The 136,611-nt window shown below is 36.8% G+C and overlaps 9 protein-coding genes across 10 annotated transcripts; 7 read left to right on the plus strand and 2 right to left on the minus strand.

The window, feature by feature from the left end:
- The first annotated feature begins 59,809 nt into the window (after positions 1–59,809).
- LOC141699242 (uncharacterized) lies at positions 59,810–60,529 on the plus strand. The gene has a single exon (XM_074503487.1). It carries the CDS (start codon positions 59,810–59,812, stop codon positions 60,527–60,529), a length of 720 nt encoding a protein of 239 aa, XP_074359588.1.
- A 1,610-nt stretch (positions 60,530–62,139) lies between these two features.
- On the plus strand, positions 62,140–63,360 carry LOC141699273 (uncharacterized). The gene is made up of 2 exons (XM_074503488.1): positions 62,140–62,287; positions 62,474–63,360. The coding sequence occupies exons 1-2, from the start codon at positions 62,140–62,142 to the stop codon at positions 63,358–63,360; spliced, it is 1,035 nt and encodes a 344-aa protein (XP_074359589.1).
- Positions 63,361–63,718: 358 nt separating this feature from the next.
- On the plus strand, positions 63,719–71,786 carry LOC141708297 (uncharacterized). The gene is made up of 8 exons (XM_074511858.1): positions 63,719–64,202; positions 64,570–64,689; positions 64,813–64,936; positions 65,385–65,839; positions 65,954–66,030; positions 66,167–66,302; positions 70,839–71,042; positions 71,364–71,786. Exons 1-8 carry the CDS (start codon positions 63,777–63,779, stop codon positions 71,412–71,414), a joined length of 1,593 nt encoding a protein of 530 aa, XP_074367959.1. The 5' UTR covers positions 63,719–63,776; the 3' UTR covers positions 71,415–71,786.
- Positions 71,787–74,049: 2,263 nt separating this feature from the next.
- Positions 74,050–74,889, plus strand: LOC141699289 (uncharacterized). The gene has a single exon (XM_074503489.1). It carries the CDS (start codon positions 74,050–74,052, stop codon positions 74,887–74,889), a length of 840 nt encoding a protein of 279 aa, XP_074359590.1.
- Positions 74,890–87,872: 12,983 nt separating this feature from the next.
- On the plus strand, positions 87,873–88,762 carry LOC141699305 (uncharacterized). The gene is made up of 3 exons (XM_074503490.1): positions 87,873–87,882; positions 88,036–88,094; positions 88,208–88,762. The coding sequence occupies exons 1-3, from the start codon at positions 87,873–87,875 to the stop codon at positions 88,760–88,762; spliced, it is 624 nt and encodes a 207-aa protein (XP_074359591.1).
- Positions 88,763–88,840: 78 nt separating this feature from the next.
- Positions 88,841–91,083, plus strand: LOC141699321 (uncharacterized). The gene is made up of 4 exons (XM_074503491.1): positions 88,841–89,235; positions 89,316–89,550; positions 89,761–90,149; positions 90,396–91,083. The coding sequence occupies exons 1-4, from the start codon at positions 88,841–88,843 to the stop codon at positions 91,081–91,083; spliced, it is 1,707 nt and encodes a 568-aa protein (XP_074359592.1).
- A 295-nt stretch (positions 91,084–91,378) lies between these two features.
- Positions 91,379–91,825, plus strand: LOC141699337 (uncharacterized). The gene has a single exon (XM_074503492.1). It carries the CDS (start codon positions 91,379–91,381, stop codon positions 91,823–91,825), a length of 447 nt encoding a protein of 148 aa, XP_074359593.1.
- Positions 91,826–99,313: 7,488 nt separating this feature from the next.
- Positions 99,314–101,575, minus strand: LOC141706236 (protein NRT1/ PTR FAMILY 5.5-like). Its single transcript, XM_074509046.1, has 4 exons — positions 101,403–101,575; positions 101,081–101,295; positions 100,412–100,962; positions 99,314–100,337 (listed from the first exon to the last, which is right to left on the minus strand). The coding sequence occupies exons 1-4, from the start codon at positions 101,425–101,427 to the stop codon at positions 99,674–99,676; spliced, it is 1,455 nt and encodes a 484-aa protein (XP_074365147.1). The 5' UTR covers positions 101,428–101,575; the 3' UTR covers positions 99,314–99,673.
- Positions 101,576–103,161: 1,586 nt separating this feature from the next.
- LOC141708298 (protein NRT1/ PTR FAMILY 5.5-like) lies at positions 103,162–105,443 on the minus strand. 2 transcript variants are annotated; one of them, XM_074511860.1, is made up of 5 exons: positions 105,318–105,443; positions 104,937–105,145; positions 104,288–104,853; positions 103,783–104,203; positions 103,162–103,604 (listed from the first exon to the last, which is right to left on the minus strand). In XM_074511860.1, exons 1-5 carry the CDS (start codon positions 105,388–105,390, stop codon positions 103,569–103,571), a joined length of 1,305 nt encoding a protein of 434 aa, XP_074367961.1. In that variant the 5' UTR covers positions 105,391–105,443; the 3' UTR covers positions 103,162–103,568. The 2 variants fall into 2 exon arrangements, with proteins under 2 accessions (XP_074367961.1, XP_074367960.1); XM_074511859.1 differs by having other exon boundaries at positions 103,162–104,203.
- Positions 105,444–136,611: the final 31,168 nt, after the last annotated feature.

Below are 136,611 nucleotides of genomic sequence, written 5' to 3' on the forward strand. Positions count from 1 at the left end.
GTTGTAATATCCACTGAATTTGGAATGAAGAGAATTTTGGCATAAACCCGATATCTTGTTGATCTGGCAAATATACCAATAAGTAACCTTTTCTACTGTAGATGGATGAATTCCTCTCCGGTCATCACCCTGGCCGCATTAGGACCTCACGCTAGACCATTACCCGGCCACTCACGCGTGGATGGACTATCACCCAGCCTCTTACACCTTCATAGACCGTACCCCGGCATGTCGCTTATGCCGACTTAATTAGATGGACTTACTTCCCGAACATTGGGCAAGTAATCAAATTGTTTTCTCAAAACAGCAACCTCGTTGCGAATATAAAATACACCACAGAGCCGAATCCCTTAGATTTTTAAGCGAATATTCAAGTCCCCTTCAAAAGGAAGAGCTTAAACTTTGAAAACGAGTTTTGGGATCCGCTCTAACTTTTAAAATCATTTTGAAGACTCGAAAACATTTTTAAGAATGTTTGGAGTAATGTTGATTTAATAAAATAAATTAGTCCCAAAATGTTGAAAAATATCTGAATATTATTATTTAAATAATATTCCCATAAAGGATAATCTTTATAAAAATAAATGAAGTAGAAGTTTTAAAAACTAATACTTGAAACGAATAATAATAACAAAGATATACTTATACGAAAGTACGATCTTTATTTGAATAATCGAAAATAAGTTTGATTATTATTCAAAACTATCGAATATACCTTATTCGATTAATAGTTATAGAAAACTATATATATATATATATATATATAAATATACATATATTATACTCGGGAACATCGACTCCCGTTTTAGAAAAATGTTCACCTTTGGGTTCCCTATACTAAGGGTATACGCAACTACTGCTTATCTCTAGCGTATGTATTATGCAGTTTACAAGCATTTAAATTGATAATACAATATCAAGATTACGAAAGAGGAATGCATATATGTCATATCAATATGCTCCAATATATCGCAAGATTTGCTAATAACAATCACGCACTTATCGCAAGATAATGCATATACATATATACGTCACAACAACAGTTATACGGGTAGAAAACTTGCCTGAGCGACTGGGGGTGGTAAAAGGCCTGGGGCGAGTCTGGTAACCTATAAACAACATATAAGTTGGAATTAAACCACGGTCGCTTAAGAAACTAGTATTTAACCAATTAGACTCTAACGTCCGCTTTTGCGCTTAACGATTCACATAAGTCGCTCGAGTACCCTCGGCTCCACCATTTTTAATAAATTAACCGTTACGGATTTTAAGGCGACTCTTTCGCGAATACTCTACCAACTGACCTATTAACTTTACGTAATTGTTTCATACTCAAAGTAGTCATTTAAGGACCTTAACCAAGGTTTCAAAGTAAGGCAAGGGGAAATGGTTCGTTCGCGAAACGCCGTTACTTAAAACATTTGTTTCTCCTAAACCGTACATCGGATTTAAGCGAACCACATATCGAAATGAAGCTTACGACATAATCTAGATAAACATGGCAAAGTTACGGATTCAACAGTTAGCTCTCTGTCCCGAACACTAAGAACAAGCAGTTGTATAAAAACGGCCATTACGACGGCTATGTTTACGCGATTACCAAGTTTTAAGCCACTCCAAACAACCACAATTCAACTCACAATAAACAATACAACCAACCATCATCCAAACCTTACTACATCAGTCCCCAAATCTCAAGATTTTCCAATTCATTGAACCCCAAACATGAACTACTAACTATACTTAAGTTTCATCAAGTAAAAACAAGATTCCAACTTCCAAATCACTACAAATCCAATCCAAACTCTAAACACACAAGCATCATGATTCTCATTTACTATAACAATCAAAACCAAACCTAATACTCAAAGTAAAGTTAGGGTTTGGAGGTGTTATACCTTCCTTGGAGTGATTAGAGTAGCTAGGAAGCCTTAAGAAGCCTTGAGATAGCTTAGGAATGCTTGGATCTTAAAGGAAAATCAAAGAAAACAAAGTTAGTAACTTGAAAACACTATTCATCATCTTCTTCCTTGATTTATTGGAAGAAATTTATGAAGAATTGGAGGCTTAAACTTCTAGGATAGCCATAACTAATCATAAGGGACCTTGGATAATTACCTTGTAATTTAACAAAGCTTGAATCTTGATTTTTGGAATTTTTCTTCTTGAAAAATGAAGAAGGCCGAGAGCTTCTTCTTCTTGGGAGGGGTTTTACTTTGCTAAATGTGTTTGTGGTGGAAAATGGAAGTGAATGGGATATTTGGGTGATTAATTGGTTGATTAAAGTGAGTGGAGTGTGACTAAGCATGACATCACCTTGGTGACTTCATCATTTGCCACTTGTCATCACTTGGTGGTGGAAGCATCTTTTTATGCTAATCCTTGCTTAATTGCTTGATTATCATCCTTAATCATTGCACTAATCTCTCTTGCATTACTTGTCATTTAATTGTTGTACGACTCGTTTATCGTTCGTTCTTGCTAATCGTTTGAGGGATCATATCCGGGATCTTATTACTTGGGTTCCCCTAAACCTTTCTCAATATTTTATATTCCTTTTATGATCCTCTCTTATAATCCTTGAATTTAAATCATTTTAATCATGTTACCTTATACTCAATTCTTTCGGTATCTGGTGGATTTTCGGGAAAAATCAAAGTGTTCGAATTTGGATTCTGGCGATCTTTACATACATTTATATACCATATAGAGTACTAATAAGATCTCAGAATATCAATAAAAGAACTGCTACATATTGTGGCATGAAAAGTTTTCTTAATCAACATAATCAGCAAAATCACTATTCATAAGAGTTACAAAAAGTCCAAAATTTTTGAGGTTATTACAGTCTCCCCTTCTTAAAAGGATTCCGTCCCAGAATCAGATAGAAAATAAATGGGGGTACTTTTCTAGCATTGCACTCTCTAGTTCCCAAGTTGACTCCTCCACATTATGATTCTGCCATAGCACTCTGACTAGCTTGATTACTTTGTTCCGAAGCACCTACTCCTTTTTATCCATAATCTTCACTGGTTTCTCAACGTAAGTCAGGTCTGGTTGCATGTCCACCTACTCGTATTCCACTATGTGCTTGGCATCCCGATGATACTTCCTTAGCATTGACACATAGAACACATTATGAACTTGTTGTAGGTTCGGGGGTAGGGCTAACTCGTAAGCTAACTTCCCAATCCGTCTTAGTATCTCAAAAGGTCCAATGTATCTTGGGCTTAGTTTCCCATTCTTACCGAACCTCATTAATCCTTTCCAATGGGATACCTTTAGCAGTACTAAGTCCCCTACTTCATACTCCTTTTCCTTTCGGTCTAGGTCTAAATACTTCTTTTGTCGGTCTTGGGCTGCTACAAGCCATCCTCTGATGAGATCACTATGTCTTTGGTCCTTTGGACCACTTCGGGTCCGAGCATCTTTCGCTCTCCCACTTCATCCCAGTATAAGAGAGATCGACACCTTCTTCCGTACAGGGCCTCGTAAGGCGGCATTCCGATGCTGGCATGAAATCTATTGTTATAAGAAAACTCAATCAATGGCAAGTGATCATCCCAACTTCCTTTAAAGTCTATTGCATAGACTCTCAACATATCCTCTAGTGTCTGGATGGTCCTTTCACTTTGCCCGTCTGTTTGGGGATGGTAAGCGGTACTCATGTTTAATTTGGTTCCCGCACATTCTTGAAAGCTCCTCCAAAATCTGGAGTTGAATCTGGGGTCTCGGTCTGAGACAATGGACACTAGGACTCCATGTCGCGTCACTATTTCCTTAAGGTAAATGTCCACCAATCTATCGACTGTGTATCTCTCATTTATTGGAATGAAGTGAGCTGACTTTGTCAGTCGGTCTATAATTACCCATATGGCATCGTGATTGGCTTTCGTCCTTGGTAAGCCTACAACAAAATCCATCACTATTTGTTCCCATTTCCATTCGGGAATCTCCAGGGGTCGTAAAAGTCCACTGGGTCTCTGGTGCCCTGCCTTTACTCTATGGCAAGTCAAACATTTGCTTACCCATTCTGCTACGTCCCTCTTCATGTTGGGCCACCAGTAATACTCCTTTAAATCCCTATACATCTTGGTGCTCCCCGGGTGAATGGAATACCTTGAACTATGGCTTTCATCCAAAATCTTGTCTTTAAGCTCTTGTAAATTCGGGACCCAAATCCTATAGGAATACCTCATTATCCCCTTATCATCTCTCTCAGTATGGATCTCTTCTCCAGTCATTGACTCTCTGTCTTCATTCATTACTTTTTCTTGGCAAAATCTAATCTTTTCCAATAACTCTGGCTGCATCGAGATCTCAAACAGCTTTTTGGTTCCGACTCCGGTTACCTTTAATTCTATTTCCATTTTCTCGAAATCCCTTATCAATTCCTCCGAAGTCATTATCATTTTGAGTCTTTCCTTCCTACTAAGGGCGTCAGCCACCACATTGGCTTTCCCTGGATGATAGAGAATCTCACAGTCATAGTCCTTGATTAGTTCCAACCATCTTCTCTGACGCATGTTGAGCTCTTTCTGCGTGAATATGTACTTGAGGCTCTTATGGTCTGTGAAAATCTCGCATTTCTCTCCATACAAGTAGTGCCTCCAAATTTTTAAGGCAAAAGCTATTGCCGCGAGCTCAAGGTCATGAGTAGGATATCTAATATCGTATTCCTTCAGTTGTGTCAACGCATACGCAATCACCTTACCGTGCTGCATAAGCACACACCCTAATCCTTTGTGCGATGCATCACTATATATCACAAAATCTCCTTTTCCGTCTGGCAATGCCAACATCGGGGCCGTTACCAACCTTTTCTTCAATTCTTGAAAACTGTTCTCGCATTTTTCTGTCCATTTAAACTTCTCTGTCTTACGAGTAAGTCATGTTAAAGGGGTTGCGATCGTCGCAAAGTCCTGTACAAATCTAGATAGTAGCCGGCCAATCCTATGAAACTCCTTACCTCAATGGGTGTGGTTGGCCTTTCCCAATTTGAGACCGCCTCTATCTTGGAGGGGTCGACCAATACTCCTTCCTTATTGATCACATGTCCTAAAAACTGTACTTCATTCCGCCAGGATTTCACACTTCGAGAATTTGGCAAATAACTGTTCTTCTCTGAGTATTCCTAGAGCTATCCTCAAATGCTCTGCATGTTCTGCCTCGGTCCTTGAGTAGATTAAAATATCATCGATAAAAATTATCACACACTTGTCCAAGTACTTCTTGAATACTCTGTTCATTAAATCCATGAAAGGCGCTGGGGCATTGGTTAATCCAAAGGACATTACCAAGAACTCATAGTGCCCATACCTGGTTCGGAACGCAGTCTTTGGAATATCTTCGGGTTTAATCTTTAGTTGGTGATATCCAATTCTCAGGTCAATCTTGGAAAAATAGACAACATCCTTTAGCTGGTTAAATAGATCGTCTATTCTGGGTAACGGGTACCTGTTCTTTATGGTTAGCTTGTTCAACTCTCGGTAGTCAATGCACAACCTCATGCTCCCATCTTTCTTCTTAACAAATAATACGGGTGCTCCTCACGGAGACACACTGGGTCTTATCATACCCTTATCCAAAAGTTCTTGTAATTGGGTAGCCAGTTCCTTCATTTCTAATGGGGCTAACCGGTATGGTGCCTTTGAAACTAGCGTCGTCCCTGGGGCCAACTCAATAGCAAATTCAATCACTCTATCGGGTGGTAGTCCCGGAAGGTCTTGTGGGAATACATCTTCAAATTCGTTGACTACCGGAATGTTTTGCAAGTTGGGCGCCTCCTTCTGCGTGTCCACCACATAGGCTAGGAAAGCCTCATTTCCTTTTCGTAGCATATTATTGGCCTGGGCCATGGTTAAAAATTTATACGTTTGCCTCTTTCCTCTAAATATGACTCATTTCTTCCCTGGGATATTCAACTTAACTTTCTTCCCCTTACAGTCTATCTGAGCATCATTACTAGATAGCCAGTCCATTCCCAAAATTACATCAAATTCCCCTAATTTAAAAGGAATTAGATCAACACTAAAAGATTGTTCCACTATGCTTAACTCACAGGCGGGGTGAATCTGGTTAACAGGAATAACTTCATGGTTGGTTATTTCTACTTGTAAGGGTTCTATCAAGGGTTCAGCCTTAAGTCTAAATTTAAGCGCAAAGTCCCTCGATATAAAAGATTTAGTTACTCCTGAATCAAATAAAACATTTGCACTGACTGAATTTAGAGAAAGGGTACCTGCAATCACATCTGAGTCTTTTATAGCATCTTGAACTGTCATGTTGAAAGTCCTCGCAGTAGGTGGTTTATTAGAAGCAGCCCTGCTTGCTCCTGAGGCTGCTGGTTTGTTCCCTGGGCACTCCCTCCTCATGTGGCCTGGTCTTCCACACTGATAACAGATGGTGGTCGGGCTGACACTAGGGGTTGCAAAGTACACTTATTAGAATAGTGACCCTCTCGACCACACTTAAAGCAGGTTACTAGCTTCCCTTTACACTCCCCCGAATGCATCCTTCCACAAGTGTTACAGGCTGGCAATGGGGGTCGAGACTGGTTGGAATAGGACATTCTTGACTTCTGGCTGCTTTGGTTCACATTCACACTTACGGGCCGCTTAAACCCAGTACTCCTTCCCGGTAGGGACACTGCTCCTCAATTAAATCTAGTTGGGAAGCTCCCTCATGCGGAACCTCCACCCATGCTCATACTTTTCCTCTTTATTCCTTTCTTCTCTCTTTCCTTCTACATCTGTTCACTTCCGGCTTCTGCAATTGTTGCCTTTTGCACCAGAGTGGCATAATCTATAAGCTCAAGGATTGCCACCCTATTCTGAATCCATGGTTTCAGTCCCTGCTGAAACCTCCTAGCTTTCTTTTCCTCAGTGTTCACAAACTCTGGCACAAACCTTGATAACTCAGTAAATTTTGCTTCATACTCTACTACAGATAAGTTATTCTGCTTTAGCTCCAAGAACTTGAGCTCCATCTGGTTCTCCATAAACCTCGGGAAATATTTTCCCAAAAACAACTGACTGAACCTCTCCCAGGTTATGATAACGTATGTCACCATATTTTTTTTGGCCTCCCACCAGTAGTTGGCCTCTCCCTTCAGAAGGTAGGTAGCAAATACAGTCTTCTGTGCCTCATCGGTACTCGGAATCTCAAAGGATTTCTCCATTTCCTTTAGCCATGCCATTGCCTCAACTGGGTCAGCTGATCCATGGAACTCAGGGGGTTTAAGGGACTTGAAATCCCTGAAAGAGTTTGCCACAACATTGTTATTTTCTTGAGGGGGTGGGTTGGGTTGACGTTCCAAGTTCTGCCTTAGTAGTTGCATGAATTTCCCCATGGGATCCATGTCTGGGTTTGGTACTTGTTGCTCAACCTCAGTTTCTCCTTCTTCAGCCTCTATCTCAAATCCTTCAACATCAAATGTTTCTTCCTCCTCTTCATACTGGGAGTCATCCTGTTCAACATAATCCTCATCTTCCTCTTCACTGTGTTCTTGGTTCCTACTATCTTGGTTATGGCTTCCCTGGTCCTCAAACCCAGGGTTTGCCCTAGTTCCAATCCTTCTTGGCGGCATGATACTGATAAATTTTGGAAAATTCAACGTTAGGTAACAATCATACATAAGATTATGCCTTGCACAGTTTCTATAATGGGGAGAACGTATCTCACAATTCTATTATATTATGACAGTTCTAATAAGAAGTGCAGTAATAATAACGATAAAAACAATGATCTCGTCACTAAGGAACTGAACTAAAAGGAAATAATATATACATAATGCGAGAAATACATAGTTCGATATGGTCAAAAGTACAACAGTGCTACAGTCATCTGCCCAAAAGTAAAATACATGAGTCTATCTGTCTAGTCAGAGAAAGGGATATTATATACAAGTCAACTATCCCGGAAAATTGGCTCTTACTATGGCCTCGACTAACTAGATGACTAGACTACAACATCACTGGTCCTGAATCAATCACTAGAGCGGGTCAACTCCCACACTCTCTCCATCGCACGATGAAAAATGTAATCAGCCTGCCTCCTGGATATCCTGCCATGTCTGTTTCCCTGAAGCAGTGTTCTTAAAATCGGTGTAGGCGGCCGCCTAGGCGCCGCCTAGGCGCTAGGCGGTGGTAAAACACCCTGACTCGGACCTAGGCGGTGATTTAGGCGTTTTTTTCAAAATATCAGGTCAAAATTGGGATTAGGCGAACTAAGTGGTCAAAAATCGGTCCTAGGCGTTCTAGGCGGAAAATAATTAAAAAAAAAATTTTTTTGACGTTTTTATAAATTTAATTCATTAATTTCATAATTTCACACAATATCATGTCAATTTTCTAATATAAAGTATTGTTAAGAAGTAACAAGTAATCTAATATATTTATTTTTTAACTTAAAATATAAAAATAACATATTATAATTAATTTAAAAGTGTGAATTAAAATATAGTTAATAGTGTAAACTCAATAATCAGTACATAACGCATGTCAAATGTGTAGATATTGTTTAACATCATTCTATTTTCTTTTTCCAAACAAATATATGACATATTGATCATTATATAATTATAAAAATTAAAAATAATATTTATATTCTTCCGATTAATGTTCCGATTAATCGGTCCGATTAATCTCCGACTTGCCGATTAATCCCTCGAAGGTACCCTCGCCGCCCTGGCACGCCTAGCGATTTCTGGAACACTGCCCTGAAGTGATCGGAGTCTCGTACGGGCCATAAGCTCTATCTCAGTCAGCTCTCTCCTCAGAGATCGGGGTATGGTAGCTCTAGCCTCATGAGCTCGTGCACGCCTACCAGCTCTCTCTACATCTAACTCTCTCCTGACCTCATCCAGCCGGGCCTCAACAACAGCCACTCGAGTCCTCAGAACATCCTGAACATAGCCGTGAGCTAACAAAGTCTGCCTATGGGCAGGGTTAAGAGGTGGTGAATCCGGAGCCGCTGGGGGTGCCTCCTCGGTCTGCCTAGGCTCGGGGTTATGAGTCTCAGAGCTGTCATCATAGGGGCTCCAAGATAGTGATGGAGGGGTAGGAGCTTTGTCCACGGGGAGTGAGGGTAGAGGGGTACCAGTATACTCCACTATAACTCCGACATGCTCCTCAGCTACTGGGACCTCATCCGGGTCCTCCTCATCTGAAATCGCAATAACCTCTAACTCCTCTGAGGGGTCCTCCTCATCCATCTCCTCCTCCTCAGGATCCTCCTGATCCTCGGCATCTAGCAGTTCCTCATCATGCTCATGCTCGAACATCTCAGGGTCCTCTATCTCATACTCCTACACATTAAACGAGCTAAGTTACTACCATGATACTTATAAGGGTTCCCATAAGGGTTTTAACTATCAGCGCTACTTTAAGTAGTCCGACCACGAACTTGGAAAGAGTTCTTATTATCTTTGTGAGTTTATTATTATATCATCGCATCATCTCTGAGGTTTATAATGCTTAGCTCTGATACCATATCTGTAACACCCCCAGATCCGGGGTCGGAAATCCTGGTCATCACGGTCTTTCTTTTCATAAATATCACTTAACTTAATTAAAATAAATAACCTCATGCTTTGATCCCACAATAACACACACCACAACACGTTATAGTCTCAGAGATGAAATTGAAATAAGTACAAGTCCTTGAATCCACAATTTAAAAGTTATTACAACCCAAAATGATTACTTAATAAGTTTACAGTTAATTGCCATTATCTGCCACAAGTTATAATTATACATAATTGATTCCCAAAAGTAGAATGCATGGTCTACAGATAGATCTACCTCTGCAGCTATAGCAGCTATGATATCAACGGGAAGGCGCGGGACGCTTCCCACGCTCTTGCGTTGGGACTGCTTGAGTCTGACCATCTTTCCTAACTGTTGTTATGTGATGAGGAAATGAAGCAAGAGTGAGCATTATAGCTCGCAAGATAATATATAGTGTAATCAATAATGCCAGTATCTAACTAGATAAATTACTGGAATCTTATCAAGTGTAAGATAATTACTTACTGGATATAAGTTTAAAGGAAGATGAAGTAACCAATTACTTCACTATGCTTATATCATTTTAGAAAACTACTTGAACTATTACTGTTCAAAGTATAATAAGTTTTCAAAGGTTCATCACATAGATGGGACTTCAACATAAGACTTGAATAGATTCAATCTTTGAAATATTATTTGAATGAAATGAAGTTACGAGATACTTCATTAAGTCCCGATATATGTAGACCTATATATATATCTCTTACACATTCCCTGAAAACCTCTGTCATGAAAAGTATAAATAGAGTTGTAATATCCAATGAATTTGTAACGAAGAGAATTTTGGCATAAACCCGATATCTTGCTGATCAGGCAAATATACCAATAAGTAACATTTTCTACTATAGATGGATGAATTCCTCGCCGGTCATCACCCTGGCCGCATTAGGACCTCGCGCTAGACCGTTACCCGGCCACTCATGCGTGGATGGACTGTCACCCAACCTCTTATACCTTCATAGACCGTACCCCGGTATGTCGCTTATGCCAACTCAATTAGATGGACTTACTTCCCGAATATTGGGCAAGTAATCAAATTGTTTTCTCAAAATAGCAACCTCGTTGCGAATATAAAATACACCACAGAGCCGGATCCCTTAGATTTTTGAGCGAGTATTCAAGTCCCCTTCAAAAGGAAGAGCTTAAACTTTGAAAACGAGTTTTTGGATCCGCTCTAACTTTTAAAATCATTTTGAAGACTTGAAAACATTTTTAAGAATGTTTGGAGTAATGCTGATTTAATAAAATAAATCAGTCCCAATATGTTGGAAAATATCTGAATATTATTATTTAAATAATATTCCCATAAAGGATAATCTTTATAAAAATAAATGAAGTAGAAGTTTTAAAAACTCATACTTGAAACGAATAATAATAACAAAGATATACTTATACGAAAGTACGATCTTTATTTGAATAATCGAAAATAAGTTTGACTATTATTCAAAACTATCGAATATACCTTATTCGATTAATAGTTATAGAAAACTATATATATATATACATATATTATACTCAGGAACTTCGACTCCCGGTTTAAAAAAATGTTCACCTTTGGGTTCCCTATACTAAGGGTATACGCAACTACTGCTTATCTCTAGCATAGGTATTATGCAGTTTATAAGCATTTGAATTGATAATACAATATCAAGATTACGAAACAGGAATGCATATATGTCATATCAGTATGCTCCAATATATCGCAAGATTTGCTAATAACAATCATGCACTTATCGCAAGATAATGCATATACATATATACATCACAACAACAGTTATACGGGTAGAAAACTTGCCTGAGCGACTGGGGGTGGTAAAAGGCCTGGGGCGAGTCTGGTAACCTATAAACAACATATAAGTTGGAATTAAACCACGGTCGCTTAAGAAACTAGTCTTTAACCAATTAGACCTTAACGTCCGCTTTTGCGCTTAACGATTCACATAAGTCGCTCGAGTACCCTCGGCTCCACCATTTTTAATAAATTAACCGTTACGAATTTTAAGGCGACTCTTTCGCGAATACTCTACCAACTGACCTATTAACTTTACATAATTGTTTCATACTCCAAGTAGTCATTTAAGGACCTTAACCAAGGTTTCAAAGTCAGGCGAGGGGAAATGGTTCGTTTCAGAAACGCCGTTACTTAAAACGTTTGTTTCTCCTAAACTGTACATTGGATTTAAGCAAACCACATATCGAAACGTAGCTTACGACATAATCTAGCTAAACATGGCAAAGTCACGGATTCAACAGTTAGCTCTCTGTCTTGAACACTAAGAACAAGCAGTTGTATAAAAATGGGCATTATGACGGCTATGTTTACGCGATTACCAAGTTTTAAACCACTCCAAACAACCACAATTCAAGTCACAATCAACAATACAACCACCCCTCATCCAAACCTTACTACATCAGTCCCCAAATCTCAAGATTTTCCAATTCATTCAACCCCAAACATGAACTACTAACTATACTTAAGTTTCATTAACTATAAACAAGATTCCAACATCCAAATCACTACAAATCCAATCCAAACTCTAAACACACAAGCATCATGCTTCTCATTTACTATAACAATGAAAACCAAACCTAATACTCAAAGTAAAGTTAGGATTTGGAGGTGTTATACCTTCCTTGGAGTGATTAGAGTAGCTAGGAAGCCTTAAGAAGCCTTGAGATAGCTTAGGAATGCTTGGATCTTGAAGGAAAATCAAAGAAAACAAAGTTAGTAACTTGAAAACACTATTCATCATCTTCTTCCTTGATTTATTGGAAGAGATTCATGAAGAATTGGAGGCTTAAACTTCTAGGATAGCCATAACTAATCATAAGGGACCTTGGATAATTACCTTGTAATTTAACAAAGCTTGAATCTTGATTTTTGGAATTTTTCTTCTTGAAAAATGAAGAAGGCCGAGAGCTTCTTCTTCTTGGGAGGGGTTTTACTTTGCTAAATGTGTTTGTGGTGGAAAATGGAAGTGAATGGGATATTTGGGTGATTAATTGGTTGATTAAAGTGAGTGGAGTGTGACTAAGCATGACATCACCTTGGTGACTTCATCATTTGCCACTTGTCATCACTTGGTGGTGGAAGCATCTTTTTATGATAATCCTTGCTTAATTGCTTGATTATCATCCTTAATAATTGCATTAATCTCTCTTACATTACTTGTCATTTAATTGTTGTACGACTCATTTATCGTTCGTTCTTGCTAATCGTTTGAGGGATCATATCCGGGATCTTATTACTTGGGTTCCCCTAAACCTTTCTCAATATTTTATATTCCTTTTATGATCCTCTCTTATAATCCTTGAATTTAAATCCTTTTAATCATGTTACCTTATACTCAATTCTTTCGGTATCTGGTGGATTTTCGGGAAAAATCAAAGTGTTCGAATTTGGATTCTGGCGATCTTTACATACCTTTATATACCATATAGAGTACTAATAAGATCTCAGAATATCAATAAAAGAACTGCTACATAGTGTGGCATGAAAAATTTTGTTAATCAGCAAAATCACTATTCATAAGGGTTACAAAAAGTCCAAAATTTTTGGGGTTATTACAGCTAATTTGACATTTTCAGACTTTAAGTGTTACAAGTACAAAATACAGATTATGATAATAATACAACTTACTTAGGGTTGACAAAATGACAGTCTTATTTAGATACAGGCATGTCTTGCACAACAATCTCTCACAATTGTTGAGAAGATTGCTTAACATACATTCATGCCTGTTAATGAGACTAACCCCAAGCTTAACAGATTATGAAAAGTAACATTTTATTATTCTCCCTAGATCAGATGTCCATTTGGCTATGCTTCACACTTTGACCAGGGCCACTAATGATATTATTCTCATCAGTAATCTTTGACATCATCACTTATGTATGACAAGCAGCCCATGCAGATTAGAAGTCCAGTAGATCAAAATTATAGTAGAATCGGGATTCTTGAAACCTGACCTGGCGCGGACGCGCACTTCACCAGCGCAGATGCGCTGCAATTCTGCATCTCGGCGCGGCCAGGCGCTACTACAGCGCGGGCACGCTGACCTTCTGGAGAATCTTCTTTTTCTTGCTTTCTTGGTTGATTTGAGTTGGCAATCCTCGAGCAATCTTCCTGAGCACCATCCTAACACTAATTTAGCACCAAAACAATGCAAAATCTCCTGATTCTTTTATTTATGTCTGAAATGCAAAAACACTATAAAAACCCATCAAATACACAAATAACTCGAGTACAAAACACCAATTCAAGCCTTTATATATCATATTAAGTGGACATAAATGCCACTTAACTGTATCCTTCTTTGATTAGATCTAACTTCCTTAGTTCATTCCCAGAGTATTTCAATCTTTTCCCAGATCTGCTTAGTAGTGTCACAGTTGACAATGTTATTGTACATTACATTGTCAAGTGACTCTATCAGGATCAGCTGCAAGCCGCTATCTAGGAAAACTTTTTCTTTCTCAGGCTCAGTGTACTCAGAAGGGTCTTTAGGAGCATAATGAGCTGGGATGACCATGTCTCCATTTGTAGATTCCTCAACTCTAACCATAGGAGTGAAAGACCCATTTTTGAGAATATGAATGTATAGTGGATTAGCCATCCTGATAAAAAACAACATTTTCTTCTTCCTTAAAGTGTAGTTAGTCTTCTCAAAAGTAGGAATTTTGATGCTACTGATTTTCCGTGTATTCATTCTTCCAAGATCTTGAATCTTTTTACTTTCAGATTTTGCTCTGATACCACTTGTTAGGTAATGAATTATACACAGGGGGTGAATGTGTTTTTGTGTTTTTATGATTTTCTTGAAGTATTGATGGTTATGAACAAAGTAAATTAAATCTTGTAGTGAGATGTGTTAATACTGAAATTAAACAAGCAATAACAGTGAACATTCAAAACTCACTTAATTTTATATTAAAAGTAAGAATATTTTGCTACAAAATGTCTAGGCTCTTTATTGCTAAAGAGCTTTGCTTCTTCCTTGAGAAAATACAAGATTTTTCTGATCTAAATTGTTACAACTAACAAAAGACCAGTGTTAACTTTATATGATAGTTAACTAATGGTTTACACAGTATGTAATAAGAGATGCTATTCACTTTAGTAACATGTCACTAATCATTCTATTTTAGAAAAAATATATCTTTCATTTGTGGCTTAACATATCTTTGCATACTGTGTTAACAGTGATCTTCCTTTGTCAGTTAATCTTCACCCTTGATCTTGCAAGCCTCAAGCTGCCTTTTGTAGACTTGTCAATCCAACTGAGTGGATTGTTTGTTGATTGTAAATCCTGGATATTGAACTGGTCTGTATTTTGTACTTTGAGTTTTACCTCGAGATCTCCAGTTTGATATATAGAGAAATTAACATCTCAATAAGTATTTTGACTTATCGAGATCTCTCATTACTCTATAGTTGCTTTGACTTGTAGAGGTCTCTGAGTTCTCTATAAGAGAATTTACCTTGTCGAGATCTCTTCACTTTGGCTTATAGATATCTCTGAGTTCTCTAGTGACTAATTGACTTGTCGATAACTCAGAGTTCACTAGTGATATTTGACTTATCGATATCTTTGATTTCTCTAGTGATATTTGACTTGTCGATATCTCTGAGTTCTCTAGTGATATTTGACTTGTCGATAACTCTGAGTTCTCTAGTGATATTTGACTTGTCGATAACTCTGAGTTCTCTAGTGAAGAAATGACTTATCGAAATCTCTGATATTCATGTCTTCAATTTGGCTTGTCGATATCTCTGAGTTCTCTAGTAGCTTTCCTGACTTCTCTATAAGTCATTTTGGAGTTCTCAAATGACTTCTCTATAACACTAAATCTGTTACTTGTAGAGATCTTGACTTAGAACATGTAATAACCCCAATTTTTGGGAAATTTTGAAACTCTTATGAATAGTGTTTTTGCTGAATGAGAAAACTTTTCATGCCACACTATGTAGGGGTTCTGATATGGATATTCTGAGATTTTATTAGTACCTTATATGGGATATAAGTGTATGTAAAGATTGTCAGAATCCAAATCCGAACACTTTGATTTTTCCCGGAAATCCAATAGATACGGAAAGAATTGAGTATAAGGTAACAGGATAAAAAGGATTTAAATTAAAGGATTATAAGAGAGGATCATAAAAGGAACACAATATATTGAGAAAGGTTAAGGGAACCTAAGTAATAAGATCCCGGGTATGATCCCTCAAACGATAAACGAAAACGAAAGTTAAGCGAACCGTATAACAGATCAGCGGTCATTAGGCAAACAATTAGGAAGTTAATCAAAGGGATTAGAGAGGATGATGTCACCTAACCAATAAGAAGAGGACAAGGAGGGGAGGATGACATCATGAGGATGACACAAGCATGACATGGGAAGGAAGGAGATGTGGTGACTTTTTAACCACACAAACTCAAGGGCAACAAGGTAATTAACTAAAAACAAATCAAAATCTCATCCACCAAGCCAATCATTTCATTTTTCATCAAACAAAACACAAAAATCTCTTTCTTACCAAGCTAGCTCTCGGCCCATTTCTTAAAAATTGAAGATCCAAGCTCCACCACTTACTATTTAGCAAGGTAATTATCTAAGCTTCCCCATGGATAGTTACATACTTCCTATAAGTTTAAGCTTCTAATTCCAAGCCAATCTTTTTCTATAAATCATGAAAAAAGATGGTGAATAGTGTTTTTCAAGAACTAAAATTTGTGTTCTTGAAGTTTTGTTTAGATTAAGCTTGGATAAGGACTTTAAGGGTGATTCCAAGCCATTCTCTTGATTCTCCACTCTCCAAGGAAGGTATAAACTACAAACCCTAGCTTTAGTTTTGAGTAATTAGGATTGAATGTGTTTGATATAGCATATGTGAAGCATGATGCTTGATTGGTTGAAGTTTGGTTGAGTTTGTAGAGATTAGTTGGTTTTGTTGCATTGTTGGAGTTGTAAATCTTGGTAATTAGTTAAAGAACCTAAGTAAAGCTTTTAGTTCATGTGGGGAATAAGTATAAATGGTTAATGTGGATTTGTTGGGGCTGTTATGATGTGGTTTGGAGGTATATTGGTTGTATGATTGATTTCGGGTTGATTTGTGGTTGGTTTTGAATGGTTTAAAATTGGGAAAACGCGTAAACATAGTCGTCGTAACGTCCGATTTTCTTTAGACTATTTTTGTGCATAACATTAGGACCCGAGAACCCCCTGCTAGATTTTGACCATTGCCATGTTTAGATAGTTCATATTACGAGCTTCGTTTTGATATGTAGTTCGTTCGATTCCGATGCACGGTTTAGGAGAAACGACCGTTTCAAGTAACGGCGTTTCGCGAACGAAACTTTTCCCCTCGCCTTACTTTGAAACATAGGTTAAAGACCAAAAAGGGTTAATTAATGTATGAAACAATTATGGTAAGAGTGTTAGGCAGTAGGTAAGACACTCGCGAAGGAATCGCCTTAAAACTCGTAAAGGTTAAATTATTAAAAATGGTGGAGCCGAGGGTACTCGAGTGACTTAAGAGAATCAGTAAGCGCAAAACGAGCGTTAGAGTCTGAGTTGGTTAGAGTATAGATTTACAAGTGACTTTGGTTTAATTCCAACTTACTTGTTGTTTATAGGTTACCAGACTCGTCCCGAGCCATTCGTAACCCCCAGTCGCTCAGGCAAGTTTTCTACCCGATATACTGTTGTTGTGATGTAAATATATGTATATGCATTATCTTGTGATAGTGCATGATTGTTATTAGCAAATTTTGCGATATATTGGAGCATGCTGATATGGTATATAAGCATGTCTGTTTCGTAATCTGGTTATCTATCTGTTGATTTCAATGCTTATAGTTGCATAATACCTATGCTAGAAATAAGCAAGTAGTTGCGTATACCCTTAGTATAGGGGATAAAAGGTGAACATATTTCTAAACCGGGAGTCGATGTTCCCGAGTATATTATATATATATATATATATATTTATATATATATGGATATAGTTTTTAAAACTATGGATCGAATAAGGTTTATTCGATACCTTTATTTTACTTAATTGAATATTAATTTGAGTATTCATTCGAGGGCTTATGACTCAGTTTATTTTATTATTTGAATATTATTTGAATATTCATTCGAGGGCTTATGACTCAGTTTATATTATTATTGAATATTACTTGGATATTCATTTGAGGATGTATGACTCCTTTATTTTATGAATATTATTTATAGTATTCATTCGAGGTATTATGACTCCGCTTATTACCTAATAATATTCTTTATTGTATTAAAGAATAAGGTGTCGATAATCAAACTTATTTTTGATTATTCAAATAAAGATATTACTTTCGTATAAGTATATCTTTGATTATTTGCTATTCATTTCAAGTATAAGTTTTAATACTTCTACTTCAATTATTTTATAAAGATTATTCTTTATGGGAATATTATTTAGATAATAATATTCAGACATTTTCTAAATATTCTGGGGATTGATTTATTTTATTAAATCAGCATCACTCCAAATATTCTTAAAAATATTTTACGAGTCTTCAAAATGATTTTTAAAAGTTAGAGCGGATCCTAAAACTCATTTTTATATTTAAGATTCTCCTTTCGAAGGGGATTTAAATACTCGCTCAAAACCTGAGGGATCCGGCTCTGTGGTGTGTTTTATATTCGCAACAAGGTTGCTGTTTTGTTAAATGAATCGATTACTTACCCAACACTCGGGAAGTAAAATTCTTGGAACAAGTTAATCCATTAACAGGCATCGCCTGGGAAATATCGGTGAGTTCTCCTTTCCAAATAGATACGACTTCTTGGTGGAGCCGTATCAACAAGTTTCTACTTGGGAAAAGTGGGGACGAGCTTTACGTTTCAGAGTCATGGATTTCATCTGAACTAGGAGTGGCGTAAGTGGCCGAGTAGCGCCGGCCCAGCCTTATTATATTGGCCCAAATGGCCTGGAAGTTCCGCTAAGGCGGTCCATTCCTTAGGAGTTCAGTGTTCGGTTGACAAGTAAATCCGACAGGTTCTCCTCTACATGTAGAAAATGGTGGGGTTGTACTACTACGACTGATCATCGTAAGTGGTCTTCCTGGCGCGGCAAACTCCCGTAATGAGTTCATCATCCAATTGGATAATTTCTGCAACACTACCCAGAGCACTTCGATAGAAAGGCTACGGTTGGGCGATTGTTGAGTGTTGGCAGGGTCAAGTTTTCAAAATGATGTTTACATCAAATGAAGTATCTCGTAACTTCATTTTATTTTGATGATATTTTAAAAGATTTAATCTATTCAAATCTGGTCTTGTAGTCTCATCTATGTGATGAACTTTTGAACTAATTATAACTTGAACGGTGGTAGTTCAAGTAGTATTTGGAAAAGATATAAGTATATTGGAGTATCTTGTAACTTCATCTTTTAAACTTATATCTAGTAAATGATTATCTTATGCATGACAAAGATTTTCAGAAAAATATTGAGACAAGGTTAGATATATGAGATCACCTTGCAACGATATTTTTATACAGTTATACACTGGGACTTTGTGTATATTATGCATGAAAGAGGACTTCCAATATTTTGAAAAGTATATATGTATATATACTGAATATTTTGCGACTTCATCGCATTATGATATCAAACTTGGTTCATTTCTTTTGACCAAGACTTTCATGAGTATTATGAGTAGGCTCATATATTGTTAATCATTATACATATTATTTTGGTGGGCTTGCTGCTCACCCTTGCTTTCTTCTTTCATCACACAACATCAGATAGACAAGATGAACAGGACCAAGCTCCCAATTCGCGAGCGGATAGGAAACATTCCATAGTTTCCTATAGGCGTTGATGTCGCTGTAGCTGAGGTAGGAGCTACCAATAGGCTAGGCTTTCAACTTTTGATGTACCAGATTTATGTATATTTATGAATTGTAATAATGGCAAAGAAATGTAAATTTATTCAGAAAACCTTTTAAGGTGTATTGTCCTATAATTGTGGAATAAAATGACTTGTGATTATTTTTAGATGTTCATCTCTGAGACTATAACGTGTGGTGTGTGTGTTTATTATGGGGTCACAGTACAGAGTAGTTGAGTAATTATTAAGATTGGGTGTCATTAAGGGAAATGGAACTCGTGACAACCCGGATCCCCGACCCCGGATTTGGGGGTGTTACAGAAGTGGTATCAGAGCTAAGCATTATAAACCTCAGAGATGATGGGACGTTAAGATAATAAGTTCACAAAGATAATAAGAACTCTTGCCAAGTTCATAGTCGGGCTACCTAACGTAGTACTGACAGTTAAAACCTTTATGGGAACCCTTATAAATATCGTAATAAGAGCGTAGTTCGTTATCGTATATGGTAGCGGGACTCCGAACCCTGAGGTTGAGGAGCAACAGCGTGATGATGTTTTATTACTAATTGGAGATCGGATTGTGGATCCGATAGAGTGTCCTAATGCAGGACCGGATGATGTTGATATTGAGGATGTAGCGGTTGAGGATGTTGTCCTAGAAGGGATAGTTGTTGAGGAGGATCCAATGGAGGATCCTGACAAGATTGGATAAAGGACCACTGATGAATTGATGACCATGGTTAGGTCGACTACCAGAGGTAGGATTGGCCGGTCACTACCGGAGGTTCGTTCAAGTTGTAAAGATAGTAGCCCCTTTAACGCGGCTTACTCGTAAGACTGAGAAGTTCGAATGGACAGAGAAATGCGAGAACAGCTTTCAAGAACTGAAGCAGAGGTTGGTGATGGCCCCTATGCTGGCGTTGTCGGATGGAAAAAGGAGATTTTGTGATTTGTAAGTGACGCTTCGCATAAGGAATTAGGGTGCTTCTTATATAGCACAGCAAGATAATCGCGTCTGCGTCAAGACAATTAAGGGAATTTAAAATTCGATATCCCCACCCATGAGCTTCGGCTCGTGGCAATAGTTTTGCCCTAAAGATTGGAGGCACTACTTGTATGGAGAGAAGTGCGAGATTTACCTAAGCCATAAGTGCTCTAGTACATTTTCACGCAGAAAGAGCTCAACATGCGCCAAATGAGGTGGTTAGAGCTAATCAAGGATTACGATTATGAGATTCTTTATCATTCGGGGAAAGCCAATGTGGTGGCTGATGCCCTTAGTAAAAAGGAGAGACTCTAGATGATAATGTCTTTGAGAGAGTTTATAAGAGTTTTTGAGAAAATGGAAACAAAAGTGAAGGTAACCGGAGCCGGTACCGAAAAGCTGTTTGAGATTGCAATAGAGACCGAATTATTGGAAAAGAGCATATTATGCCAGAAAAAGGTGATGAATGAAGGCAGAGAGCCAATAAATAAATATGAGATTAATACCGAGAAAGATGATAAGGGAATAATGAGATATTCCTATAGAATTTGGGTTCCGAAAGTTCAAGAGCGTAAGGATGAGAACTTAGATGAGAGCCATAGTTTGAGGAATAAGATCTAGAGCAAACCTGAACGTGATAGTCAGGGAGGTCGCCATCAAGATAGAAGGAACCCATGACATAATGGAGTGGAAAATGAGGATTTTAAATTAAAAGATGACCCCAATTATGGGGAGTAGGATGAAACATTTCATACTAAGGAAACAGAAAGTCGAGTAAGGAAAGGAGACCCGAGATGGTACTCCTATACGGCAATTCATGGACCTGTCTAGACAGAACTTAGACTATTATCCCCAACCACCACCTTGAGGAAACAATGCGATAGGAAATTCTTTCAGGACCTGTAAGTCTCTAAGCTCTCAGAGTTCCAAGGAACAGGTTGACCTAGTCGAGGCAAGAGCCTGGCTAAAGGAAATAGAGGAATCATTTGAGATTCTGAATGATTGACGAACCACAAAAGACTGTTTTGTCACTTACCCTCCTAAGAAATAGACCACCCGCTGGTGAAAGACCAAGGAAGGCACGAAGCAAGAGATTATAATAAACTGATTTAAGTCCAGTCAATTGTTTTCGGGAAAGTAATTCCCAAAGATAAGGAGATAGTGTAAAAGCTTTAGAGCCAGAACAAAGGTAGACAAGTATGATAAATTATGAATCTAAGTTGTAAAAGTTGTCAAGATTCGTTCTGAGGACACGAATCCAGAATGACGGGATGTTTGAAATCAATGCTTATATTGTGATTGGTTTGTGAAATAATGATAAGAGAAAGGAAAATAAAAAAAGAAACTGAAGTGGAAAGGAATATAAAGGCAATAGAGTTTGAGGAATGATAAGGGAGTTGGGTATGAGGAAACCCTAAAGACTCATAGCAATAGAAATAGAAAAGTATGTAATCGTCAGGATGATGATGATCCACCATGAGTTAAAATTGATGGTTGAAGGCATAAGAGATACATATATTGTACCCCCTTTAAGTTGGGAGGATTCGAGGAAACCTTGAGATAGTTCGAAGGATAAATAATGAGACGTGGATCGACTGAGGAGACAAGGAAGTAAGAAATTAGGAAAATTTGGATGAAGGAAGTGACCTTCAAGAATGTGAAGTGTAAGACCGGTGGCTTGTTACCCAAAAAGGGAGATGCCAGGTATGGGAGGTATCCCAACATTGAGGTGACTGTTGAGATAAACAACAAAAGTAAATAAGGAATTATTAAGAAGAAGTTCACGTTGAACATGACCAATATCTTCCAGAACATCCATGTTATCATTACCAAATCAGGAAAGAAAAGCGGATGACCATTGTTATCTTTTGGAGGCCATATGGATTGACCTCAATTTGAATAAGGATGCTATTATGAAGTTAGGTATAGACTATCGAGGTGGGAATGATGAATAAGATAATCTATCAAGGATATATGACTTGATTTATCCATGGAAGGATGCAGGTACCTTTTAAAGGTGGAATTAAGGATAGAACATTGGTAACTTAAAATGAATCCTAGGGGACTGCATAAAGGTTGGCATGTCACCCTTAATAGGGACAGTATGAGTTTTGACAGTATGATTGGGAAAGGGTTAAGGTAACAACAACCTTTAAGAATCAGTGGAGAAATTTTTCAGAAGAATATAGACAATGGTTCTAGTATTAGTAAATGGTATTGTGATATGCCCTGTATCTAGGGAATACAGGAGGAACGATTGAAGGATAACCTTAGAGGTTTTACAAGGAGAAAGGTAATATTCAAAATTCTCAAGAATAGAAATATTGATAAAGGAAATATGACGTAATTATAATGTTGCCAAGTGAGGCACGTGCTAAACCACGAGAAAGTATGGATCGAACCAGTAATGGTCGAAATTGTTCAGGGCAATTAGGACTTAAGATAAAAGATGTTCTAATTATGATTGAGCGTCAGTCATGACAGTGATTAACCTCTAAAGACTGAGGCAATAACTTATGGAAAAATGGTGATTTTTTTTTACTCATCAGATTTTAAGGAAAACATCTTCACATAAGCTGTGATTGAAATGAGGTAGAAAATTATTTGGAGGTGGTTAAAATGACATTGACTGTAAGGAAATTGTACTATCAGGAAAGGCCAAAGAGGTGGCCGACACTTTAAAGGTAAGAGGATAATTATAGGCGCTCGTGCGAGAGGAATACAGTGATGATGGTTAAAGCTGTGAAGGTTGTATTATGGTTTGGAAGATTGACATTCCTTCTGATGACTGTGCAATACCCGACCGTAATAGTAGTTGGTAAAGGTTTAATTTGGGTAATCGCCATGAGCGGGCAATCTATCTCAGAAGATCCTATCTTGAGATAAGCCAGGACCATGTTTCAAAAAGGACTAAACAAACCTTTGAGTTAAGTCTTCTATTGAAGGCATATGATTACGAATGGTATTAACCTGCTATCGTTGCTTTGATGGAAACTCTTCTGTAATTTTATTTGCTTCATGTCATGTATGTATGTCAGGATCAGGAGTGTTCTTCATGAATCATGAATGGTGATTATGTTACCTCCTTAGAAGAATTCGATACGATATGTATGGACTCCGTATGGTTAGTTATTAAGACTTCAAGGAAAATGAATGACTACAGTAGGTCAGTGGTGGACCATAGTAAGGCAGCAATGATTCTGCGAGTATTGAGCTGAATACAACCGTGAGAGTTGTATTGTAATGGGTGTTGAGATTGAGTACCACTAATCGGGTCGTGGTAGTGTATAAGTTATCATTGATAGACTAATTAAGTAGAGTATCTACCTAGTGAATAATTATTCTTTCTTATCAATAGAGAGTCGTATTATTATACGAGGAAGGTTGCGGTGCAAGCATAGAATTCTAGTAACGATGATGTATAGAATGAGATCTCAGATTCGATTTTCGATGTCGAGGGAGTTTCAAAGGTGATTGTGTATAAGCTCGAGAAAGAGTGTGGGTCCATAGAATGATGGACGGGATAGCGAAAATATTTAGGCATGGGAAATACGAGGCTATAATGCTTAATGTTGATTTATATACGTATATGATTTGTTCTCCTATGACAAACCTCTATAGTTCAGAGGTAGGTTCCAAGCCAGATATTTTGTGGCAGTATATTTTTTTTCATATATACAATTCTCTTCAATTCGTTCTTTTTCTCTTCTTTTCATTTCATGTAAGCTGAGAAGAACAACCCTTCCAGAAAGAGGAGGTATTGCCGAATGACTATCTATCTCTGTGATAGAAGCCTAGTAGGATACCAGCTATTGTTTAATTGCTTGTCAAGTACTAAAGGTTGGCCACCTTCTGTACTAACTATGCGATATAACAAGTGTTCATGATCATAGTGATCTCTCAACAAATTCCTTTACTTCTATTTGATTGATCAAATTTTGGAAAATAGAAACAACTGAAAAAGGAGTAATAAAGTGGTGGTAGTATGCGGAATGGGAACACATTCGTGATACTAAGTTTGACATGGTTATTAAAAGGTTATAGAATGCTAACGAGCAAAAGTATAACCAGTATAATATTAGGAACGGAAGGTGATAGCGATTACGAACTGGAAAAGAATGGGTATTGAGAAGCAAAAGCTATAATGATTAGAAGCTATGATGAGAGTCTGTGTAATAGACTTGAAAGAATTTGGAATGATCACTTAACGCGGATTAAGTTATCTTACGACAATAGATCATATGTCATTATCGAGATGTCGCCTTATGAGATCCTTGAGGGAAGACAATGTCGATCTCCCTTATGTTAGGATGAAGTTGTAGAGCGCAAGATGCTCAGACCAGTAGTGGTCCAAAGGACCAAGGATATAATAGATCTAATCAGAGGATGGTTGGTAGTAGCCCAAGATGGACATAAAAAGTATGTTGATTTGACACGAAAGGACAAAGAATGGGAAGTAGGGGACCTAGTGCTGTTATAGGTATTCCCTCAGAAAGGATTGATGAGATTCGGAAAGAAAGGAAAGCTAAGTCCACAAGGTGTCGGACCCTTGGATATGTTAAGAAGTATTGGGAGGTTAGCATATGAGCTAGCCTTACCCCCCGAACGTGTAGCAAGTCGTAACGTGTTTCACTTATCAATGTTAAGGAAGTGTAATTCAGATGCCAGATAAATAGGGGCATATGAGCACATAGACATGCAACCAGACGTAACCTATATGGAGCAACCAGGAAGGGTTATAGAGTGAAAAGGAACAAGTGCTTAGGAGAAGGATTATCAAACTAGGCAGAGTTTGGTGGTAGAACCACAATGTGGGAAAATTACTTGAGAGTTAGAAAGTGCAATGCTAAGAGAGTATCCCTATTCATTTTCTATCTGATTCCGGGACGGAATCCTTTTAAGGAGAGGAGACTGTAATAACCCCAATTTTTGGGAAATTTTGAAACCCTTATGAATAGTGTTTTTGCTGAATGAGAAAACTTTTCATGCCACACTATGTAGGGGTTCTGATATGGATATTCTGAGATTTTATTAGTACTTTATATGGGATATAAGTGTATGTAAAGATCGTCAGAATCCAAATCCGAACACTTTGATTTTTCCCGGAAATCCAATAGATACGGAAAGAATTGAGTATAAGGTAACAGGATAAAAAGGATTTAAATTAAAGGATTATAAGAGAGGATCATAAAAGGAATACAATATATTGAGAAAGGTTAAGGGAACCTAAGTAATAAGATCCCGGGTATGATTCCTCAAACGATAAACGAAAACGAAAGTTAAGCGAACCGTATAACAGATCAGCGGTCATTAGGCAAACAATTAGGAAGTTAATCAAAGGGATTAGAGAGGATGATGTCACCCAACCAATAAGAAGAGGACAAGGAGGGGAGGATGACATCATGAGGATGACACAAGCATGACATGGGAAGGAAGGAGATGTAGTGACTTTTTAACCACACAAACTCAAGGGCAACAAGGTAATTAACTAAAAACAAATCAAAATCTCATCCACCAAGCCAATCATTTCATTTTTCATCAAACAAAACACAAAAATCTCTTTCTTCCCAAGCTAGCTCTCGGCCCATTTCTTAAAAATTGAAGATCCAAGCTCCACCACTTACTATTTGGCAAGGTAATTATCTAAGCTTCCCCATGGATAGTTACATACTTCCTATAAGTTTAAGCTTCTAATTCCAAGCCACTCTTTTTCTATAAATCATGAAAAAAGATGGTGAATAGTGTTTTTCAAGAACTAAAATTTGTGTTCTTGAAGTTTTGTTTAGATTAAGCTTGGATAAGGACTTTAAGGGTGATTCCAAGCCATTCTCTTGATTCTCCACTCTCCAAGGAAGGTATAAACTACAAACCCTAGCTTTAGTTTTGAGTAATTAGGATTGAATGTGTTTGATATAGCATATGTGAAGCATGATGCTTGATTGGTTGAAGTTTGGTTGAGTTTGTAGAGATTAGTTGGTTTTGTTGCATTGTTGGAGTTGTAAATCTTGGTAATTAGTTAAAGAACCTAAGTAAAGCTTTTAGTTCATGTGGGGAATAAGTATAAATGGTTAATGTGGATTTGTTGGGGCTGTTATGATGTGGTTTGGAGGGATATTGGTTGTATGATTGATTTGGGGTTGATTTGTGGTTGGTTTTGAATGGTTTAAAATTGGGAAAACGCGTAAACATAGCCGTCGTAACGTCCGATTTTCTTTAGACTGTTTTTGTGCATAACATTAGGACCCGAGAACCCCCTGCTAGATTTTGACCATTGCCATGTTTAGATAGTTCATATTACGAGCTTCGTTTTGATATGTAGTTCGTTCGATTCCGATGCACGGTTTAGGAGAAACGACCGTTTCAAGTAACGGCGTTTCGCGAATGAAACTTTTCCCCTCGCCTTACTTTGAAACATAGGTTAAAGACCAAAAAGGGTTAATTAATGTATGAAACAATCATGGTAAGAGTGTTAGGCAGTAGGTAAGACACTCGCGAAGGAATCACCTTAAAACTCGTAAAGGTTAAATTATTAAAAATGGTGGAGCCGAGGGTACTCGAGTGACTTAAGAGAATCAGTAAGCGCAAAACGAGCGTTAGAGTCTGAGTTGGTTAGAGTATAGATTTACAAGTGACTTTGGTTTAATTCCAACTTACTTGTTGTTTATAGGTTACCAGACTCGTCCCGAGCCATTCGTAACCCCCAGTCGCTCAGGCAAGTTTTCTACCCGATATACTGTTGTTGTGATGTAAATATATGTATATGCATTATCTTGTGATAGTGCATGATTGTTATTAGCAAATTTTGCGATATATTGGAGCATGCTGATATGGTATATAAGCATGTCTGTTTCGTAATCTGGTTATCTATCTGTTGATTTCAATGCTTATAGTTGCATAATACCTATGCTAGAAATAAGCAAGTAGTTGTGTATACCCTTAGTATAGGGGATAAAAGGTGAACATATTTCTAAACCGGGAGTCGATGTTCCCGAGTATATTATATATATATATATATATATATATATTTATATATATATGGATATAGTTTTTAAAACTATGGATCGAATAAGGTTTATTCGATACCTTTATTTTACTTAATTGAATATTAATTTGAGTATTCATTCGAGGGCTTATGACTCAGTTTATTTTATTATTTGAATATTATTTGAATATTCATTCGAGGGCTTATGACTCAGTTTATATTATTATTGAATATTACTTGGATATTCATTTGAGGATGTATGACTCCTTTATTTTATGAATATTATTTATAGTATTCATTCGAGGTATTATGACTCCGCTTATTACCTAATAATATTCTTTATTGTATTAAAGAATAAGGTGTCGATAATCAAACTTATTTTTGATTATTCAAATAAAGATATTACTTTCGTATAAGTATATCTTTGATTATTTGCTATTCATTTCAAGTATAAGTTTTAATACTTCTACTTCAATTATTTTATAAAGATTATTCTTTATGGGAATATTATTTAAATAATAATATTCAGACATTTTCTAAATATTCTGGGGATTGATTTATTCTATTAAATCAGCATCACTCCAAACATTCTTAAAAATATTTTGCGAGTCTTCAAAATGATTTTTAAAAATTAGAGCGGATCCTAAAACTCATTTTTATATTTAAGATTCTCCTTTCGAAGGGGATTTAAATACTCGCTCAAAACCTGAGGGATCCGGCTCTGTGGTGTGTTTTATATTCGCAACAAGGTTGCTGTTTTGTTAAATGAATCGATTACTTACCCAACACTCGGGAAGTAAAATTCTTGGAACAAGTTAATCCATTAACAGGCATCGCCTGGGAAATATCGGTGAGTTCTCCTTTCCAAATAGATACGACTTCTTGGTGGAGCCGTATCAACAAGTTTCTACTTGGGAAAAGTGGGGACGAGCTTTACGTTTCAGAGTCATGGATTTCATCTAAACTAGGAGTGGCGTAAGTGGCCGAGTAGCGCCGGCCCAGCCTTATTATATTGGCCCAAATGGCCTGGAAGTTCCGCTAAGGCGGTCCATTCCTTAGGAGTTCAGTGTTCGGTTGACAAGTAAATCTGACAGGTTCTCCTCTACATGTAGAAAATGGTGGGGTTGTACTACTACGACTGATCATCGTAAGTGGTCTTCCTGGCGCGGCAAACTCCCGTAATGAGTTCATCATCCAATTGGATAATTTCTGCAACACTACCCAGAGCACTTCGATAGAAAGGCTACAGTTGGGCGATTGTTGAGTGTTGGCAGGGTCAAGTTTTCAAAATGATGTTTACATCAAATGAAGTATCTCGTAACTTCATTTTATTTTGATGATATTTTAAAAGATTTAATCTATTCAAATCTGGTCTTGTAGTCTCATCTATGTGATGAACTTTTGAACTAATTATAACTTGAACGGTGGTAGTTCAAGTAGTATTTGGAAAAGATATAAGTATATTGGAGTATCTTGTAACTTCATCTTTTAAACTTATATCTAGTAAATGATTATCTTATGCATGACAAAGATTTTCAGAAAAACGTTGAGACAAGGTTAGATATATGAGATCACCTTACAACGATATTTTTATACAGTTATACACTGGGACTTTGTGTATATTATGCATGGAAGAGGACTTTCAATATTTTGAAAAGTATATATGTATATATACTGAATATTTTGCGACTTCATCGCATTATGATATCAAACTTGGTTCATTTCTTTTGACCAAGACTTTCATGAGTATTATGAGTAGGCTCATATATTGTTAATCATTATACATATTATTTTGGTGGGCTTGCTGCTCACCCTTGCTTTCTTCTTTCATCACACAACATCAGATAGACAAGATGAACAGGACCAAGCTCCCAATTCGCGAGCGGATAGGAAACATTCCGCAGTTTCCTATAGGCGTTGATGTCGCTGTAGCTGAGGTAGGAGCTACCAATAGGCTAGGCTTTCAACTTTTGATGTACCAGATTTATGTATATTTATGAATTGAAATAATGGAAATGTAAATTTATTCAGAAAACCTTTTAAGGTGTATTGTCATATAATTATGGAATAAAATGACTTGTGATTATTTTTGGATGTTCATCTCTGAGACTATAACGTGTGGTGTGTGTGTTTATTGTGGGGTCACAGTACAGAGTAGTTGAGTAATTATTAAGATTGGGTGTTATTAAGGGAAATGGAACTCGTGACAACCCGGATCCCCGACCCCGGATTTGGGGGTGTTACAGAACATTTTTCCTAAAACATATTTATTCAACTCCAAGCTTCTTCATAATTCTTCTGAGGCATGATCTTCTTGATCTTCTTCCAGATAGAATTCTTAGGCTTGATACTGTTTAAAGAAAAAGACTCCAGTCTGTTTTTTGACATTTTTACAGACTTTAATGTTACAATACAATATGCAAACTAAGATTACAATACAACTTACTTAGGATTGTCAATTTGACTTAGTCTTGTTATTGTACATGCATGTCTTGCACAACAACTAGCTATATATATAACTAGTGAAATACACGGGCATGTACTATATTACACGAATATATTATTTTAACTACAGTTGTTGACTGTATATTCATGTTGTGTCCCGGAGGATAGATGATGTATTTATTTGTCTATATAATGAGTAGTGTTATGTCCAAATTTAGACATGGTCTTTAAACATGCCCATCTTGAATTTCCCCAAAATTGAATCAAAACGGTTGAGTTAAAGATAGTTGGGGGATCCGGCCCATCTCAGATAATATAAAATATTAAGGTGCAGCCTAATGAAAACATTGAAGATGAAAGAAAGCCCTAACGACATACATTAAATCAATACAAACGGAGCAGAATCTCAGACTCATCATGCTAGAAGGAGTTTCGGCCTATCACTCTAAATAATTCGGGCTCACCTTTATAAGGAGTCCAGGCTCACCTCCTTAAGGTATACCAGCCCACTTCTCTCTCAGAGATTTAGGCTCTCTATGCTAGCAGGGAAGGCTCTCCTCTTTCTTTGCTAGCAGAAATTTGGGCTCACTTCTCTTTGAAGGCCTCGGGCTCTCCTCTCTCTCAGATATTCGGGCTCTTTACGGAACCAGAGAGGCTCTCCTCTCTCTTCGCTAGCAGAGATTTGGGCTCACCTCTCTCTGAAGGACTTGAGCTCTCCTCTCTTTCAGAGATTCGGGCTCTCTCCTCTAGTAGAGATGTTCAACTATCTCTTAAGCTTCGGGTTCTCTACACTACTAGGGATTCAGGCTCTCTTTGTTAGCAGAGATTCAGTCTCTCTTCGCTAGCAGAGATTCGGGCTCTCTACCTTGAGATTTGGGCTCTCTCCGCTAGCAGAGATTTGGGCTATCTACGCTGGAAGAGACTCGGGCTCTCCTCTCACAAAGGAATTCGGGCTCACCTTTCACATAGGTTCGAGCTCACCTCTCCTCTCTAGCCGAGATTTGGGCTCACCTCTCCTCTTTCGCTGAGATTTGGGCTCATTTCTCTAGCAGGAGCTCGACCTCGCCACGCTAGGAGGATCTCAAGCCTCATTTTGCTAGCAGGAGCTCTATGTCATAGCCTTAGAGTTCGACCCCTTCTAAGTCCAACAGTGCCGGCGTTTAGCGCTTGTCATCCACCAAACAAACTACTAGACCATCCTTACCCCCAAGTGCCGCCCTAACACTTATGCAACAAATATAAGAGAAATGTAATATTGGACATACACATTTACTAATAAATACCCTTTCTTTATTATTAACCCAATATTATAAGAGTTGGATTCCCTTGATCCACACACTCTAGCCCCTTGCTAGTATTACAAAGCTTAGCACTCACCTTCGCTAGACAAGCCCTCTTGCCTTCCTCTTGAATGCTCTCACTTTGCTCTCAATTCTCACAATCCTTCTATTTCCCACTATACCTCCCCAAATGAGGGGTCTCACCTATTTATAGGCTCCTCCACCACTTGGAGATAATTCTAGAACATGTACATTCCATATGCTTCTAGATTATTCCACTAACTATCTATACATTATTATTCTATAACCTACCTATCTAGAATATACAAAAGTATTCATAGGAAATCTCTAGAATGCTCTTAATCCTTGAAGGTTCCAACAAGCTCCACCAAGTTCCACCATCTTCTAGATCCTTCTTGAATCTCCAAGCACCTTCTAAAGGCTTCTACAATATTCCGCTATATTCTAGAGTCATCCGGACCATTCCGGTCTTCTCTAGAATCTTCCGGGCATAAAGAGGTTGAATTTTAACGAGGCGTGACATCTAGCTCTCATCACGGGGCGGGATTTATAATATGGGTCACGATTCCACCATATTTGGAACCTTCCAGAAGGAGAAGGATGTTTAGATCAAAAAGACACCGGGGGTGAGAGTCTAGTCGAAGGGAGTAAGAAAATAAGAGGGTAGAAGTGGTCCAACGGCAATTCGAGGAGTGCCGCCAATTTCGTGGAAGCAAGATATACAGGTCTGTAAAGGACCGAGGCATGAGCTATCTTCGTTTGAGGAAGAACCACCATCGTGATGGACTGGGGGGTAAGGAGAGGTCTCTACACCACCGTTATAGATATGAGAAGCCCATTTCAATAGTGAGTCCCTTGTATGATGATAGTTCTTTCATAGAGTCAATATTCAACATTTGGGATCAACATCCCCCCTTCTTGGGATGTATCAGTGACCAGCTTGGTCGACAAGGTCGTGGAACGCCTCTCCGTGAGATGCCCCCTCTTGGGATGCCTTAGTGACTAGCTTGGCTAGCAAGGTAGTTTGAAGTCTGCTTACAGGTCACTGAGAGAAGTTCCTTAACATGTTTATGCCTCGGTGAAGATTAAGGTTGGAATACTTTCAGGGTTTCAAAAGTGTTGAAGATTCAGTATAAAAGTTCCACCTGAAGATTTCAGTGTATTAGCATTGATTAAAGATAGACAGCGTTCGAAGCATAGGAATCTAAGGAATTGAAGATGGGGTATAGACAAAATTAAAGAAGACAGTTGTCGTCTTGAAGTTATACTCACTGAGAGAAGTTCATTTATATGTTCGAGCGTTGGTGAAGAACAAAGAATGAAGAACATGGAATAAAGTATTCAAGATTGTCTAAGTACCAACAAAGATTCCAGTGAAAGTACAATGTTTATTGACTGTCAGTGTTTGAATTATTACGATTGTTGCAAGACTTAACAGTGGTTTGTATGGATATAATACGAAGGCCTGAGAGCGGAAGTAGTCATCAGTGAACCAGACCCTTGCACTAGACGTCAGTGATCCGTGAAAAGAAACTAAGTATTATTTTAAGAAATACTATCAAGTGGTTTTTATACTCGAGAGAATTGAAAAATATTTTAAGTACGAAGACTCGAAGATTGGAAGACTTGGAGATACAGAATACTATATCTCAAAGGGTACAAGAAGTATTTTAAGGGGCTTTAAATTAAACGAGGTGAGGTGTCAAGCTTTATTATTTTAATAAAGCAACACCAAAGTCAAATGAACAAGAAATTGTGTGGTCACGTTTTGGTATTAAAATATTACATGACCAAGCTAATTCATTTGTTTATTAAATAAAAGCCAGAGCAAAATAATTGCATATGGAGCTTGATTACTAGGGACTCACGTGGTGAACAAAGTTCACTTGTTCGTGACTTGGTTTATAGGCGCAGGTAGAAGCAATAATCTAAGTTCATCTTCTAGGCATAAGTGGGATGAGGTATATGGCTTGTTGGCATAAGTAAAGAAAAATACATGTAGTACTTGCACTACCAGTGTAAAAGTAGTAGGCGTCACTTGTTTTTGGATTTTCTAAGGCACTTGTTGTGCCTATACTACTACTATCCCCTCTTGGCGCAACTGAGACCTCATGCAACATACTTTATCAATTTAAAAGAAGACTATAAAAAAAGAAGCAGATAAATTTACTTGGTTATGTTCATCTTCTCTCCCGCCGGGAGCTGAAGAACAAGAAACAAAGAGAGACATGGGAGATACAAGCTCAAAGTTATATCCGTTAATCTTCTCACCAGGGTAACGTTATAATACCCGATTTAACTCTTGTATATTACTAGGGGCTATTGTTAGATATTGACTGTAGTGAAATATAACACAAAAGGGGGGTGAATGTGTTTTTTTGGATTTTAATTAACTTTGAAAGTGTTTGGCTTATAATTGAACAAAGAAGATATGAACTTGTACTGATAAAATGTTTAACTGCAAGCACACAAACAAATTATCAGAAACTCACTTGATTGTATTAATCAATTTTTTTTTGCTATAAATCTGTGTTCTAAAAAATAAGAACTCAATTACAAATCTTGAGAGAGAATCCAAGATAATTTTCTAAATATTTTTGATACTTTTAAACTAAGAACCCGTGCATGCTTTATAGACCAACAACATGGGTTTATAAAACTTGCACTAAAATGTACTAACACGGTTTCAAAAGCTATCTTGTCTATTTTCCAATTCCAGTATTAGCAAATCTGTGCATAATCTTGTAGGTCTGTGACCCTCCTTTGTCCAGTCAATCTTGGCCCTTCATCTTGAATTCTTCAAGCTCATTTTTAGTCTTTCCAATTTAGTGATAAAAATTTTTGTTGACTGATAATCTTGAATATTGAATTTGTATGTATTCTGAAATTTGAGATAGTTTGTCGAGATCTCTTTTGTTCTATAGAGATGTCACATATATATATAAGTATAATGACTTATCAATATCTTGAATTCTTTACATGTGTATTTGACCTGTCGAGGTCTCCAGTTCTCTACATGTAGAATGACTTGTCGATATCTCCAGTTCTCTACATAGGCTTTTGACTTGTCGATATCTCCAGTTCTCTACATAAAGATTTGACTTGTCGATATCTCTAAATCTCTATATGAAGAAATAACTTGTAGATATCTCCAGTTCTCTACATGTTCTTTTTGACTTATCGATATATGAGATCTCTATATGTATATTGACTTATCGATATCTCTTGGGACTTCTCTACAAGTCATTTTGGACTTCTCGACAAATTTCTCGATATCTGAGTCTAATCTACTTAACATATTTACAGACTCAAGAAATACAATTATAGAATACAAATTTAGAAAATCATACAACTTATCCCTAGGGTTGTCAATGTGACTTAGTCTTGTTATGTGCATGGATGTCTTGCACAACAACTATTGTAAACGTTACCCGATAATGTTAGATATATTTGTGATGTCATGGCTAATCTGATGTGTTTAGTTTCAGAACTTAATATCAGGATTTATCAGGACTTACTAGAAATCAGAACTTACTGAAGTCAGAACTTATATCAGAACTTAAGGCGTCAATAGATATATCAGGACTTAAGTGCGGGAAGACTTCGGATAAGGAATGCGGCTGATTTACAGGAGAGGATCTGGATTAAAAAAATAAAGATATGCATGGAGAGTTGGACAGCTATAGGACTGCAGAAGATAATATCTTATTGATATATTTTAGGAGGAGATATATTTCATATCAATTAGAAGATATCTTGTAACTGTGTACTATATAAACACAGCTTAGGGTTTACACTATATGTGTTATCATTTACGAGAACATTATTTATTGTAACCTAGCAGCTCTTAGTGATATTGTTCATCACTGAGAGAGTAGTTTAACCTACTTTGTAACAGAGCTTATTATATTGAATAAACTTGATTACTGTTACATACTTATATTCTAAATCGATTTGATTGTATAAACACTATATTCAACCCCCTTCTATAGTGTTGTGTGACCTAACAAGTGGTATCAGAGCGTCTCTATTGATATACAAACAGTGAGATCCGGTTTACAATCATGTCTGACGAAACACAAACTCCACCTAAGCCCACCAAAACTCAAGATACTCAAAATAATCAAACCCACAGTCGATATGAGAGTATTAGGGTTCCCATACTGAGAGCATCTGAGTATCCTATATAGAAGGTAAAGATGGCTACGTTTCTGGAAGCCACAGATCCAGAATACCTTGATAGAATTAATGATGGACCATATAAGCCTACCAAGCTCTCTGTTGCAGTTGCTGATAAACCAGCAAAGATTATACCAAATGAGAAAGGTGATTACACACTGAAGACATCTCATCTATTGCCAAGAATGCAAGGGTAAGGCATCTGCTTCATAGTGCAATTGACAATATCATATCAAACAGGGTAATTGGATGCAAGACTGCAAAGGAAATATGGGATGCTTTGGAGACAAGATGCCAGGGAATTGAAGCCATAAAAAAACAGGAAGACTATACTCACACAAGAGTATGAGCACTTTGACTCAAAAGCTGGTGAGTCATTAACTGATTTATAAGATAGGTTTACCAAACTCTTGAATGATCTGTCACTAGTGGACAAGGAATATGATCTTGAAGATTCAAATCTAAAATTCCTTTTAGCTCTTCCTAAAAATTGGGATTTGAAGTCTACTACCATAAGAGACAACTATGACCTTACTGAAACTACTCTTGATGAAATTTATGGTATGCTCAAGACTCATGAACTTGAGATGGATCAAAGGAGCAAAAGGCATGGAAGAAAGTCAAAGACAGTTGCACTTAAAGCTGAGGAAAAATCTCCTAAAGTGGTTGTCTCAAAGAGGGGCAAAGGAAAGGCTCTCATCATACAGTCTGATTCAGAGTCATCATATTCTGATGATGATGATTCAGAATCTGAAAATTTATCTAAAGTGGATGTTGATGCAGAGATGATGCAACTATGTGCTCTTATGGTGAAGGGTATCACAAAGATAGCCTACAAGAAATTCAGAAAAGGTAAGAAGTTTTCCAGGAAAGGTGGAAGTTCTGGAAAAAAAAGGGTTCAGAAAGACTGAAAGCAAAGGAGGAAAGTCTGACAGAAGAGACAACTCAAATGTCAAATGCTACAATTGTGGTGAAAGAGGCCACATCTCTCCTGACTGCAAGAAAGGAAAAGGTGATAAAGGTCAGACACTTATCACAAAGAAGAAAAACTGAGCAGACACTTCACATCCTAAAGAAGAGGTGAACTATGCTTTGATGGCAAATGCTGATAGCAGTTCTGAAACTGCTGAATTGAAGGTACCCCATTCAACTCTTGATTTTTATACTGATGATATTTCTGAGCTAAGATTATATCTGAAAACCATGTTCATTAATTTTAGAGATCAGACTTTAGAAAATGAAAGATTAAAATTTGAAAGTCTTGCTCTTAAAAACAGAAATAACTACTTCGAAAAAGAGTTAGTTATATTCCATCAAACTCAGAAAGAAAGAGATGAGGCTTTTTATGTTAAAGATGAACTGCTAAAATTGAATAAATCTCTTAAATCTGAACTGGAAAAGGAAAAGGAGATAATCAAAACTTGGACTAACTCTGGAAGAACAACTCATAAAATCTTAGAAAATGGAAATTGGAAAGAAGGACTAGGTTATCTAGATGATAAAGAAGAAAAGGAAACTGTGTAATCTAAAACAAACTTTACCAAGAAAGCTGAAAAGCCTAAAGTTAATCCTGTCAAGTTTGTGTCAAATTCTGACAAGTCAAAATCTGAAAAGGAAGTTAAGGACAAATTAACATCTGACAAACTAAGACAAGATAAACCAACTGTGGTAAATGTTGGCTTAATGACAAAGAAGCGGATTAAGCATAAGATGAAAGAGATTAGAAATGTGAACAAAGTCAAGGAGCTAGGAAAAATAGGAATGGAAAGGAAGGTGTGAATAAAAGTAATAATTATATGCCTGTTCCTAATGCTCCTAGAAAGAAATGCTATAATTGTGGAAACTCTAACCATCTTGCTTCTTTTTGTAGGAAAAATAAAGATGTAAACTCTTTACCTCCTAGATCAGGAGTTAAGAGTCATTCTGTTAGGTTTAAACCACAAAATCCTTGTTTTCATTGTGGTAGTTTATGGCATTCTATTTATACTTGTAAGGAATATCATGGTTTGTACTATGATTATCATCAAATAAAACCTTCTTTAAAGAAAGTTAGTGTAATTCCTTCTAGTGTAAATTCTGATGCAAAGTCTGATATAAAGTCTGATAAAAAGCATGTTAGCATAAACTCTGAAACTAAACCCGCTGCGAATACTAACAAACTTAAAAAGGCCAAAGGATCCAAGCAAGTCTAGGTCCTTAAAACTAACCAATAGTGGTCTTTATGATTGCAGAGCAACAGGAAAAACATCCTGGTTCTGGACATTGGATGTTCAGGACATATGACTGGAAATAAAGCCCTGCTATCAGACTTTATGGAGAAAGCTGGCCCAGGAGTTTCTTATGGAGATGGCAACATGGGAAAGACTTTGGGATATGGAAATATCAATCTTGGGAATGTCATAATTGAAACAGTAGCTCTAGTCTCAGGACTTAAACACAATCTGCTAAGTGTGAGTCAAATCTGTGACAGAGGTTATCATGTGGATTTCTTTGAAGAACACTGTGAAGTTTTAAGTAATTCTACAGGCAAAGTGGTTCTGAAAGGTTACAGATATGGTAACATATATGAAGCCATACTTTCAACAAATTATGACGGTTCTGCAATCTGTCTGTTAAGCAGAGCATCAATTGAAGAAAGCTGGAATTGGCACAAGAGACTCTCACATTTAAATTTCAACAACATAAATGAGCTAGTAAAGAAAGATCTTGTGAGAGGACTGCCAAAATCAGTATTTGCTCCTGTTGGTCTTTGTGACTCATGTCAAAAGGCAAAACAAAGAAAATCTTCATTCAAGAGCAAAACTGAATCCTCAATTCTTGAGCCTTATCACTTACTGCATGTTGATCTATTTAGTCCAGTCAATGTCATGCCTATTGCAAAGAAGAAATATGTTATGGTTATAGTGGATGAGTTCACAAGATGCACTTGGGTGTATTTCTTGCACAAGAAGAATGAAACTGCATCTACACTTACTGATCATGTCAGACAGTTGGATAAGTTAGTCAAAGATTCTATTAAAATAATAAGAAGTGATAATGGCACTGAGTTCAAGAATTCAATCATGGAAGAGTTCTGTAAAGAGCATGGAATAAAGCAGGAATTTTCTGCACCTGGAACTCCACAGCAGAATGGAGTCGTAGAAAGAAAGAACATGACTCTTATTGAAGCTGCACGAACTATGCTTGATGAAGCAAAGCTACCAACCTATTTTGGGTTGAAGCTGTGCAGACTGCTTATTTTACACAGAATGCTACACTCATAAACAAGCATGGAAAAACACCATATGAGATGGTGAAGAAAAAGAAGCCAAATCTGAAATACTTTAATGTATTTGGATGCAAGTGTTTTGTTCTTAAGACTCATCCTGAACAGCTGTCAAAATTTAATCTAAAAGCTAATGAAGGAATTTCTGTTGGATATCCACTTTCCACAAAAGCCTTCAGAGTCTACAATTTAAGAACAAGGGTTGTCATGGAATCTATCAATGTATCTTTTGATGATAAAAAGATTACTGGACTTGAAGATTTCAATGATCATGATCAGCTGAGATTTGAAAATGAAGATGTAAATTCTGATTCTGTAAATTCTGATGACCTAAATCCTGATCCTGTAAGTTCTGACGGTTTAAACTCTGATTTCATTGAAACTGTGGTAACTGCTCCAAAGGGAAATGCACATGTTCAGGGGGAGCAAGATGATGATCATACCACATCTCAAGACTCTCAAGAGGTATCAGAACCAGTCACTAGCTCTTCAAGTTCTGATTCATCAAGTTCTGATGAGCCAAATTCTGATAATTCTGGAAACTCTGATTCTTCAATTCCTGAAGGATCCAACTGAAATTCTGAAATTTCAGAGAGCATAACTTCAGGGGGAGCATCATAAAATGCTGATGGAGATAACATGGATCATGCGAGAGGATCCAATTCTAGAGATCAACTTCTATCTGTAAGGTAGTGGACTAAATCACACACACCTGACTTAATAATTGGAGATCCTGAAGCAGGTGTCAGAACTAGAACAACAACATCAAATGAATATCTCTATCACTCCTTTCTATCTCAGACTAAACCAAAGAAAGTGGAAGAAACTCTTCAAGATGCTGATTGGGTGCAAGCAATGCAGGAAGAGTTAAATGAATTTGAAAGAAATAAAGTCTGGACCCTAGTGCCAAGACCAAAGAACATATCTATTGTTGGCACAAAATGGGTGTTCAGAAAAAAAACTGACAGTGATGATATAATTACAAGAAACAAAGCAAGGCTGGTTGCTAAAGGTTACACTCAATAGGAGGGTATTGACTATGATGAAACATTTGCTCCAGTTGCTAGATTGGAAGCCATAAGAATCTTTTTGGCTTATGTTGCTCACAAGAAGTTTAAAGTCTTTCAAATGGATGTGAAAAGTGCTTTTCTCAATGAAGAATTGGAAGAAGAGGTATATGTTGAACAACCTCCAGGCTTTGTAAATCCAAAATTTCCAAATCATGTCTACAGGCTTGACAAAGAACTTTATGGCCTTAAGAAAGCTCCAAGAGCATGGTATGAGACTTTAGCTCAATTCCTTCTGGAAAGTGGATTTACCAGAGGCACAATTGATAAAACTCTGTTCTACCTCAAACATGGAAATGACTTACTTTTGGTACAGATATATGTTGATGATATCATCTTTGGCTCTACAAATATAAACCTCTATGAAAGATTTTTCAAGTTAATGCAGTCAAGATATCAAATGAGTATGATGGGAGAGTTGAGATATTTTCTGGAATTTCAAGTCAAGCAAACTGAAAAAGGTACTTTCATAAATCAATCCAAGTACACCAGAAATTTACTCAAGAAATTTGGAATGCAAGACAGTTCAACTGCATCCACTCCCATGACCACTTCCACCAAGTTAGATAAAGATACTGGAGCATCAGTAGATATTACTAACTACAGAGGTATGATTGGCTCTTTACTCTATTTAACTACAAGTAGACCTGATATCATGTATGCTACCTGTCTTTGTGCAAGATTTCAGGATGATCCAAGAGAACCTCATCTAATAGCTGTGAAAAGAATTTTCAAGTACCTCAAGGGTACAGCTGATCTAGGATTGTGGTATCCTAGGGAATCGGATTTTAAGCTAATAGGTTACTCAGATGCAGATTTTGCAGAATGCAAAATAGACAGGAAAAGCACTAGTGGAAGCTACCAATTTCTTGGAGGCAGATTGGTTTCTTGGTTTAGCAAGAAACAGAAATCAATTTCCACATCAACCGCAAAAGAGGAATATATTGTTGCAGGAAGCTGTTGTGCACAGATTCTTTGGATAAAGAATTAGTTACTGGACTATGGGTTAGAATTTTCTAAAATACCCATTTACTGTGATAATCAAAGTGTTATTGCTATGACAGGTAATCCAGTTCAACACTCAATGATAAAGCACATCAACATTAGATACCATTTCATAAGGGAACATGTGATGGAAGGTACAGTGGAATTGCATTTTGTCCCAACAGATCAACAACTAGCAGATATCTTCACAAAACCACTATGTGAAGCTACTTTTACAAGACTGGTAAATGAACTTGGAATGGTTTCAGGTTCTTTCTCAAAATCTGTTTAGTTTTTGTTCTCATGCATCAGACTTTATGAACAGTGTTTATAGATTGTCTTATCTCCATGTAATTTGTGCTTAAATTGTAACATATTAAATACTGATTGTTATCTGATGTGATTCTATAAACTCTGAAAGTGTTTTGAATGTTCTGTGACTATTCACTCCAATGAGGATTATTTGTTAGATGCTGACTTAGTAGTCTTTAACAGACTGTGTATCCCATGTTTGAATTAGTTATTTATGTGGAAATCCATAACACAGGCAAACTCTGATTTTGATCTTAGTCAAATTTACTCCTTGTATCTTATTACTAAGTCACAAACTAGATTATTGCTTCTTATTTGTCAAATTCTGATGTCAGTAAATCTTAAGGATGAAATATATGCTTTATAATCCTCACTTATCTGAAGAAAATAAAAGAAAAGAAAAATTGAAATCAGGTACTCCTTGAGATCTAGAGTAAATATGTGACATGGAAGACCCAAGTGCATTGCTGGTATTACGTAATATACATTAGAAAAGCAATTTTTTCTTGGTGACTTTTCACATCCTCTGATTACTGGAGAAATATTCTGATAACATCATAAATTCTGATAGCAGTTGTAACTCATTTACACTGAGAAGCCACTGTCAAAAGAATTTCAAAAGCTGCATAAAATGAGCACAAACAGTTGAGGTGGATACTTGCATAAATTTTTTCTATAGTAGACTTCAAAATTAAAGACATATTTTAAGCACTTTTCTTAGTTATGCCTTATTTCTAAGATATATTGAAGTTTATCAGACTTTAATCTTTATATGATTATTTGCTTATACACACACTATCACTCCATATAATTGATAAAAATTATTGTGGTGATTAAGTTGTTTCAGATAAACAGTTTAGCATTATTTGCATAAATTTTGAGGACAAGTTCTGATTATGTTCTGATGATTAAACTCTGAAGAAACCAGTCAGTATTTGTGTGAAGAATCAGAGAAACAGTCATTCACTTTTTGAGTACAGAAGCCATGTTCTGATGACCGTTAAATTCTGATAATAGTCAAGTTCTGATGCAAATCCTGATGCTTACATGGCATTATTTATTTACTTGACTTATTTTTTTAATATTTACTGTAACGGTCATATTATCAGAAAATATTTAAGTGAGATAAAAACATTGCTAATCATTTGGTTAATGGGTTGCATGTTTGTTTTGGTAACCGCATGTGAGCAATAATTACTACACGTTTATCGTGCCCACTAATAATGTTTTGACTGTTTACATGCTGCCAGGTGTAAAATTTTTGTTCTACTTCCAAAAAGAGCCGTTGTCACGTGGAGAGTATAAATACTAGTTAAAAGATTTCAACAATCTTTTACCTACTTTTACTCTTTTCTAATCTCTCTTATTTTACTCTCTCTCTCTCTATCTTCTGACGGACTTTCTTACAGGCATTTTATCAAACACCTTGCAAATACACAACTTTTTACTTAATTTTTCACAGAAATGGCACCAAAGGATCTTATTTATGATGGAGCCAAGTTTGTTCCCAACAACTACATGGCTATTCTCAACAAGGACGAGGCTCCTTCTGAAATTCACTTCATTCAAGATTTTCTTGCTCGAAGTGAAATTGGTTATGCTCTGACCCAACCACAGCTTCTCTCAGGCAAACAAATTCAGGAGTTCTGGAGGTCTGGGGTATATGATGATGGTGGTGAAAATGGGTCCCCAAGTATTATTTTTTCAACAGGGGAAGATGAGCATCTGGTTACCTTGTCTACTATTCAACAAGCTTTGCATCTACCAGAAAAACTGTACTTACAGTTCACAAGTTGGGGAGTCAGTTCTTCAAAATATGATGGCAAATCTTAGGTATGAGAAATCTTTGTCCAAGATGGGACAACTGAAGAGGCCCTACATCAGGAGGGTGTGGAGCTTCTTTTTCGACTGCATTACCAAAGCTTTTGCCAACAAATGCTCCAACTTTGATGCTATCCCAATAATGAGTCAGCAAATTGGGTATGCCCTTCTTAATCAAACTCATTTTGATTATGCTACTGCAATTTTGGGTTTTATAGGTGATAGGATGAAAGAAGATAGCAACATAGTTTATTTTGCTAGATTCTGTCAGCTTATATATAATTTCTGTTGTTCTGATGCACCTCAAAACTTTAGTGAGACAATTGAACCCTTTAAACTTCACAAAAGGGCTTTCACAGACTTATTATCTGCTGATAATAAGAAGAATGTACTAAGACCCCTCCAAATTCCTCAATCTGTCAAATAATTCTTAGTAAATTCTGATCCTTACACATACAAATCTATATATCCTGATGTTGCACCTACACAACCTACCACTTCTCAACCTCCACCAACCCAGCCTTCCAATTCTCAACCACAGCCTACCATCAAAACCTAATTTCAACCAGCACAATCCTCTCAACCACACTTATCAGCACCTACCATCAGAACCTCACCTCTCAAATCCAAACCAACCTCTGGTACTTCTCAAATGGTGTCAGTTGTAAAATCTGACACATCCTCAAGGCCCAAAACCAAAAGGACCAAATTTGTTCCTCAATCTCCACCAAGGAGAAAAAGAAGGCTGATTCTGAGAGATGAATCGGATGAGGATGAACAGGTCCAGGTTCCAGCATCAGAACCTGTGACAGTAGAAGTTGAAAAGGTAATTTTTCAGAAGGAGATAGAAACTACTGAGGGTTTTGGCATTTTAAAAAGGAAAAGATCTGTAAATTCTGATACAGATCATATCTCTCCACCATCCAGAAGATCAAAGAAGACAAGAGCAGGTGTGCATATGGCACAAATTCAATTTGAAGATGCTGAAGAAGCTGAGGAAGGAGATCAGGAATCTCTGATCTCACAAGAACCTACAGTAATTGAAGCCTTTCCAGCACCTGGAGCAATTCTGATTCAGGAATCTGAAATTCCTGAAGTTCATAGATCAGAACCTGAGATTTCTCCACCTCACTCTCCGATCCAAGCTACAGATGATGTTGAACAACAAGAGAAAAATTCTGAAATAGATATTCATAACTTGAATATTCCTACTGTTCTCTATCTGGAAGCTCCACCGGCAAAACAGTCAACACCTCATGTTTCACCAATTCTACAGGCTGAGAGACCATCAACTCCAATTCTTGATCTTGGAACTGAAGATCAGAATTTAAATGAAGTTGTTCCAGAATCTCCCTCAGTTACACACAATCTGGTGTTAACAGAAGATGATGAGAATTTATCAAGTTCTGGAGATAGTGTTCCAGCAAGTGTTCCAGTTAATGCTCCAATTCTAGGGAAGGAGGCACTGCTTAAGTTTGTTGAAGAAGATGCTCATGTTCCTTGGGAAGAAACTTTTAGAGGAGTTGAATGGACCAAGAAGTGGAGTGAACCTAACTTCATTCCCAGCTCAAATGTTCTGTCAGGACATATTTCAAAAGCGGATGAGTTGCTAACAAATTCTGATTTCAAGCACCAACTAAAAGTCACAACTCTCAGTACTAAATATCTTCAAGGTCTACACTCCATAAATCAAGCAACAATTGATAAACTACAAGAATCAACTAATAAGCTAGACATGGAGATCAAACTAGATAAAAAGAGGTTTATCAAACCAATTCATGAGAAAGTGGAAGCTATTGAGAAAGTTTAAGAAAAGCAGCAGGCCCAACTGGATGAGGTCTTGCAAAATCAAGGTGCTCAACAAATTCAATTAACTGAGATCCAATCTTCAGTGGAACTCCTTCTTTCTCTACTCCTATTAGATGATGTCAAAAAGGGGGAGAAGGTAGTTTAAGATTAAATGCTCAACTAGCCGAACTCTGAAGAAAAAAGATGATTCTGAAGATGACCAGGAAAACCCTAGCAAGGGCAAAGGTCAAGGTCAAGGCAAGCAAAGCAGCAAAGTTTCTTCACAGAAACTAATTTCTGATTTTAGCAAATCTTCTACACAGAAGAATACAAGTTCTGAAGCTGTGAATGCTCAAGTTCTGAAAGCAAGTTCTGATAATCAAAGTCTGATATCAAGTTCTGATATTCTGATTCAAGCTGAAAGTCAAGACTCTCAGAAGTTTTTACAAACTCTGAAGCTTAAGGGAAGGGAGACTACTGTCTACTCTAAGGATCCCAAGATTCAGACTCTTAATGAAGAAATTGCTAAAAGATTGTTTCTCAAGCATAATCCTGGAATGGATTTAGAGACTCTAAAGGAGGAAGAAGCTAGATTTGCAGCTGAGAAGACAAATCCTAAGTCTAAAGCTTCTAATGCAAAGAAACCTTCAAGGCCTAAGGAAAAAGGCATTGTGATCAAGGAAAGGTCAACTTCTGGGGCTTCAAAGCCCAAGACAAGATCACAAGTTGAAATTGATCCCAAAGTAAAAGGGAAAGCAAAGACTGATGAACCAATAAAGAATTAGAGGATGTAGATTCCTCAAAATTTTGATGGATCATGTATGCAAGATGGTTTAGGTTTTTGATGATACTGCTCCTGAAGATGAAACTGTTGAAACTATAAAAAGAAGAAAGATGACAGAAGAATCTAAGATAACCTCTGACATAGCTCAAGTTGTTCAGAGTGAAGAATAGCAAGCCACAGAAGGATCTGCAAATCCTAATCAAGTCATCAACCTCTGACAGAGCTCAAGTTGATTTGGGCAAGATGACAATTGCTGATAAGAAGAAACTGCTATGGAACAAAACTACTCCAGTGGAACCTAAGACCAATCTAATGATTAATCAACTTGAAACATTTGGGTTGAGAGCCAAGCAACCTAGAGATAGAGCTGGATTAGGTTTTGATGAAGAAAAGATACAAACAGGAGTAGAAGTCACTCTCAGAGATCCTTTCATTTTGACAGACAACCCATATGAACAAATCAAACAAAAGCACCTTGATAAAGTGTTGTCTGCTCAAATTGTCATGGATACTCATGATAAATCAGATGTGAAAGAGAATTTAATTTTATTTCTCAATAATGTCAGAACTTACAAACTAGCTGATACTTATGTGCTAAAGAAGTCTGTCAAAGAGCTTTAATATATTCACTATCTTCTGGAAGTAAAATCTGATGTTACAAGAAGATGGTCAAATTACATATTGAAGGCTATAAGAGATCTTCTCAGAATCTCCGGTATAAAAGCTTCTCAATACATTCCAAAAATAACTGAAGATGATGGAAGAGAAATTCCTATGAGGAAGAATTCTGCTAAGGTAGATGTGGCGCCCTCCAAACCCGGGTCAGAAGTTTGGGGTCCACACACACACACACCTTAATTATAACCTGCTTATAACAATAATAAAGATAACAATAATATGCAGTGACCCTATTTACCAACTACCACGGATCACAACAGGTTAAAGTATGCACACAAGCCACACATCTACTTATATTACATATCGTTCAAATCCCAATCATTCAAACTCAAACTGAGTATTAAACTTTATTACAAACTTTTATAGACTTAAATTATTCCAAAAGAAGCCTACTAGCTCAGCTTTCTCAACCTGAACCCCTAGCTCTCGCGCCGGACTGGGGATTCTTGTTACCAACTGGTTCCTTTTTAACTGGAAAGAATATAAACAACATCGCACAAATGAGCTAACTAGCTCAGCAAGTCACAATGACAAAACTGAGAATAATGATCATCAGGTGAACATGATTATGATATCAAGTGAACAATGGATTATGATTTAGAATTGGATATTATACCTTTAATTTAAAAACCAAGGTTAGGTTGTTGATCAGTCACGCACTAACCCCGAGCAAAGCACACAACATTGCTCTAACTACTGGATCCAAGGCACACATTGGCCTAACTTGACCATTATATGGTCTGACCACGAATATGGTCCACAATTTTATAAAAACAATCCAATTCTAACATAATAACAGAATAAGCAATAATAAACAATAACCAGAATCATTAACAACAATGAGTGTTTAACAATGAAAGGGTTTCAATCCTTGTAAGGATTAATAAAGTAATTTCAAAGCTTGGATGCTGGGTAATGAAAGAATTGAATAACAAAGGAATCAACGTTTCAGGGTTTCAAGGATTTGGTCTTTCAAAGCATAAGATATCATGGATTGAGTATAAAAGTAATTCAGTTCAACGTTTGGTATTTAGTTTGTATGTATTTGTGGAGTAGTATCGTAGATTCGTGGTTCGTGTTTGGGTATACAACAATCAATGGTCTAGAAAGAATCAGGTTACGGCTCAAGATCAATAACTAGAATCAGGGTTTAGGTTTCTGTGCTTCAAAGCACTTGCAATATCACAGGATTATCAAGTACTACAATATCTCGAGAAAGTTCAGAACACTTGCCTGGTACTAGCTTACTATTCTGCACTCGCTTCCAATCACAATCGTCTTACTCCTCAACTATCTGTTTCCCTTTCCTATGTCTTGCCTCTTCTGCTCACATATCATAAACATCTATCAATAATTGACTCATAGAGTTCTATTCAACACATACTTCTATCTACCCTTCCTTTTACCCAAATCCGATTAACGGATTGAAAGTTATGCAATAATCAAGTAAACACCGAATATATAGACTGATAGTCAATCAACAAGTCACATATAGCACATAATACATCACGTAATCAATGATACATTATTTATAAAGAAGTCTCGGGTCATAAATAGGCTTTCTGATATTTAAAATGTTTTTTAAAACATTTTTCAGAATTAAAACGGGTCGTTGGATCAATTTTGGAATAATAAAGAGGGTTCGGTTGGCCAATTCTGGCTCCGAAATAATTTTATACTAATTATCGAGCCTTGGAAATAATTTAGAATAATATTTTAAAGCTCGAAACTATTTTTCAGAATTTTTAAATCATTTTTAAGTAATTATATCTAATTAAATAATTAATTAAAATCAATTAATAATTAATTAAATCAATTAATTTCTAAATTAATTGACCAATTAATTGATTAAAAATTAACTGAAATTAATTAACTAATTAATTCAGATTTATTTTTTGAATTAAAAAATAATTTTCGGAATTAAAATAATAATTTTCAGAATTTTCAGAAATTAAAAATGAATTTTTTATAATAAAAATAAATAGGAAATATGATTTTTAAATATTTTATAAACAGGAATCCTATTTTTGAATACTTTACAAATTACAGGGACTAAATTTCACCATCTTCAAAAATACGGGGACTAAATAGCAATTTTGCAGTTTCAGTCGCCGGAAAATCGGGGGTGGCCGGAGAACTCACCTCCGGCATCCTCCCACCACCATCACCTCCAGAATTAAACTACACAACACCAGGAACCTATATCTGCAATCAAAATTCATCAATAACCCCAGACTTGGCCGGAATTTGATCAAGAAACTCGCCGGTTTCCGGCGGGTTCGACGTAAACTTCAAAACACAACTCCCTTCTCTACACACCTCGTTGATTCATGAAACTTGTACGACTAGATTGCAAATTTCACAGAGAATACAATACACCATACCACAACATCAATCTATTTCAGAATAAGAAACCCCCAAATTTCAATTAAGAACATTCATACGGGTTATAAACCCTAATTTTAAAATTCGAAAATCAAACTCAAATTTGAACATGTTATTGAACTCCAAATCAGACGTATAATATATCAAAATCATCAGGAAAACAAGCTCTACAACATGCAATCATCAAATCATACAAACAATCATCCGAACAAAAATTCATATTTTTAATAAATTTAATTCGAAAATAAATAAATTTTCAGAAAATAAACCTTTGATTCTGCAGTGAAACAAAGCTCAGAATCTGATAGAACACTTCAAATCCTTCGTTTTGGTTACTCAAGCTTTGAAAACAGAGATCGGTAACGCCTTCGTTTTACTGTTTGATTCTTAGAACAGTTTATGTAATTAGGGTTTTTCTCTGAAATTTATAGAATTAACTATCTGCAAATGATTTTTGATACGAAATAAAATACGGAAAAAGGCTATTTATAATTACGGAAAATTAGTATCCCGTTGGATCATTCTGGATATAAAACGGTACGTTTATTTGTAAAAACTGATCCAAACGGTATCAGTTTTCGGGATAATTATCCAAATTAGTACAATTTGTACTGCAGTCTTGGTCTCAGTGCCTGGTTACACATACTACGAAGTGATAATTGGGATAGTTTAATAAAAAGCTCCCGTTTATCGAAAATACGGGTTTTATTGATTTACCGAAACGAATATTGTATCGAAAATGTTGCGCCGGGACCCGCGCAGAACAAACCGTACGCCGGATCGAAAAAGTCGAAACATGGAATATGCTCGGAATATTATAATTAGGTTAGGAAGGAGTTCTCGGAAGAGTTTTGGGTTCCAAAAACGTAACAACGGTTGACGTCGGTTGGTTCCCATTTTTATAAAATAGATTTGAAATACTCGGAAAAAGATTTTATAAATTTCATTTGATCCTTATAAATCCATAAATCAACATAAAAATAATTAGGATGATATGACAATTATCTATGTTTAATTTTGGACATATAAAAATTAAAATACTCAATTAATATTATTTTTGAATATCCAAGTACAGATAACATTTAACAATTAACTCACAGAATAGATACTGAACACACATAATAATTATTTAATAGCAAAATAATTACACGATATATCCCGGATATTACAGTAGAAGTAATTTTGAAAGGAAAATGCTTATATTACAATGAAGACTCTTCACATCCTAGAGTTATCAGACTTGGAGATGGTCTTGAAAGAACATCAATTCATGCACTCAGAACATCCATTTATCATATTGGTGACAATGAAGATGAAGAACTGATGCAAGTCAAAGCACAGTTAGTTGAAGTTCTGAGAAAAGCTGAAGACAAGCTGGTAAAAGACTTTACAAGGAATCACTTTGGATTCAGATTCATCCAGTGATATTGGTAAAGCTACATGTACTGTAAGTTGTAGTTAGTTGTCTAAATAAACTTTCATTGCATTTGTACTTAAATGTTTTTGACATCATCAAATCTATTAACTTGTATATTTTTCATAATTTATAAGTTAGGGGAGATTGTTAAATATATTTGTGATGTCATGTCTAATCTGTTGTGTTTAGTTTCAGAACATAATATGAGGACTTATCAGGACTTACTGGAAATCAGAACTTACTGAAGTCAGAACTTATATCAGAACTTAAGGCGTTAGAAGATATATCAGGACGTAAGTGCGGGAAGACTTCAGATAAGGAATGTGGTTGATTTACAGGAGAGGATCTGGATTAAATAAATAAAGATATGCATGGAGAGTTAGATAGCTATAGGACTACAGAAGATAATATATGATTGATATATTTTAGGAGGAGATATATTTCATATCAATTAGAAGATATCTTGTAACTGTGTACTATATAAACACAGCTTAGGGTTTACAATATATGTGTTATCATTTACGAGAACATTATTTATTATAACCTAGCAGCTCTTAGTGATATTGTTCATCACTGAGAGAGTAGTTTAACCTACTTTGTAACAAAGCTTATTATATTGAATAAACTTGATTACTGTTACATACTTGTGTTCTAAATTGATTTGATTGTATAAACACTATATTCAACCCCCTTCTATAGTGTTGTGTGACCTAACAGATAATTAAATCTTTAGAAAAATAAAAGCTAGATCTTTATATACGGTTTAATTTGTTGGTCTTTGTCGTAGCTAAGAATATTGTTATTCTTGGATTGTAGTCGGTTAATTTATTTATCGGAATGTAGCAACCCCTCGCAGATTTATATATGAATATATATTTCCCCGAATATCTTGTGTTCCTCGCTTTAATGTCCAAAACACTATTCACCTCAAGAACACGGAATCATTAACCGAACACTAAATTATTTATTCATAAAAGATTGGAAAGAATTTTTTAATTTAGTGAGTATTGTATTCAACATCCCCTTCTACGATACTTCGGAACCTATCAGAGGTCTTGCGATGCCTCTTCACAAGATGCCCCTTTAAGGGATGCCTCTATGACCAGCTTGGTCGGCGAGGTCATAGGACGCCTCTCCGTGAGATATCCCCTCTTTGGATGCCCCAGTGACCAGTTTGACTAGTTTGGTCTTGAGATGCCTCTTCGTGGGATGCCGCTCTTGGGATGCCTCAATGACCAGCTTGGCTAGTGAGGTCTTGGGACGCCTCTTCATGAGATGCCTCTTCTTGGAATGCCTTTATGACCATCTTTTCCAACAAGGTCATGAGACTCCCTAGGTGAGATTCCCGATAACCAGCATAGCTAGCTAGGCTTTGAGATGTCTCTATTTAAGATGACCTTTTTCGGGATAACTTTGTGACCAATGAGACCCTCTATGCGGTTTGGCCAGTGAGGTCCTTTATGAGGTGTGGTCGATCGTCACTTTTAGCAAACTTCATTATTCAATATGATCAGCGAGGCCCCCAATATGGCTTGGCCAACAAGGTCTCAAGGAGCTATATCTATCTTCAAGAGTTTTAGGCAGAATGAATAGGAAGATTCAAGTGTGACAAGGCCAGTGAAGTCTTTTATAAAATCTAGTTTCATTCTAGGACTAGCATCACATCAATTAGAAGCGCTAGGCGGTCAGCTTAACGTTCAAAACGTAAGGACAATGTCCCTTGATTGCACAAGTCGAGCCTCCTAATTATGCTTTGTGTGACGCGATACGGGTCTAGCCTTCCCTGCTCGCTCTGTGTGATGCCAGTCGGGAATCTGGTGCCTATTATAAGAGGCACAAACCGGGCCTATGCTCGCTTCGAACAATGCTAGTCGGGCCTCCGCCCATTCTACGCAACTCGACCCAGACCTTCCCCCTCTCTTGAAGGAGCCGAGCCTCCTCCCGCTCCGCGTGATGCGAGCCGGACATCTCCCTAATCGGCTTGATATGAATTGAGTGTCATATGCCCGTTGTGATAATTAGGGCTGAGCATTCGGTTGGTTCGGTCCAAAACCGGACAGAACCGAATAGACCGAAAAATCGAATAGTCATTTTTTCTTGGACCGAACCGGACCGAACCGAATCGAAATAATTCGGTTCGATACGGTTTTGGACCGAATAGACCGAAATTTTTTTCAAAAATAAAATTGCATTATAAATTAAATCACAAATTATAAATTTTAAAATATAATTAAAGTAATGTGATATGTAGAGTTCTAATACTCCATAAATATATTTACAAATTAAAAATTTTGATTATAATTTTTAAGATATATGTAAAATATATATAATACAAAATTATAGTATTTATGATTTGGTCTATTTGGTCTATTCGGTCCGGACCGGAATAATTGTGAAAAGAACCGAACCGAACCGAATTTTAATTCGTTCTATTTGGTTCGGACCGAATAGACCGAATTTCTGAAAACTTTAGGACCGAACCGAACCGAATTAGCACGGTTCGGTTCGGTTTTTCGGTTTCGGTTCGGTTTTGCTCAGCCCTAGTGATAATAAGGACTGGGCACCCGACCGCCTGTGCGACTCGAGTTGGGCATCCTGCACAAGGCTCAATGCGGGTCGTGCCTTCTCCCGTCTCTTGACATGAGTAGGGCCTCCGCCGGTTTAAGTGATGTTAGCCGGGTACCCAATGCTCTACACGATGCTATCCGAGCAACACCATATCTGATGACGCGAGCTAGGCCTTCACGAGCTATTACGCGAGTCGGGCCTCCGTGCCGTGTTGTGTGAGCTGACTTCTACATTATGTGATGACGCGAGCTAAGCCATTATCGCTCTACATGTGATATGAGTCAGGATACCACCCACATAACGCTACGCATGTCTAGCTTCCTCCATCTGTTCCTATTGATGAGAGTGGGGCCTCTGCTACCTAATCTAAGCAACTTGAGCCGAGTCTCAGCCTACTCCGTGTAATTCGAGCCCGACCTCTTTCAGCTTGACATAACGTGATCCTGGTCTCTTCCGCCAATGTTGTGGGGCGAGTTAGGCCTTGTCTTCCCTTTATGCAAGAGTCGAGCATGCCCCCTCTCTGTATGACTTAAGTCAGGCCTCCTTCATCCGCTCTGTGCGGCGCGTGACGGGCCTCCGTCCGCTCTATGTAACACGAGTTGGGCCTTCGCTGGCTCTATACGACTAGCTCAATCAAGCTTAGAGAAGTGGTGTTGTTCACTCCTAGCCCTATGCTTAAATCTAGAAGAATATGGTAAATGTGAGTACCAAACACTTTGTTTATATTGCATTATATGACTTCAAGTAGTTGAGGGTGGAGATAATCGAACTCTTATCACTTAAGAAAACAATGAGGTGCACAATACTTGTAAGAATCCTGATGGAGCATGAAAGCTGATCATGGAAGCCCATTAACGTGAATGAAGGATTTGACCCAACTTGAATAATAACCAATTGAATGCCAAACATGCTAAGATCAGTGAAAGTCAAAGCCTAGGATTCCTTTGCTTTGTTCAAATATGACATGCTCAGTCTGGGCACAACAATGATGTCATAAAATAATGAGGATGAAATAAATTGATAAAATTCCTTGTCGTATCAACATGACAACAAAGAATTGAGGAGGGGGGTAATTGTTATGCCCAAATTTGGACAGTGACTCTAACCATGCCCATCTTGGGTTTCCTCAAAATTGGGTCAAGACGATTGAGTTAAAGAGAATTGGGGGCTCCGACCCACCTCACATAATATAAAATGTTGAGATTCAGCCTAATGATGACATTAAAGATGAAAAAAACCCTAACGACATACATTAAATCAAGGAAAACGGGGCAGGAGCTCCGGCTCATCATACTAGAAGGAGTTTCGGCCTACCACTCTAAAGGACTCAGGCTCACCTTTATAAGGGGTCCAAGCTCACCTCCTTAAGGTATTCCAGCCCACCTCTTTCTCAAAGATTTAATCTCTCTACGCTAGCAGAAATACTCTCCTCTCTCTTCGTTGGAAGAGCTCGGGTTCTCTATACTACCAGGGATTCGGGCTCTCTTTACTAGTATAGATTCAGGCTCTCTTTGTTAGCAGAGATTCAGACTCTCTATGCTTGAAGAGATTAGGGCTCTCTTCGCTAGTAGATATTTGGGCTCTTTATGCTAGAAGAGACTCTGACTCTCCTCTCATAAAGGAATTTGGGCTCACTTCTCACATGGATTCAGGCTCACCTCTCCTCTCTAGCCAAAATTCGGGCTTATTTCTCTAGCAGGAACTCGACCTCGCTACGCTAGAAGGATCTCAAGCCTCATTTAGCTAACAGAAGCTCTAGCTCTCATCACGCGGGCTTGATTTACAAGATGGGTCATGAGCACACCATACTTGGAACCTCCCAACTTTTATTATCAACAAAGATGGGTGATGAACAACTTTTATTATGAGGATTTAATGCACAAGGCAATGTCGGGCGGCTCACTTCGTGACTTTCTTTGGGAGGTGGGAATGGCCCCACCAGAAGGGTTGGTGCGAGCCGAGGTGGCCAGGCCGGCTCGTATTCAAAATATGCACTACTGCGGGCTGGGCTCATGAGCTCGCCTTACACTAGATGTTCATGTGAGCTGAAGGAAGATTAAATGGTAAAAAATTTGTATAATATCTTACAACGGGGAGAGACCATATGGGGTCCCTTTTCCAACTTTCTTAAGAGGTCAAAACGGCCGCACCAGGAGGGTTGGTGCGAGCCGAGGCGATCAAGCCTGCTCACGTCATCCAATTTTGACTCTGATATGGAAAATGGCCAATATATGATGGGGTTGTTTGTGAATCTCGGGGCCGACACGAGACATTCCTATAATCATGGGAAGAAATGCGGAGATATTGTAAGATTATAGAAAAACATGCGGGGACGGTCATGATTCACGTGATTAATTGGATGAAGGCCTGACTTATAGATGAGCTTGGGTTGAATGGGCAGAAAAACCATAATCCTAGTCATGTGACTTGTTCCCCAAGCATTACGTGAGGCTTGATTCCTATAAATTGGGTACGTAGGCACCTTGTATGATTATGTGAATTGACACTCGAGAAAGAGTAAGAGAAAACCTTCATTCTCTATTCATTTATCGAGAAGTCATCATACAAGCCCATCCACCACCATAAACGACCTTCATCCGCCACTAAACACCACCCCTAGATCTTTATTCCGGTCACGAACTTCCACAACGGTATTGTACCAAATTCTCCCTACAAGTAGTTTTTGGGATACGATGGTATCAGTGCAGAATATGTTCTTCGGCATTTGACATTAAGTTGAAACAACATTCGTAATGGGGATTCCTTATTGTCCACTGGGTGATTCACATGGGTTGTTGCAGAAATGTTTGTGGTTGTTTGAATTACTGCAAAATATTGTAATTTATTCACATGTATTGTTGTTTTATAATTGTTATTTGAATTAAAGTCTTCATGAATTTTTATTCTTGGCCTTAATAAATCTCCCACATCCCTCACTTAATATTAACAAATATACAGTTCTGCACATGTTAATCGCATCATGGTTGCTTTTGATATAGAAATCTTACCATAATTATTCATTTTAATCGATTTCATTCGTTCACATGTGGCATGTAAGGACGCATCCAAACACCGATATAAACCAGCATGATCTTATGTTTTATAAATACTATAAGCTAAAATATACACACACATATTCATTTACTACCATGCATTTAAAAAAAATAAGTTACAACATTTAAGAAAACGAACTATCTAAAAATACTTTCAGATATATAAATATTCTTAAATGAAATATGATTTTTTTATGATTAATTTTGAGCTCTTCTAGTAAATCTATTTCTACTTTCTTATAATAAACGAAACGTTGAAAGTTTTGGTATGATATATGTTTTTTGTTCTAAGCAGATTTCACCTTATTACCCTTATTTAATTAGTCAATTCTAATTCTAATTTTAATTAATATTAAAGTTAAATTCATCTACCAATTTAAATTCTAATTTATATCGAACTATATACTTTTTTGGTTGGTTGATCGGTCTATCAATTATATTTCTAATTGATATTGAAGACACATTCATCTATCAATTTAAATTCTAATTTATATCGAACTCTATATTATTTAATTGATGTTAAATTCAAATTTTTCTACCAATTTAAATTTAATTTCATCAATACTATCTTATAATACACGAAACATTAACATTTTGGTTGATATTGTCTCCTTGAATTACTTAATTACCCATACTTAATGATTTCAATATTTTACATAAGTGTCCTTATGTTTTATATTTATTTAATTTTCTTATATTTTAAACTCTTCTAATTGTATTCTAAATTTAATTCATAATAGTTATTCTAACTAATTCATTAATTGAAGTTAACTAAGATGAAAAGAGTACCAGGTAATCAAGTCCACCATGAATGTACAATTCTCTCGTCCTGCTATTATAATAGCCGGAATATTAAATTTTTTGTCGGTATAAAAAATTCATGCAGCAATATATTATATAAAATTTGGTCGGTATGGAAATTTCGGGCAACAAAATAAAATATATTATTCGCGTGAGCTAAAATAATTATACTCCCTCCGTTCCCCTGGATTCTTTACATTCTTTTTTCTCATACTTGACACACATTTTAAGGTTATTATAAAATATCGTATCAAAAAATGTTATTATAAAATATAATACTATATTTTATTTTTAGAATTTTCTTCTTCTATATAAAAGTCCAAACATTGTATTTTTATTTAAAAGAAAAAATATTTAAAATTATTTAGAGAAGCATGTTTTACGGGAGTTTTAAAATTTGTGTCAATCTCCTTCTCTCAATATAAAAAATTCAGTGGGATGGATGGAGTACTATTTAGTCAGACAAAAATAAAATTAAAAATAAAATATTATCCGTTGTTTGGTGTAATGGTCTCATGAATAGGCAAAATAATGTAAATTAAACATCTCGAGTAAAATAAAATTATACTATTTTTTAGACCAAATAAAATTAAAAAAAAACACCAACTATAATGAGTGAGATTTTATCCGAATAGTAAAATGGATCTCGGATTAATCTAACCAAAGAAGTTACACCTATCAGGCCCATTTACGCAACCAAGGAACGTCCGACATGCATTGTCCTTTGTCCAAGAAGTTCTTTCAACGACCATGGCACCACAATAACAAACACCCGTCGTTTCTTGCAATGGCATGATGAATGGCTACTGGTATAAGGAGGAGAAATAAGATACAGAAGAAAAATAGTGAGAAAAACAGATGGAGGGAAAAAAAAAACCCAAATTAATGAGGTTGAACCCATACTAACGGCAGCATATTTACGCACAAAACGTAGTTTAAGTTTAACCATACAAAATGAACATGTGGGATACTTTTGACCTCCCAATAATTAACTCTTCCAAATAAATATGATATGAAATTTGATAAAGTTACAAAAAATTAATCGATGTCTTCAAAGTAAATAGCTTTCCTGAATAGAGCAAAATTCTAGGAAGATCGCTATTTTAGAGGAGACTTTGGAGATCACCTAAGTTTTGCAATCAAAACATTTTAAAAAATATTATTTTGTGAAGTACGTTCTATAAATATCTCTAATTTATTAAAATTATTGAATATCTTTTAAGTTTTAAGAAGTATAATGTTTATATTCTACAAGCTAAAAAAATGTTCTCCAAACTAAACATGTATATGTTTTGTAGAGTAAAACATTTTATACTGTTTTACATATATGATATTGAAGATTTTAAATAAAATAATGTTCTTTGCAGAACAAGATCCGTAAAATAATATATTTTACAATATTTTTATGCAAGATTCTACTTGTAGAACATCAGTGGTTTTCAATATCTACAACAAATAACTTTTTTTTGACGTGCAACGAAGAACTTAACTCTTCCTGAATATTGTATTTTTTTAAAAAAAAAATCCTTAATATTAATATACAGTAGCATAATTTTAAAAATTATTGATTTTATCGATGAATTCCCGATTAATCTTCTACAAGGTACGTCATTGATCCGATTTCTGAAATTCGATTAATCCATATGTATTTTTCAAAACTGGTATATTAAAAATAAATTATTCAATATAAAATTTAATTTCAATTAATTTTAAATAACTATCACTTGTGTACCGATAAATACATATCAATTTATAAATTACTAATAAAATAATAATTTTGATTAAATATAATTAAAATTTTCAAATGCATCTGATTTTTTTTCCAGTTAATTATTTGATAATCCCTGATTCTTCGATTAATCTTAGATGAATAGTTGACCAATCTATTTCGATTACCGATTTTTATAATATTGAGCATTGTTAAACACGAAAATTAAATCAATTTATTTTCTTAAATTTATATAAAACCAAATACCGAGAGAATCCATAACCGTTTGACCAACTTATTAGTATGATCATAATAAATGAGCTGGTTTATGATATTTTATTCATACACTTGAGTTAAAAATGTAACTTAATATGTATTTCTTTATTTTTAAAAAAGTCTCTCAATATGAAAAGCGTCTTGTCTATTGACATGTTCTATATGTTTTATTAGTACTTAAAGTCAAAAGTATTTTATAATCATCTCTTTTGGTTCGATAATTCGTTGTTTTCTGTTTATCTGGTTCTGATGGCGACATCACAAAACATTATTCAAGCAATGAATAATATATCTTTTGAGGAAGAGGAGGAGGGAGGTATTGCGTTCGAAGAAGTAGAGGGCGAGGAAGTAAATGATATTTTACAGGGATTAAACATTCATCTATGTCTGGTGGGAAGGTTTATCAATGAAGGAGTGGTGGATTTTACAACTATGAAGCATACGTTGGCGTCAATTTGGAAGCCTGGAAAAGGAGTCAGTGTCAAAGAGATTGATGTTAATTTATACATTTTCCAGTTTTATCATGAACTGGATATAAAGAGAGTCATTCGTGGAAGTCCATGGACGTTTAATAGAAAAGCGCTTCTTATTGCTCGCATGAAGGAAGGAGATGTATCCCGAGGAGTAAATCTTAACAAACTTGATCTATGGATTCAGATTTACGATATGCAAGTTGGTCTCATGACAGAAAGAGTGCTGAGGGAGGTTGGTAATTACGTGGGAGAATATGTTGAATCGTGTCCAAAAAAATATTCAAAGAAGGATGGCGCGATTATATGCGTATAAGAGTAACAATTGATATTACACGTTCAATAAAAAGACGTATGAAGGTTAGAAAGGAAGGAGGGGAATGGGGATGGATCACATTCAAATATGAGAATATACCAACTTTCTGTTTCATATGCGGTATAGTGGGTCATTCAGAGAATTTTTGCAACAGTCTTTTTAATACACATGAGGAGGAAATAGTAAGGCCATATGGAGCATGGTTGAGGGCTCCTTTTCGGAAGCAGAATAAGTTAGTGGGTTCAAGATGGCTAAGGGAAGGTGACAAGGAGGATGATGGTGATCGGAATACGGCGAGCGCAAAGTCAGGGGAAACAAATCACACGGTTAAACAAATCCCGCTTGTTGTGCAGATAAGGGATGAGAGAGATAATCAAGGTGATACAATTATAATTGTTAAGGATATAGGCGCCAATTCTTCTGTTTCAAATTTGGGAGGTATTTTACCGGAATCAAGTAAATCGAATCCCTTAAAAAAGGAGTAGTTATTGTGGATAATAAAAAAAGAAGAATAACAGATGGGTCTGATCTTATTGGGCCGAATGATAATGCAGAATTATATATGGACTCAGATTGTGAAAGTATGGATGGAATGGGTCAAAATGATTCAAAAAATGCTTTGGTGGCGGGCTCTGGTACAGGAGTCCGCCAAGGATTATGAGTACATTAAGCTGGAATTGCCGCGGGTTTGGGACCCCGTGGGCTATTCAATTCCTTAAGGAGATGGTTCTCCAAAAGAAACCCGACATAGTTTTCTTGTGTGAAACCCTGTGTAAAATGGATACTGTAGAGAAAGTTAAGAATATGATTGGCTTTGAAGGGGTAGTGGCTGTAGATGTTCAGGGGAGAAGTGGTGGTATCGCTTTATTTTGGAGGAGACAAGATGAGGTGCAGCTCTTATCGTATAGTAGGAATCATATAGATGTAGTGGTGGATATAAGGGGGTGGAGTAAGTTCAGAATGACAGGAATTTATGGCGAGCCAGATAGGATAAGGAGAAGTGAAACTTGGAATCTAATCAAGGGGTTGAAGTCTCAGTCGATGGTGCCTTGGTGTCTTATTGGAGATATGAACAATGTTGTTAAGCAGGAGGATAAAAAAGGCGGGCATTCGTACCCATCATGGCTGATTCAAGGATTTCGAGATACGTTGGAAGAATGTGAATTGGAGGATGTTGAATTAACAGGGTATCCTTATACGTGGGAGCGAGGGCACGGTACAGAAAGTTGGATAGAAGTTAAATTAGACAGGGCCTTAGTGAACAAAGAATTTGTAACTATTTTTACAGAGGTTAAGCTGACGAATTTGGAGCTCAGTACTTTAGATCATAGTCCCATCTTTTTTGAACTTGCCAAAGTGGTGTATTCAGTTAACAATAAGGTTTTTACATTTGAAAATGCGTGGCTCCGCGAACCTATGTGTCGCCAGATTGTGGAGGAAGTTTGGTATAGGTTCCAGGATCGTCCTATGCAGGAGAAGATAGTTAAATGTGCATAAATTTTACAAGTGTGGGGTAAGGAAATCACTGGCAGCTTTAAGTCTCGAATTAATCAGTGCAAGAATATTATGAGACGAGCCAAGGGGAGAATAGATAATAATTCAGTGAAGGAGTACCAAGAAGCTTCGAATAGGCTAAATGAGATATACAATCAGCAAGAGGTATTTTGGCGTCAAAGAAGTAAGCAGTTATGACTACGGGAGGGTGATCAGAATAGCAAGTATTTTCACGCTGCTGCTAGGAATCGTCGAAAGATTAATCAGATTGATTCTTTACTAAATGATGATGGTCAAAGAGTAGGGTGGGAGTCTGGATTGCAGGACACAATGGTGAATTATTTCACGAAGTTGTTTGGAGCATCTCAAACAGTGTGGAACCATTTATTTGAATGTGTAATGAGAAGAATAAATCATGTTCAAAACGCGAGTCTGCTAGCCCAGGTTGAAGCAAATGAAGTCAAGAAAGCTCTATTCAGCATGCATCCTGACAAGTCCCCTGGACCAGATGGCATGAGCCCGGGATTTTATCAGAAATTTTGGGGTATAGTTGGTGGAGATTTGGTAGAGATTGTGCATAAGTTTTTTCTGACAGGAGTGTTGGAAGAAGGTATGGGGGATTCAAATATTGTTTTGATTCCAAAGAAAAAGAACCCTGTGAACATGATGGATCTGCGCCCTATATCATTATGTAATGTTATTTACAAAGTCATATCGAAGGTTTTAGCTAATAGGGTGAAGCAGGTGCTCCGTGATTTGATTTCAGAAACGCAAAGTGCTTTTATTCCCTGAGATTAATTACTGACAATATCTTGGTTTCATACGAAGTGATGCATTTTATGAAGCGTAAAACTCAAGGTAAAACGGGATGGATGGCTCTAAAATTGGATATGAGCAAGACATATGACCGAGTGGAATGGAGGTTTTTGAAGGAAATAATGAAGCAAATGGATTTTGATGATCAAATTATTCGTTTACTAATGGCTTGTGTGTGCTCAGCTAGGTACCAGATATGTCATGCATGGAGAAGATTTGGGTCTATAATTCCTGAACGTGGTGTTCGTCAAGGCGATCCATTATCATCTTATTTATTCTTAATTTGCATGGAAGGCTTATCTATCCTAATTAAAGAGTACGAAGGTAGAAAGTTGGTGAGCGGTATCCAGGTGGTAAGGGGTGCACCTCGTCTGACCCATATGTTCTTTGCAGACGATACATATATTTATTGTAAGGCCAATGAGTATGAGGTGGATCATATTGTTGATTTGTTGCAAATTTTCGAGAGGGCGTCAGGTCAAAAAATCAATACAGATAAGTCATCTGCCTTTTTTAGTCGTAATACTGATCAGAGTGTAAGGGAGGTGCTATGTTCCATTTTGCATTTTAAGGAAGCAGATGAGGCTACAACATACCTGGGCCTACCGAATATTATAGGGAGAAATAAGACAGTGGTCTTCGGTTTTCTGAAGGATCGTTTGCAGGAGAGAGTGATGGGGTGGGACAAGAAATGTTTGTCTAGAGGAGGGAAAGAATTAATGTTAAAAACTGTAGCTCAAACTCTCCCTAATTACGACATGAGTATGTTTCTTCTCCCTTAGAACTTGTGTACTGATATGGAGAGAATCATGAATAAATTTTGGTGGAAGGGTTCAAATGGTGGCAAAGGCATTCGTTGGTTGCAGTGGGATCGTATGTGTACAAAGAAATCTAGTGGCGGAATGGGATTTCGTAAGCTACAGGATTTCAACGTGGTTCTTCTCGGTAAGCAAGCTTGGAGACTGACTACTAAAACGGATAGTTTAGTAGCGAAAGTGTATAAAGCTAGATACTACCCCGAGGGATGCTTTTTGACAGCAAATTTGAATAGTAATCCGAGCTATATTTGGCGGTCTATTATGGAAGCTCAGGTTCTTTTAAAGCAATGAGCCGTTCGTCGAGTTGGGTCAGGGACAACTGTTAGTATAACTCAAGATCCTTGGTTACCTAGTAGTGATCCTTACATACACACGGATCATGAAGCTATAAGGAACAGGACAGTCGATGCCTTGATGATTACGAACCAAATTGAATGGGATGTTGATCTCGTAAAAGATATATTCTCAGAAAGGGATGCTCAGTTGATACTATCAATTCCGTTGAGACCATCTGATATGGATAGCTGGTTTTGGAAATGGGAAAATCTTAGTCATTATTCAGTCAAGTCTGCATATGCAGCTATTCAAGAGACCAAACAAAACAGTTGCTGGAACGATAATTTTCCCTGGAAGCGAGTTTGGAATCTGAAAGTTCCGTTGAAGGTGAAGCATTTTATTTGGAGAGCAATCAGAAATATTCTTCCTACGAAGGATCAACTGCTATCTAGAAGGGTTGCAGTAATTGATAAATGTCCTATCTGTAATCTTGAGGTAGAATCAGTGTATCATTCTTTGGTATCTTGTCAATTTGCTAAGCAGTGTTGGTGTCTGTTGGGGATCAGTCCAGTGGAGGATGATCAGTCAAGCTTCAACAATTGGTTGTCTGCAATGATTCAGAAATGCATTAACAGGAAGCTGCAGGAAGTGGTCATGGTTTGTTGGTCGATGTGGCATAACAGAAACGAGATAGTATGGAATCAGCGTGGAGGAGAAGGCTCAGAGGTTTGCAGGTCAGCGAAGGCTCTTCTTAACCAATGGCAGAACGCTCAAGATAAGTCGTTTGATAATTTTCTTGATTTCATGAATCAAGAAGACGACAAAGAGCGTTGGGAACAACCACAGGAAGGTACGGTTAAGATTAATGTTGATGCAGCAATTTTTGAGAATTTTAATACATATTGTTGGTCCATGGTAGCTTGAAATCATAAGGGAGAGTTGGTATCAGCTAATACGAAATGTAGAGAAGGCCGTATAGCCCCATAGATAGCAGAAGCTTTAGGAATTAAGGAGGCATTAAGCTGGATTAAAAATCATATCATGCTACCAGCCATAGTCGAGACAGATTGCCTATCGGTGCTTCAAGCGATCCGTTGTTCTTCTGCCCATCTATCTTATCTTGGGAGGGTGATAGATGAGTATAAGGTGTTGGTTAGTGAGCTTAAAAATCGTCTTGTGACGTTGAATTTTGTTAAACGATCTGCGAATAAAGTGGCTCACTTCTTGCGAATAAAGTGGCTCACTTCTTAATGAGACATAATAGTTCTGTGGCTGATCGTATATGGAGTGGGGAATGTGTTTACCCGGAACTCCAGAATGTACTGAATAATGACGTTTTAATGAAATTTTTCATTGGCAAAAAAAAATTCCGAGGGAATCCCCTTAGATTCGCAATGGAATTTTCGGAGCTCAATTCCTCGCCCATTCACATCGTATCTTCCACCGAGTCACCCCAATTCGATAACCTAAAATTGTCGCTAACTCGTTCCTCACTCGTCGGACTCGACGCGGAATGGAAGCCTGTGCGTCAACATCAATCTACTTTTCCTACGGTCACTCTACTCCAAATCGCTTGCCGAGTTGACTCGGACTCGGTTGTGTTCTTACTCGACCTATTAGCTATTCCTCTTAATTCAATCCACGAGTTGTTGAAACAAGTCTTCGAGTCGCCTCGTATCTTGAAATTAGGGTTTAAATTTAAACAGGACTTGTTGTATATGTCTTCTACTTTCGTTTCGCAAGGCTGCGATCCTGGCTTCGATAAGGTCAATTTACAATCTCAATTTACAATGTGTGTATGTAATTTTACCTCTAGAGAAAACAGTTTTAATGTGAGAGTAGTGTACATTGTTTAGTAAAATTTTAAAGTGCACTAGAGACTGTTCTTACTTGACTGCCAGCCTATATGTATGTGAACTTATTAATTGTAGTTTTTGTACTTGAGATTAATTAATTGTGGAATAATGTTTTATTTACAGTTTTAATGGGAGAGTACTATACATTGTTCCATATTTCACGAGAGTTTGTTCTAATTGAGTGCGAACCTATATGTATGTGACTTATTTGTTGTAGTGTTTGTAATTGAGATTAATTAATTGATGAATAATGTTTTATTTTGGTAATGTTCAATAGGTGGAGCCGTATATAGATATTGCAAGTATATATAGTGCATTACAATACAAACAAACAGGAAAGTTGAGTAAGAGCTTAGCAGCTATCTGCAAGGATGTGCTCGACGTTTCTCTTTCCAAGGCATGTGTTTCTGTTTTTTTCATTTGTTTCGTAGCTGTAGGAAGTTTGATATACAAAATGCAACTTATATTGTAGCTGAGCTGTATCTGCATCTTAGCTAATTAGTGTGTGTGTATACTTTAGGAGCAACAATGCAGTGATTGGTCGTGTCGTCCTCTGACAGAAGAGCAAATACGGTATGCAGCTGCAGATGCACATTGTCTGCTCATGATATTTGATGTCCTGCGGTGCAAGTTTTGCAAAGAAGGTTTGTATTTGATAACATGCGTGTTATATTGACTACTGACTGCACTTAATTAGTCAGTGCTACAAAAAGGCTAAGATCCTCTTTTTAACAATTGAGGGTAATGAATTGGAAAATACTTAAATAAATGAAGAATTAGCAAGCAACTGAGAGACCATATACTTCTTTGCTCTCTTTTTTGGAAACTCAATTTCAAGTTTCATTTTATTGGATTTCACTAGAACAAGATAGTAAATTTGAGTTGTAGATGACGCTAAATCATAAATTCAATTTTGTCTTCCATTGTATTTTCTTCAAGGCAATTAATGCCGCATCCTAGAATTTCAAGATGTAACCATCTATATCAATTGTCAACCATATTTAGTTTGTATGTAATCAGAGCTTACCCTAGTCAGTCGTTTTGTAAATCTTGCATTGATTTCTAAACTCTTTTTGGGTTAATAACTTGTAGGGGATTCGTCATATGGTGTTGCTGAGATAAATACCTACAATAATTTAAATCTTGGATTGAAGCTTATTTTTGAGGAGCCTACATGTAATATGATTATAAAGACCAAGTTTTGCAATGCCTTAGAAATGGTCCAAGCTACAAGTATTGAATTTCCTCGAGAAATAATTACCATTAAGGATTCAGATTTGAGTTGGCCATCACAAAGTGACCAAGCTATTCATGACACCATCCTGCAAATTGTTAGAAGATATGGTGACAAAATTTTGTTGAAGCTATCTGATACGAAACATGATACGAAACCTAAAGCATCCAAAAGGAAGGGGAAAAAACAAACTTCCAATGGATATAAGAACAAACAAAATGGATTAGAAGAAATTGACGAATGGGAAGGCCCTCCACCATGGGATCTGTCATTGGGAGGAGATGGATGCCCAAAATTTTTGTGTGATAGGATGGTAACTAGTTATTTATTTTGTTATCTTGTTTTTACTTTGTGCTTTCTTCTTTTCTTTTCTTATTTATATTTTACAAAAAAATGACTTTTGAACCTAAGCAAAATTATTTTTTAGATTGAAGGCTTGGCTAAACAACTAAGGTGCGTTGGAATAGATGCTGCAGTTCCTTACACCAAAAAGCCTGATACCAGGTATAGAGCAACGAAGTACCCTTATTATTAGAACTACCAAATCAAAAGGTTAGCAGCAGCATGGAAGCATCAGTAGTACATGTAACTCTATAATCATTCTTTAACTTAATTTTGTATTCATTTTACTACCTTACAGGACCTTAATAGAACAAGCTGACAAAGAGAAACGGGTGCTCTTAACAAGAGATGCAAAACTTTTGAGATATGATTATCTGATAAAAAACCAGATATATAGGTTGAAGAATCTTCTGAAAAAGGACCAGCTGGTTGAGGTACATAAGTTGTGTTCTTTTACACACCATAAAATAACAGAAAACTGAAAATGCCTTTTTATTTTAAATACAAGTCTTTACCCAAGAAATCTTTTGACTAAACAAGCATCAGAACTGTGGGTGGGTGGATCCGTGTGTGTGTACTTGAATGTGTGTAATGTAGGTATCTGGTATGATGTCTCAGCAATTACTGCTGATTTGCACATAAGACTTCAACAATTAATCCACCTCTTTGCTTTCTCCGTTCCATGCAAATAAAAATCTCTCTCTATATATATACTAGCCTAAAACCCGTGCGATGCACAGATTATTTTTAATATTATATAATTTTGAATTTACTTTAATGTATAAATTTTAAGCTCTAGAATTTATTTATTAGAAATATTTGATAATTATTTTAATTATGCATGTATATAATTTAGTGAAATTTTAGTTTTTAAAAAATTATCATTGATCGAAAAATTTAGTTTTGTTGAAATTCATAGGTGTGTTTATAAAAGATAATTATGTTTTAATTAAAGATAAACTTTAGCTCACATCAATAATAAACGAATTATGTTTACTTTGGTATACTGAACAAATTTAACTATTATATTCAAATTTATTTTGGTTTAATTTGTTTAAACCCGGATCAATGATAAAAAATTTATGTATCAATAATAAAAAATTAATGTTAACCCGAATAAAAGTACATATTATTTTATTTTAACTTGTATAGTTATTTTCTTATTTTAAATTTGATTTATCATGAATCAATTGTATAATTGTTTTAGCCCGGATGTATTGACTTTATTTTAGTCCGACGCAATTATACTACCTAAGGAATCATCTTTATTTTCATTTTATTAAAATAGTTTTGGATATTATAGAAATTGAAAAAAACCCGTAGTTATATAAACCCAAATATTTTACAGACAGATCTGCAATCAAACTTTTAATATTTCGGCTATTAGGGTTGGATCCCAGTTATCCCACAATCCTAAGCCTACATTATACTTAACAACGAATTAGGTAGACTTTAATTTTATCTTAACACGGATCAATAATATAAGAATTACCTTTAGTGTGAATTTAATTTTAGTTTTACCATAGATCAATACCTTAGCCCCATTTTATCAACCATCTAATTACATTTAGTTTGTTTTTCATTTTATTTTAGCTATAGTTAAATATTATTTTATTTTAAGCCGAATAGATAATATATTTTGTTTTATTCTGATTACATTATATCGACCAACACATTATGTTGTAGCCTGGTTTGATAAAATATTTTTTAGCTATATCGATAGTATTTATTACCCCCTCTATCCCTAAAAACGTTTCCTATTTGTGTTGGACACGTTTGTCAATGCACACTTTTGATTGTTAATATCTTTAATTTCGTATTAGTATTAAATATAAAAACTTCATTGTATTAATGCACTCATAAATATGAATTCAACAAGATCACTCGTGACTATATTTGATTTTATAGATTAGATGTAAATTAATAGTCAATAATTTACGGTGAATAGTGCCAGAAGTCAAAATAGGAAATGTATAACGGGACGGAAGGAGTATATTGTTTTAGCCTGAGATAAAAAATCTTGGTTTAGTCTCAGACCCGTTATGTCAACCAAATACAGCTAATTATATTTAATTTTTGGTTTAATTTTATTTTAGCCTGAAATGAATTTATTATGTTTTAGACCAAATTGATAATATATATAATTTTATTTTAGTCTGATGACATTATATCTTCCAAACGAATTCACTTTCAATTTATTTTGTTTTAGCTTGTTTATTTTTTTGCTTTAGCCTGTTGACATTATATCGACCAAACGAATTTGCTTTCAAATTTTTATCGCTCTTTATTATTTTATTTTAATCCGAGGATGCAAATCCAACTAATTGTACGCAATTTCTTTTTATTTTTTTATTTAGGATCAATAATATAATTTTGTTTAATATTATATATTATTTTCTTTAAATCAAAACCGTTAGACATATTACAATTTTATTTGTATTTATATAATTATATTGTGAATAGTAATCTATTTATAAGAGTGTTTAATTTTAAATATTACTATAATTACGGTGACCAGATCATCTACCAACCAAATTTTCATTGTTTCATCTTTAATATAATAATATAGATATGCTATGCACGGTTGTATTAAATAATTAATATTTTATTATTTTATATTAATATTTCATTAATTATTTTTGTTAAAAGAGTAACTATATATGAATAAGTATAGCCGAACATATTTTTTATTATATTAAAATAGTTATTTATAATAACTAGATTTTAAAATAAGTTCACAAACTGACCCCGGTTATGGAAATTATATACCTGGCCAATTTAATAGGTCAAGTGTCAGGATAATTTAATTTAGACTTACTTAGGTTGTTGATAAAATTCAAATCTTGGAATAATATAAACAATAACTATTATTATATTTGAATCATAAATTTGATTTAAAAAATTTAACGTTTAGAATTTAAACACCAAGCTACAACTAAGTTTGTTGGATATAAAAATGATTTTTTTATTAGTGGTTTAGCTTGAGAGATACTCACATGTTTAGTGCTAACGATGATATGGTATATTTTCTCATAAACTTCGGTTCGGTTCGGTTCGGTACATGTACCATCTATATTCACATAAGTACTATTTATTATTTATCACATAAGTACTATGTATTATTTTGTTTTAACTTGATGCAACAAATCTAATTAACTATATTTGGTTTTTTTATTTGTTATTTTAGCCCGTATCAATGATATAATTTTTTTAAGCATGGATAAATAATTTATATTATTTTCTTTTATCGAGGGCCATTATACCTACTAAATAATCATCTTTTTCTTTGAATTTTGTTTTTTAGACGATACAATAGTAAAACAATTTTTGGCCCAGGCGAATACTATATATTATTTTGTTTTGGTCTGAGGCCATTATATATATTTAATTCTATAATTATTTTACGAATATTAATCTATTAAAGAGTCTTAACTATAACTAACTATATTTAGTTTTTTTTTAGCATGGATCAATAGTATAATTTTATTTAAATTTATTTAGATTATAATTTTATTTGTATTCATATAATTATTAAGAATATAAAATAGACACAACTATTAGACGAATACGAACAAAACTTTCAATATTTCGTATTTAATATAGTAGTATAGATTAACACATATATGTTCGTGATATCTTTAGAAATAATGATATTCCAGTTGAAAATATATAAAAAAATGTGTTTGAGCTGCAAGGGGTAACTTGTTAGTTATTAGTAATTATAATTGTTTTATTAATTAGAATTGGTCGTGTTATTTTCATAAAAGGAGCAAGCTTTGTTGTTTACAATAGAATAGATAATATGTTTTAGTAGGAAAAGCTAATTAGCTGAAAGGTAATTATAATTTTTTTATATTTATTTTACTGTTTAGAATTGGTCATGTTATTTTCGAAAAAGGAGCAAGTTTTGTTGTTTATAATAGAAAAAATAACATGTTTTAGTAGAAAAAGGCAATTAGTTATTAGTAATTTTAATATTTTATTAAATATAATTGCCCATGATATTTTTGGAGAAAGAGTTATTTTAGTTTTGAGGAAAGAAAAAAGAGAATATGTTTATTTAAAAAAGGTAACTGATTTATATATTAATTACATAACAGTAGTTAAATAAAATAATGAAATTATGAAGTATGGGTGATTAAGTTAATTCAGTAACGCCCGACCGACTTCCAAATTTTTAATATTTCATTATTATAATATAATATAAATAAATAAGATAGTACAGATAGGTACAATAGATAGATATAGATTAACATTATCAAATGAATTCAGAATGTTAGAGGTTGATACAATTTAAGTTTAGGTTGTTCTTCGATCTTCTTTTTTTTTTCTCCTGACTCTATGCATGAATCATGACTATTTGCCGCCAATTTTCTTACTATTTTAACCTTAACCTTGGACGCATATAATATCTTTGTTATTTGTATATGTTTGGATATAATTAGAACCATAAAGGTAGTTAAATTTAATAATAATTAGAATTAAAATTATTAAGCAAGTGTAATTATGAAAATTATAGAAGGACCATACCAACCAAAATTTTAATATTTCGTTTATTATATTGTAGTATAGATAGATAGGATAGATTGATAGATAGATAATCAATATATATATTAAAAAGAATTGTCCATAATATTTTTAGAGAAAAACTTGTTTTAGTTGAAGAAAATAAGGAGGCAACATGTTTTAATTAAAAAAGATATATACTAAAAAGAATTGTCTAAAATTGTTTTAGAGAAAAAAAAATATTTTAGTTGGAGAAAATAAAAAAGATAACCTTTTTTAAGTGTAATTGACTATATACTAATTAATTAAGTAGGGGCAATTAAGTAATTTTTTTTAAGGAATGGTAATTATGTAATTGAAGGAAGGACCGTACCAACCAAACTTATAATAGTTAGATATCCGGTGTACATGCCTCAATTTGTTTCGTCTGCGGTATACTGGAGGCTGACAGAAGACATTGGTAGGTTATTGGTACTTTTCAACTAAATATTAGTGAAGATCAGCTGATGTCAAGGTGCACAAAATGTAATGGGAGGTTCATCCAGAGACCTCTTTCGATTGAAGAAGCAATTGAAGTTGCAAAGGGTTTCCAAGTGATTCCTGATTGCCTGTTTAACAAAAATGTAGAGTTCTGGCAGTGCAAAGACTGCAACCATCTTTATTGGGAGGTACTGTAAACATATTCTTTACTTCATTTGCTTCCTTTTCAGTCAGTATTGTGTGTTATGTCACCGTAAAGACCTCCTAATTGTTCATACTTGTTGGATTAAGTAGAGTCTTTTAGTGCTGGACAGATTTTCCACGTATCAACCAGCAATCATTGGTTTTCAAATATTAAAAAAATAATAAAAAAATTACCAGAACAATATAATTACATTTCTGAAAACCACTTTGGGTTGCCTGAAGTATAATGAAATTTACGTTTTGTTGTTATTTCCCTGAGAATTGAGAAAGACTGCTGAAACATGTAATGTGTTATTGTATTGCAGGGGAATCAATATCACAGAGCTTTGAAGAAGTACAGTGATTATGCAAGCTAAGCTGACAAATTTGAGCCTGTAGTTCTGATTATATCAGTGGGAGGAAACTATGCTATATCTTAGTGTTGTGTTCACTTTTACAGTTTGTTGGAACATTTACTTTTATGTCATCAACAACCAGTTAGATTTTACAGTTTAGAATTTTTCTTTCCCAATGTTTTGGGTAAAAGTTACAAATTTGCAATACTTTGTGAGTACTTATTACAGTATCAGTATGTACTCAGAACGTCCAACTTGTGGAGTGCTAGTTTGAGATGTGTACATTAACTTTCTTCACCTTTCTTCTGTTCTGAGGGTTTAAATTTGGGCTCGGATAAGATTCGGGCCACAAAAATGTAAAGAAATATATTAAGTGAGCTAATAATTGCCAATGTCCAGTTATATAGTTATATATATCTAAGTGACTTTCATTTATCGTGTGCTTGAACCAGTTTGGTCTTCTTCCACCCTCCCACCTTCCCTGCAATATACACCAACAAATAACTAGCTGCAGTTCCTATACTCGTCAATCCTAGTGTAAAATAGTCTATATAGGGTATAAGCAACCTGGCTAGCACCCAATCTAGATCTAGGGTAATGCAGGTTCAACTGATGGACCAAAACCCCCCTCACCCAGAGCAGTCAAAGTGGAGTGATACGGGCTCAGCTGCCAACCCAGGAACTGGAACATCCACCAACTTGGGTCCATCCCAATACCAAGATCACCTAGCCATAATAGACCCGAGGGGCCCCTTCAAGTACATGCACACCCCACAACCCGTCAAAAAGGGGTACGTGGTCACGCGACAATGACAGCCATCAACAACTAACATATAAGACAAATACGGCGTGTGTCAGAGTACCGTTGGGACGCCCTGAAGGTGGTCATTGCTTAGACACGTGTCTGCAATCTACCCAAGGCAGGCGTCCTCCGCCTCCAACAACCAACGTCCCTCATCTAGAGGTACCAACCCTAAACCCTACATTTGGGCTATATATACCCCCAAAGATGAAGGGTTTAGGGGTTAGACACATTTTGAGCACACACACTCTCATACATACAGCTTATACACGCACAACCACCCTTATCCTCTCTATCTTCATATTTCCCATTCAGACTCTTATTCTCACATCGGAGGCGCCGCAGGGACAAACCCCCCCTCCGGTGTTGTTTTGCAGATACCCAACATCAGTTACACCCCGCTCTCAGAAGGAAGGTTCAGGCACGACGTCGGAGGGAGCCGCCCCACTCACCGGAGTTATCATTTGGCACTAGAAGGAGGGGCGCTCCATCCTTGGGTCTTGGTGCCCCTGGATTCACCTTCATCAGCAAACTCTTAAGAGAGTCTACATCTTAAACCTGTAAGAACACAAGCAACCATACCCTTTCTTGAATATGAATGCTGTTCATTTAAGCCACGTCTGTGTGAGCTCATTACGTTAGGCCACGTTTGTGTGAGTCCGTTCTCGTTTGTTCGCTTTGATTGTTTTGGTTTTGATAGTTTTGGTAATTTTAAAACCCAGATCTACTTTAGTTCGCATACTGTCTTTATGCTCTAGAGCCTGCTGTTCTTGTTCAGTAATATTGTTAGCAAAACCCAGAAAGTTTGTTTTGTGTTATTCTGGAATTTTTTTTGCTATCTTCAAAAAAGCAACCTTAGATCCACATTTTTAGCCTCAAATCTTGGTAAATTGTTTGTACACTTGTGGTAATGGCAAGAGCAGGGAAGAGTACAGTTGGTAGGCCCTCAGCTGGTACCCAGTTCCAGGATAAGGACCACTTTCAGGCTCAGGAACCTGGGGGAGACCGAGAGACCCTCCAGGAGCAACCATTGACACAGCATACCCCAGTCCTAGAAAGGATAGTAACACCCCGGGATGCCAGGAACGTCATCGAGCTCAATCAGTATAAGTATACCAATGTTCCAGTGGCAGAGGAGCATATGTCCAACTTAACAAGCAATGAACTGGCTGAGGCAATCAGGCTCTATAGAGATGAACAAGCCCGGGCTCAGATAGAATATGAGCAAGAGGATGATCAAGAAGAATCCGGGGACTCTCAATAATCTAGGAGATCTGTCTTCGACCGAATCGGAGCTAAGGCAAAAAAGAATTAAAAAGAGCCTAGTAAGAAAGAGACAGAAGCAACCAGGAAGAAAAAGTTGGAAGAGATGAGGGAACAAATAAGAAGAAAAGAAGCAAAGCTTGAGCTAAAGATTCAGAAAAGAATGCAGCAGGAAGAGGAGAGGCTCCTACCTAAGACCAAAGGCAAAAGGCTCCGGAGGGCCAGAAGGATCTGAAAGATATGATTTATGAGCTCCAACGAAAGATGGAAAACGATTCTGGATTGGAGGTTGGGGAGACTCTGACACCCTTCAGTCACTCCCTAGAAGCCATCCCTCGACAGAAAAATCTCAAACATTACAACTTTGATTCTTTCGATGGGCTGGGGGATCCGGAAGAGCACCTAAATTATTTCGAACAAATAGCCCAAATATATTACTACAACGACTTAACAAAGTCCAGGTTCTTCACCTCGACCCTCAAAGGGTGGGCTCAAAGATGGTTCAGCAGGATCCCCTCACGAAGCATCCACTCTTAGAAAGAGTTCAGAGGAGCCTTCCTTGGAAGATTCAGAGCCAATAAGATACACGAAATGCATATGTGTCACCTGGAAACCATCCGCCAGTACGACAATGAATCACTCTCAACCTATATGCGGAGGTTCCAGGAAGCAATTAACAAAGTCTCGAATCTTGATGAGAGGGAGACACTGAGCATATTTCGAAGGAACCTGGATCCAGAACACAATGAGAGGTACATTGTAGAGCTGATAAACAAAGAACCACAAAGCCTAGCTGCTGCCTACCCTATGGCAGCCAGATTCATAAAGGAAACAGACGTCCTTCAGGCCATGAGGATGACCCGGAATGGAGGATCCAGGAGCAAAACCTCTGATGACCGACCGAAAGGGGGCTACCATCAGGAAAAGAAGTTCAAGCAAAGCCAACAAGCCCAGCAGACCAATGTTGTGCAAAACACTCAAATATTCCAAAGACTGGGTCCTAAGACAGAATCTAAAAGCGACCCCGGTCCAACCAGGCAACCCAGGGAGCCTAGGAAGGAACCAGACTGGACACCACTGAACAGGTGCCGGGAAGAGATACTAAAGGAGATCAAGGGAAAGCCATTCTATTACCCACCGAAGCCCATGCAGAGTCCCCTAGAGAGCAGACCTTACAACAGACAATGCGACTATCATGAAACCCATAGGCACAAAACTGAAAATTGTCTCTCTCTCAAATACTTCATTAAAGACCAAGTCAAGAAGGGTAACCTGAATCAGTATGTCTCCCGAGATACAAATCAGAAGGAAGAAAGACCAATGAGAGGAAAGAATGTAGTGAATATGGTCCTAGGGAGTCCCACTCTCCCCCTAGGAGCCCAGGCTCAGGAGATGAAGTATTCTCCATCCAATCCTACCCGGAGATGGTAATCTCATTCAGTAGCAAGGATTATGAAGGGGTCAACCCGAATCACAATGAAGCTTTGGTGGTAACACTTGATATTTTTGATAATGAGGTAAGGAGAATGCTGATAGACAACGGCTCTTCAGTAAACATACTATTCAAGCATACTGTGGACCGGATGAAGCTAGGGAGTGTGCGCTCAAATGAATGCCGAGAGGACCCCCTCTATGGGTTCGGGAATAACTTGTTCACGATCCAGGGAACCTTATACTTGCCAATAATATTTGTATCGGCTCCAAACCAAGTCACCCATGTCATAAAATTCTACGTGATCAACACTCCATCATCTTACAATGGAATAATTGGACGCTCAGCTCTGACCAGGATACAAGCAATCACCTCCATATCACACTTGAAAATAAAATTCCCAACTCCAACGGGGATATGAGAAGTTAATGGAGACTATGAGGTCGCTGAAAGATGCTATAGCCAGGCCCTGGTCATGGCCGAAACTCGCTAAGACAACATGAGGAAGGCTATAGTCCTTCGCAAATAACAAAGCATTAAACAACATCGCCCTCACTCAATAGATGATGCGAGGAAAGAAGTACAGGTTATAGAATCCATCCTGGATCCAAAAGCAACCAAGACAATCCCAAAAGAGCAAAAAGGCAATCAAGTCACAGCAGAAATGGAGTTGAGCCCAGGCCTCAACAAGGACAATCCTATTGTGCAAGCAACCAACCCTGAAACAAGTGAAGTAGGGGAAAAGCAACCAAAAAGAAATGGCAGCCCAGGGTCAGATTTATATAAAGAAGAATACAGACGCCCGGATCCAGCAATTGGTATCAAACATGGATCAAGCCAAGATTGAGCCTGCAGTGGAAACAGAAACAATTATGATTGATGAAAGCAATCCTTCCAGGAAGGTAAAAATAGGATCCGGACTCGAAACTGCTTTCAGAGAAGACCTGGTGTCATTGCTCCGAGGGTACTCTGACATATTTTCCTGGAGCCCAAGAGACATGCCCGGATTGGACGAATCCATAGCAGTCCATAGCTTAGATGTCAACCTAGAGAGGAAACCAGTTAAGCAGAAAAGAAGAATTTTTGCCCCAGAGAGGCAGAAAGCAATAGATGAAGAGGTTGAAAAACTACTGAAAGCTAAGATCATATGCGATGTTAAGTACCCGGAATGGTTGGAAAATGTTGTGATGGTGAAAAAGGCAAACGGGAAATAGAGAATGTGTGTCGACTACACCGACTTGAATATTGCATGCCTTAAAGATCCTTATCCCTTGCCAAATATTGATCAATTGATTGACGCCACATTCGGGCACGTCATGCTGAGTTTCATGGACACCTACTCGGGATACAACCAGATCAAAATGAATCCGAAAGATATCTTGAAGGCAGCCTTCATCACCCATAGGGCGGTCTATGCCTATGTAATGCTGCCTTTCGGATTGACTAATGCAGGAACAACCTACCAGAGAGCAATGAATAAAATCTTCAAAGACCAGCTTGGAAGGAACTTGAAATCCTACGTTGACGACATGATTGCAAAGTCCACAAGAATCCCCGGTCACATAGGAGACCTAAGAGAATGCTTTGACAACTTGAGGAAATACTCACTCAAGCTCAATCTAGAAAAGTGCACATTCAGAGTAGGGGCAGGAAAATTTCTTGGATTCATGACCAGCAACCGGGGAATTAAAGCCAACCCAGAAAAGATTAAGGCGATCCAGGAGATGAAGCCTCCTAGGTTCCAAAAGGATGTGCAGAAGCTAGCAGGGTCACTGACAGCACTTAGAAGATTCATCTCAAAGCTAGCTGAGAGATGCCTACCCTTCTTTGACCTATTGAAAGGGGCAACCAACAAGAGAGAAGTCAATTGGAACCCGGAATGCCAAAGCGCATTTGAAGAAATTAAAAGGTACCTCTCCTAGCCTCCTGTATTAACCAAAGCCCAACCCGGAGAGCCCCTATTCCTCTACCTATCAGCAGGGGCCCTGACAGTTGGAGCAGCACTGATCAGGAAAGAGAATGGAAAACAACAACCAGTTTACTATGTAAGCCAAGTACTAAAAGATGCGGAGACCCGATACCCAAGGCTAGAAAAGTTTGCTTTTGCCCTGGTCACAACATCCAGGAAGCTCAGACACTACTTCCAGGGAAGGGAGATTCGAGTTGTAACTAATCAACCCTTAAGGAAAATAATACACAAGCCGGATGTCTCAGGAAGGCTAGTAAACTGGGCAATTGAGCTAAGCCAATTCAACTTGAGTTTCATCTCAAGAACAGAAATCAAAGCCCAGGCGTTGGATGTCTTCATAATAGAGTGCAACTTCCCGGAAGACGAGCCTAGGCCCATGAACATTGACCTAGAGAGCAGCAATGATAATAACCCGGGAGCCTGAGCTCTCAAATTGATGGATCCTCAACAAATGAAAGGTCTGGAGCAGGGCTCATTCTAGAGAGCCCGGAAGGGTTCACAATTCAAACCACCATCTCCATTGGCTTTACAGAAACCAACAACCAGGCAGAGTATGAAGCACTGATAGCAGGATTGAAGCTAGTAAAGACCCTCAGGATCTAGGACCTCAAAATCTACAGCGACTCCAAGATTGTAGTAAAGAAAATAAACGGCGAGTACATAGCCAAGGATCCAGTCTTAGCCAAGTACCAGGCCCTGGTCCAAAGCTACCTTGCCTTAATACCAAGAAGCCAAGACCCCGAGAAGAAATCTCAGAAGCCGATACACTATCCAAACTGGTTTAAAATTCATCAGACCTGGATTGTTTTGTCTACTTCGAAGAACTACAGAAGCCAAGTATAGAATCCGAAGAGGTCATGGAGATACACAACAACCCGAATTGGATGACTCCGTTTATCAACTACTTGGAGAAGGGAGAGCTCCCTGAAGACAAAGGGAAGGCTCAAAGGTTAAAAGCCAAAGCAACAAAATTCTTCATTGAAGAGGGGATACTCTATCGCCGGACTTTCTCATCATCCATCTTGAAGTGCATTGGCCTAGGGGAGGTAGCGTATTGTCTGATGGAAGTTCACGAAGGGATATGCGGGGATCACATGTGTGCAAAGGCCCTAGCTCATAAGATCATAAGACAAGGATACTACTGGCTGACTATTCACCAGGATGCAATAGAGTTCGTGAAAAAATGCAAGAAATGCCAACTCTTCAGCAATGTACCCCGGATCAGCCCAATCCTACCTTCCTCAGTCCCATCACCAATATCCTTTGATTTCTAGGGTATTGACATTATGGGACCCTTTCCCAGGGCCAGAGGAGACCTCAGGTACTTGTTAGTATCAATTGATTACATGACCAAATGGGTTGAGGCAAAGGCGATGAGAACCATAAACCAGCAAGATTGTATCAAGTTCATGGATAACATCTTGATGAGGTTCGGGATCCCAAGAGTACTGGTCTCGGATAATGGGCCACAGTTCGTTGGATCAGAGTTTGAATCCTACCTCCAAAAGCGGGGCATCCGGCACAAAAAATCATCTGTAGCCTACCCTTAAGGAAATGGCCAAGTAGAAGTAACCAACCAGATCCTTCTCCGTGGAATCGAGAAGAGGCTCATAGGAAGTAAAAGCAAATGGCCGGAAGAATTGCCAAATGTACTATGGGCTTACAGAACAAGCCCTAGAACAAGCACAGGAGAAACACCCTTCAAACTGGCTTATGGAACTGAAGCAATGCTGCCCATCGAGGTAGGATCCCCCTCTCACCGGGCAATCAACTTCGATGAGGTAGCCAACGAGGAGGGGCTCAGGACAAACATCGAGCTAATTGACGAGGTCCGAGCTAATTGACGAGGTCCGAGACCAGGCTGTTGAAAGGATGGAGAAGTACAAGGAGAAAATTAAGGAACACTTCAGCAAGAGAGCCATGGTCAAGAACTTTCAAGTTGGAGACCTGGTACTTCGAGACACAGAAGCCTCGGATCCCACCAATACTGGAAAGTTGATGCCCAAGTGGGAGGGACCTTACAAAATCAGAGAAGTACTAAGGCCAGGGACCTACAAGCTGATGAACATGGATGAATCCGAGATCCCGAACACCTGGTATGGACTTAGGCTCAGAAAATTATATCAGTAGAAAAAGCAACCAAAAAAATTGTAGCCTATGACAAGCAACCAATCTATGATCCAATATTTTGTATGAAGAAAATTTAAATTCAATGAAAAGAATTTTTGTTTTCTAGCCATTTCTCATTTTAATTTAAAAGCAAAGCAAGCAAAAACAATCTGGCTATGGTGCCATACCCGGATTGGAAGCCAAAAGTAAAAGCAAATAACCCGGATAAATATCCAGATTCGGGTTAGCAGCAACCACTATTTACTTAGACTAATTCTCTAAGTACCTAGAGTAAAAAAATGGATGCAATCATCAATCCGTGTATGGGTTCATACTCGGATTGGAAGCCATTATTAAAAGCAAACATCAACCCGGACAAATATCTCAATCCGGGCTGAAAATAACTATTATGTACTTAGACTATTCTCTAAGTAAATAAAAGAGCAAAAGCAAATATCAATCCGGATATTGTATCATACCCGGATTGAAAGCCAATATCAAAAGCAAACATCAATCCGAATATTGTGTCATACCCGGATTGAAAGCTAATATCAAAAGCAAACATCAATCCGGATTTGGTGTCATACCCGAATTGAAACCCAAATATCAAAAGCAAACATCAACTCAGATACGAAATCTAATCCAGGTTGAAAGTAATTATTATGTACTTAGATTATTTTCCAATTACTTTAAGAAACACAATAAAACCACCAACCCGGGTATTGGGCCAAACCCGGGTTGTAGGCCAACCATAGCAGCAAACAATCTGGATAGGCACATGAATCCGGATCCAAAGAAATCACTTTTTACTAAGGAAAATTATGCCAACCTGGTAAGGATTCATACCCGGAACCCCTCCGACTATAAACCCAATCTAGGTTAAGGGCAACAGCCACGATCCGGAAGAGCTCACAACCCGGATTAAAATCGCTTTTTGCACTCAGTATTTTACAAGTGCCAGCCACAACTCCGGTTAGAATCCATCCCAGGATCCGAATCAAACCACAAAGAAAACGTGCTCGGGTAGACTCTCTTGCCCGGATCAAGAGCACAAACAAAAACAACATTTTCTAAACAAAAAAATTAGCAAAGCAAAAATCACATTAAAAACATCAACCCGGATTACCACCAATCCGGGTAAATCCAAACATTACAAATTGTTCATAATCAAACTACGATAAGCAACAATATTAAAAAATAGAACAATACGAGGGCAAGGCCCGGAAAGCTCAGCACAGCTGAGAGAAATCTAAAGGAAACTGGGACTAGGGCCATAATAAGGTTCCGGTTCGCCTTGACCCTGCTCAACAGCTGATTTGGCCGCAAGAAACTCCTGAATGAAGCTGTCCCAGTTGGCCAGGGGATCATATTTGATATACCTCTCCGCTACGACCCAAGATCTGCGAACCTCGGGGACCCCGGCTTGAGCAATCTCGAAGTCATATACATCGCTTGCTTTGAACTCGGCGATGATGGCCTCCTTGTCCAGGTTCTCCTTCGCAGCCAGGTCGGCCTTAAGTTTCTCCACTTCTTTGGCGAGACAATCGGCCCGGGTCTTCTCATCCTTCAATTGCTCCTTCAACCCGGATTCAGCGGTCTTGAAGCCCTCCCCGGCCTCATCCAACTCATCATTCAGGTTATCAGCTCTAATCTTCTCAGCCCTGGTCCTGTTGTTGGCCTCTCAGACCTCAGTGAAAGCAATATCGAAACACATGGATATGGAACTCCCCACCTGAAAGGAAGAAAAAGAAAGGAAACTCAGAAAGAGAATGCAATCCGGGTGAAAAAATAAAACTACTTGAAGCTTACCTGTCCCCACTGCCCGGTTACCCTCTTAAAAGCCGCAGACATTCTAGAGCCCTCCACTTCATCTTATCCTCCTCAGAAGGGATGCTTGACATAAACCCGGCCAGATCAACCAGGGACTTGGTCCCAACCTTCACTGGGTCCCCATCGGGGCCCTTTCCCTCCGAATCGCAGATGACCCGGCTGGAAATAGCAGCTTTGCCCCGAGGAGGCTTGACCGGGACACTCTTCTTCTTCTTCCTTGGAGGATCATCATCATCAAGAATTTCCTGCACTACAGGCTCAGAGTCGCCTGCTTTATGACCTGGGTCGAGGATATTTTGGGGAACAGAGGACTCGGCCCCGCCCTTGATGTCTGCGGATCTGGATCCAGGTCCAGGAGCCCCCTTAGTGGTCTTGAAGGCCAGACCAAGAGTGTTGAATGTTGCAACATATGCGGAAGAAGACATGATTTTGAGAAAGTCATGGTTAAAATGAGGCAAACCTGTAGAAACATGAGAAAAGCATGTCAAATTCTAGAATAAGAGGCAAAGACGATCCAGATCAAAATGCACAATAAAGGATCCGAATCGGGATAAAACAAATTCTACTGAAAGGGCACAATTCAAAAGCAAATAGGACCGGGATCCAGATCAACAAACGAAGCTGGAGATCCAGATCAAGGGCCAGCATGTTCTGTAAACAAATTACAAGTCAAATGCAAGAAGGACCAGGATTCGTAAAAATTAACAGAGCAAACGATCCGGATCATGAGCATATAAACAAACTATAAGTCAAGAGAAATGGAACCAGGATCCGGAACAACGAACGAAGCAGGCGATCCGAATCAAGAGCCAACAAGATATTAAACTACAAGTCAAAGGAAAATAAGACGAGGATCCGGATCAACAACCGGAGCAAATGATCTGGATCAAGCAACCAAGAAGGTAAAACTAAAAGAAACACATAATCCAGATCAAACAAGTAGCAAAACAAGATAAATTCTAAGTGAAAGGGATCAGGAATAAGCAAAAGCAAGAAAAGACCCGGTTCCATATGCTTAAAAAACTTACAGCCAAGTTTGAAGAGTAATTTATGATTCATGAACGTATCCCGGGTAGGCTGGAATCCGAGAGAGTCACAAAATGCTCTCATTTGGTTCAAGGCCCGACCCTCCAGAACAGCAGTAGCAAATTTCGTCTACATACCCTCCATTGTGAAATAGGGCAAGTAGGACAGGTCATAACCCTTCAACATTATGATTTCCCCATTTCAGAACTTCAAGGAAGTCTGGTGCATTATAGGCTTGGCTCTACCCGGGCCATACCCACACTCTGAAGTCCGGAACCTAATCTCATAAAAAGGCTTCTGGCTAGACTTGGACAGATAGAAAATTTGTGGAAGAGTTTTAAGGTGGGCAAGAATCTGGCTTTATTATAACAGGCTATGAACCAGTTCATGGACTTAATCCCGTTGGGGGTGATCTGTATCGGGAATATCTCGTAGACATGTTTACATAGGTGCTTGAAAAAAATGTGGCAGCGAGGGCTCCACCCGGATATGAGGTGCTCCATCCATACCGGAACAAAACCATCTTCCGGGCGGTGATAGATCCTTTCTTCTGGTTCCGGCCACCTCTACAGGATATCAGGGGTCAATTAGAACGCAGCTCGGACAACCTCGTCTATCTCAGCCGGATCCGTCTCTGCATAAAGGTCCTTTAACTGATAATGATCCCGGCTAATGGGGAACTCAGAGAAAACCCTCTCAAGAGCCTCCTGGTTGTAAACCCCAGGGTGGCCATTGGGTTGCCTATCATTCCTAACCCTCCCATAATAAATATCATTTTCAATATCTGCGGGCTTGACTACAAAATGGTATTTCACGTTGGTCCAGTAGCCCTCAGGTGTGAAGGGGGCCGAATTCTCTGGAAGCCTCTTGAACTGGAACTTTGAAATAATTTATGTCAAAGAGGAGGCTTTCTTAACCATCTCTACCCGGAACTCAGTTCTCTCGGTTGAATCAGGGTCACTTTCCTCACTTGAAAGACCAGGGTAACAGTTGAAAGCTCTTCTAGAAAGCTTCTTGATCCAAACCATACTCACTTGAAAGATCATGGTAACATTTGAAAGCTCTTCTAGAAAGCTTCTTGATCTGGACCATATACCTATTAAAATCAAGATGAGTTAGTCTAGATTCCTACAATTTTTAAGTTTTTGCTAAGCGGTCCGGATCAGGGACGTTATGTTAGTTTTACCATCGCCTAATGATCTAGACCGCTAATGTAATTCCAACCCGGAAAAACATCAATGACCTGGATCACATATACTATGAAAACAAAAAGACCCCCCTAAGCACATCCACAATACCAGATTTAAACACAACCCGGATAAAAGAAGACAATCATGGACCCGGATTCTGAACCTTGACACAGATCCGGATCCAAACAACCAATATCAAACTTAAAACATTCTATCACATGCGATTCAATCAAAGAAACTAATCCAGATCCAGGTCATGACCCCCGAACCCGGATCAAAGCAAAACCCTCTCCCACAAACAATTCACCCAAGAATCGAAAACCAAAACTTTTCACATATATATTCATATATTCAAACCAAGAACATAAAGAACACACCCAAAAAACCCAGAAATATCGGACCCAAAAACCCAACTTTTCTTGCAAAAAACACAGCAAAATAACCACAAACGGACAGATCTACACATACATAAAAAACCAAGCCACAAAACACTTATATCCTCCACTAAAAACAACCAAGAACTCCCATTTTCATTACCAATTCGAAGACAAACAAGCGAATTCTAAACATGCATGAACTTGAAGAGAAAGTTCGAGAAAACGAAAAGAAAATTGCAGTAAATCGAAAAGAAGGAACACAAGGAAACTTACAAGTTGAGAACGAACGGAGCGACAGCTAATCAACGACGGAGAAAAGAGCAAGAAATCTCGAAGAAAATCGAAGAGGCAGAGAAAGTGAAAGGATGTGGTTGTTGGAAATACCAAGTGAATAAAAGAAAAGAGAGAGGGGCATGCCTTTTTATAGGGGAGTAGGGGGTGCAACTACCCCTGCCACATGGCACCCGATGATTGGCCGAGAGGGCAGTTACAAAATAAAAAAAATTATATATACATATATTATATATATACCAACAATTAAAAGCACATTAAACCCCATAATCATTATGGGGCGATTTTCTAGGAAAGCAACTGCCCATTATTCAAAATCATGGGGGGGGGGACTGAAAAAACGTTACAAATTCCCCCCATTTTTCAGGATCCAAAGAACTAGACCTGGATCAGTACACCCTACCAAGATCTCTGACAATCCGAATTAGTCTCCTAAAAGAGCAAAAATTTCTCTAAGCCAGCAAAACTCTTCTATCTTGATCCAGATCTGTCTCTACCACACAAGACCCGGATTGGGGGGAAATAAAAAAGCATAAATTCTTCAAAGGAAACCAATTTTATCTACCTTAATCTGAATCTGTCTCTACCACACAAGACACGGATTGGGGGTAACAAAGAAGCATAAATTCTTCAAAGGCAACCAACTTTATCTACCTTGATCCGGATATGTCTCTATCACACAAGACCCGGATTGGGGGGCAACAAAGAAGCATAAATTCTTCAAAGGCAACAAACTTTATGTACCTTAATCCGGATCTATCTGTACCACACAAGACCCGAATTGGGGGGCAACAAAGAAGCATAAATTCTTCAAAGGCAACCAACTTTATCCACCTTGATCCGGATATGTCTCTACAACACCAGACCGGGATTAGGGGGCAACAAAGAAACAGATTTTTTTCTAAGGCAACCAATTTCATATACCTTAATCCGGATCTGTCTCTAATACACAAGACCCGGATTGGGGGCAACAAAAAATCAGAATTTTTTCAAGGCAACAACTACGTGCCACTGCTTCACCCCCTCATCTAGAAAATCTGCATAAGGGAGTGGGGGGGGAAATGATAGGGTATAAGCAACCTGGCTAGGGCCCAACCCAGATCTAGGGTAATGCAGGCTCAGCTGATGGACCAAGACCCCCTCGCCCAGAGCAGTTAAAGTGAAGTGACCGGGGCGTAGCTGCCAACCCAGGACCTGGATCATCTACCAACCTGGGTCCATCCCAATACCAGGATCACCCAGCCAGAATAGACCCGAGGGGGGCCCTACAAGCGCATGCACACCCCACAACCCGCCAAGGAGGGGTACGTGGGCACGCGACAATGACAGCCATCAACTAACATATCAGACAAACACGACGCTTGTCAAAGTACCATTGGGACAACCTGAAGGTGGTCCTTGCCTAGACATGTGTCTGCAATCTACCCAAGTCAGGCGTCCTCCGCCTCCAACAACCAGCGACCATGATCTAGAGGTACCAACCCCTAAACCCTACCTTTGGGATATATACCCCCATAGATGAAGGGTTTGGGGGTTAGACAAATTTTGAGCACACACTCTCATACATACAGCTTAACACATACAACCACCCTTGTCCTCTCTATCTTCATCTTCCCCAACCAGACTCTTATTCTCACACCGGAGGCGCTGCGGGGACAAAACCTCCCGCCAGTGTAATTTTGCAGATACCCAACATCAGTTACACCCCGCTCTCAGAAGGAAGTTTCAGGTACGACATCGGAGAGAGCCGTCCCGCTCACCAGAGTTATCAGTTTATGTACTTGTTCATAGAAGAAGGATATCTTGTCTTAAATAATTCTTCAAAACATGTTGTTAAAATCCCACTAAATACTCTATAAAGAGTACATATTATGGAACTAACCCAAACATTATCATTGGAATCTTAATGTTCTCAGGTTGGTTGTCTTTAGGTAGCTCAGGGATGCTTCTTATCATTTTCAATCTTAAATTTTTTATTTTAGCAGCAATAATGCAACACAAAATGGAAGTAATCAAAGTGAAAGCTATTCCAAACAAGGGACGATACTTTTGATACTTTTCAGGTAACCAACCTTTGAAGGTGCTGTAAATGTAACTATACATGGAATCCACGCCACCAGAGAAGAGATAGAAGATGAGAGTAGTAACTTTGAGGCGTCTGAGTTTTTTATTAATGTGACTTGCTTGTTCAAGGAACTAAGTGTTTCCTAGGGAGAGAACTAATCTGCAGGTCAGAATTAATAATGACTATTGTAATTATTGAAATTTATGGATAAAATGTGATACAGATTGAAAATAAGAACAACTTTATTTCTTCATTTTGTACATATCACAAATACACCAACAAACCTTAAATAGGCAAACATAAACTAATTGCCTAAACTTTTGCGAACTCAAACTCTATCAAATCCTGTCCCAAGTGGCGTACTATATCACACCTCTATTAAGATAAACATCTAGTTTTAACTAACTAATTCATAAGCATATTTTAATTTATCTATTTCAAATCTTTAATTAGGTAGTTTATTAATAAAACTCAATTGTTTACGGGCCTTAGAGCATCTCCAAGGAGAGTAACTATATCCGTTGGCTATATAATTAGAAAATAGATATTATGTAAAATTTTCTGAACCTGTAAGGAATTGTGCTACAGTGTTATTAGGTATAATGATTAGCTATATTTAAAAAATATTTTTTATTGTTATTTTCAAATTTCAACAATTATAGAGTAATCTTTTAACAAAGGGTTGGTAAGAAATTATTAATAAAAATTAATTATTTTTTACTTGATATAAGTGGAAATAATATATACATATATATATAGTAAAGTTCTATGGAATCCTCCTTTTAATTGAAGTCCTCGGAGTCCATCTATGTTCTGCAAATAAAATATCTTCTAAAATGTGTTATCTTGCAAAACATGTTTTACAAGTATCATTATTTCAATAAAATCATGCAAATCTCATATATTTACAAGTACAATATGTATGTTCTACAACATAAATATTTATGTTCTACAAACTAAGCATGTTTTGTAGAATAATATATTTTGCAACGTTCTACTTGTAAAATCTATGCAATCTGCAAGATTTTCAATAAAATTGTGATATTTGTAGAATATCATTCGAAAAATAATACGTTCTGCAACAATTTGAGCTATATTTTACTTGCAGAACATATATGGACTCCAAGGACTCCAATAAAATAGGGGACTCCATAGAACCTATGTTGTTAAAATATTTAAATCATGATAAAAATTAATTAACAAACATTACTTTTATATATTATAAAACATTTAACTAATTCTTTTTTATCCAAGTAATTTGTTAATAGTTTTTTATTTTAAAATGTACAATAAAATTATTATATAAGTAATTAATAAATTTGGTTAACAGTGAGTTTTTTTTACAGCCTTTTGATAATAAACTTTTACAATTAATATTACTTAAAGTTAAAATATAAAATTAAATTAGTAATTATATATATTCAAATTTAAAGATACAAAGGATCCCTCCATTTTTGTAAAACTCCATTCAATTCTAAAAATCCAAACCTTAATTATATATATTTGATGAACCTGGAAGTTGTGGCGGGAAGGAGCGCAGTAGGGGAAAAATAAGCAGCTGGAGAATTAATTTAGAGGGAAATGACGTGGCCTTGATATTGATAATGGTCACTCATTCAACATATCTAACGTGCTACTTTATCGACATCTAAAATTTTACCTAATAGATGTCTCCCTTGAAGTACTGTTTTTTTACATATCATGTATATTTTTAAAATTAGGTTGCCACATAGACATTATTGTTAACAGGTGCTTGACCTTGGAGATGCTCTTAGTTCATTATGTTTAAAACTAGGGTTTTATAGTCTATATAAGTTGAATAATATTGATTTTCTTCTTCGAATTCGTATTATTAATTGCTTATTATGTTATTAGCTGTTCTTTTCATATTCTGTCCTACATCAGAAGTTCAAACATTTAAACATGTGAACCAGTTTGGACCATAAGGAACTTCTTTTGTTTAAAGGTTTCCAGAGCATTATACCTTTGATAATAAGAAAAAACTTACTGTTTAACTCAATTATATTATTCCTATAAATAAATAATCTGGCAATAATTAAAAATAAATAAATTTTTTAGCATTTTTTAATATTAAAAGAAATCTGAAACGATCCGTCCTGACTAGATGTTAGCAGGTAAAATGTACTTATCGACTGAATGTTAGTGAAGATCAGCTGATCATGTCAAGGTGAACAAAATGGTACGGGAGGTCATTTAAAGACGTCTATTAACTGAGGAAGATTTTGAAGTTGCATGGCTATCCGACTAATTACTGATTGTCTAATTAGCAATAATCTCTAGTGTTTGCAGTGCGAAGTCTGCAGCTGTCTTTACTGGGAGACGGGAGGTACTGTATATGTGGTGGTTTGTTTTCAGTTGATCTTGTGTGTTATGGTAGTCTCCACTGTAGAACTTTAATTTAGATTGCTAAAGTAGTACGTTCTTTTGGTTGTTCTGAAGTCCAAACTCCTTGAGGGATTTAAATTGGCTGTAGAAGATTATGGTTTGAATGAAGTTGAGCTGATAGGAGGCAAATATACTTGGGAGAAAGGAAAAGGTACGGTTAATTGGGTTAAGGAAAGATTTGATAGGACCTTTGCCACAGATTCTTGGTGGAGCATTTTTCCTCTATGCACCCTCTCGGTTTTTCATGCAGTAATTTCGGATCACGAGCCCATTAAACTGAATCTATTCAACACCTCCATCACAAGGAAGCAGTTCAGGTTTAAGTTTGAAAATACTTGGTTGAAAGAAGTAGATTTTGTCTCTGATGTGTCGAAATTCTGGCAGGATTTTCCTCCAATTTATCTCCTTCCAAAGCTCATCTCAGTGTCTTCGTATATGGCTAAGTGGGGGAGAGTTTTCTTTCATAAGTTCAGAGAGAAGGTGGTTAAACAGAAGAAAGCTCTGGACAATTTAAAGGATAGGGAGGACAATGATGGGATCCAGGCCTACTTTAGTGAGAAGGCAAAGCTGGAAGAGCTGTTATTACAGGAGGAGACTTACTGGAAATAACGCGCTAAGGCATTTTGGTTGGAGGAGGGAGATACCAATTCAAATTTCTTTCATGCTACAACATCTTCTAGGAAGAAGATGAATTATATAACCTCCCTGCGAACTGATGATGGACGAGTGCTATCCAATCACAATGAACTGTGCACTTTGCTTAAGAATTATTATGTGAATATTTTTGCAGAGACTAACACGGAAACTGAGTTCCCTGAATATGAAAGTCAAATTCGAGTGACTGCAGAGAAAAACAGTCGGCTTACGGGGGACCTCTCATTTGAAGAATTCACAGAGGCAATTAAAAGTATGCATCCTAACAAGGCTAGTGGCCCGGATGGTTTAAATCCCGCCTTTTTCCAACACTTCTGGAAGCTCATTGGTAAAGAGGTGTTCCAATATTGTCGTACCTGGCTGTTAGAGGCGAAATTTCCGGCTACTGTAAATGACACAAATTTGGTTTTAGTCCCAAAGAAGGCAAGGTGGAAGAGGCTAAAGATTTTAGGCCTATAGCTTTGTGCAATGTTCTGTATAAAATTGTTGCTAAAGCTCTTGCTAACAGGCTTCAAAGAGTTCTTCCAGGTCTGATCTCAGAAGAACAAAGTGCCTTCATTCCAGGACGAAGCAGTATGGACAATGTCCTCGTGGCTTTTGAATTGATCCATTACATGAAGAGGAAAAGCAGTGGAGATGTAGGTGAAGTGGCCCTTAAGCTTGACATAAGCAAAGCCTACGATCGGGTTAGATGGGGGTATTTGAAAAAACAGATGTTGTCTATGGGCTTCTCAGACAAATGGGTAAGCTGGATGATGATGTGTGTCACTTCTGTGTCATATTCAATCTCTTATCAATGCTCTAACATTGGTCCAATTATCCCCAGTTGTGGTCTCAGGAAAGGTGACCCATTGTCACCATATTAATTCCTTCTTTGTATTGAGGGTTTGTCTCTCTCACTTAAATATGCAGTGTCTAATGCCTCTATTACAGGTTGTCGAATTTGTACGCAGGCTCCGACTGTAACTCATTTACTTTTTGCAGATGACAGCTTTTTATTTTTCAAGGCAAAAGCAGAAGAAACAACATCCATCAAATGCCTCCTTAATGGTTATGAGCTCTTTTTTGGTCAAGCAGTGAATTTCCAGAAATATGCTATCTACTTTAGTAGTAACGTTCGCAGAGACAAGCAAGCCGAAATAAAGGCCATCCTTCAGGTGAACAATGATCTTGGGAATAGAAAGTATCTTGGACTACCTTCCCTTGTTGGCAGATCAAAGAAGGTAGTTTTTAACTATCTGAAGGATAAAATTTGGTCGAAAATAAAGTGCTGGAATACAAAGCTGCTATCACGAGCGGGGAAAGCTGTTTTACTGCGCAATATAGCTCAATGCATTCCTGCGTACACCATGTCCTGTTTCTTAATTCCGAAAACTCTTTGTCAAGAATTAGAGCGAATGATGAATTCTTTCTGGTGGAGTTCTAACTCATCAAGCAATAATGAAATTAAGTGGCTCTCTTGGTCACGAATGAGCATGTCAAAAAAATAGGGGGGGTTAGGATTTCGTGACCTGCATGGATTTAACCTGGCTCTCTTGGGTAAGCAATGCTGCAATCTTCTAAGGAATCCAAATGTTTTGGTGTCCAGATTACTCAAGGCTCGATATTATCCTGACTGCAGCTTGCTCCAAGCTAACAGAACTGGGGGGTCGGGTTTAACTTGGTCAGGTATATGGGAAGCAAAGGAATTTGTGAAGAATGGTTTACGATGGTTTATGGGAGATGGTCGCTCAATACATATATATCAGGATAGATGGTTACGAGGTAAGCCAAATTATTGTGTTGATCAATACACTCAGCAACAAGCGAATAGGTACACTAAGGTATGTGATTTTTTGTTAGAAAATCAGAAGGCTTGGGATGAAAGGAAAATCAAAAGCACTTTCAACACTACTGATGCTGAAGCCATTTTAGCAGTTCGAGTCTCACAAAATAGTACAAGGGACAGGGTAGCCTGGCTCCATACGATTAATGGACAGTTCAATGTGAAATCGGGCTACCATCTTTGGCAAACAGCCAAAAATAGGGTGACGGATGTCCAACAATCTGATGGATGGGGGAAGCTATGGAGGCTCTGTATTCCTCATAAGATCCGTGTTTTTCTCTGTAGATTATGTCGTAACAATGTCCCAGTTCGTTATGTTTTGAGGGAAAAAGGATTTATGGTTCCCATTAGTTGCTCTATGTGTACTGGTGATATCGAGCACCTGATTCACTTGTTCTTTGAGTGTAACTTTGCAAAGGGCCTATTGGCACTATATGGGAGTGCAATATGATATGTCAGCAGTAGACAATGCTCCTGAATGGCTCTTAAATTAGCTGCATACTGAGACCAGTGAGAATCTTATCAGGATAGCGACGATAGTGTGGGGCGTATGGTGGGCAAGGAACCAGCGAATTTGGGAGAAGAAGACAGTGACTCCAGCAGTTGTTATGCAATGGAGTGCTAGACAGGTGTCTGACTGGAGGGTAGCGCACAACAAAGATAAACAAAGTCGAAACCACCATCTGCAGAAGGAAAGACCTTAGTACATTACAAGGTGGGTAGCTCCAGCGGTTGGCTCTTTGAAGATGAACGTTGATGCCTCATTTTTTGACAACTCTGAAGCGTTCTCTATTGGAATGGTTGTACGAAACCATCAGGGGACTTTCATTCGAGGCAAAATGATGAGGTTTGCTGGTAGAGTTCAAGCTCTGGAAGCCGAGCTAGTGGGTATATTGGAGGCTATTAAATGGTCTGCTGAGTTCCAGGGGAATACAATCTGTATCGAAAGTGATTCACTGTGTAGCGTGCAAGCAATAAAAGGACAAGACCAAAATCAGTTGGAAACAGGGTTATTAATTGATCAATGTCGTGAATTGCTCAAAAGTAGAGATTGGGTTTTGTTGAGTTTTATTAAGAAGCAGGCAAACAAAGTAGCTCATTTGTTAGCTAAACTTCCCTTTACGCTTAATAGCTTCATTGTTTTATCGTCTCCTCCATCTTATGTGTTGGGGACACTCATGTCGGATATTTAATTTCTATGGAATTTCCTTTATTCAAAAAAATAGAACTACTCAGAATCTTATGGATAACATAGTACGTTCTTTTGGTTGTTCTAAAGTCCAAACTAACAAAACTACTAAGAGTCTTATGGATAATTTTTTTATGCAGCAAATATTGATTCTCTCAGTATTAAAAATACTAGCTTAAAACTCGTGCTATGCACGGAGTGCATATTTTTTTTAATATTATATAATTTTAAAAAAATACTTGAATTCAATTCTTAATTTTGTTCATTTAAAAATTTAAATGATATGATTTCATGATAATTATATAAGTAAACGTATATATTCATAACTTTTTTTAAACATTTAAACTTATTTAAAGTGATAACATTGGTAAGGGAAGAAATATTATTATAATAATATTATTATTTTATTGAGGGTAAGAATATAATATCTCTATTATGTTGGTATCTTAAAAAAACTATTATTTTAGCATGGTAATTACTTAATCGATTAACCATAACTCTATAAAAGATATTTGAAAAAGGCAATATTACTGATTGAACGATATAGTTTATTGATATTTGTAAGTGTATTTTAAAAAAAAAATTATGTTTTAAATAAAATTTGATTTTTTTTCACATGAATAGGATACGAATTATACTTAGTCTAATATTAATTTAATTTATCTCGGATAAGTGATTTACCTTATTTTATTTTAGCCTGATGCCCAATACACCGACTAAATCAAACTAATTATTTTTAGTTTAATTTTATTTTTTTAAATTTTGGACCAATAAGATAATTTTATTTTAGACTGAATAATTAGTATATATGTTTTTTTAGTCGAATTGTATTTTTATTTTATTTTTGTGTTAGTCTGAATCAATTGTATAATGTATTTTTTTATCGTGGATATCCAAGTTCATTGGTATAATTTTTTTAAGAGTATTGATAGTATTATTATTATTTTATCTTAACCCGAGTCACATTATATATTAACCAAATTTTAAGAATTATATTTAGTTTGTTTAAATTTAATTTAGCGCGAAGTGACAAATTAGAATGATATAGAACTCAATATGAATTAAAATTTAAATTGGTAGAAGAAGTTGAATTTAAATATAAATTATAGTGATATAGAGTTCGATATAAAATAGAATTGAAATTGGTAAAGTAATAGAGAAAGTTGACTTCAAGATCAATTAGAATTAGAATTGAACGACCCAATAATTAGAATTAAAACAATTAAGCAAGGATAATAAAGTAATTTCAGCAAGTACCGACCGACCGACTACCAAACTTTTAATGTTTCGTGTATTATAATATAGTAGAGATAGATAGTATAGATAATGAACTGGTTTAATGTGATTTAATGTCCTGTAAACCCCTCTGGGTTGCCCTGAAATACGATTTAATTTAACTATTGAGTCATCGTGTTCTCTGGTAATGGCCTTGGGAATTAAGAAAGACTAAAGACCACTAACATCTGTTGTGTAATTGTAGAGATCGTAAAACTTGAGGCCACAATTATGATTATATCAGGGAAAAATGCTATCCGGTGTCAGTTATGTTTATTTCTATTGTTACTTACAAAATATACTAATATATAACAGATGTCATGAACAACCAATTAGATTTTACAATTCTGATTTATTTTCATATTTTAGGTCAAATGAAAATCCAAGTGTTGGGGAATAAAAGAGTGTAATAAACTCTTTTAGGATACACCAGACTTTAACAGCAATGCTCAAAGGTTACCGGAGACAACAATTAAGCAACACCAAGCTAAGATATATGCAACTACACTTTATACTTCCTCTTTATGTGTAAAATAGGATGATGCACTGATCAATAAACAGACAGAAAATTGCAGCAATATAGATTAAAATAACAGCAACAAATAAGTAAAAAAAAAGCACACCAGATTTTTGTCGTGGAAAACCCTCCAAGGTGAAGGGAAAAACCACGAGATGACAGTAAACCACCCACACTAAAACACTTCCACTATTAATAATGGGATACACAAGTTTCTCTCTAGTTAATACTGGAGGTACATACAAACATTAATCTTCACAGAGATGTGGGTTTCACTAATAACATCAAACCAATTTTGGATATTCTCATCGATTTGTAGTAGAGAATTCAAAGATACAAACTTGTTGCTGCTGGTACATCCACCTCTGGGATTGTCTTGAATCACTTGACGCTACTACACAAAACGTTTTGTCTCCCCCCTTTATTTCCTTTTATTTTTCTCTCTCACTCTGACATTCTACTGTATTTTTTTTCATTTATGTAGTTGGGCTTAATAAAACCATAGCCCACATAAGTGGACCAGGCCCAACAAATCTCCCCCTCCACCTTAGCAAGCTTTTCTCTTGCGAGAGCCTTCGTCATCATGTCTGACCTATTGTTGTTTGTATGAATCTTCTGAATATGCAACAACTTCATTTTTAACACGTCTCGAATCCAATGGTATCTGACATCAATATGTTTAGTGCGATAGTGAAATGAAGAGTTCTTACTGAGATGTATGGCACTTTGGCTGTAACAGTAGATGACGAAATTCTTTTGCTTCTGATCAATATCCTTTAAAAATTTCCTCATCCACAAGACCTCCTTGCAAGCTTCTGTAATGGCAATGTACTCGGTTTCGGTTTTAGATAATGCAACACACCTTTGCAATCTAGATTGCCATGACACTGCTCCCCCTGCATAAGTAATTTGGTAACCTGAGGTAGACTTTCTGGAATCAAAGTCACCAGCCATATCCGTGTCAGTAAAACCATCAATTACACATTCACCATTTCCATAGCAGAGACATAATTTCGAGGTACCTTTGAGATACCTAAATATCCACTTCACAGCAGCCCAATGTTCTCTTCCAGGATTTGAAAGAAATATGCTAACAACTCCGACATAATGAGCTAAATCGGGCCTGGTACAAACCATGGCATATATAAGGCTGCCTATCGCGGAGCCATACAGAATTTTCTTCATCTCTTATTTTTCTTTTTCGCTTGAAGGGCACTGTTCATTACTCAACTTAAAATGACTTGCAAGCGGAGATAAAACTGGCTTTGCATTAATCATGTTAAACCGCTCTAAAAGTTTATTAATATCTCTTTCCTGAGATAGCCAAAGTTTTTTTTTCTTCCTATCACGTATGATCTACATACCGAGTATTTGTTTTTCTGGCCCTAAATCCTTCATAGAAAATGTATTACTAAGATCTTTCTTTAATTTCTCAATCTTACTCGCATCATGGCCAACGATTAACATATCATCCACGTATAAGAGGAGAATAATGGAATCATCTTCTGAAAATCTTTTCACATATACACAATGATCAGAGCTCGTCTTACGATATCCATGAGTTTTCATAAAAGAATCAAACTTTTTGTACTATTGTCGAGGGGCTTGTTTAAGACCGTACAAGCTCTTTCTCAGCCTGCAAACAAAATCTTCTTTTCCTGAAACTTTAAATCCTTCGGGCTACTCCATATATATCTCATCTTCTAAGTTTCTATGAAGAAAGGCGGTCTTCAAGTCAAGTTGTTCAACTTCAAGGTTCAGTTTTGCTGCTAAACCCAACACAACTCTAATGGATGACATATTTACAACAGGTGATAAAATTTCTTCAAAATTAACTCCTTTTTTCTGACTGAATCCTTTCATAACAAGTCCCGCTTTGTATCTTTTTTGCCCACTATTTTCATCGGTCTTCAACCTGTATACCCATTTATTTTTTAATGCTCTCTTACCCTTAGGTAGCTTGACTAAATCATAAGTGTGATTTTGTTGCAAGGATCTCATTTCTTCTTTCATAGCTTTCGACCATTCTTCCTTTTTTTTCATGTGAAACAGCCTCATAGTAAGTTTTTGCTTCTCCCCCGTCAGTTTACATCACATACTCTGTTGGAGTGTATCGTGTAGAGGGCTGTCTTATTCTTGTAGATCTCCTCAATGGAATCTCTGTTTCTGTCCACTGCGTTTCTGGATCTTCATTTTCAGCTTGCTCGTCATCCTCATTTGTCTGATCAAATTCAAACCTGCCACCATCATCTTGATGGTCTTCTTGACCATTTTTCATGTGATCATTATCTTCCGTTTGATTGTTATGGACTGTAGGAGGAGGAGGAATTGGTGTCAAATCAACATATGAGCTAACAGATGATCTTGATTTATCAATTTTCTCAACTTCACCAAACTGATCTTCAAGAAATACAACCCTACTTTTGACAATTTTCTTGTCCATTGGATCCCACAATCTATATCCGAACTCTTCATGGCCATATCCCAAGAAAATACATAATTTTGCCTTGTCATCAAGTTTCGATCTTTCATCTTTCGAAATATGAACATATGCCTTGCACCCAAAACTCTTAACTGATTATATGAGATATTTTTCCCTGTCCATACTCTTTCAGGTACATCACCATTAAGCGGAACTGAAGGAGAAAGATTTATTAAATCAACAGCAGTTCTTACAGCCTCCCCCCAAAAAGACTTTGGTAGTTTAGCATGTGAAAGCATACATCGGACTCGCTCTTCAATGGTTCTATTCATTCTCTCCGCTACCCCATTCTGCTGGGGGTTTTTATTACTGTTTTCTCAATCCTGATGCCATATCTTTGATAATATTTTTCAAATGGACCCCTATACTCACCTCCGTTATCTGATCTGACACACTTCAGTTTTCTTCCCGTTTCTCGTTCAACATAAGAATGAAATTTTGTAAATACATCAAGTACCTGATCCTTAGATTTTAAATTGAACACTAAAACTTTTCGCGAATGATCGTCAATAAATTTTACAAAGTAAAGAGCACCACCAAGAGATTTACTTTGCATACTACAAATATTAGTATGTATCAAATCAATCACACCTGGCTTTCTAAATGAGGAATGAGTATTGAATGCAACTCTATGTGTTTTTCCAATTATGCAATGATCACAAGTTTTAAGGGAAGACATACCTTGCAGTTGAGGCAAATATTTCTTTCTGACCAATGTTTGGAGTCCCTTTTCGCTGATGTGACCAAGCCTTACATGTCAAAGATCAATACTTGCATCCTTCAGAATTGTATTTATATCAGCCTTGCAAAGTGTAGCTTGCGTCGAATAAAGAGTGCTCATTTTCTTTCCCTTAGCAACAACTAGCGAACCTTTAGTAAGCTTCTATTTACCTCCGTCATAATAACTTTCAAAACCTTCATCATCAAGTTTACCTGTAGAGAACAAATTAAGTCGAATATCTGGAACATGTCTGACATCTTTGAGCACTAGCTTATTTCCAATATTAGTTTCTAAGTGAATATTGCCAATACCGACAATCTTGGATGCACCTGTATTTCCCATTCGCACTATTCCAAAATCACCACTGGTGTAGCTTGTAAAAAATTCAGCATGAGATGTTACATGGTATGAGGCACCAGAATCGATCACCCAATCTGTATCCTGACAAGAAATATTGACATATGCGCTATCAAGGACAATCTGTACATCACCATCATTAAAAATTGTGTTTACCTCATTCTCGTTCTTCTTGCCTTTCTGTTCTCTTTTTAAAATTCTGCACTCTTTAATCATATGTCCAAGTTTGTTGCAATGGTAGCAAGTAACATTTTTCCTTGATCTAAATTTAGATCTTCCCCTGGAATGATCTCTTTTGCTGGGATTGCGCCAATTTCTTTATTGACTCCTTCCAGGTCTTTCCTCTTTCTGCGTTAGAAGTGCCCCTGAAAAAGATTCACCTGCTTCTTTTCTTCTTGCCTCTTTCATTTAACAAGCTATCTTTAACCAAATCCATGGTTAGTTTTCCATCTGGTGCAGAGTTGCTGATTGTCACCACTAATGTTTCCCAACTGTCAGGTAATGAGCTAAGAAGTAACGAAGCTTGAACCTCATCATCAAGCTTTAATTCCAATGTGACCAATTTGTTGGCAATGCTCTGAAACTGATTTGTGTGCTCTACCATGCTGCTTCCATCTTTGTACTTCAGATTAACAAGCCTTCAGATTAATTAGTGCAGTTTTGTTTCTTGCCATTTTCTTCTCAAAGGTACTCTCCAGTTTTTTCTATAGAATATGAGCTTCAGTTTCATCACAAACATTTTCGAGTACACTATATTCAACCCATCTTCTTATAAATCCAACAGTTTTTCTGTGCATAACTTTCCAATCTTCACTTGAAATATCTTCAGGTTTTTGATCACCTAATGTAACTGGCTTATATAAATCTTTGCAATAGAGCAAGTCTTCCATCATATGCTTCCATATAGAGTAATTTGTTGAGTTCAGTCTAATCATTCCATCTGACCCATCCATTTTTGACACACAAAAAACTTATTTCTAGCAACCTGGCTCTAATGCCACTTTGTTGGGGAATAAAAGAGTGTAATAAACTCTTTTAGGATACACCAGACTTTAACAGCAATGCTCAAAGGCTACTGGAGACAACAATTAAGCAACACCAAGCTAAGTTATATGCAACTACACTATATACTTCCTCTTTATGTGTAAAATAGGATGATGCACCGATCAATAAACAGACAGAAAATTGCAACAATATAGATTAAAATAACAGCAGCAAAGAAGTAAAAAAAACACCATATTTTTCACGTGGAAAACCCTCCAAGGTGAAGGAAAAAACCACGAGGTGATAGTAAACCACCCATATTAAAACACTTACACTATAAATAATGGGATACACAATTTTCTCTCTAGTTAATACTAGAGGTACAAACATTAATCTTTACGGAGATGTGGCTTTCACTAATAATACATCAAACCAAGTTTGAATATTCTCACCGATTTGTAGCAAAAAATTCAAAGATACAACCTTGTTGTTACTGGTACATCCACCTTTAGGAGTGTTTTGAATCACTTGACGCTACTACACAAAACGTTTTTTCTCCCTCCTTTATTTCCTTTTATTTTCCTCTCTCACTCTGACATTTTAGTGTGTGTTTTTTTCATTTATCTAGTTAGGCTTAATAAAACCATAGGCCACATAAGTGGACCAGGCCCAACACCAAGTAAACCTCTATACATGTTCGTAACAATGGGATGTCAAACATTGATGTATGTGATTATAAAACCCAATTTGGGATGCACATACACAAACAAGGAGGATATTAGTAGTTTTGTATACCAACTTTTTCACCTTTCTTCTGTTAGCGGGTTTTGGTTTAGGCTAAGATCTACGCAATAGTAATCTTAGATCCAATGAGCCGCGTCTAATGTTGTAGTCGTTTATACTGAACTTTTAGCCATTTATCTTTAGAGATTCTGTAAGTAGGATTAACTTATTTTAACAAAAGTATTATTTTATTAAGTATAAGATTAACCAATACTTAAAAATGAATTACCAGTTACAAAAGATATGTAATTCAGTTTTAATAGATTTATGAAATTAAAAGTGTACAAAGTTTTTAATAAAATTTAATATAAATTAAATTAAAATATTAGTAATATTTGATGTAAATGTTAAATGACGAGTTCCAGTTAAAAAGGACAATGATTCTGATATAGTACAATAAGAAGAGGAATTTGAGTAATAAAACTGACATGCTAAGCATACAATGTGCTACAGCATCAGCATGTAGTCAATCATGTAATTTGTTGAGTGTAGTTTGACACATATATAAAACACGCTGGAACGAACAAACAATGAACATATGTACATTCAACTTTCTTCATCTTTCTTCTGTTCCGGGGGTTCTGATTTGGGTTGGGGTGAGATCTTGGCGACTAAAATGCAAAGAAATAGATTAAGTGAGCTGATAACTGCCAATGTCCAGTAAAACCTATCTAAGCGACTTTGGTTTATCGTATGCCTAAACCAACTTGTTCCTCCTCTTTTACTCACCTTATCAACTATAGTCACCAGCAGTTCCTATACCCGGAATTCCTATCAGGAGATATTCCAAGTACTTGTACATACAAGGAGGGTATCTAGAGTTAAATAATTCTGTGAAACAAGTTGTTGAAATACCACTAAATACTCCAAGAAATATATATTGTGGAACCAACAAAAACATTGTCATTGGAATTTTAATATTCTTTGGTGGGTCATCTTCTAATAGTTCGGGGATGCTTCTTATCAGTTTTAGTCTTCGATTTTCTACCAAGGCAGCAGTATTGCAGCACAAAATGGAAGTAATTAGAGCGAAAGCAATTCCAAAGAACGGGAATTTCTTTTTATACTTTACAGGTAACCAACCTTTGACAATGCTGTAAATCCGACCAGAGACGAAACCCGCGCCACTAGAAAAGAGTTTGAAGATGATTCGGAAGATGATAACACTAACTTTAAGGCGTCCAAGTTTTTGACTCATGTTATCTGCTTGTTCAATAAAGTATGTATTTCCAAGGGAGAATACTAATCCGCATAGTATGAAAGGTATCCACAATGGAGCCATTTCAAGGCAGGTTTTGGCATCCTCTACTTCTCTCACGCTACAAAGATGCCACTTGTGCTTCTTCTGTTGTTCTTCCTCCGGAATTGGTAAAATTATTGCTGCCTTGTCCAAGAACCTGCAGGTAAGAATTTATGACTTAGTAATCTATTGATCCAAACATTAATATATAAATTTCAAAGCTTTATCTACCTGAGGGAACCAGTGAGCTGAACAGAATCATCTGACATATAAAGATTTTTTGCATTGTTGTGATCCTCAGGAATTCTTTTAGACATTTTGTATATAGCGGCCACAAAGACTCTGATAATTGTTGTTAAGGGGCTCCCCTGAGGTCCTTTGCGTATGTAGGGATGCCAAAACAAGCCACTCAAGAAGACGAGTAGAGCCACCAGGCTAAATAGTGCTGTAAGGCCAAACTTTATTGACCAAGATTTTATGAATTGCAAGACAGAACCTCCTATGATGGTAGCAACCACCACAACTAGGCAACCTAATTGTTGGCCTAAGCTACAGCTAAAAAATGCAATTTTTGTGTCACTGTTTGTGACTTCTTCTTGCTGTTTTTCTTCTTGCTCTTGGAAGAATGGGCGGAGGGATACGCGACGGCCCATTCCCAACGCTATCAAAGCTAAGGAAATGTAAAATAGTGTTTTCTGCGTTGGACCAATGCATTCTGGCTCATACTTGTTACATTGCCCCATGTTGAACAGTGGTGTTGACATGGTAAGAAACACCAGCCCCTAAATAGTGATGAAGTACGTCTTTTACAACAATCTAACCCCTTTGAATACGGGCATTAAACATACACACACACACACACTTAAGTATGATATGTACATAAACTACGGCACTACTTACAATGGTATCTATGATACAGGAAAACAGGAGCGTATAGAAATTTCCAATGATGGAGTCGGCAAAGAATGCCAAAGGTATATATAAGAAACATGCGACTCCATTCCAGACATTGATAATACCAGCTGCATGTGTAACACTTAGCTTCCAAGCATTTGTTAAGTACGTCTGCATCACCCACATTATAATCTCTCTAAATAAGTCCGCCGCTAATATTACTACAATAATGCACACAGAACAAAGTCAGAGCAATTAATCAGATTCTGTTAACACGAAAATAGTACTACGGTACATATTCGTAAAAAAACGAAAGGAGAGAATAAACCTGAAAAGCGCACAAAAGATTTCATGATTTCAGTTGCTGGATCGGCTGTCAACTTGATCTAATTACAGAGATATATATACCAGCCATGGGTTAATGTATCTGGTTCAGAAACTCCAGTAGTTCTCTTTTCATATCAACAATAAAAAGAAGTCCAAAAAATACTTATACTAAGGAAAGAAGCAGAACTGATCAGCAATATTATTCAAGTATCAATTCCTTCCTTGCCACTTACATCTCGCTCTATTTTGCATTAGGAGAACAGATACACTTTCAAAGCTCATCTACTGTGCGAGCTCAATCTCCCTTTCCTTGGAATAGATTGCATTTGTAAATGAAGTAACTAACTATTCTTTTCGTACAGAGGGTCAAGTACTAACATTCCAACGTGTAAACCGTGCTGCCGGACCATAACTAACCTGCATTTTTCTAAAGGTTTCCAGCATTTGCTATATGTATCCCTCGTAAATAGAAGTAAGAATTATCTTAAAAGTACACACTCCTCCGTCCTACTGGATTCTTTACATACTTTTTACTCGGCACGCATTTAAGGCTACTGTAAAATATAATTCTATAATTTATTTTTAAAATTTTGTTTTTCTGTATAAAAGTTTAAACATTATATATATATTCAAAAGAAAAAAAATATTTAAAATTATTTAGGGAAGTATATTTTACAGGGGTTTTAAAATGCGTACTGATTTGTGTCCTCCAATATAAAGAATCTAATGAGACGGAGAGAGTAGTAATTAGAGAGTCAACTACAAGAAAACAGGTGAATTTTGACCACATCTTTGGATAAAAATGCATAATTTGTAGCAAATGACTTGTGAACTTAATCAGCGCTATCAGCTAGCTATTCATTTGGATACTGTATAAGAAAAGTGTTTCCATAATTGATCCCTGTGTTTGTTATCTCTGGCAGGTAATTCGTATATCAAAGGATGGAATATTTGTGAAGATGAGCTGATGCATGTCAAGCAGCCCAAAATGTAACGGGAACTTCATCCAAGTACGTCATTCAAATGAAGAACAATCAGAGTTGTAAAGGGTTCCCGAATGGTTCTTCATCGTCTATTTAACAAGGATTAAAGTTTTGGCAGTGCAAAGATCAATACTTCTGTTATATACTTCAGATTGCGCAGGTATGCAACTAACTGGCTAATACTGTAATGTTCTTTGATTATGGCTGTGACTCTGTGAGCATTAAGAAAGACTGTTAATTCGTGTGTGTGCAGTGTAATTTTTAATTGTAGGGAATAAATTAGAGCTTTGTACAACTACATTGACTCTGCAAGCTAAGCTCACAACTTTAAGCAGTTGTGATGAGTGAATGAAGCCGTGCTGTATTTATTTGTTTTTTTTTTGTCATATTGTATGTTTAATTGAACTTCTGATCGTTACTCTCTTGAAACCTTAGCCGCAATGGAGTAAATGGTGAGGTGGCACTATGGCCTATTTTAATTGTTGTTTTCAAAGTGAATGCATTAGTTTCATCTTATTAATTGGAGAATGTCACATGAAATTTGAAAGCTAGTTTGGAATCCAATTTGGGTACTCTACCATTTTCCGAATATAAAAGTAAGTTGGATAATATATCATTTTTAATACTCAACTCATTTGTATTATAAGAGAACAAATAGATAAGCAAACAGACTAAATTTATATAATTTAGGATGAAAACATTCGAATTCGAGACATTACATAAATATCATATTAAATAAACAGTTCAAGTCCTAAGATATTTTAAAAATTCGACATATGAGAGAAATACACATGTCTGATATTCATGAAAGAAAAAACATACAAACCAGCATCCACATATGTGAAGTTCCATATTTTTCTTATTCTCAAGCATATCTTACTAAATTTTAACATTAATTACATGGTTCAGATTTATTTTCTAGGAACAGCAACAGCACACACATTTGCACATACATTTGCACACACATTTGCACACACGCTGAGCACAAGTAAAAACTAACATTTTCACCTTCTGTAAAATTGTTTTGGGTTGTTTGGGTTTTGGTTGAGGTAAGATCCGGGCAACAATAATGTAAAGAAGTAGATTGAGTGAGCTGATAACTGCCAATGTCCAATAATATTTATCCAAACGGCTTTCGTTTAACGAATGCCTGAACCAATTTGGGCTTGTTCCTCCTCTCTCACTCACCTTTCCCACAACATACACCAGCAAATAACTACCTGCAATTCCTATACCTGTCAATCCTAATGTGAAATACTGTGTGTACTTACTCATAGAAGAAGGATATCTTGTCTTGAATAGTTCTTCGTAACAAGTAGAAGAAATCCCACTAAACACCCCGAGAAGTAGGTATTGTGGAACCAACGTAAACATTGACATTGAAGATTTTTTACTTACTGATTCTAATCTCCGACTTTCGACTTTAGCAGCACTAATGCAGCACAAAATGGAAGAGACTAGGGCGAAAGCTATTCCAAATAAGGGGAAATATTTTTTGTTCTTTTTGGCTGACCATCTTTTGGCAAAGCTGTAGATGAAACTAGAGATGAAACTTGCGCTGAAAGAGAAGAAGAAAAAGATGAGAACGTTAACTTTGAGGTGGCGTAGCGTTTGATTTAAGTGATTTGCTTGTTCAAGAAAGTAAGTGTTCCCCAGGGAGAGTACTAATCCGCAAAGTACTAAGGTGATACACAATGGGGTCATTTTAATACAGACTTTAGTGTCCTCTACTTCTCTCACACTACAAAGATGCCAGTTGTCATTTTTCTGTTGTTCTTCGGAGGGAGTTGGTAAGATTATTGCAGCCTTGTTCAAACACCTACGTGTAGGAATTTGTTATGCATCATTTGGTCGATAGAAACATTTGTATTGATTCAGTATCTAAATTTAAAACGTTGTGTACCTAAGGGAATGAGTGACCTCGGCATGATCATCTGACTGATAAAGATTGTTTTCAATGTTGTGATCCTCAGGAAGTTTCTCAGACATTTTGGACATAGCAGCCACGAAGACTCTGAAAAATGTTGTCAATGGGCTCCCCTGAGGTCCTTCACGTGGGGAGGGATGCCAAAACTGGCCATTCAAGAAGATGAGTAGCGCCAGAAGGCTCCATATTGCTGGAATCCCAAACTTGACTGTCCAAGATTCAATGAATGGCAGGACTAAACTGCTTATAATTACAATTACTACCATAACACAGCAGGTTAGTTTTTGGCCTAAGCCGCAGTCACAAATTCCTTCTTCTTTATTACTGTTTGTGGTTTCCCCTTCTCTATTACTGTTAATGGTTTCCCCTTTCTGTTCTTTTGAATATTGGACTTGGGATACAGTACGACTCGCCAATGCTGCTGCTATCAAAGCTAAAGCAATGTAAAATAGTGTTTTCTGCTTTCGACCAATACATTGAGGCTCATTTTCTTTACATGGCCCAAGAAAATTAGGTGTTGACAGTGTCAGGAATCCTAGCCCCTGCAATAAAGATGTTATCATGTCATTTTTACGATGTTAATAGCTCTATATATGGATACACTTCAACTATATAAACTACTTACAATGGTATCGACGAAACAGGAGAACATGAGCATATAAAAGTTTCCGAGGAAAGAATCAGCAAAGAATGCAAAGGGTATCGGTAAGAAAAATGTGAGTCCATTCCAGACATTGATAATGCCAGCAGCATGCGACACACTTAGGTTCCAAACATTCGTCAAGTATGTCTGCATCACCCACATTATAATTGCTTCTAGAAAGTTCACCCATCCTAAACTTTCAACAATGTACACAAAATAAAGCGCAAAATAAGTAATCAGGTATTAGGATCAACTGGGAAGTAGTAATATACATTCGCATAACTTAACAATTAGTGATTATTAGCTATAACAAACAAAAAGAAAACTCTGCAAATTAAAATTGATAAAAAGGAAAAATAAAACCTGCAATCCGCTGGAAGGATTTCATTTTTCCAATTGTGGGCGGGGCAAACAACTTGTATAAGTGCAGTCTCATGTAGTGGTTGATTATTTATACAACTGTTTGTTTGTTTTTTCCAGGTATTATTCCTTGCCTCACCGGTGAGTGGACTCCAGGTATAAAGGGAACTTCTGAATAAATTACTCTCATACTCATCCCTATTGTTTAAGAATATAACTCTTCACTTTCAGGATATGACAATTCACGTTTGTTTCGAGTTAGAGAATCTCAAACAGACTCTAGCATGGAAAACAAATATGTTGACGCTAATAAGACCCAATAATTTACATGATTTACAGATAGTAAACTGGGAGTTTTTTCGGAGATTCTCTTTCGCTTGACCTAAACTATGAGGTGCAAAGCTGAAGGATCGAGGCTCGGAGACCTTCCAATTTGGCTAAAACCCACACCGGGTTTCCAGTCAGTCATGTCACAACATAACTTAAGAAATGCATAACTAATTTTATAAGTTTTATTCTACAAGTATCACTAATAATTTGTAATTTAAAGGAGCAGGAGATTCGCGCCCAGCCCCACGAGAAACACGAGTCGAGTACATTAGCAAAAATAAGCAATTGAAGTTGCCGGAGGTTCCCATGTGATTCTTAATTGTTCCTATTTATAAGAATTTTTTTGTGTTATGTTATGTCAGCATTGTTTAACTTTATTTGCACAGACCCTTCACAACAGATTTCCAGTTTATTCTTCAATCATTTGGTTACCATAAGAAAAAACGTACATGCTCGATAGAATTTTATGTCCTAGCCGCTCTGGGTTTGTAAGAAGCCCACCGGTGACAAGAAGCCAACAATTAAATGCATATGGGACCTAACAATGTACCAAGGGATTGGCATATGGTCACTTCGGTTCCTAACAATGTCATCCCGTCCCTGATCTCGAACAGTGATTATTTTACTCCCCAATCCCCACCCCAAATGGGGAATGCGGATCCCTGCATAGATTCAGAATTTTTTTATTTTTTACCTTTTAATAAAAATTAAATTATAAATAATATATTTTAATAAAAAATCACATAGTAAATCATAATAATAGATTTTCTTTAAATTTTAATATTAATTTGAATTAATATTTAAATTATTTAAGAGATGAAAAATTTGTAAATATTTTAATATTTATTTAAGGTATTTATATATTTACAAAATATTATTTTTATTTAAAATAGATTCCTAAATATATCACAATTTAGAATATCTTAATTTTAAACTTATTCTTATAAATATTATCTTAATGTAAAATTGTCCTTGCAATGTATTCAAATACTTTGTCATTCTGATTGATATCGAACATTACAAACACCCCCACGTTATACGGTCGATGTATTAAACAAATTTACTAAATTCGAACAAGACCACCATAGTTTCGGTCCGGCGAATCTCTTGTACTTCCTCCGTTCCTCTAGGTATTTTATATTGGGGGCCGGCTATACACGCATTTTAGGGATTTTATAAAGTATAATTTCTTGAATTTTTGAATTTCTTTCTTTTAAATATTGAAATTTTTATTAAAAAAAGGTAAAAATCAGTTATAAAATTTTTTATTCAAAAGAATATTTAAAATTTAATTATAAAAATATCCCTTATAGTAATCTCAAAATACATGTCAAATACGATAAAAAAAATTAAAGAAATGAGGGGTAGATAAGGAAAACTATTTTCAACATTCATGCCCATGACGAAAATTGGGATGTTACAAATATACCGCTTTAGTTCAATGTCCTCCTCAAACCCATAAAATAAAGGTTGTTGGTCCAAAATGATATTTTTGGATGAAAAATGGTTTAAAATATTAATTTTTAATTATCCTTTTGGTCATAGGTACGAATTACATGGGAAGAAAATTTACGATTATGTCTCATAAGTTAGAACATGTCGCTTAAATACGGTTTACCTTGGTTCACGTGTTTTGCAGGCTATTGCGTGAGGTCGTTGGTTTACCCGATACGCACCCGAAATGATAGCGGTCGTGGGTTAACTACGATAAAAAAAATACGCAATATCGTTTAGGTTCAATACTACATCGTCTCATGTTTTCTATCATTTTAGTAATTTTTTTAAACATGTAGACGCTATAAAGCACGCTTTGCCTATTTTCTATTTTGTTTTCTTTTCTTTTTTTTGAAACACCAAATCGTGTAGCGTTTTGGTCCCACAACACAATTTCATGTACCATTTTGCACATATTATTTTTGTAAAAGTTTTTTTCAAAACCAAATAAAAATTTGTTATAAACTAAAATAATAAAAATTTATTTAGTTCACACTTAAATTGTTTAATTCACTTTTAAATATTCCTAAAACTCAAAAAGAGATTGTTGAATTCTAAAATATTAAAAATTATTAAATTAGGTTAGACCCTTAAATTTCAAAATTGTTGAATTTAGAATTTACATTTTTGATTTGGGGCTAAAAGGCCCTATTTTAAATCTTAGATTAAATTAGGGATCAGGTTCTACGGTCTAAGATACAAGGGCTCTAAATCCCAAATCCTAAATACGAGTACGATTTATAATTTTTTTTAATATTTCTAAAACCCAAAATGGGATTGGTGAGTTTAAAATGTTAAAAATTGTTAAAGTAGATGTTAGGTCACACACACTGTATAAGGGGGGTTGAATACAGTGTATAGCACAATCAAATCGAATTCAAAGAATACAAGTAACAGAAAACAAATTTTATTAAAATTTGTTACAATGTGGAACTGTTCTCTCTCAGTGATGAACAAATATCACGAGAGCTGCTAGGGTTACAATGAATATTATTCTCGATTATGATAACACTTATAGTGTAAACCCTATGTCTGTGTTTATATACTACGCAGTTACAAGATAATCACTAGTTGATATGGAATATAATTCTGCTTTCTAAAATATATCAATCAGATATCTTTTCTGCCAAGTATTCTATTCTTCATAGAATTCTTTCTTCATGCATATCTCTTCTTGCGTTTATCTTGATCTTCTTTCCTTTCAATCAGCTGCATTCCTTATCTGAAAGTCTCCTTAAGTCCTGATATTATCTCCTGATAAATATCTGCTGATAACTTAAGTTCTGACAACTTAAGTTCTGACTTCAGTATAAGTGCTGATATCCAGTTAAGTACTGATTTGTCCTGTTTAAGTAAGATCTGAAAACTAAACACAAATCATATTAGACATGACATTATCAAATATATCTGACAATCTCCCCCAACTTGTAAATTAGCATAATATACAAGTTTAATAGATATTTGATGATGTCAAAAATATTAAGTACAAATGCATGAGAATTTGACTAGATAACTACAACTTACAGTCCTTAAAGCTTTACCAACTTTATCTTTTGATAACAACTTCAGTCTGTACACACATCAGAATTTGAGCAGTTGTAGATCTTGACTTGGCTTCAATTACTGATCTCTTCAATATCAGGAGTTGTTCTGAGATAGTTCTTTAACAAACATCTCTCATCATATCCGAGTTCATCAATCATCCTCCTTTTAGCATCTTTAAGCTCTGCAGTATCTTCACCAGTTTGGAAGATAGCATATCTGAGATCATTAATTTTTGATTTTCTCAACTCCTGATGTAGTCTGATGACATAGGCTTTGTCAGACTCTAGATTGAATTCAAGTCCCTTAATACCAAGATATTTACTGATCTTTGCAGTATTAGGCTTCATATCAACAATATCACCCTTGTGATCTCTGTACTTGGGACAGTATGTGCTGTCAGACTTTACATAATAGAGCTTCTTCTGTCTCTGAATTTGAGTCTTCAAATAATTTGCAGCACTTTCTGTTAATCTGTTCTTCACTTGAAGTAAGAATAAAACATGTTCTAGTTCCTCAAAATACTTCAGTGGTATAGTATTTTCCCTTATGTGGTAAACCCTTCCATCTTTTATGAAATATAATAAGATGTATTCTTTCAAGAAGGTATGATAAACGATTTGTACAGATTCAAGTTGATTCAATCTTTCAGGAGTTGCTCCAACACCTGGTTCACTTAAGGAAGTTGGATCATTGGTTGTGTTTTGCACACTTCTTTCATCAGCACTACCCAATCCAGATTTATCTATTACTTCCTTTCCAGTAACTACTCTTGCTTCAAAACCACTTGCTGTAGTCTTCAAAGGTTGAGTCTGTTTGGCTTTAGTGAATCCTGGTAGGAGTAACTTTGAGGATTTAACATGAGCAATGTCGAAGGTTTCCTTTAACTTATCTTCTGATATCAAGCCAACTTGAGCTATGTCAGAGGTTGCTTGCTTCATAGTTATACTAGAACTTACTATATCTTGACTCTGAACAACTTGAGCCATGTCAGAGTTTGTCTTAGAAATCTTACTTAAAATCAGAGTAAGATTAGCATCTTCATCAGATATTTCTTCATCCATAGGATGCACATAAACCTTTACAGGTTCACCAACTTTTTCTTTGCCCTTGGACCTTGGATCTATCTCCATTTGTGATTTGGCCTTGGTTGCCACAGGATTTGTCCTTTCTTTTATCACAATGCCTTTAGCCGTAGGAAGTTTGTTTTTAACAAAAGAAGCTTCAAATTTGGAGATGACTTTTTCTAACTTAAGTCTAGCTTCTTCTTCCTTTAGACTCTCAAAGTCCATTCCTGGATTTTCTTTCAGAAATAATTGTCTTGAAATTTCTTCATCAAGTTCCAAAAGTTTATCAGAACTTATCCTTTTACCCGTATCAGAAGTTATTCTTCTCCCAGTATCAGAACTTGTTATATGACTTGTAGTTCCAGCTTTACTTGATGAATGATCTTTACCTTGACCATGACCTCCACCCATTCCAGAGTTTCCCGGGTCATTACCATCATTTCCCTTCAGTGTCTTATCAGGTTTGCATTTGGACTTAATTACTTTCTCCCCCTTTTGGCATCAGCATGTAAAAGAAGAGAGACAAGCAATTCCACTGAGGATTGGATCTCATTGAGTTGATTTTGCTGAGAAGCTTGATTTTTCAAAATTTCATCAATCTGAGACTGTTGCTTCTCTTGGGTTTTCTCAATGTTGGTAATTTTGTCAAAGGAAGGTTGGAAAAACCTTTTCTTGTCCAACTTGACAACTATATCTTGCTGAATTAAGGATTCTTGAATCTTGTCCACCTTGGCTTGAGTTACAGATTGTTGACCTTGAAGGTGCCTTGTACTAAGTGCAGTAACTCTTAGCTGTGTCTTGAAATCATCATTGACTAGCATCTCATCAGCTTTTTCCAAGTGATCAACAAGAATCTTTTCATTAGGAACAAAGGTAACTGTGTTCCACTCCTTAGTCCACTCATGTCCTCTAGGAGTTTCACTCCAAGGTACTGGTGCTACCCCTGTAACAAACTTTTTGACTATCTCAGCTTTGGAAGTAGCTTGTAGAGGTGCATGTCCAGAAGGACCAGTTGCATCAGCATCTATATTTGTAGCAGCATTACCAGTATCATCAACATTTGCAGCATCAGAACTTACAAAGTCAACATCTTCAGCATCCTCTGATAAAAGAACAGTATGAGAGGCTATAGAGGCTTTAACATCGTCCTCTAAGTGCTGATCTCCAACTATGTTCTGATCAACAGCCATATTCTGATGCTCACCTAAAATCTGATCTTCAGTATCTAGATGCAGAGAAGGTGTTGTAGGTAATTCTGGATTAAAATCAGCATCAGGAATTGGTGTTATTGGTGGAGTGACTTGAGTTGGTGGAGCTTCAAGATACAAAACCCTAGGCACTTCCAAGTTATGGATGTCAATTTCATCACTTGGCCCCTGGTTATCAGCATGTAATGGAGATACTGGAGGTGTAGGAATGTGAGTAATTTATGGTTCATGTAGTGGAGAGTGATGAGTTGCATGAAGGTCTGAATCAGCAATAGGAGAATTGTGAGCTTCAACAGGATCTTGAGAGATCAGAGATTCCTGACCCCCTTCCTTAGCTGCTGCTTCCATTCCTTTACCAGAATCTTCAGGCCTTTTTGCCAATGATTTGAATCTTTTAGCTTTTGAGGATGCTGTAGGAGCTGTATCATCAGAATTACGCATTCTAAGCCTTTTTAGGGGCCTAGAACTCCCAACATCAACATCCTTCTGAGAAGAGACCTTCTCAGCTTCTCCAACAACAGGTTATGATACATGAACTTGTTCCTCAGCATCTGATTCATCTCGCAGAATGAATCTCCTTCTCTTCTGTTGTGTTTGAGGTACTTTCTTAGCCCTCTTAGGTTTGGAAGATGAAGGCTGCACTGTAGGATCTGAAGGTTGAGGTTGAGAAGTTTGAGGTGGTTGAGTAGAGGTGGTAGGTGCTGATGGATGAGGTTCAGATGGTTGGACATCAGGAAATAGTGCAGTGTATTTAACTGGATCGTTGGTTATTAAGGATTGTTTGACAGAGAAAGGAATTAGGAGGGGTCTTAACACATCCTTCTTATTATCAGTAGATAATAAGTCATTAAAAGCTCTTTTAGCTAGTATGAATGATGAAATTAATTCACTAGCATTTCGGGGCTTATTATCACAACAGAAACTATAGATAAACTGACAGAATCTAGCAAAATAAATAGTATTTCTATCTTCTATCATTCTATCCCCAATAAAGCCTAATACATCACTTGCATAGTCAAAATCAGTGTGATTTATGAGAGCATACCCGATTTGTTGGCTGAATATGGGAATTGCATCGAAATTGGAACATTTATTTGCAAAAGCCTTGGTTATGCAATCAAAGAAGAAATTAAATTCCCTCCTTATGAAATATCTCTTCAACTGGCCCAGCTTTGCCAATGTCTTCTCATATCCCAGACTGGCCATCATGTTTTGAAGAACTGGTTCTTCAACAGTAGAGTGGACACAGTTCTCAGGTAGCTGCAGTGCTTGTCGAACCGTAGACAATGTCACAACATACTCATCCTCCCCTGATGAAAAAATAATACTTGGGGACCCTTGAGCACCACCATCATCATATACACCGCTTCTCAAGAACTCCAGGACTTGAGTACCAGAGACTGCTTCAGGTTCGGTCAGATCATACCCAATATCAGAACTAGCAAGAAAGTCCTGAATGAAGTGAAGTTCAGATGGTGCTTCTGACTTGCTAAGAATAGCAGAGAAGTTATTAGGAACAAACGTAGCTCCATCGAAAATTATGTCCTTGGGTGCCATGAGAGATGCGTGAGAGAAAAAATTGTCTGTAAGGTGTTTGATAAAACGTCTGTATGAAAAATCGTCAGTAGATGAGAGAGAATAAAAGTAAAAAGAGAGAGATAAAATATGAAAGTAAATAAAAGATTGTACAATCTTTTCTCTCTTTTACTTATACACGGTAAAAAAAGTAACCGTTGAGACATCTGTCAGACATGCAGCAGTAAAAGATAATTAATGGGCACGGGTATTCAGTAATCATTACTTATCACATGCAGTTTTTCAAGGAAAAACTGTTCCACTTACCAAGTAATCCCATTAATCAAGGACATTCAGTTTTATTTTAAATTTTAAAACTGTTCCCACTTAATAAATTATTATTACTGCTTTACCAATATTCTGTAAAAATATGACCAATGAGAGAATGAACATAAATAAACCAAGTAAACAAATACTGCCACGTCAGAATCAGAACTTGATTTGTATCAGAGCGAAAAAGGTCATCAGAATATGGTTAGTATCAGGATTTAAAATATCATCAGAATATGAAACGACTCAGAGACAAAATCTTGCAAAAAGATAAAATTTCATTAATATATTAAGCAAATACATTTTATGAAACTTAAATTACATGCTTAAAATTACAAGATTGTCCTAAGCTACAAATCCTAATATCAAGAGCTTTAGTCCTAGTCTAAGAAGACTGACAAAGCTGACGGTGAAGAGAAACAGGCGGCTGCAATTAATTCTTCTTCCTACTCTCAACAAAGAGAACAACAAGACGAATGATCCGTTCTTGCTGTCGGAGAGCTTCTCTCCTTTCCTCTTCCAGACGCTCAAGATGGCGATGATAGTCCATATAGAAGAATAAGAGGTCTGTGAGAATCTCTTGGGGAACTGAGTCCCAGATTTCATCAGGAATGGTAGTAACATGCCACTCCTGCCTCCAATCAGCACAGCTCAACTCTATATTAAAAGTGTCATAGTTCAGGACCAAGTTGAAACGAACCATGTTTTTTATGAGGATGTAAAAAGAGTGAGTTTGAGAGAAAATGAGAGATGTGCTGGCTGGAATGAGGTGTTGGTTTATATAACCTATAGAATACTAAGAGACGCAAGGAAAATTGAATGGTTATAGGTAAAAATAATTATACCTCGTCTCCCTAGACCGATGAGAATAATAATTATGTTGACTGTTAATATCTCACCCAAACATATTCTGATTTTAAATAATATTATTTCAGATTTTAACCACAAATAAGTCAAGTAAAGAATCATGATTTAATACCAGAACTTAGACTTATATCAGAACTTAACAGTCATCAAAACATGATTCCTTAACTCGAAAGGTGAATGCCTATTTCTGTAATTCGTCACACAAATTCTGATTTCGTCTCTTCAGAACTTAATCATCAGAACTTCCATCAGAACTTGTCCTCAGAATTTATGCAACTGACACTTAACCTGTTCATCTAAAAGAACATTTATCACCACAATAATTTTCATCATTCATATGGAGTGTATGTTTGTGCAGTAAGCTAAATATCAGATAAAGATTAAAGTCTGATTCACTTCAGTTCATCTTAGAAATAAGGCATAACTAAGAACTTTGCTCAAAATATGTCATGATTCTGAAGTCTACTTTAGAATGAGTTCATGCATAAGTCCACCTCAACTGTTTTATGCTCATTTTATGCATCTTTTGAAATTCCATTTTAAAGTGGCTTCTCAGTGTAAGTGAGTCACGACTGCTTGTCAGAATTTATGCTATTATCAGAGTATTTCTCCAGCAATCATAGAGTGTGAAAAGTCACCAAGAAAATATTTATTTTGCTTTTCTGATGCATATTACTTAATACCAGCAATGCATTTGGGTCTTCCCTTCCACATTTTTACTCTAGATCTCAAAGGAGTGCCTGATTTTTATTTCTTGTTCTTTTTTTTTTCTTTTGATAAGTGAGGTTTATCAACACTTAGTACATCCACCAGTTTTACTAACATCAGAACTTAACAGATAAGAAGCATTATTTTAGTTTTTGACTTAGTAATAAGATAGACAAAGTAAACTTAACTAAGCTCAATATCAGAATTTGCTTGTGTTAAAAGATTTCCACATAAACAATTACTTCAAACATGGGATCTTTAGTATATTAAAGACTACTAGGTCAGCATCTAGCATAGTTATCCTCATTGGATTGAATTGTTACAAAAACATTCATATCACTATCAGAGTTTAGAAATTCACATCAGACGACAATCAGTACTTAAGCAATTTTTAAATTAAGCACAGAATACACAGGGATAGTAATATCTGTAAATACTGATCATAAAATCTGATGAAACAGAACATAAACTAAGCAGACTTAGAGAAAGAACCTGAAACCATTCCAAGTTCATTTACCAATCTTGTAAAAGTAGCTTTACACAGTGGTTTTGTGAAGATATCTGCTAGTTGTTGATCTGTTGGAACAAAGTGCAAATCTATTGTACCTTCATCCACATGTTCCCTTATGAAGTGGTACCTAATGCTGATGTGCTTTGTCATTGAGTGTTGAACTGGATTATCTGTCATAGCAATAGCACTTTGATTATCACAGTAAATAGGGATTTTAAAATATGTTAACCCATAATCCAGTAACTGATTCTTGATCCAAAGAATATGTGCACAACAGCTTCCTGCAGCAATGTACTCTGCTTCTGCCGTTGATGTGGAAATTGACTTTTGTTTCTTGCTAAACCAAGAAACCAATCTGCCTCCAAGAAATTGGCAGCTTCCACTTGTGCTTTTCCTGTCAATTTTGCATCCTGCAAAATCTGCATCTGAGTAACCTATTAGTTTAAAGTCTGATTCTCTAGGATACCACAATCCCAGATCAGCTGTTCCCTTAAAATACTTGAAAATTCTTTTCACAGCTGTTAAGTGAGGTTCTCTTGGATCTGCTTGAAATCTTGCACAAAGACAGGTAGCATACATGATATTAGGTCTACTAGCAGTTAGATAGAATAGTGAGCCAATCATACCTCTGTAATCAGTAATATCTACTGATATACCGGTATCCTTATCCAATTTTATTGCAGTGGCCATGGGAGTGGATGCACTTGAATAATCTTGCATTCCAAATTTCTTCAGCAAATTTCTGGTATACTTGGATTGACAAATAAAAGTGCCTTCTTCATTCTGCTTGACTTGAAGGCCCAGAAAATAGCTAAGTTCCCCCATCATACTCATTTGATATCTTGACTGCATCAGTTTGGCAAACTTCTTGCAAAGTCGGTCATTTGTAGAACCAAAAATGATATCATCAACATATATCTGCACCAAAAGTAAGTCATTTCCATGGTTGAGGTAGAACAATGTTTTGTCAATAGTTCCTCTGTTAAATCCACTTTCCAGAAGAAATTGAGCTAAACTCTCATACCATGCTCTTGGAGCTTGCTTAAGGCCATAAAGTGCTTTATCAAGCCTGTAGACATGATTTGGAAATTTGGAATCTACAAAGCCTGGAGGTTGTTCAACATATACTTCCTCTTCCAATTCTCCATTGAGAAAAGCACTTTTCACATCCATTTGAAAGGCATTAAACTTTTTGTGAGCAGCATAAGCCAAAAATATCCTTATGGCTTCCAATCTAGCAACTGGTGCAAATGTTTCATCATAATTGTTAGGTCACACACACACACACTGTAGAGGGGGTGAATACAGTGTATAGTACACTCAAATCGAACAAGAAAACAAACTTTATTGAAACAATAAACTCTGTTACAATATGGAACTGTTACCTCTCAGTGATGAACAAATATCACGAGAGCTGCTAGGGTTATAAAGAATAATAACTTCGATAATGATAACACTTATAGTGTAAACCCTATGCCTGTGTTTATATACTACACAGTTACAAGATAATCGCTAATTGATATGGAATATAATTCTGCTTCCTAAAATATATCAATCAGATATCTTCTATTCCAAGTATTCCATTCTTCACGGAATTCCTTCTTCATGCATATCTCTTCTTATGTTTTATCTCTATCTTCTTTCCTTTAATCAGCTACTGTCCTTATCTGATTGTCCTTCAGCACTTAAGTTCTGATATCTATCTTCTGATGATTATCTCCTGATAATATAAGTACTGATATCCTTAAGTCTTGACTTCCAGTATAAGTACTGATCAACAATTAAGTACTGATCTATCCTGTTCACACAAGATCTGAAAGCTAAACATAAGACATATTAGCCATGACATTATCAAATATATCTAACAATCTCCCCCAACTTGTAAATTAACAAAATATACAAGTTAAACAGATATTTGATGATGTCAAAAACATTAAGTACAAATGCATGAGAAATAGACTAGATAACTACAACTTACAGTCCTTAAAGTTTTACCAATTTCAACTTCTGATAACAACTTCAATCTGCATAAATATCAGAATTTAAGCAGTTGTAGATCTTCGACTTGGCTTCATCATCTTCTGATCTCTCTGATGTCAGGAGTTGTTCTGAGATAGTTCTTCAACAAACATTTCTCAGCATATCTTAGTTCATCAATCATTCTCCTTTTAACACCTTTAAGCTCTGCAGTATCTTCACCAGTTTGAAAGATTGCAGCTCTGAGATCATTAATCTTTGCTTTCCTTAACTCCTGGTCTAGTCTTATGACATAAGCTTTGTCAGATTCAAGATTGAATTCAAGTCCCTTAATACCAAGATACGTTCTGATCTGTGCAGTATTAGGCTTCATATCAACAATATCCCCATTGTGATCTCTGTACTTTGGAACATATCTGCTGTCAGACTTAACAGAATAAAGCCTTTTCTGTCTCTGAATCTATTCTTTTAAGTAGTTTGCAGCAGTCTCTGTTATTCTGTCATCCACTTGAAGTAAGAAAAGTACATGCTCCAATTCTTCAAAATACTTCAAAGGAATGGCATTTTATCTTATATGATAAACCCTACCATCTGTCATGAAATACAACATGATGTATTCTTTCAAGTAGGTATGGTAAACCATCTGTACAGATTCTAGTTGATTCAATCTCTCAGGAGTTGCTCCAATACCTGGTTCACTCAAGGAAGTTGGATCATCGGTAGTGTTGTGTACTCTTCTTTCATCAGCACTTCCCAATCCAGTTTTATCTCTAGCTTCCTTTCCAGTAACTACTCTTGCTTCAAAACCACTTGGAGTAGTCTTCAAAGATTGAGTCTGTTTTGCTTTAGTGAATCCTGGTAGGAGTGTTTTAGATCTATTTTCTGATATCAAGTTAACTTGAGCACTGTCAGAGGTTACTTGCTTCTTCTGAATATCAGAACTTACAATTTCTTGACTCTGAACAACTTGAGCCATGTCAGAGGTTGTTTTAAGAACTTTTCTTGAAGTCAGAGCAAGATCATCTTTTCCATCAGTAATTTCTTCTTCCTCAGGAGGTACATAAGGCTTGATAGGTTCACCAACCTTTTCTTTACCCTTGGATCTTGGATCTATCTGTGGTTGTGATCTAGCCAAAGTTTCTTCAGTATGTATCCTTTCTTTGATCACAATGCCTTTAGGTTTTGGAAGTAACTTTTTACCAGAAGCTTCAGATTTAGATGTGACTTTCTCTGATTTAAGTCTGGCTTCTTCTTCCTTTAAACTTTCCAAGTCCATCCCTGGATTTTCTTGAAGAAATAACTGTCTTGACATTTCCTCATCAAGATCTAGAAGTTCATCAGAACTTATCCTTTTACCAGCAGCAGAACTTATTCTTTTCCCAGTATCAGAACTTGTTCTGTGACTAGCTTGTCTTGATGTAAACCTTCTATCTTGACTATGACCACTACCCATTCCAGAGTTTCCTTGGTCATCTTTTCCATCATCCTTTTCTTGCAGTGTCTTGTTGGTTTTGCATTTAGACTTAATTACCTTCTCCCCCTTTTTGGCATCAGCAGGTAATAAAAGAGAGATAAGTAGTTCCACTGAGGTCTGGATTTCAGTAAGTTGCGATTGCTGAGAAGCTTGATTTGTCAGAATTTGATCAATCTGAGCTTGTTGCTTCTCTTGAGTTTTCTCAATATAAGTAACCCTGTCAATGGTAGGTTGGAAGAACTTTTTCTTATCAATTTTCCAAACTTGTTCCTGTTTGATAAAGTTCTCCTGAATCTTGTGTAGCTCTGCATGAGTGTTGGAATGAAGACCTTGTAGATGTTTAGTACTCAATGCAGTGACTCTAAGCTGGGTTTTAAAATCATCAGAATGTAACATTTCATCAGCTTTAGTCAAGTGCTCAGCAAGATGTAAAGCATTTGGAACACATGAAACTGAGTTCCATTCCTTAGTCCACTCCTGACCTGCAGGAGTTTCACTCCAAGGTACTGGTGCATCCCTGATAACAAACTCCTTTACCAGTTCAGACTTAGGAAGAGTCAGTGGAGGAGTATGTCCTGAAGGACCTGCTTCATCAGCATCTACAGTTGTAGCAGCCTCACCAGTATCTCCAACATTTGCAGCATCAGAACTTAGAGAATCAGTATCTTAAGATAAGACAACAGTGTGAGTAGCAATGGAGGCTTCAGCATCCTCTAATTACTGATCTGATACTAAGTTCTGATCAACAGCCATATCCTGATGCTCACCTAAAATCTGATCATCAGCATCTTGATGCAGAGAAGGTGTTAGTGATAATTCAGGAGTTTGAACAGCATCAGTAACAGGTGTTGTGGAAGGATTATTTGCTGTTGGAGCTTCTAAGAAAAGTATTTCAGGCACAACCAGGTTCTGAATATCAATTTCAGCACTTGTGCCTGGATCAACAAGAGACACAGAAGGTGAATTAGCCTTGTCAGATACAGGTTCCTGAGATGGAGTTGATGGAGAAGAAGTGACTGGAGCAAATTCCTTGTCTTGTGAGATCAGAGATTCCTGATCCCCTTCCTTAGCTGCTTCCTCCTCATCATCTGAAACTGGCCTTTGTGCCCTCTGTTTCTTGTACTTCCTTGTTGATTTGGATTCCTTGGGAGTTTCAGGAACCGTCATACGTCTAAGCCTCTTGAGAAGCCTAGAACCCCCAATTACAGAATCCTTCTGAGAAGTTGCCTTCTCAGCTTCATTTACCACAGGTTCTGAAGAGGGAATCTGATCCTCAGAATCTGATTCATCTCTCAAAGTAATGCTTCTCCTCTTTTGAGGTGTTTGAAGAACAGTCTTTGTTCTCTTTGGCTTAGAGGATGTAGGCTTCACAGTAGGTGCTGAAGAAGAAGGTTGAGCAGTCTGTGAAGTGGAGAGATAGGATTTGAGATAAGTTCTGAGGGTCGGTTGAGTAGAATGAGAGGTAGGTACTGAGGTTGATGGATTTTGGTTATGGTGAGTTGGTTGAACATTTGAGTAAACAGATTTGTAAGTAGCAGGATCAGCATTTACCAGAATCTGTTTTACAGACTGAGGAATCTGTAATTGTCTCACCATTGATTTCTTTGTGTCAGCATTTATCAGGTCGTTAAAGTACCTTTTTGCAACCTTAAAAGGTGGGGTTTGAGTGCTGACTAACTGGGGTTCAGCAGTACAATACGTATAAATAAGTTGACAGAATCTAGCAAAATAAACAACATCTCGATCCTCTGTCATCCTATCCCCAATAAAACCAATTATTCCAGTTACAAAATTAAAATGAGTTTGATGGATAATAGCATACTCGATGTGCTGACTTAGAATTGGGATGGCATCAAAATTTGAACACTTGTTGCCAAAAGCCTTGGTGATGCAATCGAAGAAGAAACTCCATTCTCTTCTGATATTAGCCCGTTTCAACTGTCCAAGTTTCGTTAGACTCTTTTTATATCCCAAATCAGTCATTAACCCCCGAAGTTCTGATTCCTCTGGTATAGAGAAGGTACAATCTTCTGAAAGATGTAATGCTCTTCGTACTGTACCAGGAGTGACTACATAGGATGAATCACCCACTTGGAAGATAATACTGGGAGTTCCTCGTTTACCACCATCATCAAAAACTCCAGTCCTCCAGAACCGCAGAACTTGTTGACTTGAAAATAATTCAGGCTGAGTTAAGGCGTACCCAACCTCACTATGTGCAAGAAGATCTTGCACAAAGTGCAATTCAGATGGAGCTTCAGCATGATCAAGAATTGCAGCATAGTTGTTTGGAACAAACTTTGCTCCATCAATGATTAAATCCTTTGGTGCCATGTGAAAAAATATTGAGATTCAAGTATGCCTGTTAGGTGTTTGAGATAATGTCTGTATGAAAAACCAACGTGAAAAAGAATGAGAAATAGAGTAAAAGTAAGAAGAGAGATAAAGTATAAAGAAAATAAAAGATTAAAGAAATCTTCTCTCTGTTGTTCTTATACTCTGAAAAAAAATGTTACCGTTGGACACCTGTCAGACATGCAGTAATAACGGATAGTTACTGGGCTCGAGAAAACAAGAATGATTACTTACCCAGTTGCCTTGTTTCAAGGAAAAACCGTTCCATTTATCAAGAGACACAGTTTTAATTCAAAATTTAAACCGTTAGCACTGATTGAATTATTTTTCACTGCAACATTAATATTCTGAAAATGAATCATGTTAAAAATGACCGAGATAATTTTGATGAATAAGTGCTGACAGAGAATCAGAACTTAAATGAAGATAAAATTTAAATGGTCATCATAATATCAAGCAGGATTTAACAACACAAGATAAAATAACTCAGAGACAAAATCTTGAAGTAAAAACAGTTTTCATTAATATATCAAGTCAATACATATATGAAATAGAAATTACATCAATACAAGATTTTCCCTAAGCTTATAATCCTAACGTCAACAGCTTTAGTCCTAGCTAAGAAGCCTGACAAAACTGAGGATGAAGAAGAACAGGAAGAAGACGAGATTAAGTCATCTTCCTCTTCCTATCTTCGACGAACAAGATGGCGAGTCATATGATTCACTCTTGCTGACGGATAGCTTCCCGCCTTTCCTCCTCCAGGCGCTCCAGATGGCGATGATAATCCATCTCGAAGAATAGAAGGTGAGCCAGCACCTCCTGTGGGACAGAGTCCCAGATCTCCTCAGGAATGGCTGTTATATGCCACTCCTGCTACCAGTCGGCACAACTGAGCTCCATTGTGAAGGTTTGTGTGTTCAAAAACATGTTGTATCGAACCATTGTGTTTTTGACAGAAGAAGGAGGATAAGTGTGTGAGAAGAATGTGATGGAAAGAATGATGTGAAGTGGTTGTTTATATAGGCAAAAGAATGCCAAGAGACGCAAAGATATTTAATGCTGACAGGTAGAATTAATTCTACCTCGTCTCCCTAGACTTTGAAAAAGAATAACAGTCATTGGAAAGAGGAATCATGGTCTAGACCACACAAGACACAAGAAACAGTGGACTGTTCAAGTACAAAACCATTAATCCTAATCATAGTGACTATTAATCTTCCACTTCAACATATGCGAGTACAAACTGAGACTGTTATTAAATTTCATTCAAAAATAAGCCAAGTAAAGGATTAGACTGAGAAATCAGAACTTAGACCTATACCAGAACTTAACAGTCATCAGAACATAATTTCTTAACTCGAAAAAGGAATGCTCATCTTAGTAAATCCTCATACAAGTTCTTAGTTATGAACGTCATAACTTAATCATCAGAACGTGTAACTAGAACTTGTCCTCAGAATTTGTGCAAAAATGACACAATGACTGTTTATCTACAATAACATAGACCACCACAAAAATTTTCATCATTCAGATGGAGTGATTAGTGTGTGCATTAAGCTAAATAACAGACAAAGAGTAAAGTCTGATTCACTTCAGTACATCTTAGAAATAAGGCATAACTAAAATTTTGCTAAAGAGCTGTCATTATCCTGAAACCTACTGATGAATGAGTTCATGCTTGAGTCCACCTCAACTGTTTTGTGCTAATTTTATGCATCTTTTGAAATTCTATTTTACAGTGGCTTCTCAGTGTAAGTGAGTCACGACTGTTTATCAGAATTTTTGCTATTATCAGAGTATTTCTCCAGTAATCATAGAGTGTGAAAAGTCACCAAGAAAATATTTTGCTTTTCTAATGCATATTTACTTAATACCAGCAATGCACTTGGGTCGTCCCTTTCACATTTTTACTCTAGATCTCAAAGGAGTACCTGATTTTATTCTTTAATCTTTTTGCTTTTTCTTTTGATAAGAGAGGTCTATCAGCATTTAGTGCACTCAGCAGTTTTACTAGTATCAGAACTTAACAGATGAGTAGCATTATTCTAATTTGTGACTTAGTAATAAGATATACAAAGTGAACTTCACTAAGCTCAATTATCAGAATTTGCTAGTGTCATAAGATTTCCACTGAAATAATTACTTCTTCCATGGAATCATTTATTTATTGAAGACTACTAGGTCAGTATCTAGCACAGTTATCCTCATAGGATTGAATAGGTACTAGAACAAACATATCACTTATCAGAGTTTAGAAACATATATCAGACAACAGTCAGTACTTAAAGACATTTATCAATTAAGCACAGAATACACAATGAGATTAATTCTGTAAATACTGAGCATAAAGTCTGATAACACAGAACAAGTCTAAGCAGATTTAAAGAAAGAACCTGAAACCATTCCAAGTTCATTTACCAATCTTGTAAAAGTAGCTTCACATAATGGTTTTGTGAAGATATCTGCCAACTGTTGATCTGTGGGAACAAAATGTAATTCCACTGTACCTTCATCCACATGTTCCCTGATGAAGTGGTACCTGATGCTGATGTACTTTGTCATTGAGTGTTGAACTGGATTACCTGTCATAGCAATAGCACTTTGATTATCACAGTAAATAGGGATTTTGAAATATGTTAACCCATAATCCAGTAACTGATTCTTCATCCAAAGAATCTGTGCACAACAGCTTCCTGCAGCAATATACTCTGCTTCTGCAGTTGATGTGGAAATTGACTTTTGTTTCTTGCTGTACCAAGAAACCAATCTGCCTCCAAGAAATTGGCAGCTTCCACTTGTGCTTTTCCTGTCAATTTTGCAACCTGCAAAATCTGCATCTGAGTAACCTATTAGTTTAAAATCTGATTCTCTAGGATACCATAATCCCAGAGCAGCTGTTCCTTTAAGATACTTAAAGATTCTTTTTACAGCTGTTAAGTGAGGTTCTCTTGGATCTGCTTGAAATCTTGTACAAAGACAGGTAGCATACATGATATCAGGTCTACTAGCAGTTAGATAGAGTAGAGAGCCAATCATACCTCTGTAGTCAGTAATATCTACTGATTTACCGGTATCCTTATCCAGTTTTGTTGCAGTGGCCATTGGAGTGGATGCACTTGAACAATCTTGCATTCCAAATTTCTTTAGCAAGTTTCTGGTGTACTTGGTTTGACAAATAAAAGTGCCTTCCTCATTCTGCTTGACTTGAAGGCCCAGAAAATAGCTAAGTTCCCCCATCATACTCATCTGATATCTTGACTGCATTAGTTTGGCAAACTTCTTGCAAAGTTTGTCATTTGTAGATCCAAAAATGATATCATCAACATAAATCTGGACCAGAAGTAAATCCTTTCCATGGTTGAGGTAGAACAGTGTTTTGTCTATTGTTCCTCTGTTGAATCCACTTTCCAGAAGAAACTGAGCTAAAGTCTCATACCATGCTCTAGGAGCTTGCTTAAGTCCATAAAGTGCTTTATCTAGCCTGTAGACATAATCTGAATGTTTGGTATCTACAAAACCTGGAGGTTGTTCAACATATACCTCTTCCTCCAATTCTCCATTGAGAAAAGCACTTTTCACATCCATTTGAAAGACAGTAAACTTTTTGTGAGCAGCATAAGCCAAAAATATCCTTATGGCTTCTAACCTAGCAACTGGTGCAAATGTTTCATCATAATCAATTCCCTCCTGTTGAGAATATCCTTTTGCAACCAGCCTTGCCTTATTCCTTGTAATTATGCCATCACTGTCAGTTTTGTTTCTGAATACCCACTTTGTACCAACAACAGATCTATTCTTTAGTCTTGGCACTAGGGTCCAGACTTTGTTTCTTTCAAATTTATTCAACTCTTCCTGCATTGCTTGCACCCAATCAGCATCTTGAAGAGCTTCTTCTACTTTCTTTGGCTCAGTCTGAGAGAGAAAAGAATTGTATAGACACTCATTTGAAGTACCTGTTCTAGTTCTGACACCTGCATCAGGATTTCCAATTATCAAATCAGGTGTATGTGATTTTGTCCACTTCCTTGCAGATGGAATGTTTTCTCTAGAACTGGATGCTCCCCCATGATCCATGCTATCTTCATTTTCATTTTCTGATGCTCCCCCTGAAACTATGCTCTCTGAGTTGGATTCTTCAGTATTTAGATTTTCAGCACTATCAGAACTTGGCTTATCAGAACTTGACGAATCAGAACTTAAAGAGCCAGATGCATGTTCTGATGTTTCTTGAGATGTGGTAGGATCTTGAGTATGCTCCCCCTGCATAGGTGAATCTTCCTTTAACGTAGTCACCACAGTTTCAATAACATCAGAGTTTAATCCGTCAGAGTTTGTAGTATCAGGACTTAGACTGTCAGGTTTTTCAGTATCAGAATATGAGTCTTCATTTTCAAATCTCAGCTGATCATGGTCAACGAAATCTTTAAGACCAGTGATCTTCTTGTCATCAAAAGAGACATTGATAGATTCCATGACCACTTTTGTTCTCAAATTATAGACTCTGAAGGCTTTTGTGGAAAGTGGATATCCAACAAAGATTCCTTCATCAGGATTTAGATCAAACTTTGATAGCTGATCAGGATGAGTCTTGAGAACAAAACACTTGCATCCAAATACATGAAAATATTTCAGATTTGGCTTCTTTTTCTTCACCATCTCATATGGTGTTTTTCCATGCTTGTTAATGAGTGTTGCATTTTGAGTAAAACAAGCAGTCTGCACAGCTTCAGCCCAGAAATAGGTTGGAAGCTTTGCTTCTTCAAGCATTGTACGTGCAGCTTCAATGAGAGTTCTATTCTTCCTTTCAACAACTCCATTTTGCTGTGGAGTTCCAGGAGCAGAAAATTCCTGCTTTATTCCATGGCTTTTGCAGAACTCTTCCATTATCAAATTCTTGAACTCAGTGCCATTATCACTCCTTAAAATTTTCACAGAATCTTTGACCATTTTATCCAACTGTTTGACATGATCAATCAAGATAGATGCAGTTTCACTTTTTGTGTGCAAGAAATACACCCATGTGTATCTGGTGAACTCATCCACTATGACCAACGCATACTTCTTCTTTGCAATAGACATGACATTTACTGGACCAAATAGATCAACATGTAAGATGATAAGGCTCAAGAATTGATGATTCAGTCTTGCTTTTGAATGAAGATTTTCTTTGTTTGGCTTTCTGACATGAATCACAAAGACCATCAGGAGCAAATACTGTGTTTGGCAATCCTCTCACAAGATCTTTCTTGACCAGTTCATTTATATTGTTGAAATTTAAATGAGAGAGTTTCTTATGCCAATTCCAGCTTTCTTCAATTGATGCTCTACTTAACAGACAGATTGCAGAGCCATCAGTACTTGTTGAAAGCTTAGCTTCATAAATGTTACCACGTCTATATCCTTTCAGAACAACTTTGCCTTTAGATTTACTCACAATTTCACAGTGTTCTTCAAAGAAATCAACATGATAACCTCTGTCACAGATTTGACTTATACTCAGAAGGTTGTGTTTAAGTCCTGAGACCAGAGCTACTTCTTTAATGATGACATTCCCAAGATTGATATTGCCATATCCCAATGTTTTTCCAATGTTGCCATCTCCATAAGAAACACTTGGGCCAGCTTTCTCCACAAAGTCTGATAGCAGGGCCTTATTTCCAGTCATATGACCTGAACATCCACTGTCCAGAACTAGAATATTTTTCCTGTTGCCCTGCAATCATAAAGACCACTAATTATTAGTTTTAAGGACCCAGACTTGCTTGGATCCTTTGGTCTTATTAAGTTTGTTAACATTTGCAGCGGATTTAGCATCAGAGTTTATGTTAACATTTTTCTTATCAGAATTTACATTATCAGACTTTGAATCAGAATTTATACTAGAAGGAACAATGGAAACTTTCTTCAAAGAAGGTTTTATTTGATAATAATCATAGTACAGACTATGATATTCCTTACAAGTATAAATGGAATGCCATAAACTACCACAATGAAAACAAGGATTTTGTGGTTTGTATCTAACTGACTGACTCTTAACTCCTGATTTCGAAGGTAAGGAGTTAATATTCTTATTTTTCCTGCAAAAAGAAGCCAGATGGTTAGAACTTCCACAGTTATGACATGTTTTCCTAGGTGCATCAGGAACAGGTTTATAATCATTGCTTTTATTCACACCTTCCTTTCCATTCTTATTTTTCCTAGGTGATTTTACCTTGTTTGCATTCTTGACATCTTTCAGCTTATGCTTAAGCTGCTTCTTTGTCATTAAGCCTATGTTTACTTCAGCTGTCTTTTCCTGTTTTAGTTTGTCAGAAGTTAATTCCTCTATAACTTCTGATTTCTCATTATCAGACTTTACAGTTACAAACTTAACAGGTTTTAACTTTGGCTTTTGCTTAACAACAGGCTTAATTTCTTCAGTTCCTTTATCATTCTTATTTTCTCCATAACCTAAGCCCTCTTTCCAATTTTCACTACTTAGCAAATTTTGAGTTGTTCTGCCAGAGTTAGTCCAAGTCCTGATTATCTCTCTTTCCTTTTCTAACTCAGTTTTTAGAGATTCATTCATTTTTAGCACTTCATCCCTAACATAAAAAGCATCATCTCTATCCTTCTGAGTTTGATGGAATATGACTAACTCTTTTTTGTAAGAAATCATTTCTTTTCTTATATGCAAGATTTTCAGAAGTTAATCTTTCACATGTTAAAGTTTGATCTCTATAGCTAACAAACATGGTTTTAAGATATCTTCTCAACTCATTAATATCATCAGTATGAAAAGCATAAGTAGTCTGAGGTACCTTTGTTTCAGCAGCTTCAGAACTGCTCTCAGCACTTTCTTTATCAGCATTTGCCATTAATGCATAGTTCTCCTCACTTTCAGAGTCTGAGGTGTCTGTCCAGCTTTTCTGCTTTGTGACAAGAGCCTTGCCTTTGTCACCCTTTACCTTCTTGCAGTCAGGAGATATGTGGCCTTTCTCACCACAGTTATAGCATTTAACATTGGTGTAATCTCCTCTGTCAGACTTTCCTCCTCTTCCTTCAGATCTTCTGAAATTCTTCTTATCAGAACTTATGCTTTTCCTGGGAAACTTCTTTCCCTTCCTGAACTTCCTGTATGCAATCTTTGTGATTCCTTTCACCATAAGAGCACACAGTTTCATCATCTCCTCATCAACATCAGTCTCAGGCAAGCTTTCAGAATCTGAGTCATCATCACTCTCAGAACTTGATGACTCAGTATCAGACTTTATGAAAAGAGCTTTACCCTTGTCTTTCTTTGAGGAAGCTGCTTTGGAGAATTCTTCTTCAGCCTTAAGAGCAACTGTCCTTGACTTTCCTCCTTTCCTCTTGCTTCTTTGTTCCATCTCCAGCTCGTGTGTCTTGAGCATTCCAAAGATTTCGTCAAGAGTTGTTTCATCAAGATTGTAGTTGTCTCTTATTGCCGTTGCCTTCAAATCCCAGCATTCAGGAAGCTAACAGGAACTTAAGGTTTGAATCTTCAAGATCATACTCTTTATCAACCAATGACAAATCATTCAAAAGTTTGACAAATCTATCATATAAATCATTCAATGACTCATTAGTCTTTGAGTCAAAGTGTTCATACTCTTGAGTGAGTATTGTCTTCCTGTTCTTCTTAATTGTGTCAGTTCCCTGACATCTTGTTTCCAGAGCATCCCATATCTCCTTAGCAGTCTTGCAGTTGATTACCCTGTTTGACATTACATTATCAATGGCACTATGCAGTAAGTGTCGTACCTTAGCATCCTTAGCAATTGATGCTATGTCCTCAGCAGTATAATCACTCTTCTCCTTTGGTACGGTCGTTGCTGCTTCACCTACAACTGCAACAGCGAGTTTGGTTGGTTTGTGAGGACCTTCCTTGATTCTATCCAGGTATTCTGGATCTGTTGCTTCCAGGAACATGGTCATCCTTACCTTCCATATGGGATATTCAGATGGTCTCAGTATGGGGACTCTGATGGTCTCATACCGACTCTGAATTTGTGTCTTTGGTGGTTCCTCAGTTGTGGTAGGCTTAGTTGGAGTTTCTGTGTCCGACATGATTGTGTTTGGATCTTTAACTGTATGTAAGTTAACAGATAGGCTCTGATACCAATTGTTAGGTCACACACACACTGTAGAGGGGGTGAATACAGTGTATAGTACACTCAAATCAAACAGAAAACAAACTTTATTGAAACAATAAACTCTGTTACAATATGGAACTGTTACCTCTCAGTGATGAACAAATATCACGAGAGCTGCTAGGGTTATAAAGAATAATAACTTCGATAATGATAACACCTATAGTGTAAACCCTATGCCTGTGTTTATATACTACACAGTTACAAGATAATCGCTAATTGATATGGAATATAATTCTGCTTCCTAAAATATATCAATCAGATATCTTCTATTCCAAGTATTCCATTCTTCACGAAATTCCTTCTTCATGCATATCTCTTCTTATGTTTTATCTCTATCTTCTTTCCTTTAATCAGCTACTGTCCTTATCTGATTGTCCTTCAGCACTTAAGTTCTGATATCTATCTTCTGATGATTATCTCCTGATAATATAAGTACTGATATCCTTAAGTCCTGACTTCCAGTATAAGCACTGATCAACAGTTAAGTACTGATCTATCCTGTTCACACAAGATCTGAAAGCTAAACATAAGACATATTAGCCATGACATTATCAAATATATCTAACAATAATCAATTCCCTTCTGTTGAGAATATCCTTTTGCAACCAGCTTTGCTTTATTCCTTGTAATTATGCCATCACTATCAGTTTTGTTTCTTGAAACCCACTTTATACCAACAACAGATCGGTTCTTTGGTCTTGGCACTAGGGTCCAGACTTTATTTCTTTCAAATTCATTTAACTCTTCCTGCATTGCTTGCACCCAATCAGCATCTTGAAGAGCTTCTTCCACTTTCTTTGGTTCAGTCTGAGAAAGAAAAGAATTATAAAGACATTCATTTGAAGTAGTTGTTCTAGTTCTGACACCTGCATCAGGATTTCCAATTATTAAATCAGGTGTATGTGATTTAGTCCACTTTCTTGCAGATGGAAGGTTTTCTCTAGAACTGGATGCTCCCTCATTATCCATGCTATCTTCATCAATATTTTCTGTTGCTCCCCCTGAAATTATGCTCTCTGAGTTGGATCCTTCAGAATTTAAGTTTTTAGAATTATCAGAACTTGGCTCATCAGAACTTGATGAATCAGAACTTGAAGAGCCAGTTATAGGTTCTGATGCTTCTTGAGATGTGGTTGTTTCTTCAGTATGCTCCCCCTACACAGGTGCATCTTCCTTTGGCGTAGTCACCACAGTTTCAATAACATCAGAGTTTAATCCATCAGAGTTTGCAATATCAAGATTTAGACTGTCAGGATTTCCAGTATCAGAATTTAAGTCTTCATTTTCAAATTTCAGATGATCATGATCATTGAAATCTTCAAGTCCAGTAATCTTCTTATCATCAAAGGAGACATTGATAGATTCCATGACAACCTTTGTTCTTAAATTGTAGACTCTGAAGGCTTTTGTGGAAAGTGGATATCCAACAAAAATTCCTTCATCAGCTTTTAAATCAAATTTTGATAGCTGCTCAGGATGAGTCTTAAGAACAAAACACTCGCATCCAAATACATGAAAATACTTCAGATTTGGCTTCTTTTTCTTCACCATCTCAAATGGTGTCTTTCCATGCTTGTTAATGAGTGTTGCATTCTGAGTAAAACAAGCAGTCTGCACAGCTTCAGCCGAAAAATAGGTTGGTAGCTTTGCTTCATCAAGCATTGTCCATGCAGCTTCAATAAAAGTTCTATTCTTTCTTTCAACAACTCCATTTTGTTGTGGAGTTCCAGGAGCAGAGAATTCCTGCTTGATTCCATGGTTTTTGCAGAACTCTTCCAAAATCAAATTGTTAGGAATATGTGTATTAGTTTGATGATAAGTTAAGCAAAACACTTAAGTAGAAATCTAGTGTTTGTAGCCTCAACGGATAAGACCATCTTGGCTATCCGTTGAAGGAGTAGCCTTACTTAGCAATAAGTTTGGTATTGTAGCACATTTCACTCTCTGGTTTCAAGCTGTAATTCTTAGATGTTGTTAGGAAATAATCAGTCATGTTGACTACTAATGGATGTACAAATAGGAGGGCTAATTGTAAATATTTCATGCCTTGTAATTTTGTATAAGTGAAGAAGTGTCAACGGATATTGAAGACCTTCAACGGATAAGAAACAAAGCTTCAACGGATGTCTCTAATGCTTCAACGGATAATATCCATCAACGGATAAGTGCTTCAACGGATAAAGCTTCAACTGCTAGAGCATCAACGGATAAAGCCATCAACGGATGAAAGCTTCAACGGATGCTCAGTCTCATAGCAGTTGATAGTGACAGTTAACAAAGCTGACAGAGGCACATGGATTGACAGAGATGTGGTAGCCTATTTCAGGAACAGCAGAAAAAGCAGCCGTTTTTAGTCTGGTTCAAAATGGAAAGTCAACAGATAATTCCATATTACACTGGATAAAAATGGAATAGAAATAAGTGGAGAACTATTTTCTTATTGTACTTTATCTTTGTCTTCACTTGTAAACTTGGTGATATATAAACCAAGTAGTAGCTAGTAATTAGAAGTAAATTTTCCCTGAGCTGTTTAGAAATATCAAGAGAGAAAATCATCTAGTTTGTACTAGGATGCAGCTGTGATTTAATTTTGAATCACAGATTTTCTGAAATAACACATCTCTGGTGGAACAACAAATCCACCAGAAAAGTTTTTAAGTTCTTTGTGTTCATTACATTTGTGTTTGAATATATATCTGTCTGCATCAGCTCCAAGCAATTCACACACATTTGATCACTCAAACACTTAGCCTTACAAACTGCTCAAAACTTGAAAAAGTTTTGAGATTTACATTCAACCCCCCTTCTGTAAATCTCATTGTTAGTCCACTGGGAATAACAATTGGTATCAGAGCAAGCTCTTAACATATAAAGAGTTTAAAGATCTATTCTGCTGACATCATGAGTGCACAGAAGAACTCTCCTGTTACCATCATGAATAGGAAGGATATTGGTGTAAAGATTCTAGTCCTGGAAAAGGATAATTATCATCACTGGAAAGTGAAGATGCATTTACATCTTCTTTCTCAAGATGAAAGCTACATCAACTGTATTGAAAATGGTCCTCACATCCCTCACAAGGTAGCCACAACTGCTACTGTAACAGTTGCTGTTGGACAGTCTATTCCCAAGCCAAGGGCAGAATGGACTATTGAAGACATGGAAGAAATCCGCAAGGATAAGAGAGCCATGAACATTTTATTTAATGGCTTAGATCAAGATATGTTTGACAATGTCATCAATTTCCAAACTGCAAAGGAAGTTTGGGACACTGTACAAATCATCTGTGAAGGTACTGAGCAGGTCAGAGAGAACAAAATGCAGCTTCTTATTCAACAGTATGAATATTTTCACTTTGAAGAAGGTGAATCATTAAATGATACCTTCAACAGGTTTCAGAAACTGTTGAATGGATTGAAGCTGTATGATAGAGTGTACCAAGTTAAGGATTCCAACTTAAAATTTCTTAGGTCTCTGCCAAAGGAATGGAAGCCCATGACTGTCTCTTTGAGAAACTCTCAAGATTATAAGAACTTCACACTTGAAAGATTATATGGAATTTTGAAGACTTATGAACTTGAAATGGAGCAGGATGAGCTGTTGGAAAAGGGAAAGAGAAAAAGAGGAACAGTTGCTCTTGTAGCTGACTGTGAGAAGATGGAAGCCAGGAATGAGGAGAAGACAATGCCAAGTCTCAAAGTTGGCACAAGCAAATCAGAATCAAGCAAGGGTAAAGAGCAAGTTGCTGAGGATGAAGACAATTCCAGTCAGGATGAATCTGAAGATATTGAAGAACATTTGGCCTTTCTGTCCAGGAGGTTTGCAAAGATGAAGTTCAGGAAAAACACAAAGTTCACTAAGCCAAACAAAAACATGGTGGACAAATCAAAGTTCAAATGTTACAACTGTGGCATTAGTGGATACTTTGCAAGTGAGTGTAGGAAGCCAAATTCTGAGAATAAGAAATTTGAGCAAGTTGATTACAAAAAGAAGTATTTTGATTTGCTCAAACAAAAGGAAAGAGCATTTCTCACTCAAGATGATTGGGCAGCAGATGGGGCAAACGAAGATGATGATGTGGAATATGTCAACCTAGCCCTGATGGCTAATTCCGATGAAAATGAAACTAGTTCATCAAGCAACCAGGTAATTACTACTGATCTCTCTCAGCTCTCTAAATATGAATGCAATGAAGCCATAAATGATATGACCAATGAATTATATCATTTGCGTGTTTCCCTTAAATCTCTAGCAAAAGAAAACACTAGGATCAAGGAGAATAATGTGTTTTTAATTGATAGGAATGTTGTGTTAGAGGATCAGGTAATTGAGCTTGAAAAGATAAAACTTAAATGCCTGACTGTTGAGAGTGAACTAGAAGAAGCTGTTAAGAAAGTGGAAATTCTTTCTAAACAGTTAGAAAGTGAGCAAGAGGTAATCAAGGCCTGGAAAACATCTAGGGATGTCAGTGTTCAGATTGCAAAGGTCCAGGGAATTGAATCATTCTGTGAGGATGCCTGGAAGAAAAACAAAAAGAAGTTAGAATTAATTGATGGATTGTCAATGGATATGGAATCAACGGATGATGAAAGTTATCCGTTGAAGGAAGAAAAGGAGCATCCGTTGAAGGCTCATCAATTAAAATAGGCAAGTTCTTTTAAAAATAAAAATCTAAATAAAAAGAATGATTCAACTCTCAAGAACTTTGTCAAAGAAGGAGCTAGCACATCCAGAGATGTTAGTAAGGTGAATATAGGACATATGACTTTAGATCAGCTAAAAGATCGACTTAAGTTGGTTGAGGATAAGAAGGAAACTAAAAGAAAATCTAAAAGAAATGGGAAGGTAGGGATTAATAAACACAACAATTACACACCTGATAGGTATGCTCCTAGAAAAAGCTGTGTGCATTGTAAAAGTGTTAATCACCTATCTGATAATTGCAAATCTGTTAAAAATACTCCCATGCCTTCAAATCCCTCCATACCTAACATGTCTATGTCATCTCTGCATGCTATGCCTGTTATGTCTCACCAGAATCCCCATGCACATTTTGCAAACATGCCATACATTAACAATCCTTATTTTACTGCATTTAGTATGCCTCAAATGCCATACAGTATGCCTATGTGGAATAACATGCTTGCACAACATATGCCTTATCAAATTCAATCAAATGTGTTAAATGATACTGTGACTAACCCTACACTTCAACCAACCACATCTGAGACCAAGGTTGACCCAAAGTTACCTAAGTCAAAAGATGCAGGAGGAATGAAGTCTAGGAAAAAGACTAACAAGGGTGGACCCAAGGAAACTTGGGTACCAAAATCAACTTGATTGACTTTGTTGTGTGCAGGGACAAAGAAGGAATCTATGGTACTTGGACAGTGGTTGTTCAAGACACATGACAGGAGATTTCACCCTGCTCACAGAGTTTAAGGAGAGAGCTGGCCCTAGCATAACCTTTGAAGATGATAACAAAGGATTCACTATGGGATATGGCTTGATTTCAAGAGAAAATGTCATCATTGATGAAGTTGCATTGGTTGATGGTCTCAAACACAATTTATTGAGCATCAGTCAACTATGTGACAGAGGGAATACTGTTTCCTTCAATTCTGAAGCCTGTATTGTCACAAGTAAAAAGGACAATAAAGTGGTTCTAACTGGAGTTAGAAAAGGGAATGTGTACTTAGCTGATTTCAACTCTACAGATGCAGAATCCATTACTTGTCTTCTCAGCAAAGCAAGTCCAGTTGAAAGTTGGCTATGGCACAAGAAGCTGTCCCATTTGAATTTCAAGACAATGAATGATCTAGTCAAAAAGGACTTAGTTAGAGGAATGCCTCTAGTGGAATTCACAAGGGATGGACTGTGTGATGCTTGTCAGAAAGGAAAGCAAAAGAAAGTATCATTCAGTAAGAAGCTTGAATCTGCAATTGATGAACCACTGCAACTTCTACACATGGATCTTTTTGGACCAGTCAATGTATTGTCAATTTCAAGGAAAAGATACTGCCTAGTGATTGTAGATGATTTCTCAAAGTTTTCATGGGTTTATTTTCTTGGATCAAAGGATGAAGCTAGTGAAATCATCATCAATCATATCAAGCACGTCAACAATCATCCTGATTTCAAAGTAAGGAATATTAGGAGTGACAATGGAACTGAGTTCAAGAATTCAACCATGAAGATGTTCTGTGAAGAAAATGGGATCATGCATGAGTTCTCAGCTCCAAGAACTCCACAACAAAATGGTGTGGTGGAAAGGAAGAACAAATCACTAATTGAAGCTGCAAGGACAATGCTTGAGGAGTCAAAACTCCCAACTTATTTTTGGGCTGAGGCTGTTAACTGTGCATGTTACACTCAGAATATTTCTCTAATCAATCAAGCAAAATGCATGACTCCCTATCAATTATTCAAGAGAAGAAAACCAACATTAAACTTTCTACATGTCTTTGGTTGCAAATACTACATCTTAAGGAATCAATCTGATCACAAAGGAAAGTTTGATGCAAAGGCTGATGAAGGAATATTTGTTGGTTATTCTGCTGGAAAATCATATAGGGTCTACAATCTAAGAACCAACATTGTCATGGAATCTGTACATGTTGTGTTTGATGATAAAAAGATTGATGGACTAACAGATGAGGGACATCATGAAGGACTCAAATTTGACAATATTGAGATATATTGTGATGATAGTGAAGATGAGAATGATGAAGAAGGCATCTCAAGAAGAAACCAGAGTCTGCCTTTGGATAATGCACAGAATGCTGCATCCGTTGAAAGTCATAATTCAGCTTCCGTTGAAAGAAACAATGTAGCATCCATTGAAAGACAAAGTGCATCATCCATTGAAGTTCATAACGAAGCATCCGTTGATCACAGTCTGTCAACGGATAATCAATTCACCTCATCAGTTGATAGAACTCCCAATTTCTTTCAAAGGATCAGCAACTCAGGGGGAGTTTCAACAAATCAACATTCTATCTCACATCATGACAATACTGAGGCAACCTCATCAAGGGCTAATCTACCACCTCAAAGGAAATGGACCAAGAATCACCCTTTTGAACTGATCATTGGTGATGCTACATCAAAAGTACAAACTAGAAGGGCTACTCAAGATGAATGTCTGTATAGTAGCTTTCTATCACAGGAGGAACCTAAGCGAGTGGAAGAAGCTCTTTTGGATCCAGATTGGATTTTAGCAATGCAAGAGGAGCTAAACCAATTTGAGAGGAACAAAGTATGGAAGCTGGTACCCAAGCCAAAGAACAAGAGTTCTATTGACACAAAATGGGTATTCAGAAACAAGATGGATGAAAATGGCATTGTCATAAGGAATAAAGCCAGATTGGTTGCTAAAGGCTACTCTCAACAAGAGGGAATAGATTTTGATGAAACATTTGCTCCAGTTTCCAGACTTGAAGCCATCAGAATCTTTCTAGCCTATGCAGCTAATGCCAATTTCAAAGTCTATCAGATGGATGTCAAGAGTGCATTTCTAAATGGAGAATTGGAAGAAGAAGTTTATGTAAGCCAACCTCCAGGTTTTGAAGATCCAAATTTTCCAGACCATGTGTATTATTTGTTGAAAGCACTCTATGGACTAAAGCAAGCACCTAGAGCCTGGTATGAGACTTTATCAAAGTTCCTTCTAGATAATCACTTCACAAGAGGTACTGTTGACAAAACTCTCTTCTTTAGAAATGTTAATGGCTCTAAGATACTTGTACAAATTTATGTAGATG

This window comes from Apium graveolens, chromosome 2 (assembly GCF_009905375.1).
Source record: "Apium graveolens cultivar Ventura chromosome 2, ASM990537v1, whole genome shotgun sequence".
Taxonomy (NCBI): Eukaryota; Viridiplantae; Streptophyta; class Magnoliopsida; order Apiales; family Apiaceae; genus Apium; species Apium graveolens.

What these genes read in the sequence shown, in the direction of transcription:
- LOC141699242 (XM_074503487.1), top strand. Translation starts at nt 59,810, where the DNA reads ATGGATACTGTAGAGAAAGTTAAGAATATGATTGGCTTTGAAGGGGTA.
- LOC141699273 (XM_074503488.1), top strand. Translation starts at nt 62,140, where the DNA reads ATGGAGAGAATCATGAATAAATTTTGGTGGAAGGGTTCAAATGGTGGC. An exon ending in TTTCAACGTGGTTCTTCTCG is followed by an intron (nt 62,288 to 62,473) that starts GTAAGCAAGCTT and finishes GAGTTGGGTCAG; the next exon opens with GGACAACTGTTAGTATAACT.
- LOC141708297 (XM_074511858.1), top strand. Translation starts at nt 63,777, where the DNA reads ATGAAATTTTTCATTGGCAAAAAAAAATTCCGAGGGAATCCCCTTAGA. An exon ending in TCGACGTTTCTCTTTCCAAG is followed by an intron (nt 64,690 to 64,812) that starts GCATGTGTTTCT and finishes TGTATACTTTAG; the next exon opens with GAGCAACAATGCAGTGATTG. An exon ending in AAAAGGACCAGCTGGTTGAG is followed by an intron (nt 66,303 to 70,838) that starts GTACATAAGTTG and finishes AGACATTGGTAG; the next exon opens with GTTATTGGTACTTTTCAACT.
- LOC141699289 (XM_074503489.1), top strand. Translation starts at nt 74,050, where the DNA reads ATGCATATGTGTCACCTGGAAACCATCCGCCAGTACGACAATGAATCA.
- LOC141699305 (XM_074503490.1), top strand. An exon ending in TCTTTACTGGGAGACGGGAG is followed by an intron (nt 88,095 to 88,207) that starts GTACTGTATATG and finishes GTTGTTCTGAAG; the next exon opens with TCCAAACTCCTTGAGGGATT.
- LOC141699321 (XM_074503491.1), top strand. Translation starts at nt 88,841, where the DNA reads ATGAATTATATAACCTCCCTGCGAACTGATGATGGACGAGTGCTATCC. An exon ending in TTAGTCCCAAAGAAGGCAAG is followed by an intron (nt 89,236 to 89,315) that starts GTGGAAGAGGCT and finishes TCTTGCTAACAG; the next exon opens with GCTTCAAAGAGTTCTTCCAG. An exon ending in ATAGCTCAATGCATTCCTGC is followed by an intron (nt 90,150 to 90,395) that starts GTACACCATGTC and finishes TTTGGTGTCCAG; the next exon opens with ATTACTCAAGGCTCGATATT.
- LOC141699337 (XM_074503492.1), top strand. Translation starts at nt 91,379, where the DNA reads ATGAACGTTGATGCCTCATTTTTTGACAACTCTGAAGCGTTCTCTATT.
- LOC141706236 (XM_074509046.1), bottom strand. Translation starts at nt 101,427, where the DNA reads ATGAAATCTTTTGTGCGCTTTTCAG. An exon ending in ATCTTTTGTGCGCTTTTCAG is followed by an intron (nt 101,296 to 101,402) that starts GTTTATTCTCTC and finishes GCATTATTGTAG; the next exon opens with TAATATTAGCGGCGGACTTA. An exon ending in CCTGTATCATAGATACCATT is followed by an intron (nt 100,963 to 101,080) that starts GTAAGTAGTGCC and finishes ATCACTATTTAG; the next exon opens with GGGCTGGTGTTTCTTACCAT.
- LOC141708298 (XM_074511859.1), bottom strand. Translation starts at nt 105,390, where the DNA reads ATGAGACTGCACTTATACAAGTTGTTTGCCCCGCCCACAATTGGAAAA. An exon ending in ATCCTTCCAGCGGATTGCAG is followed by an intron (nt 105,146 to 105,317) that starts GTTTTATTTTTC and finishes TTGAAAGTTTAG; the next exon opens with GATGGGTGAACTTTCTAGAA. An exon ending in GAGGTCACTCATTCCCTTAG is followed by an intron (nt 104,204 to 104,287) that starts GTACACAACGTT and finishes TCCTACACGTAG; the next exon opens with GTGTTTGAACAAGGCTGCAA.